This window comes from Aptenodytes patagonicus, chromosome 1, assembly GCF_965638725.1.
Source record: "Aptenodytes patagonicus chromosome 1, bAptPat1.pri.cur, whole genome shotgun sequence".
NCBI classification, from domain to species: Eukaryota; Metazoa; Chordata; class Aves; order Sphenisciformes; family Spheniscidae; genus Aptenodytes; species Aptenodytes patagonicus.
The window spans coordinates 202,938,152-203,082,330 of record NC_134949.1 but is presented as its reverse complement, the minus strand read 5'-3'; the positions used below and the strand labels follow the sequence as shown (position 1 = coordinate 203,082,330).

The 144,179-nt window shown below is 39.9% G+C and overlaps 2 protein-coding genes across 3 annotated transcripts; one reads left to right on the top strand and one right to left on the bottom strand.

Annotated features, from left to right (window-relative positions):
* Positions 1-26,162: 26,162 nt before the first annotated feature.
* On the bottom strand, positions 26,163-49,511 carry HSPH1 (heat shock protein family H (Hsp110) member 1). Of its 2 annotated transcripts, XM_076364296.1 has the most exons (18): positions 49,291-49,503; positions 48,363-48,420; positions 44,929-45,069; positions 43,393-43,515; positions 42,093-42,192; positions 38,848-38,981; positions 38,114-38,358; positions 36,970-37,198; positions 35,928-36,034; positions 34,446-34,579; positions 32,091-32,296; positions 31,151-31,279; positions 30,263-30,400; positions 29,709-29,834; positions 29,059-29,166; positions 28,843-28,962; positions 27,518-27,679; positions 26,163-27,021 (listed from the first exon to the last, which is right to left on the bottom strand). In XM_076364296.1, the coding sequence occupies exons 1-18, from the start codon at positions 49,395-49,397 to the stop codon at positions 26,821-26,823; spliced, it is 2,568 nt and encodes an 855-aa protein (XP_076220411.1). In that variant the 5' UTR covers positions 49,398-49,503; the 3' UTR covers positions 26,163-26,820. The 2 variants fall into 2 exon arrangements, with proteins under 2 accessions (XP_076220411.1, XP_076220412.1); XM_076364297.1 differs by lacking the exon at positions 31,151-31,279 and having other exon boundaries at positions 49,291-49,511.
* Positions 49,512-73,233: 23,722 nt separating this feature from the next.
* On the top strand, positions 73,234-143,720 carry B3GLCT (beta 3-glucosyltransferase). The gene is made up of 15 exons (XM_076364298.1): positions 73,234-73,408; positions 83,046-83,107; positions 85,857-85,896; positions 93,657-93,766; positions 111,886-111,962; positions 115,989-116,100; positions 121,250-121,386; positions 122,750-122,813; positions 127,649-127,780; positions 128,753-128,822; positions 132,866-132,979; positions 135,022-135,121; positions 136,108-136,227; positions 138,551-138,695; positions 142,065-143,720. The coding sequence occupies exons 1-15, from the start codon at positions 73,321-73,323 to the stop codon at positions 142,230-142,232; spliced, it is 1,539 nt and encodes a 512-aa protein (XP_076220413.1). The 5' UTR covers positions 73,234-73,320; the 3' UTR covers positions 142,233-143,720.
* The last annotated feature ends 459 nt before the right edge of the window (positions 143,721-144,179 follow it).

Genomic DNA, 144,179 nt, shown 5'->3' with positions numbered 1-144,179 from the left:
TCTTACCTCCTGCTCTCCTCACCTCCCTTCCCAAAGTTTTCCTGTGCTTAATACAAACACATCTGCTGTGGCTAATCCATTTGCTGCTCTCACATAACTGCCTCCCTTGTAGGATCTCCCCAGTGTCCGGTTCACCAGTTAGACGCCAGCTCTAGGCTGTTTGTACAGTGTCAATAGTATGACAGCACAGCTCTGGATTGATCCCTGGCTGATGCCATCAGGCGTATGTATACTGATAATGAAGCGAAGTGCTGCTCTGTCCCGTTGCTTACCATCTCAGGATCTTGTTGATTACTGCTGCTCAAGGAGCATTATTTATGCAGTAAATTATTGATGCAGGCAGCTCTGTGAAAATCTGAAACTGTTGTCTGTCATTCTGCTGAATGAATAATAGTACGTGGAGCAGCAAACACCGTGTCTCCCCAGTCTGAAGAAAGGAAGGGGAAAAATAGACAAATGCACTTTCCTTGGATGACTGCAAAGGTACAGAAAATATTTTGCTTCTCCATAACCATAACTGATTTTACTAGGAACTATATACAAATTAAGGAGTGTAGTGAGCTCCCAGCAGCTATCATGAGAAGATACTTAGCTTGCATTGAGGAGACACTAGTGGATTAAAAATAGGATGCTCCCTTAAAAGGTAGTGTTGAATCCTCATTGTCTTCAGTAGGTACAGGAAAGATTTTTATTTAGGGAATATGTATAAATGGGATCTTGTTTGCATAAATACAGTAAATTTATTTAAGAAAATAATCTGAGAGGAAAAGAAGAAATGTGTCTGCTAATTAATTCAGACCTGCCCCTTCTAGAAGCATGCACTCCAGGCACCTAGACAATTCACTGCACAGCATTACTGCAAGTGTGACTAATACCACTGTGGGTGACTTTTTTCTTTAATACCTGCTTTCTTTTGTTACTTTGCAACATTGAACAACAAATGACTCTTGAAGAACTTCAGAGGCTGAATTCTGCATTTCAGGTATGGGTTTGCCAGTGAAATTGTTATCTCTACACGAGCAGGGGAACAAATGCCCAGAGGGGGCCAAAAGCAACGTTCCCAGTGATTGGATCCACTGAGGCCAGCAGGACTGTGCCAAGCAGTTGTGAGAGACGCAACCCCTTGGCTGGAGGGATCTCCTTAACCAGCACGAGGTTTAGGTGGAGGGAAGAAAGTTTCTCCAGCACAGAGCAGTTGCCAGCCTGTGGTTGCTGGTGGCATGAACGTTTTGCTGGTGATAAATTTACTCTCCTTCAGCATGATGCTGTCTGTCTGGCTCAGGAGGAGGAAGCAGCTTAGGAAGAGGAAGGGAAAAGGGAGCTATGCTCCGGGATTAGTCTCCAGCTGCTTTTGGGAGCTTGCAACAGGGAAGGAGCCAAGAGCTGTCAGAAGGGAAAGAACTTTTCTGCTGGATGAGGAAACCTGGCACCCGCTTAGAAAGGCAGCTGTAGGTGGGCAGCCTACACAAAGGGGGCTGCGGCACAGTGAAAGAGGCAGCTCTATTCCTTTGCTCGTCCTCCAAAATGTTTGTAATGAGGCAGCTAAATACATCCCTTCTCCTGCTGCTGTTCATGAGATGAGAGGCTGGAGTCATGCCGGGAGGTGCTTGGCATGGCCGTGGGTGGTGGGGAGCAGGGGTGATTGAGGTCTCTGCCTGTGCTCCCAGCTGTGCTCTGGCTTGGGATGCTGATCCAGCATGGGAATTTTGGCAGTAATGAAAAAAGTAGGTTTTTTAGGTTGGCAAATTTCTTGCCGTGGAGTTAAGGGTCCAGCTGCAGAAGGAGGGGGGCTCTGCAGAGAAAGCACCCTGCCAGCAGCGTCCCAACTGCTCTGCAGACACTGCAAGCTGTTCGCAGGAGGCTGCTGAGCTGAGTGGTGCAGCTCTCAGAGCTGGCGGAGCGGCAAAACTTCCCGGCTGGCTGGGTTCAAGTCCTGGGAATAGTGCTGTGACCCTTTAAATAATAAATAGACAGACCTGGTTTCTAGATGACCTGACATGATCACACCTCCCGAAACCAGTCCACTGAGACGTGGCTCAGACTTCCCTGATGGCCACAAGGGACAGAAAAGAAAGGAGGAGACAAGGGCTGTGTGAGGAGGTGACATGGGTAGGGCAGAGGGCAGGGCTGCAAGAAGGGGACAGAGCACTTGCCCGACTTCTCCACTTTTTCCATGGGAATTGCTCTGTGGGCCAGACTCTGCAACAGGCCGAACCTCAGGAAGGAGAAGAGAGGGGAAATGAAGACCTACATGGGAAAAAAGTGGAGCGGAGGGATCAGGGAAAGGAGCAAGCCCAAGCAGCCAGGGAGGAGGAAGTGTCAGAGGCCGGGGAAGATGTGCAAGAAAGAAGAAAATGAGCCCAAACCAGACAGCAAGCTTTAGAGATGGCAGGAGAGAGGAAAAGCATGACCATGTTGGCCACTCTCAGGTTAGAGTCTCCTGGCAAGCACATTTTCACATTTTCACATGCAGGGGTAGCTGCAGTGGAGCCAAGACTGCAGTGGGGGCAGGGGGCTGCACTCCCAGACGGCCGGGTATGTGGCTTACCCGACAGCCACTGTATGAAAACTGCTCTCCACCTTCACCTGGCAAGCCCCGGGAGGCCAAAGGGGACATCCATCTCTGCAGAGGCTTCAGGGGAAATGCTGTCTTGCTGCCCCATCCACTGCCCAGGTAGGTGACAAACACCACCAGCCGTCTCTATCCCAGCCCCCTTGCCATCCTCTGCTGTTCAGACAGGCCACCCAAGCACGTTATACCTTTCTCAAGGCCAGGGAAAAGATGATCAGGATGTCTTACTCCAACTCTACAGCAAAAATCTTGATCCTCCAGGCCCGAGCGCCTTTCAGATAGATCCACTCTGGCCCATCAGAAAGGAGTGATGGAGATCTCCGTTCTGGAGGTGGCAAGAGGACCACTTTTGGGTATCCAGGAAAAATTGCCCTACAGTTGTACTTGGTACACACAAGATTTGTAATTTAACCTGATGCATAGCATTTTTAAAGCACTTTTCCATACTTACATAGACTTTTCACATGCTGCAAACGATGCTTTTCTCAACAATATATTTCTAAGGAGACTGAAATTACCATAGTTTATTTTGCAGTGCAGAGAAAGCCCTGGGCTTACTTCCTGGCTTTTGTTTTCCTTCATCATTTAACAATAATTATACCACTGTATCCAGATGACTAATAAGTAGCCAAAGAGGTTTTCATTTTATTAAATAGTATAGCCAGGCTGCAAAAAAGCACGAGGTTTAAGCCCAGTTGTCATGATTTGCTGGAGTCAGGTGACAGGATCCACCCCAAGGTGCTAATGCAAAGCTAGATTTTCTCAACTACTGGAATAATGAACTCTTGCTGGATTTAAGAAAATTATTGTATTTCTAGAGAAAATTGTCCAGAAGTGTAGGTTTACATTAACACACTCAGTAATGAATGAGCAAACCAAATATAATCTTTTTCAGCAATGTTATGTTGTTTCTTCTACTGCTACGAGTTAGAAAAGGAAGGCTATAAATCAATGTATGTAGAGAAGTTCAAGTGGATGAAGAAGCGCATGAGTCCACATAGCACAGTAAGTGAACTACAATTTTAAAAAGCCTGAAAAGCAAGATCACGTTTTGTTAAAGCGTAGCTCTGCTCTATGGACCTAATCCTGCAGACAGGAGATCATTCAACAGCCTCTGTGCTGTTGAAGCCACTGAATTTCCCCAGAAACCCAGAATGTTAGGCATTCAAAAATAGGTGATATGGAAAAGCTGTATTTTAAATATATAGTTTCTCCTTGTGTCTTACTTGTGTGGTAACCTCTTACAAGAGTGGTTACTTGTTTATGGTTATGGCAAGAGGGAGGGAAGGTTGTTTGCCTTAAGTAAAAACTGTCGGACTGTAGGATAACTCTGCAAACAGAACTGAACAATATGTGGGCCACATTCATTTTTGCTCAGTCATGACGGATTTGTCATTTTTATGCAGTTTTACGTGCAAACACATGTAGCATGGGGAATAAACAAGAGGAGCTAGAGACATGCACACGCCTGCAGGGCTACGACCTTATTGGCATCACGGAGACATGGTGGGATGGCTCCTATGATTGGAGTGTTGGGATGGAGGGATACAGGCTCTTTAGGAAGGACAGGCAGGGGAGACGACAAGGGGGTGTCGCCCTCTATGTCAATGACCAGCTGGAGTGCATGGAGCTCTGCCTGGGGATGGATGAGGAGCCAACCGAATTGGGCCAACCAATTATGGGCCAGAATTAAAGGGAAGGCAGGGACAGGTGACATTACAGTGGGGGTCTGCTACAGGCCACCCGACCAGGAAGACCGAGCGGATGAGGCCCTCTATAGACAGATAGGAGCAGCCTCACGCTCACAAGCCCTGGTCCTTATGGGGGACTTCAACCGCCCTGGTATCTGTTGGAGGGACAGCACGGCAGGGCATAAGCAATCCGGGAGGTTCCTGGAATGCGTTGATGATAACTTCCTTCTCCAAGTGGTAGAGAAGCCAACAAAGAAAGGTGCTATGCTGGACCTTGTTCTCACCAACAAGGAGGGGCTGGTGGGGAGTGTGAAGCTCAAGGGCAGCCTGGGCTGCAGTGACCACGAAATGGTGGAGTTCAAGATCCTTAGGGCACCGAGGAGGGTGCACAGCAAGCTCACTACCCTGGACTTCAGGAGAGCAGACTTTGGCATCTTCAGGGATCTGCCACTATCCATTGTATTTTCAGGGGATCTAATATATATATTAGGGGATCTAAGCCACTATCCGTCGTATTTGAGAAGTCGTGGCAGTCCGGTGAAGTTCCCACTGACTGGAAAAGGGGAAACATAACCCCCATTTTTAAAAAGGGAAAAAATGAAGACCCAGGGAACTACAGGACAGTCAGTCTCACCTCTGTGCCTAGGAAGGTCATGGTTTAACAAGGCCAAGTGCAAGGTCCTGCCCCTGGGTCGGGGCAACCCCCGGTATCAATACAGGCTGGGGGATGAAGGAATTGAGAGCAGCCCTGCCGAGAAGGACTTGGGGGTACTGGTGGGTGAAAAGCTGGACATGAGCCAGCAATGTGCGCTCGCAGCCCAGAAGGCCAATCGTATCCTGGGCTGCATCAAAAGAAGCGTGGCCAGCAGGTCGAGGGAGGGGATTCTGCCCCTCTACTCTGCTCTGGGGAGACCCCACCTGGAGTACTGCGTCCAGCTCTGGAGCCCTCAGCATAAGAAAGACACGGACCTGTTGGAGCGGGTCCAGAGGACGGCCACGAAAATGATCAGGGGGATGGAACACATCTCCTATGAAGAAAGGCTGAGAGAGTTGGGGTTGTTCAGCCTAGAGAAGAGAAGGCTTTGGGGAGACCGTATTGCAGCCTATCAGTACTTAAAGGGGGCTTACAAAAAAGATGGCGGCAAACTTTTTAGCAGGGCCTGTTGCAACAGGACAAGGGGGAATGGCTTTAAACTAAAGGGGGGTAGATTTAGACTAGATATAAGGAAGAAACTTTTTATGCTGAGGGTGGTGAAGCACTGGCACAGGTTGCCCAGAGAGGTGGTGGATGCCCCATCCCTGGAAACATTCAAGGTCAGGTTGGACGGGGCTCTGAGCAACCTGATCTAGTTGAAGATGTCCCTGTCCATGGCAGGGGGGTTGGACTAGATGACCTTTAGAGGTCCCTTCCAACCCAAACTATTCTATGATTCTATGATTCCATGTAAAATGAACCCATAATTGGATTAATCTGATCCATGTTTGGGAAAAAAGTTATTCCTGAAATTCTGATACTCATCTAGAAACCAATATGAAAACAGACTGCAAAACCCTATTATTTCCAGCTGAGTTTAAATCTGTTATGAAAATAAAGCATACTAATTCAGTTACTCTTCACATAACACGTTTGTCTCAAAGTCATGTCATACACACAGTCATGAGCAAGTTGAAAAAACTTTTCATGAAAATAGACTCTGCTGCAACAGGAAGAATTCAGTGGGTGAGTGTGCATGGGGGACAGCTTCGGGGTCTTTTAATTTGTTTTTTCTCACTTGAAGAACAAGTCTTTTAGCCAAAAACAGAGGTAAGAACTGCAGCCTCAGAAATTCATTAATAGGGTATAAGTCATGGTTTACGGTGTATTAAAGAGAGGAAGTATTAAATGAGATTCAAATTTTCACATTAAAATTCTGTAAAATGCACTTTTTTGTTCTATTATTGACAACAGTTTGCTTGCTACAGGATCCAAGTTTCCTTCTGGGTTTTTTACAAATTGAGCAAGAAGTTAGGAAAATGATCCTAATATCCTAATCCTGCTCAAACGGACCCAAAGGCACATTCCACACCAGTGTCCCTGCTCCTCTCCCTGCACAGCAATAAGCACGTGCTGGACGCTCTTGCAAAAACCACCCGAGCCTCACCATGCCACTCCCAAATGCGGCCATATGTTGCGAAGACACGAGGGTCAGCCCCACCAACAAAAAAGGGTATTGTAGAATAATTGATTTGCCAGTGTTACAGGTGACAAGCAAGGGGCTCATCCTGAGTGGGACTTAATGGCTCTTCATTCTCCATTACATTTAATAGGATGCCATCGACACCGCACTCAATCTGGTGGGGGTCAGATAATATTCGCCTGCCATCTCTGCAAGGTGTCTGAGGTCCTTGGAAGCGTCAGAGGGCAGCCATGCACAGAGCCCAGACCTGACAGCAGCACCTTGTCTTCTCATGGAGCATGGGGATGGCAACGTCCTTGCTTGCTTTTTAGGAGAAGTTCATCAAGGAGAAGCCTAAGTGCGTGTTGAATTTCACTGTCATGACACAATACAACAAACTCTTCCTGGGAACAGCGTGAGTGGTTCCCACTTGCACTGTTGGATCCCTCTGGCCTTGACAGCAACTAGTGTCTCACATGATGTTTCTCCACAATGTCCCATTGGATGTACAAAACTATGTCGTTAAATAGGTCGCTTCATCTCTCTTCATTATAATCTTAATTTTATTACTCTACACATATTATGTGCTTGGGTGTTTATTCAGCTTGAAGTCAGACATAAATGGTAGTGTATGGGTGTGTCCTGCCCTTGATGGTGAGTGAACATGAAATGTAGCTAATGCCTGTCAAGGACCTGCCTCCAAAATATTTGGCACTAAGAAATGTTCGGTACAAATGGGAGATGACGCTGATTGACAATGCCATGCAGTCACCGGCTTAGCCAGTGACCCCAAAGCTTCCTCATGCCTAGCCATTCTCTGCTTTACACTGGGGATGGGGGGAAATGTATTACATCTCCCAGAGAAAGGCATTTTGCCTTCTGCTGCAGGAGGTAGGGGCTGTTCACCGGAGGAAAGTGCTGGGTGAACAGGTTTAATCCTGCTCCCTTTCAAGTGACAAAAAGCAGCATTGGACCCAATGTGACAAAATGTCCCTGTTAACTACTGTGTAGTGTACCAAACAGCCTGCTGTTGCAATAAAATATTTATAACTAATCATTTTGTTAAATGAAACATGTTCTTTAGGGCACCTTTTATAATTAACAAGCCGTGTTCCAGTTAATTTTGCACATGGTGTTTCACAGTTTATTACCAGGTACTACAAGGATACATAATAAGTACCTACAAACAACTGCCCATATTAAGCTGTAGTATTGCAAACAAAAGCAATTAAGCTCCTGGGAAGCTTAGTAGTATTTGTTTGTAAACAAGTATAAGGGTAGGACCTTTGCCAAACCAAAGGCTGGGTTAGTGGGATGATAAAGCAATAAACCTTGCAATGCATGAACATGTTATTGTGGAGCTACAGTGGTGCAGAAATGAGGATGTTTTAGCAGAGACTGTAATGAAGGCGGGTTTTGTTGACAGATAATGTTTAAAGATACTGGTAGGGTCAAGCTGCACTTAATGATGCATTAGATGACCTGAATGCTGGCATTAGCATTGAAATAATGGTTCATGATCTGAGTAAGCCTTTCTCAGTGGATTATGGCTACATGAACGTATCTAGCAATCACCATTAAGTTGTTTGATTTGTAGAATAGAGACTAAAAGAAGACGTTTAAGAGGTTTGCGCTGAAGTGAAACATCCAACACCTGCCATTCATCTTGTTTTCAACAAGCCAGAGGTTGTGGATGCAAGGAACTGTTAGAGATTCATTCTAATCTAACCAGAGAGCAGAGATGTTGCATTCTTAGTTCACTGACTTGATCACAGCAATGCAGAGTGCTAAGCCATCTCCTATTTGTTTCTGCTGTGCAAGCACAGAACAGCCACTACCACCATTTCCCATGGATGTTTGGCAGGACAAGCCTAGTCAGGAAGAGGTTACTCTCTGGGCTTCGTCAAAAGCAAAAGTAGGCTTAAAACAACTAAACCTCAACATTTTCATATTGCAGACATAGTCTGAGGAGAGAGTTCCCAATGCTTATTGAAGCATCTTCTGAGGAAGAATTATCCCTTGGTTAGAGCTAGCAAATGGGTATCTTGCCTCTTTTATCCCTGCCTGGCAGAACAAGCTGGGTGTACAGCGCTTAGGCTGAGCAAGGGAGGAGGGAGGCTGGTCTGGTGCACCTGAGCAAGCCGCCCTCCGTCAGCTCTTCCTAGCACAAACCCCAGCGCTCCCTGGGGAGTGACAAAGTGGGAAATTCCCCTCTGATGCACACAGATGCCCTTCGTCTCCGCCGAGCCATTGTGTGCTGGCCTGGCCAGTCCGTGCAGACCCCGGCAGCAGGGGGACGAGGTGCCTTGGATGGAGGAGGCACCGCTGCCACGTGGGTCAAGCCGAGGAAGGGCCAGGGGCTCCGCACGCCCGCCACCCAGGATGTACCCAAGTCTTGGGCCCCAGCACTGCAGGATTAGGCCTTCCCATGAATAAACTGTGAATGTGGCATTTTCTGTCTTACTCTGAATGCAAAAGGCTGGGGCTGGCTCTGCTGGTTATTTGGAAACTGGCAATTCTCACACATTCGTTACTTTTATTGGTGCTCTGGGTTCAATTTTTGCAAATTGCTGAGCAGCTTTGCAAAGCCGATGTGTGCCTTCAGCTCTCACTGGCTTAATCGCTGGTCCTTTGGTAACTAATATCTACAACATGAATTAGCCATCTGCGAAACGCTGCCCTGCTGTATTTGTGCCAAATCCCTACATCCTTATTTGACATCAGGGACTGAGGGAGGGGAATGAGTCTGTATGTGCAATTTTCTTGCAAAACCTTTCTTGGCTGTTTCTTTTTTTAAGGCTGTGTCAATATTTGGCTCATGTCCTCTGCGGAGATAAGCATTTATGTTTCAAATATAATGCAAAACCAGGTGAGAAATGGTCTTTAATGATGCTCAGTTTGAACACTGACAAAATTATTGTGGATTTTCACTGCATTTAACTTTCTTCTTTTTGTCCTATATTATCTTGGTCTGTCTGCAGGATAACTGATGTTCCCCAGGCAGTCTAGATCTGGTTAGGATTCCCCAGCCAGGTTGCTCCATTTTGATGTTGTTGCACCAGTTTTTTTGTGTTTGCCCTAGAACTGGAGGCAGAACAGCCAGAGACGTGCAACCAGATGAAAAATTCCTGGTTTCCTTTTTCATGCTGAAGCCAGTAGATGGTGCTTACTGCCTTTACATGCTTCTCAGAGAAACCCTACACTATCTGCCAGTTTATTTATGGTATTTACCAGGGAACAGCTATAAGGCTCACAGCTACTTGTCACTTTTCAGAGAGCTGAAGGATTGGATGCTGAAGCAAAACACATCCCACAGTGTTGAGAGCTTTAGGATTTCAAACCCCTACGAGTTTGGTTGTTTTCATGGACTGTTTTCTCAAAATGCTGCTTTGCTGCCATCATAATCATTTGGGGGTTTTTGTTTAAAATTGGAAGATGGGAGGAGGAGAGAGCGAGTTGTACCATCTCCTTGGACAGGTTTCAAAGCGGATCTTGCAGAAGCAGTCTGTAAGAGACAGCTAATGCCTCTGGTAGGGGGTTGCTGAGGCCCAGGGGAGCCTGTTCGAGCTGGGATGATTTGCAGGGAATAGAGTAGCGTGTGCTTCCAGGAGGGATGCTCTGAGACCACTTCAGCCTGGAAGAAAAGGGTGATAAGCTCTCAGAAAAGCATCTTCCCAATCCGTTCCCAGCACTGGTAAAGAAGTGCTATCCATCCTCACTGCTGAGAGGAGAAAGCTGTCAGGTTTGTGCTTTGGGAGACCTTTACACCTTGAATATTTTCCCAGAACAACTACAACTGTTCTCTCTCCCAGTGTGACTTACATCTGCTGGAAGGTGCACAGAGACTGGGTTACACGGATTAAAAAAAAATAGAAATTAAAAATATATCAGAGCTGCTTTGTCATTTGGTGATGGAGAGTATGAGCGGCAGCGTGCTGAACTAATTTCCTGGCCACTCTTACCAGCTTTGGCAGCTAACCCAGGGGAGCGAGAGTTGCAAGGAACCCGTGCTGCTCAGTACTCTACTCCTGCAGTCCGGACTTGCATCCTCAGGTTTTCTCCAGATGACATTGTTTCCTCCTATCTGCCTGTTTACACTGCAAACTTGGTGAAATCTCAGAAATACCAGTATTTTCCTGAGACTGCCAACTAGTTCTTTTTACCTCACTGGAAATAGCAAGATAAAAATCTCTGATGATTAATAGTTGTATGATTTGATCGTATGTGGGTAGTGTGAATTAAAGATTCTCTATATAGGAGAAGAGTATGTCTAGGCTTGGCAGAGGAAGCGGGGGGGTCTGGCCCTGGGGGGTCTGGCCCAGTTTGAACCCTTACTGGGGAATTAGTGTATTTCAAATACCTGAAGCTGATATCAATGGCATTAACACTTTGCATTAATCAAGATGATAAGATAAAAGTAGACCTATGGAATAACTTTTTAGTTTTCAGCTGTGTCCAGGAGTGCTGAGTACCTGCCCTTTAATTTAAATTTTTATCAATGACTTAAAAAATGGATATTGAAAACAAATGTTAAGTGGTTACTGAGGTATTATCAAGCTAATTTTTGTGACCCTAATTTTTGGGTTACGTCATGTGCAGTCTGACTAACTTTGTTTGGTCCTTAAATAACCAATCTACAAGAAAAAGGCTTGCATATTCAGTTCACTTTCTGTCCTATTTCTGGGACCATGGTGCAAGCACAGGTCTTGTTACTGAAGGCAAAAAGTGCTCAGCAGCTCCGCGGCCCCATTTCAGCAAAGCACAGGCAGCTGCCAAACACTGAGCTCCATGGGAGACGTGCAAATGTGCTTCCTCGCTTTGATGGCGTGAAGACATAGGAAGGTCTCTAAAATCTGCTTTGCTCCCAGAGAAGTCAATTGCAGAGCTCCTATTGATTTCAATGAGAGAAAAACCCTCTTTCAAGGGTAAATAATAAATGTATGTCACCGATATAGAGATCAGCACTCACACAGCTTTGCAATGTGAAATGCTGAGCATCTCTACCATCACGGTGAGTGCTGTGCTGCCTTGCTACAGCGTGCTTTATCACCCAGCCCAGACCTTCCCCCACCCAGGCTGTCTTCCTCTGCCCACAGGAGCAGAGCGAGAGGAGTCACATCTCCTCCAGGTCACCTTGGGTTTCCATAGCGACTATTTGAATGCAATTGTCTTATCAATCGGAACCTCCTTTACTCTCAGAAGTAACTATAAAATCTCTTCTGGTTTCTATAGCAACCATCTTTAAACCCATATATTTGTTTTCTCTAGGCTTAGCTGAATTGTTGGAAATAGTGCAAATTAACTGCTGGTGCAATATTTCTTTTTTTTTTTTTCCCCCTTAAGCTATCCCTTACTGTCATCCAGAACAACGGTTATGATGAGGCTACTGTCCTTTTGTTTCAGTTACTTAGAGATCCTCTTTGCTGCCTAACCACATGAGCAATGCCTCTTAAAAGTCATCATTTTCATGAGGAACACTGAAAACCTGAAACCTCTGGAGTTCAGTCTCTCCCTTCCCAATTCAGGACCCTATGTCATTCTGTCCCTAGGCACTTAGAAGAAAAAAATGGTGCTGTTTTGTTACCCCAAATCACTTCTTGTAATAATATGCGAGAATAGCACCTTCCCTCCGGTAACCTCAATGCAAAGTACAGTCATTACTTAACAGCAACACTGTGAATTAGTCAAATATTATTATCGGTGTAGTATGAAGAATGTGCACAAGGTTAATGGCCCATCTACACTGCAGACCCAATAAATGTCAAGAAGGTTATTTTTTTTTTCAGCCTAAATGTGGTAACTGCAGACAAGGCTGATAGCACATTGTCTATGGTTTCCTTTCACCAGACAGCAGGCAGACATAAAGGTATTTAACAGAGCTGACACTGGCACAACCACAACTACGCTCTTACCTCAAGATCTGACTATAGATACACATTGTTTTTCAGTCTCCAACTTCATTTTTCCTGCATAGATCGTAAGTGGAGAATGTGCTTAATTCCAGGTTATAAAGTTAGTAGTAGACAATCATTCTGCTCTGAAACTCTGTGGCAGCATTTTCTGGGATCCTCTCCGTAGCAGCAGATTGCAGCCATACCAGATCTACCTCTGCAGCTTCCAGGCTGCGTGGAAAGGTAGATGGACTATCGAAGGCGAAAGGGGACCTCAAGTCCCTCCATGGTGCTGGTTTCTAGCTGTCCTGGGCTTTTATTACTTCTCTTCCCCTGTATTAGGAAAACAATTTTGGTTTTGGAGCAAGATGACAGAATTGTTTCCTTGTCTCTTAATATCTAACTTTTCTTAGAAACTGTCACTTGGTCCATCTGATGTTTTCGTTTGCTCCCCCTTGCCCAGAGCTGCCCGGGTGCTGGCACAAGGCATGTTTGTGCCTGTGTGATGGGACAAGCAGCACGTGCAGAGACACCGGCAAAGCTGCAGCCAGCCCACCTTGCTCCTTAGGAAAAGGGTTGCTAACACACTGGAAGAAGTTCAAGGAAAGGTGAAAAAATTGCCAGGGGTCTGGGGTTGTGTTCACCTATTAGGGAAGAGCAAAAAAGCTCTGTGTCAGTTAATGGGAAACTCAGTAACTGTCATCGAGGATTAGGAAATCTTATGGGTGTGGGAGGAGGAATACATTGAGATCATAAAAAGGACAGGAGTTGAACTACTTCTAAAATTAAAAAAGAGGAAAATGTAGTGACTCAGGATCATAACGCTGAATTCATGAAAGGTGGTCAGTACTGGAGGGGCTTGGACCCCCCCAGCTGCCCGGCTGTGCTGAGGGAGGTTTCCGTGTTTTTCCAGGGTGCACCATTGGCACTACTGACATTGAGCTGCAGGTGAGGGAGAGAAAGGGGCAGGGGGAAGACTTGAGGGGAAGGAGGGGGTGGCTGGCCATGGGAACTCCTACAAGGAGAGCCAGAGGGCACCAGATGGTGTTCAGAGCCCACAAGGGGGTAAAAGCGTTTGCATTCAATAAGAAGCACGACCTGCTTGTGACAGGTGGAGGGGACCAGGCGGTCCAGCTGTGAGACCCCTCACCACAGTGTGCTGGCGCAGAGCTGGGTGCGGAGAGCGAGCAGCTCCCACCAGCTAACCACATCCCTGCTGCCGGTGCAGGAAACGAGTCGCTGGTGTCTTTGCTGACCGTGAGCTCAGGACCACGGCTCCATTGCATTGCTTTGGGTACGGCCAGACAGCCCAGAGCGCAGCACTGCAACTCACTGCTCTTAATACTGCAATCCCTTTGCTCATACCAGAGAAAAATCACTTCTATAAATAAATGCTTTGCAGAAGCACGAACTGTTTTCAACAGGAGCTTGGCTGGAGCTCTTCCTCATCCCTAAACTCCCAACCCCGCAGCAGTTTCTGCCCAAACAGGTGCCCCCCAGATGAGCAGGGCTTTCGGCTCTGTGCAGGGTCCTGCCATGTCGCTGTACGCTACCAAGGCTCTTGCAAACCTGCTTGCAAACCTGCCAGGTACTGCTGAGACAGGGGATGCCAGGAGCCCAGCCGACTTAGAGTCTGCGGGGGAGGTGGCAGCAGGCAGAGACAGGACACAGGGAAGCTGCGGAGCAATACTAACTAGTAGGAAAAGCTGCTTTCTTCAGGCAAACAAGTATCTCTGCTTTCCTTTCAGTGAAGAGCTGCTGTTGCTGGCTAAACCTTCCAGAGAAAACTTGCACAACTTTGCCCTCCAAAACACAAGTGTTAATAGATTTGGGCCCATTACATTTGACTTGGCATAATAAGAAACTCACAGATGGAAACTGCTTGACATAGAGCTGTTCTTATCTAAATTTCAGCCGATGCACAGGCGTGCTCAGAAGCCATATGGCACTGATCTTTCACCTTCACATATCTGAAGAAGATGCTAAAATATTTTCTGTGTCTACTGTTGAGGTCTGTAGAAGCTACTGATATAATACCTTGATTGTTTCTATGCAAATTTGCTGAAATTGTCTAATTTCTGAATGTGTAATTCATACATAATCTGTGCAAAATAGACGCGTGCCCTTTGCTGGCATTAGAAGAACGTTTACAAATCTGAAGTCAAATACTCGGGAACTGGGACATGCCAGAGTTTAAACTCTCACTGTAGTTTTACTTCAGGTCCTTCCAGTGAAGTAGCAAAGCACTTTTTGCTCGACTTCCCACTGCCCTCCCCAGGCAGGCTGAGCTTTTCTTCCTTCTCTTTTCCCTGTGGATTTGGGATGCTGAGGACCAGAGCTGCTGGTTTTCAGCTTGCCCACGGACAATCAGGGGCGAGCTCTCTGCTTGCCTCTACGTACCTGGCACGCAACCCCTCTATGTTACTGCGGATACACTTGCTCTTCTCTACCTAAAATTGAGGAAAGGGACAGCTGGGGAGAAAGGGTGCGGGAGGGCATTTTGCATTGTGGTTTTCTTCCCGAAGCCTGTGGTCAGGCGGGTGCAAGGCCTGTGAGAGCACAGCTCAGAAAGGACCGCAGGAGTGCCGCAATGGGGGCAGATAGGAGCACGTTGCTTGCAAGGACTAAAAGCCTCGTTCTCCTTATCTCAGTTTTCAGAGCCACTTAAGCTCCATGTCTTTCTTTCCCCTGTGTGGCTGATGTATCAGGGAAACGATGCAGAGCAGCTCTATGTGTTCCTGCCTTCTCTGGGGCTCGCACAGCGTGGCTGGCGGTCCCTCCCTCCCTCGGAGCCCAGGAAGCATGGGCTGTGCATGTTTAATACCCCACTCTCTACACAGTATATAGCTGCACGTCCCAGTCGTCTTCTCAGCAGCTGCCCCCAAGAATGACTTTGTTATTTATGCCACTCACTCTCCTGCTCCCCATGGTCATCGCACTGTGCCTGCCCAGAGCCTGCGGTGGGTTTTCCCTTGGGCGAATGACTCAAGTGGCAATAAGACCCAGCAGCTGTGCTGGATACTGACCCAAGAGTTTCCTTCAGGGTTAATCTGGTGGGACAGCCGGTAAGGCGGACTGGTGCAGGGGTTTGGCACACTGCTCACTGGGGTCTCATGTCCCTGTGGGGTGGCCTCAGTTCTTCACCCTGAAACCACTTCCAGCCCTGAAGCATCTGAGCATCTCCCACACAAAGAGGAGCAGCTTCTGTAGGAGGGATTGTACGTAATCACTGGATATTGGATTAAAACATGGCTGGCAACACTACTGTCTCCATCCCTCATTTGAAGAGGGTGGGATGTGCTCTGGGCACAGTCATGGGGCAGGTCCTGCAAACAAGGTGGTGGTTGTCCTCTCCCATGACTCCCACCAGTGTGCAGGGTGACACAGCCCGGACCTGGGCAGCCATTTGCCCACCCAGCAGTGGCTGCTTAAGTGCAGGTGCTAGACATCCAGATCCAAGTTCGTTCAAAGGAACTTACAAAAACAGGTGTAGTCTGCATGCTCTGAAGAGGGGTAAGCAGTTTGCAAATTTCTGGAAGACTGGAAAACATTTAAAGGACATAAATGAGAGTGGATTGGGCTTTTTTTTCCCTGCAGAAGTAAAGTGCGATGAGATCTGCAACTGCACCTATGCGGAGGTGAACAGGAGCAAGTAAGGTCTTCCCTGGCATTGCGTGAGCCTTGTCCCAGGGCCAGATGCATTGGGTGGGAGTTTATGCTGCAAGTTACCGTGCTTTTCTGTGGGAAGTTCCTCCCCTGAGACATTCCTGAGGGATTAGTCAGACTTGTATGCCTCCGAAAGAAAAGTGTACTACAGCTTCTGGAAAGAAAAGAGCAAAAATAAACCTGAGCAGATCTGTAGTGCAAGCAGATGGAGCTGCCCAGCCTGACCAGGCAGGCTCAGGCTGCCCGTGGCTGGGTCTGTACACCCCCAGAGTATGTGCAAGTCAGATGGTACTCTAAAAAAATAAGTTATCATCTGTGCCCTTGCTCTGCTACACCATAGACAACTCATCGGTGCTATTTGTAATATAGCATCACACGCAAGCCAGAGCCTACTGCGCTAAGCATAGGATCAAGCACGTTGATGAAAGGTTCTATAGTTTCCAAGAGGAAGACTAATTCCATAGCGGAAAATTATTACAATTCCATCCTTTTGGAGACCAGCGGGTAAATTTGCTCACGTTCGAATGTTTGAACTAACCATGTGTTATTTCCACATCTAGCGCCACATCTCTTTCTAATTTTGGAAAAGTATGTTGATAAATCAAAGAGTGTCCTGAATGTTCTCCTGTGGCTGTTGGGTGGGACAGAAGAATAAATGTGTGCTTTGTAAGAAGAAGAACTGCATCTAAAAGAGATGATCTATAAGCATAAAATAATATGAAATTGTTTTAAAAGAAAACACGATGTCGGTGTTTAGATCTTGGTAAAAAATAAAACGGCAAAAATTACTTTACCACTACTAGAACCTGCTGTTTGGGCTTGAAACCAAAACTGTGCCCAAGATACACAAGTCCTTGGGGATCTTTCCACAGGGGACGTGGTGTTACACTAGCCGCCCGCCCCCTCTGCCCCCCTTTGGGAGCTGGGAGCAATTTCACCGAGTTCAGCTTGACTACTCAGCCCAGATGTATGTCTCTACATCTTTACAGAAGTGCCACGAGGTTTTATTTCCTCTGAGCGCAGAATCTTGGCCCATTCATTGGGAAAAAAATCTGTGTAAAGCTGCATTTGCCAGTGAAAGAGAAGTAACCACCTGCCTTTTGTGGGGTAACCAAATTGTGGTGGCAATGGCCAAGGTTGGATTTAAAATGCAGAGAGGAAGCATGTTTGTTACTTCTGCTGACCTGAAGGGCCTGCTCTTTCCTTACAAGGTCCAGGATTCTCTTCGGAGCCCTCGGGAGGCACCAGCAGGAATCTTCCCACAAAAGAGGTTTTCATCATAAAATGGTCATTTGTTGGAACCAAATGATTTCAACAAACTGGGTAATGTTGGGCATGGGACTGAATGGGAAAGAAAAAGCTTGTAATTAGCTGCTGGCTATTCTGGGACACTCCTCTCACTTGCTTTCTCTTTAAAAGAAAAAGTAGTTCATTTTGTCCAAAATTGGGGGAAAAAAGTCAGAAACTTCTTTACCATCTGTGACATGGATTTCCCGTTTTCTGGCCAGCTCCTTTTGCCAGTAGGGCCACGTAGCCTGCATAGCGCTGACCTTCCCATCCCCACAGCAGGGAGCACATCTCTGGGGCCAAGGAGGACAAACCTCTTCTGGCAGTAGCCAAACTAGCCTCTCCTTTGTCAGTCTCTTTTGTCCAGGAGTTGGTGGATAAGCTCCATGGTGTTCAGAAACCTTAGCCCTTTGGCGGGATGACATAGTAAGGATCCACCTCGAGTCTGTATTTCATATATGTTATTTAATGAGAGCAGTAAGTTACGGCATAGGGTAAGTCAGTATAGCACAACAGATAAATACTTGGCCTTGATTTAATTCAGGCAAATGAGATTTTCATGTTAAGCTGTTAACTTAATCTTAGCATCGCATAGTCCTCAGTCACTAGTTTTCGTAAGGTCTAGGAGGAGAAGTCAGAGAAAGAAATAATCTGAACTTGGGGCAGTTAAAACTGCATGGTTGTGAACTGAGATGGGAGGTGAAAATCAGGTGCCACCAAGCTTGCGTCAGGTGGTCAGGCTTATGTGTGTGGTCTGACCAAGCTGAAGAACCTGCTGAATGAAAGGGGAGGATGTTTCTTTCGTGGCTTTTCTCTGCTTCCATCCAGCCCCATGGCCACAAAGAAGATATCCTGTGTGATGGCCACTGTCCACCGACTCTCCTCGCCTCAGCTGGTTACAGAGGTGACACTATAGTTTGGATCACGCCCTCGGGCTGTGTCTGCCGCAAAAGTCACACACTACTTCCCACCGACTGCGCTGGTGGAAAAGGCAAGTGCTGCTTGGGAAAACAATGAATATACCCCAGCTTTCAAAAATCTTTGCAAAAGGAACATCAGAAAAGTACTTAAGATAGATTGAAGTGGTTGGCTTTGACTTTTATGGGGTTACTTCTGCCATATACTTGTCTTACAGATTATAAATGTAATTTGAAGTGGTTTTCTAAAGGAAAACAAAACTGGTTTTGTTCTGAAAATGCTGAAACAGCCTCTTTTAGAGACTTGCTGGACTTTACTAAGGTTTCTCCCTAAAGTGAAACCTTAGTAAAAGCCATCATTCAGCAGACTGCTTTCCATTTCAGTAGACTCAAGTTTTCCAGTGCAAAATGTTTCCACCTTTCTTTGACCAGCTCTACTAAAAGCCGTCGCTGGTGATACCTGATACCAATACCGGCTTCGTGAGGCTGTGAAGGGGCAGCTTTAATAAATGCATTACAACTGCTTCAGAAAAAGGCAAAGGTGGGGGGGTTGTTACTATAATTTCAACAAAACAATGGGGACATCTTGCTGTGTCAACATGATGTATTTCATTCATTTAATGTCATTTGTTATAGAAAAGTAATTATGAATTCTGTAATTTAAGTATTTCTTGAAGTCTTTCACATTTAAGCAGGCTTACAGTGAACACACACATTTTTTTCTTCCTTTTGCTTTCCAAGCCGCAGCCACAAGCGGTACCCAAGTGGTATTTCCACAGGCTCACATGGCTGGGCTGGGGTCTGGAGCAGCGACTCTCATTTCCAGCGGGCCTCAAGGCTGGAGTTGACACCGGGAGGTGGTGCACGTCCCAGCACATGTCACGGCTCTGTGGTGTATGGGGTGGTTTTTTTAGAAAACCGTGAATTAGCTGTTTCTCAGTTTGCAGTCATAACTAATCTTCCCTCTCCCTCCGCTTTTAATCCATGAGCATGTATGTGCACATTATTGATTTTCAACATCTTAAAACAGATTCCTTAAACTGGTGATGGCACAACACACCTCTCCTGCGTGGCAGAATCGGCAGGACCTCTGGCCCTGGCATGACGCAGTGATCCATCCTGTGGGAGAGCTCTGATTTTCCCTGATAACAGGACTTGCTCTAATCTTTTTTAACTGTTTTGGGGTTGGGTTTTTTTCGTTAAATGTGGATATTTTATTGATCCCTCCCTTTCTTTATGTTCAATTTTGAATAAAAGTAATCATTTGCTTAGAAAACAAATACCCAGAGAACATTTGGGGTAAATAATAAAAATGACAAAGCCAGTGCATTATGGAGTTTATTTAGTAAATAAACACCTTGTAGGCATGATGATCAGTGGAGGAAGGTTTGGGATCGCTGCTTCTAGCTCTAGTTTCATCCCCTGTGGGTTCCTCTCCCAACAGACTTACGTTCCACCATTACTGAGAAATGTTTTTGCCATCACCATTTGTTTTTCTGCGGGTTCCTTCTACTCCTGGAGCCTGCTCGGCTTCGCACCTGTAAGCTTGCCCACCGGCACGTGCACACCACGCAGAGCCGAGCTTGGCACCATTTGTGCAGCTCCAGACAAATCACACGTGAAGAGGAGGGAGGAAAAGCATGTTCTCTCTCACGAGCTGCTGCAGACGTGCATCCCCTCTTTGGGCTTGTTACAGGCCCCCACACAACAGAGTGTTTGTCCATTAAAACAGCCTGTGCTGTATTATCACAGACTGTAAATTACTAGTTAATCACACAACTGGCCTGGACGTCCGTCTCTGTCTGGAGCACAGTGGCAGCTCCACAGCATAGCTGTCACTCCCCATGAGCAGGTTCTCTGTGGGGGCGATGGGTGTGTGCGCACCAACAGCACCAAGGATTATGCTCTCAGGAATCCAGAGTGGGAGCCACCATAATGTATGTGATATGGATTGTTTCCTACCTAGATAAACTGTTTGAGGGGTTGTATGTATGTGTGTACGTCTGAGCAAACACGATAACAGAAAATAAGGATTTAAATGAGCAAAGTCCTGCCTATGATTTGTGGCTTTATAAAAAAAAAAACAACCCAAACCAAACAAATCAAAATCCCCTCTCCTCCCTCACGTTAATCTCTTTTCTCCTCTTGTACATTCTCATAAATCTGTCCTTGGCATTGCAGTGGCTTGTTTTCAGCACAGCTAAGTTTGCCCCTGTGTAGCATTTCAAGTAAAACAATTTAATGGCCCATTGGCTAAACACTGACAAACCTACTTTGAATTCAGTAGGAGGTAAGGACTGAGCAAAATCTCAGCAAGGACTTTGGCACAGCATCCTGCAACACTCACATCCTTGCAGTTTAGTGGGAGCTATTTACCCACATGTGTCTGTTTCACACTCTCCATGAAAACTATTTTAACATTTTGTTGCATTGAAACAGCATTACTGAGGCACTCACTCAGTTGTCATTTGTCAGGCTTTGTATCTGGCCTTGCACAAAGCGTGGCCTCTTTGCAACATCAGTGACATGTTCTTCCCAATTGACCTACATCTGCATATTACTGCAAATGACGTGGGATATTACACATTTATTCTTTATTTTGCTGCGGATATGTATCATCGGCAAGCGCACATAACCACAGTTGTATTATAAGTAAGGTCTTACGTAGCTCAGTTCAGGCTGTGGAAATATCCACAAAGTACACAGGCCTATAGCCAGCTGCTTTTCAATGGCAATGGGATTAGGTTACTTAATTACCATCCCCCCTGGCAGCAGGGAAACCTCTGCATGGTCCAGAGGTCACCGGCGGTGATCACTTCTCGAATCACGTGAAGTGATTCATGGTGCCATTTCTACTTCAGCATCATTTGCATGTGTCTGGTCCTCCCCAGAGCCTCAGTTCCTCAAAACAAGCGGCTGGGTTACAGCATTAGCACTAGGCACAGGTACCGTACACAGTCAGAGCAGGCTGGTGCCCCCAGCCCCTCTGTAGTCCAATCCCTCAATTCCCTTTCTAAATCTCTCTTTGGGGGATCCCTCTCCTCCCCATTCTCTGGAGCAGGATCCCGAGAGGGATGAGCATCTGTACATCGAAGTCTATCTTTAAAGCTACCTGCCATTGCTGACAGTAGAGGTTAACAACAGGCAGTGTAAGTTAGCAGCGCTGTCACAGGTTTCCTGGTAGGCGCGTGTGCACCTACGTGCTCTTCTGCCTCTGCTTTGATAGATCAGAGGTGATGGATGCAGACAGTCCTGCTGTCCTCATCTATAGATGGCACAGCTCCTCTCTGGAGTCTGGCTGGAGAACACATGGGTAAGTAATGCTAACGGCTAAGCTTGCAAAAGGCACACAGCAGACACACAGGCAAGAAATACCCGCAGGAAGCTGTGGCCTTTCCTAATCACCCTACTGCTGGAGCCATGGGTGGGTGAGCCCCTACGGCATAGAGTCATGGACTGCACTTAGTGTTTAGGCCTAAACTTTTCTGTCTTGCATCTTCTGTTTTAGTCTTCATCTGTATTTTAAATCACTAGAGGCTAACATTTGAGTGACAGGATGGGGTTTCTTCATTCCACAGGGAATGCCTTTGGGCTTTTTCTATTTTCCCCATATGCATCCTACATTCCAAGGAGGAAGAATATGGTCAAACAATATTTAAAATTGACTTCCTTCAGCCAGAAGAATTAGAGGTCAGCTTTTAAGACACTTCAAAATCTGAAAATGCAGATGTTAATAGGTTTTATTATGCCTGTTATGCTTTTTAAAAAAAAAACCTGTGGAAATTTTATGCTTAAATCCTATTTTCTTCTATGCAGTTTCATCTCTTTCACCACTTTTGAAAGTCAGCTGAAAACTATCTGAATTAACATCCACTGAAATCAATACCAGTTTGGGGGATTGATCAAGGTCTGACTTGGAAGATTACATAAACTTGTATCTATTTTTGGAACATTTTTCAGAGCTGTACTGTGGCTTAATCACAGGGAGATACAAAATACAGAAATATATGCATAGGACACAAACATTACCTGTACCAGAGCAGCAGATACAGCTGAGCACCTGATTACCAGGGTAACAGGAAAGTTAAAGCCTCCACTCAAATCTAGTAACTCACTTGGCAGTCCAGTATCCTCATCTACAGAGTTAAGACAACCAGTAGCCCTAATTCACATGAATAAAAAGCCAGGAGCCAAAGATCAGTCACAGCAATGCTTCAAAAATCCCTCCTTCCTTTACAGCTTGTTTAAAACAACGACACTTTTTCTGTTACGTGTATGTTGTGATCCTGCTTTCCGCTCCTCCTCTCCCCAGAAGTTAACTGAAGACTTCCTACCAGCTTTACAGCTGGTATTACCCTGAACTTTGAGATGAGTCCTCCTTGTGCACCTCTTCACACGGTTACCTTCCCTCCCTCCCTGCCAGCCCCAGGACCTTTAGCCAGGCTGAGCCTTGGGAGGTTTCCACTCATGCCTCCTAGAAACACCCCTGGGTTCCCTATGAAATACTGATAGGCCCCCAAAGCCTGCCCATTCACCTAGGGCTAGAAGGAGGATCTTCTGTCCTGCAAGTCCTCAACTCAGACCAGCAACCCAAAGCTCAGGGGAAGCCTGTGCCTGAGGTTTGCGCACAGGCAGTACCTTTTCTTTGTGCAACAGGCAAGGTCTCCAGTGCCTGCACTTTACCTCCTCCAGCAAAACAAGCGGTGGAAACAAGATGGTGCACTTAAGGCATGTCTTTGCATTTCCTACAACAGGCTAAGGAACAAAAGGATGAAATTCAGCATGAGATTATTAGGCTACCATCTGATAAATGAAAACTTCATTATATATGCAGCAAGTGTATTTGGTATTCCAGCGAGATCTTATTTTGGCTCCATCATTTTCATCACCTACATCCACAAAGAAAATAAAACCTATCACAAAAACAGGAGAAGCAGTAAATAAAAGGAAGATTTCACTGAGAGGCAAGATATCTGACCAAGTGTTAAAACCCATCATTTGAACTTTAATAGTAGCCAGTCTATGCACTGTTAGTCCATCAAAACATTCTAGATCAAGCCCTTATGAGAGAGGTTATACAGCAGATAAAAGTAAATTTAAGATTTTACCTTTTTTATTATTTATTTTGTCATTATCCTTTCATGGTTCTAAGCTCTTAGTGGTTTACAATACTTAAAAATTTGATTTTAAAGAATAATTTCTCTGACTGTGCATCATTTCACCATTTTTAGTTACGCTAAACCGTTCAAAAAAACCATAATGGCAAAGTAAAATACAACAGTTCTGGTAAGTCTCATGTATTTTACATAAGTTTGAATCATCTAAGATTCAGAACTACAAAAAGATTGAATTTCAGGCAATTTGATGTGTGTGTTGTAAGTAAGCTCATAAACTTTATTTTAAAGACAGAATTAATTCACAAGTCTGTTATGTTGGGAAAATAACGGCAGTTAAGGAATATTTATATATGTAATGGTTAATTATGACCCAATAAGGTTAATAATGACCCAATAAGGCAGTCTGAGTAAGTGCTTTTTGAGCGTTTTCCACTCAGATCCTCAAACATTTTTAGTGGGGATTTGGCCTCTTTGTATACTCCACACAGACTTCTGGATAAAAAAAAAGTGTTTATATTTATTAGATACTTTTCTAGGATCTTTGAAAGAAGTGGAGTCCAAAGAATCTCGGAACACAGCTTGAGAAAACCATACCTCAAAAATAAAAATACATTGAGTACTGATGTAAATTCTCTGTATTAGTAATATCACTATAGCAAGACAGTTGTAAAGACTTAAATAAAATTGGGAATGCGGAGAAGCACATTGTAAGTAAATGTAACAACTTAACACACACTATCCAAAATACTCCATCAAAATAATTTCAAAAGCTTGTTTTAGAGTAATCAAGTCCTCTTCTTTTGGAAGAAAAAAAAAGATTCAAACCTTTGTGCAGTATTTAGTCAGTAACACAGTAACACAGCCATTACACCCCCGTGCCAGTAAGATTAAACTGTCCAGCAATCTATGCCTTGCACTGCTGAGCATTCTTCTGGTATGCTGCAGCGTGAAGGAAACTGCCATGCTAAACATCCTCACCTCCCTAGGCTGAGATCAAAGTGGAAACACACACATGATTTTCACACGTGCCTGGTAAAAGGTAAATTAGAATGCAAGAAATTCATTAAATTGGGGGAAAGGGAGAGGAGGAAAAGTTGAATCACTGATTTCTGCTTTCATTTTCCACCCCCCGAAGTTAAAGCACAAGCACTGTAAGAATTTAAATAAGCCACTTAATCATAAGGGATCAATCACTTACCACACCATTAGCTGCTATGAAACAGTTAATGTTCCAGAAATCTGGGGGAAAAAAAAAAAACCACCAGATTTGTCTGTTCTTCATGCAGAATTCTTTTATGAAGGTTCATTAGAGGAAAATTAGAGCAGTACCTTCTATAGAGGTAACTGAACATACAACAATCCATCTCTCCAGGGCTACGAAAGCTTCTTTTTGTAGATCCAGGACTAGATGTTCTGACAGAATTCTACTCTAAATGCCTCTACAAAGTTTTCCTCTGATCAGGCTAAGCTTCCTGCTATGGCATCCTACTGATTTTGCAGTGTAAGTTCATATCTTTTACAGTGCTAGAACCATAATTTCCATTTCAGCAATAATTTAAGCAAGCAGTAGTCTGTTACAAAAACTTAACCCTTGATGCTACCACTGCACCAGTACCAACACAGAAGTAAAGTACTCTTCCGTACTCTAAACATGGTTTTGAAGTCTGGTCTGACTTCCTATTCTTTAGCTCTAGGAAAAGAATGGGGAAAAAAAAAAAAAATCAAAGTATTCTTAGTGTTGCCTACTGTACACAGTTGTTGATCAGCAGAGGTAAAGAACAGGCAGCTCAAAGCAGCCACTAACAGGGATCTGCATTTTGATAATCCAGTTGCTTAGTCAACGCAGAAAGTTAGGCACTACTGTGGGAAGCTGCACACACTGTAGTATTGCTCCTGCCCCTGGCTGTGAGAAGACTTAGGGTGCTGCTAAAAGCACCAACTAGAAGAAAAACCTTGCTACAAGTAGCATTAGTTGGCCCTAGAAAGCACCAGTCCTCTCACCTGTATTCCCTCTTCAGTAGCTCCAGTAGGACTAATTTCTCTTTCCTCCTTTTGGTTTTGTTGTTGCAGACAAAGTACTGCTGGAGCCACACTAACTCTTTCAAAAAAAACCCCAAAACCAAAAAAAAACAACTTTGAATTTAGTGACACTGATCTGCCAGCATCTGGTGCCACATGCTTATATATGGGGTCTGTGCTCCAACGCATCAGTAGAGATAACACCCTTTGGAATATGCTTCCAAGAAAAATCCTTCCCTCAGTACTTCAGGTGCCCAATTCCCTAGTGTAACTTGATGTCTAAAGCAGAGGATACAAACAATCTCTTTCAGCATCCTCCCCTGCTCCAAATACCTAAAAATGAGCTTCTTCAATAGACTACAGATTTACCGGAGGAATATTTGATTTTTAAAACCTTTACCAATGTCTAACCAGAGCCACTTGCTCAGCAGAATGGGCTGAAATCTCATTTCACCGTGTTCGTTTAGTCTGTAACAAAAGGCAGCAGAGCCTGGCTTAAGTATTCAATCAGGTTTTAACACCTTGTTCTGAACTGCAGGTTATTGTCTCTAAGCTATAGCATTCTGTGTTACAAATTTTGTCCTATGCCTTAACATCTGTGAAATTTCCAGGTTCTTTCACAGGTGTGTACAACCCCTGGGGCAAAGAAAAGAAAGAGGCATAACTCATTAAGCAGCTGAGTTACTTTCAACTCACTGCACAACTCTTCTGTGCTGAGTATGAGAGTTTTAAGCCTTTTTATGACCCTTGTGCACAGGAACACAAAGCAATGGCCTGTCAAACTGTGAAAAGGGCAACACTCACACTAGAAGTACTGAAAACAGCAAAACCCAACAAGTCAGGAGATACCAGTAAAATGAACTTTATTTTAAAGCTCATTAAAAAGCTTCACAATAACACTAACAGAATTAGCATTTCCTTCATTTTATGTACCCCACATGAAAAATGTATTGTTTAGCAAGAGATGAAACTAAGCGTTTCTGCATGCTACTAACACATTTCACCATCTTATTATAAGTGCTTTGGACTGCAATAATCAAAAACCTTAGAACAGAAGGGTTTCTTCTGGAAAGTCCTTGTGAACGGGACAGACACTGGCTTTTTATTGACATACCCAATTAGATGTCCAGACAAAAGAAAACTACCTTGGCATCTACAAATGCCTACGAAGGTTTCAATTACAACCTTTTGAAGGAGCAGTATATATCAGAGCAAGGGCTTCTTTTCATCTTTAGTGATGCAAATGGTTAAATACTGCAGAGAAGCTTAGTATGAACTCACAATTCCACAGGAATCTGAAAGTTACCAAGGCAATTTTCCTTTTAGGATAGTCATGACCAACACTATTACTATTCTTCCTCCCATAACACAGCATATCCTAGACACGTCTTAAGAAAAAAATATAAATAGTTCCCAAAACAATGCATTCCCACCCCCCCATCACATACGACAGCAAAAATATCTTCTGTCATGGGATGAAATAACTTGCTGCAAGTGCAGTGGTTTAGTCCAAGTCCATGCTAATGGTGTTTTGATCACTCGGATGACATTCGCCATTTTGTTGAGGCATTTCAGAATTTTTGTCATCTTCTCCCATTTCTTCAGTTTTATAATCACTCTGTTCATTTAATGGGTTTTCCTCCTTAGGAGAGTCAACTTTTGGTTTTGGTTGTGTCACAACAGGCTCACAGACATTGTTTAACTCCTAAAAGAAAGGGAAAAGATGTGGTCAGAATATATACTAAGGACCCACCAGCTTCACTAGTGTGAAAAGTCCTGTTCCCGAAACACTGTTTGAAACTTGCTTCTGTATTTGTTTCCCAAGACCAAACAAGTACTTTTTGTACCCTGAAATAAATTAACTGGTCTACTTTCTGAAGTTCTGTGGGCAAAGTTCTTCAAGTTAATATTTTGGATTTCACATAGGTTTTTTCTTCCAGACTATTTTGTGCCTACCAGTTAACACTGAAAAACAACCTGAGTTTAAGATGACTGAAAGACTTAAGATGTCAATAAGCTCCACAGAACTGTATACAGTATAGTACAGCTCTTCTGCTTTCTACTGAATCTCCTTCTGTCCATACTTGCTAACTACCCTTTAAGAACCCTGGAGCAGTAAGATGAAATTGGGGGAGAGGAAGGGGGACATATCAGTCTAGCTTTAGCACCAGCCTCTCAAATTAGTTTCTTATGGTACTTACCTGTAGCTTTGCCTTAATTTCACTTGAATGCACAGCCGGATCCTGATCTAAGCTCTTCTTAGCCTGTGCACTCACAGCATTATTCATCCACTCTACCACTTCACTAACACACTTCTCTACTTTCATGATTTCCATTTCATCAATATGGATGTATTTCTCATCCTGCCCAAATACAAATGTTTTGTATTAGTTAATAATGTCAAGTTTACTGTCAAGTTATGCCAACAAGACTATCCCAATAATTCACAATTATTTTTGCTGATTTCCAAAATAAACAGAAGTTGGCAACAAGCCAGATCTGTTACAGCAAGAGACAACAAGAAATACAGATGTCAAAATAAAGCTTCCTTTTTCCAATACTCAAACAAGAAACCTAGTTCACAGAGGGAATAGAGGCTTCACAAACAGGTCACACAAAATATAACATTCTTAGCAGTGTTGATAAAAAACCACCCCCTCCCTCCTGGAGAGTCTTACGTGGGCCCAAGGTAGTTTAGACAGTGCAATTCTGCTGTACACAAAGGGAAAGGATCAGTCGTTCAACTTTAGGAGCATTCCCTACAATGCCATAGTTACACAATTTACTGATATCAGGAGAAGGACCTACACCCAGCAACACAACCTATGATTTTAGCTAAGAAACCTAAATATGGATTCAAGTTTTAAATGTACTATTTTCAATGATGCTAGTTATTTCAAGACTGTGTAACACTACTGAAGGACTTCACTTAATAATGACAATTTTGTAATCTATGGCTGCAAAGGCATAATTGTTTCTGATGCAAGTCTCAATCTCAAACCAAATTAGCTTGAGTGTTGTGAGCTGCCTTATTAAAACTCATTAAGTTGAAACCCAAGAAGTAAATTTTCAGAAGGCTTATCAAGAAAGTAATCTTCAAATATCAATGGCAAAAAAACCCCAAACACCCATATATGATAAAGCTTGATGTTTTAGTCTATCCCGAGTAGCTTTTACACTAATGCTTCCCACCATGGCACAATTCTTGTTCCCAGAAGAACTGGAAGAAGAGCTTCTAAAAATGTCAGATTAGCTTTTAAAAGGTCAAGAAAGACCACAGTCTAACCCTCACTCTTTATAAGAATGTCCTTTTCGGCCTGAAAACATCCAGAAATATCAAGCAACTGAAGATATGACACACTATGAAAGATTTTTTTGAGTACTGGGAAACATTTGTGGTGTCAAATTTGTGACCTATATAACAGTAGATTGCAGCTCATCTGAAAGGGAATTTGAAGCCTCTGCCAGCTGATGAGCCTCAGTGAAACACTATGTGGTAAAAGAAAGGTACTTTGAGGCCACTTACGTTATTCCTGAATTCCCCAGCTATTGTAGCATAATACTGGAGCCTGTGTCCCAGTTCTTCTAACAGCTTTGGTCGTTCTTCTGCTTCTTGATAGCGCATTTCAATTGGAGTACCTAATTTCTAGAAAAAGCAATTCCTATGCGTTATGTAATCCATTAACATTGTTTTGTGTGGTATTTTGGAAATTCTGCCCTTTGGGCTTACTAACAGACCTACCTTTAAATCCTCTAATTTGTCTACATACACCTGCTTGGCTTCATCCTCACCCTCTTCATACAGCCAGCCTTCTGTCTCTGTTAAGAGCGCAGAGAATCCCTGCAGATCCTATGTATCAATATAATTCGACATGTCAAACATCAAAATATGCACCAATTGACTGCATGTGTTTTGCAGTAACAGGACACTGGTAAATATAAACATTAGTTCTTGGCCTCCTACATAAAAATTACATTTCTACTGCAGCTTTTCTCATTAAGTCAATTAAACCACACCAGTTTCTGAACTGGGAAACACACACATCTGCAACATAGGTAGCATTTATAGCCTTTTGTCCTTAATTAGGCCAATGCTTGGGGTGCAGCTTTAATTCGTGTTTTTGGTTACAGATACAGCAACACAAGCTTCTCCTTCCAGTTACCAACTTCCTTTGGAAACAAAACTTTATTCCATTTGTGACAAAATTTATTTTCAGGAATATGTACTATTTGCTAAGCCTGAACCTAATTCTGGATCAGTCCCAGCCGTCATTTAAATGAGTTACAGTTTTCAGCTATTTCCAGGATGGCTATGAGAAAGCTTGACCAAGGAATACAAAATAGATATTTGGTATCAGTATTTTCAGAGAAGCTCCTGAAACCATAACCTACCTTTTCACAAACAAACTTTTCATATGGTCCAGATAGCTTGTCCCTGAATTCATACACGTATTCTTCCACTGCATTCTTTGCATCATTTCTTTCTTTTTCCAGTTTGTCTTGCATAATCATCTTACCCTGTATAATCACAGAAACTATTTTAATTAAAAAATACCCATGTTCAAACAGCATTCTACAAAGCACAGCTCCTGTAAAACACAGTATCTCCCAGAGGCCTTGGCTCATGTAACTGCTGGAATTCTCATTGCTACGCAGTGGGCTCACCTGAAGAAATGGGCTGCACTTCTCTAGATTACAACAGCTTGAACCAATCTGTGATGTCATTCCATGGATCAGTGCTCTGATACTATCACTATAAACAACACTTCAATCTTTCTGATTAACATTTGTCAGTTATGTGTTAAAGTTGGACCATATATTTGCTCACTGTAAGTTATTTGAGTCCACACTCCAGGGTTACAGTAAAAGATCAGAAATTGCCTTAAAAAGCAGATGAACAGTTAATAACTACAATCAAGAAAGCAGTCTAAATCACACTAACTCACCTCTGTTTCAATATACATATTGAGGAGATCTTTTCCTAACTGCCAAACCAAGTTAGCTTCGATAGGTAATTCCACATTCTTCACTTTTATCTTGGGTTTTTTAGCTTCTGGGGGCTGATCACCTTTCTTCTCATTTGTCTGAATTGGAGAGAAGAAAAATAAGATAGTTTTCCTGACTTCCTTCTGATGAAGTAGCACTATGATGAAAGAAACATTCACAGGAAGAACATGCAGAGATTTTCTGTGTTCTTTCAGAATCTTCAAAATATACTTGAGGCACTTTCCCTTCGGGGATTCCACCTCCTGCCCTAGTCTGCTTACAGTCTATTTCATGGACAGTAGGTACTGTGCTACAGGAAGGACATTTCTCAGATACACGGTATATTTGCAGGTTTTCCAGAAGTGCCCATCTGTAGCTTAGCACTTCACTGGTGATGCTGACAGTGGCAAGATTTTAACCCAAAACATTTATCTTATACAGATGAAAGAGCACACTACTAGCATTATCATGCAAGCGTATGTTTTTCACACAGATTATTTCCTCTTAGGTTTATGAATTCCTGATCCCAACTTCTCTCAGCAGGCCTAATAAGCTTGGCCTCTAATAGCTGTTAAACAAATTGAAATGTCTGCAACCCAAACAAATTAGCTGTACAACACTGCATAAAGACAGGGAAGTGGTAGAGCGAGACTTCTTGCAGGAATTCTTTTGCAAACTCTGTACAAAAATCATCACAAGGTATATACATTATTTTTTCACACTAGAAAAGGTATAAAAATGAAAAAGGTTCCGAGCATGAAGTTTCTTACTTTTTCCTGGAACGTGTTACCATTTTAAAAGTCCCCGTTATATAGCATAACATTTTCAACAGTTAAAGGGTCACTCACTTTGACATCTGGGATTTTGTTTTCTTCAGAGGGAGGTTCTGATGAAGGGGGAGACTGTGACGTTTGCTGACCATCAGTTTGTACCTGGGACTGTGTTCCAGCCTCACTGTTGTCTTGCTGGATATTTTTCTGAAATGAAAGCCCAGGCACAAAGGATGTAGAAGGCATGTGCACTTGTATTTAATAAAACTTATAGGGCACTTCACTTCTGACGCACATACTGTACAAAGTGCCCTACAAAGCATTCTGTGCACATGCAGAAACACACACGCTTTAACTAACGGAGACACAGACTAGGTGCAGGTTCAGAAGGACGTAGTGAAAATGCTACCAGTGCCAGGCTTGCAGCATAATACTTATGTGCATGTGCGTGCGTGCTACCACTTTCTGTTACAAAAAGTGGCTTTTAATTTATTGAGCCATAGCTTTTAAGTTTTTTTCCCCCCTTAGAAACTATTAAAACATCAAATACACCGTAACAATGCTGCATTATTCCCCAGCATTCCCCTCCCCTTCAATGCCATAGAAAACAATCCATCTTTCCCTTCCACAAGAAGTTTCAAAACTTTACTAATATGAAGGATTACACACAAATCCTTTTAACAGAGAGAGCATGGATGACTAATAATCCAAACCAAGTTCCAAACTATCTGAAACACTCTGGTAACAATGGCAGCTGCAAGCAACCCTACCCTCAAGCAACCCACCTGCTACTATTTGGCACTTTGCCCAATAATTGATTTTGAAGTCCACACACCTTCAAGATAGCACTAATTTTCTCCTGTTCTTATAAAGACATTTTATTTCCTGAAAGCCATGCACATCTCAAGATTAACCTCATTTTGCTTCCTTAGAAGAAGGTATTTTTCTTCCAGAGTATGTAACAGCAGAACACACTTTCATCAGCAAGGACATTCACGCACAAGGAAGGTCAACTTACATCACTTGAGTTTTCAATAGGCCTCTGGTTCTGAGATTCCACTTCAGTCTCAACACCGACATCTTCGCTCTCTTCACTTTTAACTGGTTCTACCATGGATGCAGTGGACACACTGAAAATGCCATGAGTATTGACACGGACTTTCACTTTGACTTTAGACTTTTCTCCATCTTTCTGGGCTGCCACATTCTGGATAACATACCTACCTAAAAACAAATGAATCAATAGTCACACAATAGAATTAAATAGGTAATATTACAGAGCCAGGAAAACACCTCCCTCTTTCATAGAGAACACATTTTCTAAATATTTGATGAAGCCTCTGTGCTAATCTCATGGTCCCCAAAATGAAAAGAATACTACAAAAAAACAAAAAGTATGATGCTTTTCAGCCAACTTTACCTTACAAATCAAAAAGGAGAACGTTTATTTTCATCATTCAGGGTAGGTTCTCCTGCCATTAGTAATATAGAGTAAATACAAAAAGTAAAAGTTCACTCCCCCTTACTTGTGCTATCCCTGATGCTATAGTGGGATGAAGGAAAACTACACAAAGATTTATTTTAATGCCAATGTTAAGCGGTATGTCTTTTTAATACAAGTTACTGCCCAACATAGAAACAGTATTTCTAGAAGCATTATTTTCAGCTTCTAACATCCATGTAAGTCTGTCATTACCTTTTACTCTAGGGCAGAATGTAGTTGTTTTGTAACTCCTGTAGTACTTGAAACAAGCTCTGTGAAACTAAAACAGACAGCCAACTAGTTTAACAGTGTATGAGGAATCAGATCTCCTTGACATTAAGGGCAGACATATTTTTCCTGCCTACTACATGGTTATATGTGTATCACCAAAACAGTGACCTGGTGATTACGATGCTTGTACAGCTGCAAAGTACAAGTTCACCGATTTCATCACAGGCTGGATATACACATGCTCACACACACCATTCCTTCATCAAAAGATCTAAACCACACGCATACAAGCATTTACCTTACTTTACAGGCTAAAGCATGTAATCTCCCCTCTCCTGTAAATCCTATAATAGTGGAGTTGTGACCTGTCCTCCCTGTTGGTAGTCTCATCAGAACTACTGACTCACCCATTGGGACTACTAACAATTATGTTCTGAGCAGAGAGTTAATCGGTGAGTGAGCTGAAACCAGTCCGATTTTCAGTTCTGTTCTCACCAGTTTGTGGAACAGCAGTTAAATACTGTCTTGTTTGTTAAAGGCATATAAATTGCACACTCACAAATCCCACTATCTATCTTTATGGTAAGAGTTAACATGAAAGGAAGTCTGCTGTTTCCATAACTACAAAATATTGTGCTGGTTTCTAAGATATATGGTATTTGAACTTTGTGACTCTCAGTGAAACCACGTATTTTCTCTACTTCAAAGCAAATTAACTGATGTTTTCTGTTAGAATAATAGCTTTTGACAACTTTGTAGTGCATTAAGTATTAGCTGAAATATTGGTAAATCAGATGGAGATGGTTTTGCTCTATATATTCTCTCACCCAATTTAAGAATATTTATAAAGCTTATCTTTATCACTACAGTTCTGGTGATACTGTATTTTAAGTGCATTGTTAACCAACAGGACAGCTGTATTGTCAAATACTTAAAGATTTGTCATTTCTTCTACCACTCTGAAAAAAAAAAGTTGAGCTTTCTAACAAACCCAAGCAATTGCTTGACAGGTAGTAATAGCTTTATCTTAATTTTACATGCAAACATGCAACATTTAATTGCATGCTTAGAACTCGAGCAATTATTTAATTGGCCTGTCTTTACCATCACAATCTTTTTCTAACTAATCACATCATAAACTCTTTGTAAGTGTCAACACTGTCAATGTTGTAATTTGTCAAAAAGGATGAAAGAACTGCTTATAAATGTTATCTAGACAATTCAAATCAATACTGTAGTCTTGTAGCTGCCACTGTTTCAGGCTGCCTTGATTAAGTTATTCAACATTATGTCAAACCCAGAAAGTATAGGAAAAAACAACAACTAGTTACTCAAGATAAGTTTTATATGCAGGAGATATTTTTCAAGTATTCCTAGCTTGCTTTAGCGAAAAGCAGAAAAGAAGATTAAAAAAGTTAAAAAGTTATCTTTTGCAGTGATAGCCCCATTCTAGTCCTGAGCATTTGGCTATAGTTTCCCCTTGTTTCTTCATTTGACTGAAGCAACTTTAGAAGCTAGAAAAATTTAAAAAATCCAAGTTCAGTTACCTATGGAACAGAAGAATTGAAAATTGAGTCCTCCAGACACAAACACACAGTTACAGAACTGATTTAAGACCAAACAATGTGAGGCAACACCATTTCCAGGACAATTACTTACCAATTTTTGACTCAGGATATGGGACTCCATTAGGATCAGAATAAAAAGCTTCTAACTCAAATGGACCTTTCCTATAGAACGTAAGAACCTTGGAGAAAGGTGCTGCATGATTTCTGCTGAACACCTCATGAACCCTATAATTAAGAGAAAAGTATCACTTTTAGCAGAGTATTTGAGCTGAAAGGCTTTGATCTAGGGTCAGAACTCTTCAGAGAAATGTCACCATCTTTTGACACATTCACCCTTCTGAACAATTCCAAGAAAGGTACTTCACTACTGTAAGGAAAAAAAATTACTGTTGTGTACTGTAATGGGAAATTGTGCTATTCCATTAATTTTGAGTCTCAGAAGCAAGTAAGTTTAGATGTAGGTGGCAGTTCAGTGACAGACTATCAGCAGACCTCCAAAATTTGTTTCCTGCAAAGACATGATTCTGAGCTTGGAATAGCGTAATTTAAATCATAATTTGCACCGTTCCTCGGTTAGTCTCAAAAGGCTAATTATAGCCCTGTTAATTCCTTACTCATTTACTTTCTGTGGCTCAGTTGAGAATCCTGACACCAGATTATTATTCATTCCTTGATATGACAGAAAGACAACCAGCTTTATTTTATGTTCTTCCTCTAGGGTCTGTCTGCTATTGTGTCAGTCTGATTCTAATTTCCAGCTAAGTGTTGTCTCCTAACTATGGAAAGATCTCATCTAATAACCTAAATGTGAGAAACTAAGAGCTTCACCTACAGTGTGAACCCACAGGTTGCTCTCAGAAGCATGTGACAGAACAATTAGATTCTGCATCTCCACAGAAGACAGGCTGAAAGAAAAGGCTGAATTACAAAGAATATGAGAAAGGTATGAACAGGCCCCTGTAGAACTCTGAACATCCCAGAAGTTAAACTCAGACCTCTTTACATCCTAGACAGCAACTGCATTTCCCACAGGCATGGCACAGTTAATAGCAGAGAGGTCAGAGTCTTAAGACACTGCAATGACAAGAAATTTCTCTTATGAAACTGAGTTAAATCCTTGCTTCTTTCTTCAGCCAGACAAATAGCATCCATGTACGCTCACAATATTTACATAGTGTATGAAGTTCCTACTAAAACAAGAATTCAGATAGGTGTTAGGAACACCTTGAGTAAAAAAAGCCAGAAAGGAAAGTGGGATCAGGATCCAGCAGTTGTTCTAGTTCATTTTGTATTCCAAAACCTGACAACCAGATAAGAGCAATCCAAGACAAGGTATTGGTTGGTAGCTCATTCAATCACAATTTTAAATCTTGTTAATTTTTTAACATGAGGAGTTATGGTTAAAATTTCAACACATGCCTTTACACAGTCTCCGCTGTCAACCATCTCTGGTACATGGCCTATGGGTTTTCTGCATCAGAATTTCGAGATCCTAATTTAAATGCAACCAGGAACATTATCCTTGAATTATGAAAGCCAAAAGCTTCAGAGAACTGTAGTTTGAGCTACTTACCCTTCAGTGTCCTCTGCTTCTGTGTTCCACAACAGAGATATTGGGAATGGTGTAGCATCTGTCACAGAGAATTCTCTCACTTTAAAAGCTGGAGAAAGAATTGCACACTAAACAAAAAACAGACATACATTAAAGTTGGTTAACTGCTCTGCTCCACCCACCCAAGACAGCTAAATATCTTTAAACAAGAGAAAGAGAACTGTGTTGACTTTACTGAAACAAAACTAGGCAAATTGCTTGATTTCAATGGAGTATGATAAGAAAACAGAAATCTCATACAGAAGTGTTTTTACCCTTTGGGTTAGCGGGACTTTTGGTCTTATTCTTACCATAGCTTGTGAAAAAACGTAACAGTCTAAACAAATACCAGGACTGTAAAGAATGTAAGTGCTGCATTACTTAGTCCTAAAAGAAGTGGTGTTTATCTTACAGGTCCTGCTTCTTTCCTTGGAGACAACTGATTGCTAGTGATGAAAACCAATTAGTCAGATGGGTTAAAGAAACAAGTCAAAGAGAGGGTGAAATAAGAGAATAAGCAAAGGAGAAAAGGAAGGAGGCAGAATGGGTGGTTTGCTTGTAAAATACAGTTCACTAGTTGGAAACTGTAAAAGTGGGGGGGAAGATAGACTAAAAGGCTGTTTCACATTGATGGAAAGCTGGATACCAGAAAATGCTAACTTGCAATGTTTTGGGCTCTCCATAGATACTTCTCATACACTTTGTTGATTAAAAATATCTCTTCCCTGAGCTTGACAGAGACTTAAATTTTCTCATTAAAGAGCCCTATATCCTGTTCTTTGGAAGGGAAGAGCAGACTGCTTACAGAATACACCCAGCATCAGCACTGTCAGTAAAGTACTGCACCACAGAGGAGCACTCTAGACTTTTTAAACAGCATAGTCCCACAGAAAGACCCAGTGAACATGTATGTTGCCTTGTGTGCTTTAAAATGGACCACTTCTGCCACGTCTCATAACTGCTTGGCTAATTCTTCAAAAAAGTACTTTCAAGAAATGTTTATCAAGTGTTGCCAGTACTATACCTGCAGAGCACAGCCCCTAGCTATGGCTTCATCTGCATTCAGTGTTGTACTGACATCTTTGCCAAAGAATTTAGCAATCCTCTCTTTGACAGCAGGAATGCGGGTTGCTCCTCCCACAATCTCTACAGCAGTTACATCTTCCACTTTCAGTTGTGTTTGTTCCATTAATGAAAGCAGAGGCATCTCTATCCTTTGCAGCAAGTCAGCACACAATTCTTCAAATTGTGACCTAAGGAAAGAAATGGAATTAACCAAAGAACGCCTGTCCCACCACTAAGATTTCCTGGTATTCTTGTTTCCAAACTGATGCTGACCAGGTCTGTTAACTACACTGCAAAGAGACTTAAAGCTAAACCCCTGTGAGTAGGCTGAAGTGACAACCATAGACAAGACCGTACATGAACAGCTGCTTACAGATTTTCCTACACTGCTATCAATGTAGTTAAATAAGATAAAGGTATTGTTTGGGCAGGTGCTATATATTTGCCTCTAAGCAGATGTTACAGATAAGAATACAGAAAACACTCATACTTCCTTTACAATGAAAAACTGTTGCCTAAATACTGGAGAGAACAAAAAAAACACACCACCACTCTCTTGGCAGTAGTTACAGGACTAACTGATTACAAATTAAGTTGTGCCTGTGAGCATGTGCAAGAGATGAGACACACACAGACTTCATTTACACTCAGGCCATAGTCAAGTCATCCCCCATAAGCACCGTTTACTGTCCTCCATTTCTCCACCAATATCCATCGTACAATAAGAACAGAAAACAGCAACAAAACTTCAATTGTTGCTATCTTAAGAGCAGTATGGGATTTAGTTACCTAAAATACACAGGAGGCCTAAATATGCAGCCAACCCCCCTGGGTCTGGTTTGCATGCATCAGCCCATGGTTTTAAGAATGTGTCATTCTACAAAAAGAATCCAAGCTTCTTATGCATGCATTATTACACTGGAACATTGCTCAGGTAGCTGAACATTACATTTCACAGCCTTAGTTATTCTAGCATTACAAAAATGCCACAGCTATTCAGCACTTGCACTTAATTTTAGCATAGTAAGTTTCTTTCAAACACGGAAAGAAACACTTCTTTAATATGGCCACCAAAGCAACTGCCTGTCTTGTATAAAACTCACCTGTTCATTTTTCCAGATACATCAGTATCATTCATGAAACACTCAATATTTAGGGGAATGTCTGTGCTATTTGAACTCATTAGTTTCTTCAGCTTCTCACATTCCTGATACAGACGAAGAAGAGCCCGAACTTTTGCTTTTGGATCCAGCTTGTACTTTGCTTTTATTTCTGCACAAAAGTAATCTACTAGCTTTCCATCAAAGTTTCTTCCACCTAGGAAAGGGTCAAATGCTGTGCCAAGTACCTGGTTTGAAAGAAGACAATTATTTAGCCTTACACTCAGTAAAAATCAAATGGAATAGCAGTCTTCCAATATCAGCAGGCCTTTGCTTCAAAAAGGTTGGGGACAAGTCAGCCTATCTTCCAATGCACAGGCTTAAGTACTTCAATCAACCACATCAGCCAAGAATTGCTCTTCACTTTTACAGTGGAAGTAACTCGGTGACAATCCTAAGCATTCACAATTTTAATCTATACATACATCCATTTAGATAAAACAAACTAAGTGATAGCAGTTGTATTGTATATCTTACATTGGTGTATTGCAAGGAATTTACAGCCCGTATTTGAAACCATCCTAATGAAATGAAGGACACTGATAAAAATCTTTACCTTTTGACTCGTTGCCACTTCCTATGCATTAAATTACTTCAGAAGTTTAAAAACAAGGCAGGTTTACAGGCTATTTGATTCTAACATCTCAAACCCTTTTATTTTCATTTAATCTTACTACCTTTAGTTTACTCTTGTTGAATGCACAGGCTGACACTTGAAATGCAGAATGTCCCATATCAACAAATACAACTATCCGTGGCTTCTCTTCAGGAGCTGGAAGGTCTTGTTTGTAAATTCCGTAATTCAGAGCCACTGCAAAACAAGTGTCAGACATTATCAATGCAATCCCTAGTGAATCTCCAATCGCATGCCATCACATCCCTACGAATATTAAGCTATAAGATCAAGAGCAGCAAGACAAATCCAGACATACACCTATGCAAGGTCTTACCTACATGGAAGCTTTATTCCATTAATCTACGTTGTAGAATCTAAGAAGTAAAACATCCTTCCTTAGTCATGTATGTGCTCTCTAAGCATTTAAGCATGCAAAACTAAGAAGCAACAACTCTGTTCAGGGGTTTTCTACTTTCATCTGTTTATTAACAACTTGGGTTTTTTGCTTTGCATAGTAATCCATAGTAATCAAACACAGAGCATCTTTACAACAAAACCCAAACCCAGTTTTGTAATTACAAGAAGTGTCTCCCAGGCATGAAGGTTTTGTCTCAGAATGGTATAAATGGTCAGCAGAGGCTGCAAAAGGGAAGAATCTCAGCCTATACAGAATATCTGGCAGCGACAGTTTGTGAAGTGCATCAAAAGTGTAAAACAGAAGCCAGTGGGGCATGTAAACACAGGATAATGAAGTCAAAGGACAGAACACAGTTTTGCAGCAGCATTCATTCTGGATGGATAGCAGTGTCAAAGCTAGGCAGGAGGCTGATGCAGTAATTGAAGATAAATAAAACCCTAGAGAGTCTCGGCTACATGGTTACGCAGGAAAGGCTGAGATTTTGGCATGAGATAGAATGTGCAAGAATGTACATTTGCGTATGATGAAAATATCCCAAGATGAAGATAACAGCCAGGATAGTAGACAGATGATCAGGCAAGAGAATTAGAGCATTAAAGAAGGTGGTAAGCAAGGCCCGGAATACATGCTCCGAAGAGCAATGTTTTATAGTCACACTGCCATCCTCTCACTTGAGGAGAAAGGGACACCGACTCCCTCTCTCACATCAAAAGCAGTAGTTCCAGACCATCTGGAACAAGGACAGCCAAGTTTCCCACTGATCAGAGACTTGAGATTTATGGATTCTGGTGTCTAATAAAGTTCCCCTGCAGTTGGTGCACTCGTTCTCATCTGTGTGGATTCTTTGGAGTCTGTAAAAACCCAATACCAGCACTCATTAATCCCTCCCACAAGCAGTCATTAAGAGGTGGTTAATTAAAAACAGAAACTCTATTTCACAAAATGTATCTGTTATATCCTTGAGATCTAGATTTGATTGAAATCATGTATTGGTCTTTCATTCACGTAACATTTGTATTTCTGAGCAGACTGAACACATTGCCATTGTTTCCAAGCTAAAAATAAATTTATGAACAAAACTTGATGAATCACAGCAGAATTTGCCTCTCATTAAAAACAAAACCTATTTTTCTTTTCTGCCCTATTATACCTCAGGAGCCCTTCCCCAAAGATATAATCAAAGATTGTTACATTTAAAATATTAGAAAAACTTGGATAATACTCATTAGCCTTGCAAGGTAAAGAAAAGAAAATTAGAAATGCTGTGTGCTACACAGTAAAGAAAGGGTGCTAAGGGAATGAAAGAGCTATCTGCTGTTCTGGGGACCGTTCATCCCAATGGCAAAGCTTCTAAAGATCCTTGCTAAAAAGTCCTGAAAAGCTCTCAAGGTTCTTGCATGGCCATAGACTGGGATGATGTGTTCTGCCAAACAAACAAAAAGGAAGTGACAATGCCTTTTTTGGCAAGGCCTTTAGTTGGCTTATGTGAACCCATCATGAGAGGTCATCTCTGAATCGGGTGTGAAGGATTACTTCTGCTTCAATACAGAAATGGGTTGGAAAGGTACTCTTTTTTGACTGCTAAGGTTGGAAAACACACTTTTTTGAGTGCTAAACTTTTTTTTCTTTATGGATACAAAGTTTCTTCATAAACATTTTGAAAATGGAATTTGAAGATTAAAAATAGAGGGTTGGATATTCATCCTTCCTCCTCGTCTCCCCACAATCACCCTAGAGATGTACAAGCCCTGTAACTCAGAAGAATCCAGGCACATGGGACAAAGTGTACCTACTGTGGGGTTCACACTTACCCAGATCAAGAATTCACACTACCACATGTTCTCTTTAGCACCCTGCTATATAAACAAAGAATTAAGCTAAAGCTCCATGACAGAAACATGCACCTATGGCTTTTGCAATGATACGGTCAGATTTGCTCTTCACTAGGTGCAAATACATAGTGTTCAATGTAAAGATCATAATACTGACGAAACAACTACATTTACTAGAAATCCTATTCATTACCGTGTAGATATTCATCTAAAACTGATTCCAGAAAAACATTTTAAGATACCACTCCATCAATGCATATTTAAGATTGCTTTACTCCTTAAAAAAATAAAATATAAAATTCAAAAGCATGAATCCAGCTGGTGCGCACCAAAAATGCTCGCATGGACCATTCTCCCAAAGTAAACTCTCCCCTACTTATCTAACTAATGTGGGCAGTGGGAGCAGAAAAGTAATTGTCTTCTGGTACAGACCTCTACTTCCCAATCCTTCCCCCAGGAAAAAAGTGCTGGTTATTATGCCATTTAAAAACATGGAACAAATGCTCTCTCACCAAATGCAAACAGAAAAATGCAGGAAGACAGGGTAAGAATGCTTGTTTTAAGAAAGACCAAATAAACTCTTGGTTCTGCCAATGTGTTTTTAGAGTTCTGAAGAGATTAGCAAAGGAGATTAATTCCCTTTTTTGTGTGTGTGTTTTAAAACCACGATTATACTGACAAAAGCCTTGGAAATTACTAAGTGTTGACGCTTAATCAAGGAACTTCCTTTAAGAGTGGCTAAATCCCACAACTGTGCATCATAAGGTTTCTTCCATGAAATCTGAACAGTAAACTAAATGGACAAGTAGTCCAGGCACATGTGGTGACTCCTAATTAAGTACTGAGGGAAATAACTATCACTAAAGCGTCATCTCTTCTACCCCTTCACACAGAAGACATTAAAATGAAAGACTAAATCAAGAGAATAGCAACAAGTTTTTAGAATGTTTCTGTCTCACATCTGATTTTTCAAGTCAGACCCTGTTTCTTAGGGTAACTAAATGCACCCTCTATCACACTTTTCATTTGCAGAAACTGCTATTTTCCCCTACTTACCTGCTGTCATGTCATTCATTAACCTAAGACAATTTAATCCAACAATCTGAGCTGCATCCAGAAGAGACCTCCTTTCAGCATCTGTGAAAAATGATGGAACCTGAAGAAAGCAGGTGAGAATGGGAAGTTATTTCCAGAAAATGAGACATCACACTGTTTATTTGAAAGTATTCATTTAAAAATTGTATCTATTCACCCTCTTTGAGGAATACACTTGCTCACTGCAAGTCTTAACATGCAACTACCGTACTGAATAGAGACTTCAAATATTCTATTCAATCAGGCTGAGATGGAATTAAACGAGTATCAGCTAGTTTACAAGAGCAGACACTAGTAAGAAACAAGTTATTTGTACACAAATGAAAGGAACCTTAATTACTGGTGCAAAATATGAAACTGGGTATTATGGAGACAGAGACATGAAAAAAGCTTAATCAGAATTAGTAGATGTATTCCTGTCCAAGAAAGTAAAGGGGGGGAGGGGAGGGGGAGAAGGAAGTATGGCAACATTACAGATGTGAGAGATGCAAAGAAATAAGGGATAATGAATAAAGAGAATCTGGTTTGGCCAAAATTACTTTGGGCAAGAAGTGGTAAGAGATTCTGAAGGAATATGTTGTTGAAAATTTGCTACAGATCTCTAGCATTGGCATTGGACAGTGACCTCTGATGTCCTCAGGGACAGAAACTACATCATTAGAAGACACTAACTTTCCAGGGATTGACTGGAGAACAAACTCTTCTAATAACAGAACTAAATATTCCTAGATGCAACATGAGACAGACTTGTTCAAAGAGTCATTGAGAACACAGAGACATGTTATTTTACACTCAGGCTTTGCAATGGAATGACTGTTCTTCATCTGAGGTCATTTTCTGTGCAGTCATAAATTGAAAAAAAAAATTAACTTACTGAGAGGAAGAACATAAACAGGACAGAAACTAAGGTTTTCAGCTGCCAGAGGGCAAACTTTGATAAACAAAGGTGTCTTTAATGAGTGGTTAGTGTGCTTAGTCATAGAAGAAAGCTGCAGCAGAAGGGTATATACCTGGATCCCAGAAATGTTCTGGGTCCAAAAGTTCAGACATCTCCAAGAGAATGAGTTCATGAAGGGGGTCAGGGTCTGGAATATGGAAACAACCCTGGGATTTCTTCAAGTCAAAAGCTCTAAAGCTAGTTAGGATTAATCCCTTTGTAAGTGCTTATGCAGTGCTCTTTTTCACTCTACACGAATAGAAACAAAATGCCCTCAATAGCTGAAGTTAAAAGACAATGTTCCTGTGCACTACAATTACTTACAGAAATAACACAGTCTGTTACTGGCTTTTTCAGGTTACTCTCTGCAGTCTCCTTTAATTTAGTCAGTAACATAGCTGAAATCTGTTCCACGCTGAAGATATGCTCCTCATCCATGTACATGACCTGGATAGAAGAAATAGGTAAAATAATTCCATTATTTCAACTGGAGGAAAAATTACATACATTTAATGTTTTTTGATACACTGCTGACTAATACTCTTTCAATCATGTCACACTTAATTATTTCATTATAGAATTTCACTTTACAACTTAATTTCCCAGTTGAGTGTCTGCAGAAGCAATAATTCCATTTTCACAGACTTAAAACATCAAGAACCATATCAACTCTATAGATGAAGGAAATGACTAGGAAGTGATTTGAAAAGTGACACAAGTCCAAAATGTGACGAAAGCTAGACATGGTCACACAGCATTATGCCAAAAAAGTAGAAGTAGCCATCAATTTTCAAACTGCTGCCAACTGTAAAAAAAAAAGTCCAGAATTACTTGCTGACTATTTTCCCCTGACATTTTTATGCTTCTGCTCATATCTGCAAAGAGTCTCTGAAAGGAAGAACTGCAGTTCACCTATGCACATAAAACAACTAAAAGCTTAAGATGAAGCTCAGCAAAAAGTTTATTTGTTGCTCCCTTACCAAGAATTTATTCTTGAATCACCATTTTTCTGTGTAATAAAATAAATAGCAATGATGAAGTGAATGAACATGTTACAGTTGATTCTTGAAAACAGCACTTGCCTTTTATTCACATCAGCCCAGCTGGGGAAAAATTAAGCACTTCAGTTTTAATAGAAAAATTGTTCTCTAAACATCCCAGTTTTAAATACACAGCCCTAAGCTAGGGTCTTCATTAGTGAAACAGCAGCATCTGTTAGGCCAGCAAGGCTTCATTATCAGTATTTTTATATACTTCTGTAATTGAATACGATGTTATTAACTGCACCTATTCTAGGAAAAGCTGACATTGTATCAGCAAACTCCTTGAAATGTAAGCAAAGCATTAGTCAAACCTGCAGTGTGGTACAAACTGGTTTTGAACATCTGTTGCAAGTAACTTATACCATTATGTCCATTAAAGACAAACATGTCACTCATTTATAGCAGTTATTCTAAAGAAGAGTTCCTACTACTTTATAAGGAATTTGTAACCACATAATTAGACTGTTGCAATGCATTCTACACAAGAGCAACAAAAAGGTTAATACCTTGAAGTAAAACCGTATGACCTCGTAATTATCTTAGCAGTTTTTCTGCTGGGATGTTTGAGCTGGATGTGCAATTTGCCAACAGGGAAGCTCACATTTCAGCAATTACTCGCAAATGAACCTTCATTTGATAGTTAACATCCACCATTTAAAGATGAAGCTGTCTATTCATGCAAGAGCTCTTCTTTAAGAGAAAGGTTAAAGAAAACCTTCAGGGTAATTAAATGAAAACCGTATTTTCATGACTAGGTGCTGAAATGTAAACTTCTAAATTTAGCTATAAAACCCAAAAAGATACACTGCAAATTTACCTTTACTCCAACTCCACCATTCTTCATAGGAACCAAATCATAGCTCAACTTCTCTTTTTCCTTCTGAACAAAAGGATCATTAAATGCACGGCCATGGAATCTCTTGAAGTTAGATACTGTGTTGTGGGCATGAGTTATTTGCTGTAAAGAAATACAGGATATTTAGAAATCCACTCTTTATCAACCTGCAATGTTCAGTGCTGCTCTGTATGCCCCCAAGCATCAGTCAAGTTTTAAGGCAACTGCTCACTCACTTGTCACATCTGCTTCTATAACACCTGTAATTACTATCTGGTACTTTGTATCAGCTCATTACTACAGAAGATTACATGAGTCAGAGATATGGATACTTAAAAACCATTATATATTAAGTATTATAAGGATTATACAAGTATCTCTAAAATGTCAAAGCAATCAGGTGACCAATAACAGGATCTATAGTGCCTACTACTTTAGTCACGTAATTTAGACAGTATTCAAACAATTAAAGATAGAAGCCAGCTTCACAAGTATTTGCAGTGCCTGTAAACTGGCACTCCAACCCCAGCCACCTCACCTCCAGCTGTTCACTTTAAACCCCATTACACTGAGTGCAAACAACTGTTTCCACAGTTACTAAGTTTCAAGCTGGTAAGTCTCCCTATACATTTCAATACTTACTTTTTCCCCTGAGCTAGATCTAAACCATGGCATTTCCCTGTTGATGTTCACCTAGCCGTCACTCAAATTCTTGCACCAGACCAAAGAAGGATACAGTGCATAGACAACAGCAAGAAACACGACACTCTTTTTTGGTAACAATGCTAAACTACAGCGTAAGCTCCCCACAGAACCAACTGACCTAGAGAAGAAGCATTCTTTATCAGGAATGCAATGCAGAACAGAAATTAGACTAGACCGGCCTAAAAGAGATACTGCAAGTATCTCAGAGTAGAATGAATCCTATGCTATTGGAGAGAAACTATAAAAGTGTGTTTTCTCTCCAGAATAGATTTAGGCAGGCACCAACAGATTGCATGATAATAACTCAAATGACAAGCATACCAAGGAAGATTTCTAGCATTCACTACCCTCAAAGGAAAGTGTCAGTTTCTTATTGCATGCAAAATTTTCCATCATGGAATTGAAGAATGAGCTACATCTTATATTAGAAGACCATGCAACTATGACAGTTCTCCAACAGAAAAACTCCCTGACGAAGCAGGCCATACCCATACTATTAAACAGTAAGTTTTAGAAAGCTGTGTGTGCAGAGAAAGATGTCAGACAAATTCCCTGGTGGGAATCATCCCTGGTTTATTCTAATCACCAAATAGTGCTCAGCAATTATTAGTAAGAGCACAAGCTAGTACAGGCCAAAAAACATGCCAGGAACTATTCCAGTACTTTAATGCAATAGAGTATTTAGGCTCCTGTGTCCAAGATCATTTCCCAGCATGGTTTCATTTATTTGTGTAGTCATAACTTCAGAGTACTTGAATGCTACGTAATTGACAGCTGTATTGCTGAAGAACGTAGACGCAAAAATAGTTACCATGCAGTGGGCAGAGAAGCACAAACATTCCGATAGCTTTTATAGCCTAATTTAGAATTAACCTCAGAGCCTTTACTAAATGAACAATCTTAAGATATTTTTAGAGTAATTGTATGCCATTAGGTCTGTAGCATGTTTTAATATCTTCCTGCTTAGTCACAATTAAGAAAGCTGAGAATTATGGTCTGTTAACTACCATACTGCCCTCATCTCCAATGCTACCAGACTCACCTAAAGGAAACAGAAATTCTCCGAAAATTCACTCCAACAGCAGCTCCTCAAGTGTTAAAGCAAGAGAGCACCTCTGAGTATTATGAGCTCTCTCACATATAACCACATTGTTGAAGTCGCCAAAAATTGGGGTTTTTTTTCCTTTTGTTCTGTAGGTTTTTTGTTCTGGGTTTTTTTGGTGTGTTTTTTTTTTTTAAACTAAGAAACTCATTCAAATTAAAGGGATCATTTTACTCCTTGATTTAAGTAGCTACTACACCCTAGGACACTGAAAATATAACTCTTAGTTGTCCACATCAAGAAACCTCTACATTTACAAAAGAAACACAATTTACATCTCAGCTGGTCAGCCAAACTGGACTGCTTACAGCAAGAGAAATAAATGCTCTGAAATCTTTTATCATTCTAAGTATGACATTCTTTTCTGGCAAAAATACTTAGTTTCAACTGCTAGGACAACCAAGCATGAAAGACTCAACATAGTAACATCCTATAAAGGCTAGTCTGAAGGCAACTGTAGTCACAGGTGTTCATCACTGCAAATACATGCTTTTAAATGCAATTCAAGAGACAGAATCTACTTCACTTTCAGCTTACTTCACATTTTCAACAGCATTTACTGGAATAATCTAACAATACTGAAACACACTCAAGAGTACATAGGATTCAGATCACTTGCTGTTTTGAGTAACAACTCATTTCTGTACAGATGAATCATACTAGTTTCTGACTTGAAACAGTGGAAGCAGTCAAACAAAAGCAATGCTAAAATGAAATCTAAGGAAAAAACACAAACATATGTATTTACTTTACTACTCCAAATGTTAACCTGTAACTGAAAGTGTATGTGTGCTTGTGAACATGTAACATATTCGTATTTCCTTGGCTGTTCAAAATTAAAAGGGGAGCTATTACAGTGGGGAAAAAAGTCTTCTTTAGTGCTCTCTCCATGGAAACCCACTGCAGTCCTTTTACTACAGGAGAGATCTGCACAGGCCCACGGAGGCTGCACGCCTGGCCTCCGCCGGCAGCAGTTATGTAACAACCTACAGTACAATACCTGAGGATTTATTTAACCATTACATTCAGTTATTCTAAGATTTGTCAGGATTAAGGCCTCCTTTTAAACTGAAAATACTACTTTAATGAAGAAAACATTCAATCTTTCAGAGGACTTCAATCAAAAAAAAAAACCCTAAGAACTTACACCTTCAAAAACACAGGCATTTACCTTTCAGTGAAACCAAAGGTAGTAAGGTACCTAAATAGCTTTAAAAATCTGAGCTGAAACTCTCCCTTTGCACCTAATTTTAATAAATTATACACAGCATTTAAAATGTTTTCCTTCAAGCACAAGGAATATCCTACATACAGCCATTAGGAAGAGAAACCCGATGACCTTAAGTTGTCAGAAAAGGAACACGTTCAACTGGAAAATATTACCATTAATGAAAGTGAGAGCAGTAACATTCTATTAAAAACATCCTGCATTTCTCTGAAGGAAGCATGGCAGCGTAGTGCAGCATTTCTAAAATAAAAAGGCTTGACAAGGAAAACGAAGTTGTTTGGTTTTAACTACAGCAAGCCAACTCTCTTTACACCCACTGGCACTTGAACAGTTTGCACTGGCCGATTTACTGTTATGCACAAATGCCAGGTAACGACCTACCTGGTTTTTAGCCGAGACACCAATAGCTCTGTTTTTGGATCCAAACGAAACCACCGATCTGAAAAGAACAACAGGCTAATTAACTCAGTGCCGACAATAAACGCGACTGAGGACTATCATGGATGCATTCTCTACAATCGCAGATAAAACACCAGAGTCTTTCTGTTGAAGTGCCATTCTTCCAGCTTGTGGTAAAACACTACAATACGACTCTTATCCTTCTTAAAGCCTTGGCTCGAATCCAGGACTTTTCACAATGGTTTATCCAAACAGTTAAACACGACGATCACAATTAAGAGCTCACACCCAGACTAAATCCTACCGATCTGTGTTTGGCTGCTCATAACTTCACAACTAACTCCTGCTTTGAGCCTGAGGCTTTCTACACCTGACCTCAGACTAAAGGAGAACTGCTCTGGGGCAGAGCCCGCCCGACCACAGAGAGGGAACGTGTCTGTGTGTTGCCCCCGTGTCCCATTTAAACCAGGCTGCCCCGACAGGGATCCCCCTCGCAACCGCCGGCTTTCGCAGCCTGCCGCACAATTAGCCGAGAAGCCTCCCCACGGCGGGCTGGCTTCCATTTCCAAGTCAGTGCCCGCTGCCCGCGGGACACGCTCCAGCCCCGTCTCGGGACGGGGGGGACACAGGGGCACGCAGCGGAGCGCCGCCCGGCCCTGCGCCTCCCCGCCGCCGCGCACCTGCCCCCCGCGCCCGCCCCGGGCTCCCCCGCAGCCTCTCGGGGGCCCGTGAGGAGGCGGTGAGTGCCGGGGCCGCGCTGCTCCCACACAGAGGACACCCCCGCCCCCCCATCCCACCCGCCTGGAAGCTTCCAGCACCTTCCAGCGCGGGCCCTCCGCCGGCCATTGACCGGCTCCTGCCTGCCCCCCCGCCCGTTGCGCCCCCACCTCCCCCCGCGCTCCTCACTCACGGCGTGCACCGGTCGCTGAACTCATTGGCGACGGTCTCGATGCCGCCGGCCCGCGCCACGGCGATGTAGCAGCTCTGGAAGCCCAGGTCAAAGCCCACCACGGCCATGGCCCCGCCGCCAGGGGGAGGCCCCCGCCCTGCCCCAGCTCGCTCCCGGCGCTGCGGCCGCCGGCCCCAGTACCGCGCGCGCGGCGGCTCCGTGCGCAGGCGGGAGGGGAGGGGAGGGGAGCCGGCACCGCCGCTTTAAATATGACAATGAGACGAAGTTTCCAGAAACTGCGGCAACCACTCACCGGCTCCACGTGCGGCTTCCGCTTCCGCCTTCGGCGACGTTCTCGAACAATTCCTGCCAATCAGCGGCGCCGGGGCCCGGTGACGCTAGCCGTTCTCATGGCGACCGCGGACGCCGCCGACTCGGCGAGGGGAGGAGGCGGGGCGGAGATGCGCCGGCCGGTGTCAGAGCCGGCGGGGCAGGGGCGGGGCCAGGCGGGAAGGGGCGGGGCAGAGCCGGGAAGGTGGTGGGGGCGGGAACCGCGCGCAGGCTGTCTGGCGCCCGCTCGGTGGTGGCCGTTTAACGGTTTCTCCGCGCGGCGGGCAGCGAGTCCTGGAGCTGCCTCATCGGTGCGCTCCCCTGGTCCCCTCGCCTTCTTTCCCCAGTCCTTCTGCTCGCAGCCTCCCCGTTGCTTTTCGGCTCAGCGCTCCTGAGGGGCGGTGGGGTTTCCCCCCGGCGCTGGGGTTGCCCGGGAGCGGTCGCGGGGCCGGGCGGCGCGGGCTGCGGGGGAGTGGGGGCCGTGCGGATAGCTCCATTGCTGCTCTCTGACAAAGTCTTGGGCGGGGGGGACGACTGCGTGAGCGCTGAGGCCTCATTGAAGTGCTGCAAATGGCGGTACGCGTCGGTGGCGTCTGCTTTGCCGGCGGCGGGGCGGGACGAGCCTGGGTGTAGCCGGGTGTGGCGGGGGAAGGGCTCCAGCCTTGGCGGTCGGGGTGGAGCGGCCCGGAGGCCGCAGGGCCTGCCAACCACGGAGGGAGTACGGTGGCAGGGGCTGAGTGAGGAAACCGCTGGGGCACAGGTGAAGTGCAGCGGTGCTCTGCTGTCTGAGTGCGTTGCTCAGCTCTACAGTTCGAGGAACTTGTATTTTGCTGAGCCTGTATGTGTGGGAGAATGGAAGATCAGCAGCTCTCTGTGACAATATCCTCACTCCTCTAATACACTGGGAAACCTCTCTGTAGAGTCAACTATCACTATCACATTGTTATAGGTATCTCCCCACCATGTTGTTGGGGTGCTCTTAGGGCTAGCAAAAAGTAACAGGTTAAATATATTAATGCTACAGATCGCTTGCCCTCCTTAAGAGGACTTTTATCTCTGTGTCCAGTGCCACAATCCACTATAATACAAATGTCCTGTTCCCTCCTAGCTGCCTAGCTCTAGCTGTTTGTTCAGGACCCCATCCCCTGCTACAGGCAGGCCCTAACCTCCTGCATTCCATATGGAGGCATGGCGGGTACGCAGATCATGATTTCGCTTATCAGTGGTATATCTGTTATATATTGCCCGTCTGGTCCTAGCTGTTACGAAGGGCAGGGAGAGATGGTTGCATTCAGAGTCCTGAGTGTCCCTCTGTGGAAGAGGCAAAATGTCAGTATTCTGCCCCTACTCCCTTTCTAGATACTGCATTGTAGCAATCTATCTCTGCTAAAGCTTCGTTTCAGAGTTGAGTAACATTCAGCTCTGTGTTGGATCTTGACCCCTCCTGAGTATATATGGGGAGGAATTAGTGTCCTAAAATAATGCTTGCCTGTTTCAGAGGAGCCGCATAGCTGAAAAATCCATTGAGACCGTTGTGTGACTGTAGCTGAGGGTGTAACTTACAACTTCAGAATAATCTGACAGGTTGGCCAACACTAAGGTGTATGTGTATGTTGATGAGGTTTCCTGTCCCTGCTTGACATGGTAAATATCCCTGATAATGCACTTCCAATTTTAAATGAGGAGGTAGACCTCTTCAAAGTCTTTAGGTGCTTAAATGTCCTGCTCTTTTCTGACAAGAAGCTGGGTGCCTAGTATTTTCAGTGATTGTTTAGAAAATCCTGTTGTGGCAAATGATAAACATACAGCATACCCACTAGTTTAAGTGTCACCAGAGATTATAAAAGTAGATGCCAAACATTCCTTTTGCTTTTTCTCCTTCACTGTAAATTGTTTATCCTTGAATAGAAATAAGAAAAACTTGACTGTTTGCCCAGATTTGCAGCTGCTCTCTAAAGGGAGAAAAATGTTAAGCTCAGCAGTGAATTTGGAGGTTACTCTGCTGGCACCATCTGTCTGATGGTGCACGACAGTGTTGTGCGGTGCAGTGGTTGAATTATGGCTTCAGTGAACTGGGATCCCAGTATAGGAATAAAGTTTTTCTTTCTTGGCCTAGAGCAGAAGCACATATTGATAGTGACTTGCGTCATCTGTGAGGTGAATTCCCAGTGTGGAACTGTAAGTGGCGTCGAGGGTCAGGGAGGAGTAAAGGGGAGATGAGAACTGCTGAGGTCGGTAATAGTGGTAAGATGCTTGCTTGAGATGGTCCCTAAGGCTGGGCCTGGGGCAGCCGAAATAGCGGTGAGGGCCGTTCTGAAAGGGTAGCCGGTGCTGCACATAGCCAGCATTCTGTAGGCTGGAAACGCTGTGGCTGTGGACGCGGCCCATGTACCACCCTGAGGTGCTCTGTGGAGGAACAAGTTTGACTGTTATGCCATGAATAACAACCCCCTGTTTTTCATCACTGATGAAAGCCAACAAATACAAGATCAAAGAGCCATCAAGAAATGATACGTCATTGGTCGGCTAAGGTTAACACGCTGGTTAGGCCTGACAGTGAGAATATTCGCATCTATCTGGCTAGACTGATGCTCTGGATAGAGCCAGCAAGATTGGAATCATTAAAACTGTGATTTACCAAGGGCTGTGGAGATGAGATGATAAACTTTCTTTAAAAAGTCTAGAAAAAAACCCTTAAAACTCTTGGTTCTTTCTTCCAATGATGCGGAGACTCTGGGTGTCGCTCCTTTCTGAACTAGAGATAGTATGGGTTACATAGGGACAATCAACTGTCTCGTATGGGAGGTGGGGAAACACTGTAAATAACTTCTGCTGGGGTTTACTTGTGTTGGAAAGCTTGTGAGTACAGAAACTGAGAACAACCGGTGTGCTGCCCTTCCCCTTGATTGTCACATCAGCCTTTACTGAATGGCTGTGTGGATAGACATGCTGGCCTGATGCAAAATTTCTGTTAATGTTCTCCTTGGTACCTCTCATGTAGTCTGGGATCTTAATGCTGCTGGGAAGGGAAGAGGAAGGTTCTGCTGTTCTTGGTTTCTCATTGTTCAGTGGGATATTGGATTCTTACACACGGATGCTCTGTTTCAACCTTTGTGTTTTTGCAATGCACCAACTACTGCAGCTTGTTACCAGAATATAATGATTGACCCATGTTTTTCGACTTTTTAAGGTTGCCTTGCACAGTTAGGATGAGTGTTGCTCAGTCTACCCAAATATTCTATCTACTTAGGTGTTTAGCTTATGGTAAATAAGGAGATGGTTTGGTGACAAAAAAGTATCTATTCTGGATTTTCCTTTATTCCTCAGATGCACAGGGAGTTCAGCTATGTAGGTGCTCTTACTGTCTGTGACAGTTAAGGGCTTCTTTAAACATGTCCACGTTCTGACTTGGAGAAAACAGCAATCTGGCCTTCATCAGTGCAAGCAATGCTTTAAAATGGTAGCTGGTGAGGCCTTTAAAGAATTATTTTCGTATTTGGTACTGGATATTCTATGTTGTGGCCTCTACCAGAGCATTAAAGAGAGTGTTAAGAAACTGAATTTGACATGGGAACAGGAGTTATCTCATCTGTTAAACCAGTCCTAATGTTGGTAAACTGTCATGGGGTGTAGAGGTAGAATGATATTAGTGTCTATACAGGGAATATTACCATTATAAAACATGACCTAAGTGAACTAAAGAGGGCTGGCTAATGTCCCTGTGAAAGGCCAGGCATCACAGAACATAACACAGGAATCTACTGAGTGCTTAGATTTCTGCTATGTTACCAGGGGCCCAAACAGAGATGTACAGGAGCTCTGTTGGGACAGTAGAGGCAGCATTCTTTGTACGTAATCTTCATATTTTATTTAAAACAGGAAAGCCCATCCCAGCATAGGCAGGCAACATCTAAACACTGCATTACAAGTAAATAGGTGTCTGTATCATTTCTCTGGGGACTTTATATATGTTCTCACTTTCCATTTGTGGATTGAGGTGCATTCCAGCCCATGCTATCGTTCTAATCTGTTTGGAGGTTGCCTATGCCAGCTTTACAGCAGCTGACATTCTGTAACCGTGAGCAGTTGGCTCTTATGATAATGCATGATGGACATGCTGGTCAATCAAAGCTTCTGCACCATTTCTGTCTCTCATCATTTGAGAAGGTCTTTAATGCAAACCTGATGAGATTGGGGTTCATTTGTTCTTGGGTTCCAGGCTAAGTTTTAAAGGGTAGAGGGCATTTGAGATCATTGCTTATTCCAGAGAAAGACTGATGTTCCTATCAAGTTATGGTTCTCTGGAAATATGAATTAATTCACTAGGTAGCTGCAGTAGTCTCACCCTTGCTGTACAATCTGTACTACAGCTCCTTTTTTACACTGTTTTTCATACCACTATATTACCACTGTATATTTATTTTCATATATATAAACATTTTGTAAATCAAGTGAAAAAGATTATAGTAATAAGGAAAATAATATTAAATGCCAAATGTTTATTCAACTATATGAAGCAATAGGTAACACATGATGCTTGTAAAATAGCTAAGTATTTTAATTTGGCCTTTTTTTGGTCTCTCCTGTATAGGAAGTGTTAATGATAATGTTCTACGGTATTATCTTTGTTAATACCTCGATCCGCATACTCATCCTGGAGAAAGAAAGAAAGAATGAAGAGGATATGTCACCAACGCGGTAGTGTAAGCAGTCTGAAGCATAGCAACCAATGGGCACTGCTTTCTAAAGGTTTGACAGCTGAGCTGTATTGTTTAGAGCATCCCTACTGGGGGGAATATCCACTTTAAACAAAATGCACAGCCTCTCGGGTAAGGCAAATAAACTTCGCTTGATAGATTTTTGCATGCTTCCTGATAAAAGCCTCAGCACTTGGCAAATTCTAATGTGACTCTTCACGGCTCTGCCGATGTATCAGCCTACTTTAACAGACAGCATAGCATGGATCCAAATCCCAGAGTAACCAAGGGGGTGATGCTTTATCTTCCTGACACTCTGAGTAAGACTCTTAACCCAAAAGTAACTTTTTAATCCAAATACAAGGATGTCCTTTTTCTGTGATTTTTTTTTTCCACACCTATTAATAGATCTGTGTGCTTATAAAACATGAATTAAAATCAAGCAGGCTTTGCTTTTGAGGTTAACGTGAATTCCTCAAAAATTGTAATCGTGAATGTTTGCTTTGATTGCTGGGAAACTACCATTACTGTCTGATGTTGATTAAGCGTTCTTTGGATTAGAAAAACACAAAACTAAGACTGAAACTAAATAATGCAAAGGTGGAGAAGGTAAGTTAAAAGTTACAATGCCAAGGTTATTGTAAACTTCTTAGTTCTAATCGCTTCGATGTACAGATGTTTTCATCCTTTCACTTAAACAACTGGATTGTCCTACTGGAAAATGTGAAGATTTTAGGAAAAAGAACACTTACATTTTATTTACTTTGTATTTAATAAACTTAGTACAGCAAGGTAAGTGTACAATAAATATTTTAAGATACAAAATTATGGAGTTCAGGAACATTCAAATAATACTAAATCTTAAGTGTTCATGAATCTCAAATACTTTAACTTGATTGATTATGTGTTTATAATTACCTCATAACCTGGGTTTTTTTCATGTTGCTTAGACACAAGAAGTGTTTTGAGTAAGAAAATCGGACAGTAGGATTATGGTGCAAAACAAATGTAATGTAGGTGACCAGCTGCACATTGCTAATTGGAAGTAGTGAAGAGTTGAACAGTTTTTAAGTAAATATGGAATTTGATTGCATAAACTCTCTGATGCCTAAGTGCAATTAATGAAATAAATTCACTTGTAAAAGCAAAAAGATTGCAAAGCAAGGAGGCAGTCTGGATTTTAAATAAATCAGTGGTTTTTGACTGGTTTGTGTATATAAAATCAAAAGAACTGAATGTTATTTTTAAGTAGAGGAATGAAAATGGATATAAATGAAAATTGGGGGGGGGGAATGGAGAAAAAGAAGCTAAGTTATTACTACTTGATCTGATAGCAAACCATCTGGCAATATGCTGCCAAATCATTATGTATCATTTATATGACGCAGTGCTAATTAGATGTGCATGGATTATGCAGACTCCTTGTCTTTCAACATTGGTAGAATGTTTTAAAAATAACACTTGCAATATTAGTATGACATGTACTTGTTATGAATTTCTGACAGTAATCCAAGGCATTTTTTCACTAGAAAATATCCCAAGCACTTCAAAGACTGTTCAAATTTTGACTTATGTAAAAAAAACCCACCACCAAAAAAACCAACAACAAAAAACCAACCAACCAATATAATATCAGTATCTTCTGTACAGACACTAAGAAACTAATTTCTTTGTCTTTTTCATTAACTTACTGAAAATATACTGACTAAGCAGTTAGGCCTGAACAGTATAAAAAGATAACTAACTAGATAGATATACACTACCACTTACAGTAAGCATGCTTTGAAAGAGCATGTAATAAAACATCTTTTAAAAGTGTGTGTGCATAGTACTGTGCCTGTGCATACACAAATCCAACACTTGTATATTTTTCTCTAATAAGAAATGCAGGTATGTTATTTCTCTGCTTGCATTATCACAAAGTCAACAATTCCACAAATGGAGTACTATAAAAGTTTCCTTTAAGTATTTATAGCATGTCTATAGCTATACTTAGAATAAATTAGCTATTATAAATATATGACTATATTAAACATGCTGCCACAGAAATCTGTTAATAAAATGTATTTTGATAATTTAAAACTTCAAACTGTCTTCATATGAAAGCTACAAAAATCTGCTGGATAGAATATCAAATATTGAAAGTTAAAAATCAACAGGCTGAATAATTAACAGGTCAAATTGCTTCCTTCTCCTCAGGAAATATCTCAAAGGTGGTACATACGAAACTATGAAAATTATTCTTTTGAAGAAAAAAAAATTGAATATGCTTGACTAAGAAATATTATGTGTATTCTGGAAATTAAGGGCCTATGAAGGGAGCTTGTTTATTTGTCAGGTGACTGTAAGATTCAGTTATGAATATGGTGAAAATAAAGCAGCACAAACCCATAGTTGTATAAAGGAGTAGCAAGTGGGAAGAAAGACGTAGTATTTGAAAAACTATCAGAACGTTCTACTACAGGGATATAGATCTTAACACAAGACTACTTTTTGTAATGTGGATGCTTGTGTAAACATAAGTGTGACTTGCTGTGTGTAGTTTGTTGTATTTACATTTATAGATGATTTGGAAGAGTTGAAGATAGCTCAAAGAGCTGGCAGCATGCTTTATAGTGTAGAAAGCATGTTCTGCAAAGTGGTATAAATAATCCGTTGTTTAGATTTACTTATAGACTTAGAATTACTTATACAAGAAAGAGGTATATGCTTATCAGAGCATTTTTTTATTTTAGGTGTAGTCAGGTAATGTTCCTCTAGTAGAAGGACGAGAGCGAAATTCAAAACAAAATGGAGATGTACGCTTTTAACAGTGACTGTCATTAATGATGTCCTGGTAAACTTTTCCAATATGATAAACTTGTTTGAATTCTTCATAGTTATGGATGGTTGCCTTTCTAAAAAGTTACTGTCCTTTGAACATGGGCTGGATTTAGGGTTCTGTGGATGAAAACTGGATTGTTGTGCAAGAGATTTGATTTTAGTAGTGGCATAGTAAAGTCCATGCACTGCTTGGAACATGCTGAAGACCGATTCCTATGAGAGGTCCCAACTGGGTGGGCCCCAAAAGTGAGAAACTAAAATAATGAGGACCTTAGGAAAATGCTGGTAAATGTGTTTTGACAGCTTGTCTGGATTTACCGGGGCTATGCTAATATCCATTTTACAGAGAATTCAAGCTGAAACAAAAGGAATATGAAATATTTGCCTGTTTTGAAATTTACCACATCTGTTAATCTGAGGTCTGAGCCAAGCCTCGACATAGAGGTATGATTACTAATAAGCATTACATACGGTTTGTTGTTGGTTTTTTTGCTTGCTCTTACATCAATAAAGAAAAACAAGCTTATGTATAACTTCTGGACATTGGGTGGCACCATTGCCTCACATAAGCCACCATATAGATGCCTTCTAGCTTAAGTTTTACAGTGTTGGCTCAGCTCCCTTTTTTCCTTTAGCATAACTATATAAGGCAAGTCAAAAAGCAGAACTAGTAGCCTTCTTTCTTTTCTTTTTTTAGCTTGCTTTAAATGGTAACGGATTTTTGACCAAGAACTGATGTTGCTTAGTTTAAGGAACTGTCATCTGATTTCAAGTGCTGATCTGCAGATCTGTGAAGCTCTTGACTGAAATAGAAAGATACTCTTTACAGCCAATCTGCTTTCGTGTGCGTGTGCCCCAGCCAGCCTGTAGTGAAGCTGTGCACTAATGTAAAAAGCAGGAATAGCACCTGCGTGTTTTATTGTCTTTAACAAAACTTCAGTGTAAAATGATTTTTTTATTTAAAAGCTGATTTGCGTCGGTGACATGGCTGACATATCAGATACCATTATATGTCTCTGTAAGGGCAAGATCTCCTCTAAGTTTACTTTTAAGATGTATTTAGGTCTTTTTAATTGGTTCTTGATCTCCTTGCTGGCAGGTACAAAGTTTGTTCCAGATCAGGAGACATTTGTATGTGAGTTACTTTCAAATTTAATGTATTACTGGTATAAAAGCATGAGACAAATACCTCTTTTAGCTACTGGTATAAATTTTTTTCCAGGGTTCATTAAATTTATTGTACAGAGCAAAATACTCAAATAGTAGATAATAGTAGATAACTAATAGCATTTTGCCATTAGATTAATTACAGTAAACTGTCAGAGACTGCATTTTGAAAATTGACCGACCAGTTACACAGTATTTACTACTGTGGAACTGAATGAGCTGGTAAAAAGGAATACAGTACTTGGGTTAATTTGTAGTTTATGGCTCTATTTGGGGCAAAAGTGCAGAATTAAGTTTTGCAGTTGTTTCAGAAAATCTCATAGCAGAGCAACGTCGGAGTTATGTAGGTCAGTGTTAGGACTGACCTTTCTGATGAAAGCTGAAAGAGTACCAGTGATTTTTTTTTTTTTTTTATTAACCCCCCCCTGTTTGCATGTATGTTGGCTGTTCAACCTAAAGATACCACAATTTTAGCATAAATAGAAATCTGTGTAAAAGAATTTCTTATTCTCTGAAAATGTTGCCATCCAGTTGAGTTATCAGAAACAATAACAAATCATGTATCGGTAGTATCTGCTATAAACCGCTTATGAACCTGCTACCTGCAGAAGTTTGCACTGTTCAGACTTGTAAGGAATGTGTTCGCTAGAATCTGAACTAACTACAAAATTCAAGAACAGATTATTAAAATAAATTTCTTGGATTATCTGTTTGTAATCCGTAATCTGACCAGCTCTATCTGTTTATACTGCTCTAGAACTGATAGTAGTGCAGCTCTGCAAGTTCAAGATCTTTCATTCTTCAAACATTTAGAGCCTCACAAGTAAACTTGGAGTAACAGATAGTCCAGTTTCAGAGCTGAAAAATGGGACAGATGCTTTAAATACACGCTATGAGAACCAGTGAGGATTTAACATTAGAAGAATCCTACTTTTTTATTCTTTTTAGTGGGAAAAGAAATTGAAAAGAAACATGATATTGTTTCTCAAGTACTGAAAAACTAGGTAAGGACTTTCTTTAGGCCCATAAGGGATGTGATAAGAAGTAATGTCCTAAAATTAAAACAAGGAAGATTTAAGTCGGACATCAGAAAGAATCATTCCAATTGTGAGACGTAAATACTAAGGTAGACTTTCCATAGCAGCTTCTAATGACAGGGATTTCAAACAGCTGTCAAAATGGTTTAGACCCAGTGCATTGTGCCTTCTGGCTGGAACTGGGAGGGAGGAGATAGAGGAGGACTAGGAACTGTGGTTGAAGAAGTGATAGGTTGTATTTTTCTTTTCTTTCTGTAGGGACTACTCAGCTGATACTGTACCTTTTGGCTCCCACGGGGTTTGGAGTTCAGTGTCAGCCAGGAACTGGGAGTCAATGCTTTGCACAGCTGAAAGATGCTTTTGATTTCTGGTGTCTCCATGCTCTGAGAGGTAGCATGGTCCTGCTGTAAGCAGATGTGAATGAAATGACCTCTTGAGGTTTCTTCTAAGTCCTGTCCGATCCCACCCTGTGATTTTAATATTGTACATTCTGTAGTAGATTAATCTGCTAGAAACAATAATTTGTCTTTCACACTTATTATTCAGACCAAGATCCCTGATCTGTTACAGTAAATTCACTGCCAAATAATGGTGATGAAAAGACAAAATTGTTACTGATTTAGAGAAGATAGTTACCAACTGTTGTGGGTTGACCCTGGCCAACAGCTGAGCACACACACAGCTGCTTGCTCACTCCCTCCCCTCCCCCGGCAGGACACTGCATAGAGGAAGAGCAAAAGCAAGAAAAGTTGTGGGTTGAGATAAAGACAGTTTAGTAAGTGAAGGAAAGAGGGGGGGAAAGACCCAAGTGATGCCAAGGCAATCGCTCAGCACCTCTCAAAGCAAAGCAATGTCCAGCCAGTCTCCAAGCAACAGCCACCTTGGAAGTCAACCCCCCCACACCTTCTTCTAACCCAGCTTTTATTGCTGAGCATAGCTTTATATGGTATGGAATATGCCTTTGGTCAGTTTGGGTCCTAGCTGCGTCCCCTCCCAACTTCTTGCTCAACTGTGGGGAAGGATGGCACCATCTGGGCTGCTATGAAGAAAGTTAACTCCATCCTGGCCAGACTCAGTACACTCAGTCTTTACAGCTTTTTAGGTAAAATTCAACAAAATAGTTGTGTTCCACACCATCTACACAAAGCTTCAGGTTTTGAGGTTTACTGTGAATCTCATAGGCATTTTCTCAGGATTGGTGATGGTTTCTGTAGAGCTATGTAAAGATTTGTTATTGCTGTTAAGCAGCAGAGCATACTGGGCTTGTCCACAAAGCAGTTTTTCCAGAGTCTTAACTGAGTGCTTTTCGTTTAGAGCTGTATATTTTTGGGGGGTTGGCAATATTTTTCTTTATGATTTTGACATCAATCTCGTAAACATCTTTTGACTTTTGTATTTGCTGTGTGTCATGTTCACTTGATGTTGCTGTATTTGAATGGTTCTGTACCACATGTGACATTCTGTGTTTTTTGTGATCCAGTTCCATTTGACTTTCTGTATCAAAAGCAGAATTAAATAGTCCTAAGGGAGCAGTTGCTGGTGGACATAATCTAAAACTGCTTTGAGGTTAATCCAGGCTGCGATGAGTGCAGTTCCTCTGAAGTGACATCAGGCTGTAATGGCTCCTAAGGGCCATTTCATAAACGAAAATTTCTGGAATGTGGAGTGCTCTGGTTGCTACTGTCAGTTTTGCTCAATAAGCTCCTCATCTGGTTAACTATTCCAGCCCTTGTTTTCCCTTACCCCAGTCAGCAGGACAAGGCAGATGCCCATGTTTGAGCGAAGAAGATCAGGACGCAGAAGTCCTTTTCGGACATAATTAAAACTATTTTTACTGCACAGAGGATGGTTTTGTGGTTTTGTTCATGTCAAGGGATAGTTGTTAGGTGACTTTATTCATGAGCAAGGATGGTTGGCAAGCTCAGAATTGAATCATTTTACCTTTAATAATGACTGACCTTTCTGCCAAATAATTATTTTAAACCGCCAAATTATTTTTGCCAAAGTGGGGGGCCTCAACAGGCAGCAAATACCAACTTCTATGCTTGGAGACAGTTTACAGACCCAAAATTACAGACTGGTTTTGTCTGTAGGTATGTGCCAGATAGGTGTCGTGTCCTTTTCTATTCTTCTCCCTACCATCTCAGAATAAGAGAACAATTTAGGCTGGGAAGGACCGCTTGAGGTCCTCTGCTCCAACAGCCAGCTCAAAGCAGAGCTACCTCTGAAGTTGCTCAGGCTCCTGTCCAGTAAGTTCTGAATGCCTCCAAAGGTGGAGATTCATCAGCCTCTCTGGGCCGACTTGTCTCAGTGTCTAATCTCTGTGACTTTTTTGTTATCTTCATTTAGAATTTCCCTTACTGCAACTTGTGAACGCTTATTCTCTTGCTGTGCACTTACTGAGAAGAATCTCTAGCTTTCCCTCTCTAGGTAATTGCTGGCAGCAATTAGATTCCCCTTTAGTCTTTTTTTCCATCTGTTCTGAACAATCTGTTACCTCGGACCTGCCTGGTACGCCACGTGTTCCAAGCCCTTAACCAACTTAGTGGCTGTCCAGTGGATTTGCTCCAGTTTGACAGTCTCTCTTGTGCTGGTGAGCCCAAAATTGTACAGAATAGTCCAGGTGCTGCCTCCAAATAACAAGTAGAGGGTATTAATCACTTCTTTTGTCCTGCTGACTGTGCTATTACTAATGCAGCCTGTTGTATAGTTGGCCTTCATTATCACAAAAGGACACTGCTTTCTCACACTCAGCTTGACCACCAGGACTCCCAGGCCTCTTCCAGCAAAGCTGCTTCCTGGCCAGTCAGTCCCCAGCTTGATGGTATTACATGAGGTTATTCTGACCCAGGTGCAGAATTTTACATTTGTTTTTGTTGAACAAGATAAGGTTTCTATCAGCCCATTTTTAAAGCTTATCAGGGGCCTTTTGAAGGGCAGCCCTGCCCTCCAGGGTTTTGGCTGTTCCCTGATAGCTTGGTGTCCCCTGCAAATATGCTGAAGGTGTGCCCCCCAGGAATTGTTCAGGATGGTGATAAAAAAGGCCAGCAGCTACCTGTATAGTCCAGAGTTGTTGGTGTGAAGGCAACTGCTGTATTTTATCACTTTGTATCAGGTAGCTTCAGATATCAGGGCAGAATGTAACACTGACATCATTGTCAGAAGTTGTTTGGGTATCTATGAGGTTGGGACTCCCTCCTGTTTTCCTACTCTACACCAGAAAATGTTCCCGGCTGATGATGACCATGAGAAGATGATTCATCAACAACCTGGCCCTCTGTTAATCAGTCCATGCAACTTACTAGCTTTTTGACACCCTATGTGCTGGGATGGTGTGAGAGTATCCATGTTTGAAAGTTACTCCTATAGCAATGGCACTGGCATTTCCAATATCTCAACTAGAGATGAGATTTCTCTCAAGTGTCATTAAGATAAGAACATGTGCTGGTTTTGGCTGGGGTAGAGTTAATTTTCTTCACAGAAGCTAGTATGAGGCTATGTTTTGGATTTGTGCTGAAAACAGCATTGATAATACAGGGATGTTTTCGCTACTGCTGAGCAGTGCTTAACAATGTGGGGCTTGAAGTGTTCGAGATAACGACAGGTTTGGTTGGAATGTGCTAGATCGAATTTATAGCTGTTATTGCTGTTTAGCTATTAATTGTCAGGCTCCTGTGCTTGCCACGGGGCTTGCTTGCCTTACTGTATATTAGAGTCTAGTGCTCGTTAGTGGCCACTTTTTGCTTTTGCTGCTTGCTGTACTGCTGTATGGCTTATCATCTTACTCTGCTGTGCCTGGGACATTTTGATAACAGCAATGGTGATGTGCCTCAGCTGGCAGATGGCCAGGGCATCACTGCTGTTTCTGTGCTGCTGTACTGGACAGGCTGGAACTCCAGTGTGAACTCGAGTCAAAGGGACTGTGACCTGTGGATGAGTCTACGTGGGATCAGGACACTCCGAAGCTTCTGTGGCTGTGGATAGGCCCATGCCAGAACAGGTACATCTTGAAGCGTCTGTAGCCATGGTTATGTCTGTGCCGCAGCAGGTATACCTCTGACGGGATTGTGGCCCAAGGATAAGTCCATGCTGGAGAAGGTACACCTTGAAGCATCAGTGGCTGTGCATGAGGTCATGCTGGAGCACCTCAAAGCATGTGGCCATGGATAAGCCCACGACAGAGCAGGTACACCCCTGGAGGGTCTGCAGCCATGGGTAAGGCCATGTTGGAGCAGGTTTACTTCTGAAGGGACTGTGGCTGTGGGTAAGGCCACGCTGGAGCAGGTATATCTCTGAAGGCATTGTGTCCATGGAGAAGGCCATGCTGGAACAGGTGCACCTCAAAGCGACTGTGGCTGTGGATAAGTCTATGCTGCAGCAAATATACTACTGAAGAGACTGTGGCTCATAGATAAGGCTCCACTTGGAGCAGGTACACCCCTAAGGGACTGCAGTCTGTGGATGAGTCCAAGCCAGAGCAAGGGCAAGGGGAGGAGTTCATTGCAATGTTAAACCCGATGGTCTGGTCCAAAGGGACCCAGGGTGGAGACTGTAATGGAAATACCTTTAAATTGTTGTTACCTGGGATTTGAGTTGCATGTTATGGGAATTACTATAGCGGGAACCCCTTGTTGCTAGCCAGGCTAGGAGCAAGGGGAGGAGTTCATTGCAATGTTAAACCCTGTAACCTGGCCCAAAGGGACCAGGAGTGGAGACTGTAATGGAAATACCTTTAAATTGTTGTAACCCATGATTTGAGTTACATGTTATAGGAATTACTGTAGCAGAAACCACCTGAACCAATGGAGGAGAAGCCTTAAAAGAAGCAGTGCAAGTGCAGCAGTGACCCGACCTGAGCTGGCTTTGGTGCCCAGTAACTCCATGCAACACACCACCTCTCCTGTCCTGAGTGACCACCATAAGAGATGGAGCCCAAAGGCATGGACTAAATGAACTCAATGGACATTTTGTGGACATTTTAAAGATATTTTACAGGGGTGGTCCATAGACTAAGGGAATTATATCTGTGTGTTATATCAAAGGATGGGAAGGGTGGGGTGGTTAACGAGGATGTATTGGATAGTGTGAGACCTGAGCATGACGTAAATGGTATAGAACATTATGGTATGGAACAAATGGTATGGAACATATGGGGTGGTAAATGTGCTGGTTTTGGCTGGGGTAGAGTTAATTTTCTTCATAGTAGCTAGTATGGGGCCATGTTTTGGATTTGTGCTGGAAACAGTGGTGATAACACAGGGGTGTTTTAGTTATTGCTGAGCAGTGCTTACACGGAGTCAAGGCCTTTTCTGCTTCTCACACCACCCCACCAGCGAGTAGGCTGGGGGTGCATAAGAAGTTGGGAGGGGACATGGCTGGGACAGCTGACCCCAGCTGACCAAAGGGATATCCCACACCATATGACGTCACGCTCAGCATATAAAGCTGGGGGAAGAAGAAGGAAGGGGGGGACGTTCAGAGTGATGGCGCTTGTCTTCCCAGGTAATCGTTACGCATGATGGAGCCCTGCTTTCCTGGAGATGGCTGAACACCTGCCTGCCGATGGGAAGTGGTGAATGAATTCCTTGTTTTGCTTTGCTTGCATGTGCAGCTTTTGCTTTCCCTATTGAACTGTCTTTATCTCAACCCACGAGTTTTCTCATATTTACTCTTCCAGTTGTCTCCCCCATCCCACCGGGGGGGAGTGAGCAAGTGGCTGTGTGGTGCTTAGTTGCTGGCTGGGGTTAAACCATGACAGAACAAAATATTTATGATACGTAACATAGCTACAAAGGTTTATGGAGACACAGGTGACAAAATGAGAAAACTATGCTTAATCTAGTTATATTAATATAAAATGCAGAGTCCTACCAGCTAGTGGGGATTTTCCAACCCTACTTGTTCAGGGGCATGATTATTATGCACACCCGAGTTGGTTCACAACAGAGCTACTTCAGTTAAAGAAACTAGCTCTTATGTTCCTGCCATTGCTTAGGGTGTTCTTATCTAAGTATAAAGCCCCTGCACTTTTTGGGATTACTGGCATTAAAAGCTGTAAAACAGACATACCCCAAAGTCTTTGGCGTCACCATCTTACAGGATGGATTTTTCCAGGGTCTAAAACCTAGTTCAGATGTTGCATGCTGTTTGAACATTTCTGGATGTTACTATACTACTTGTCTCTTCTACTCCCAAGGATTTTTTTTTTAATTTTTTTTTTTTCCTGCCAAATTGGGATGTCATAACAACTTTTGAGTTGGTTCCTGAACTGTCGTAGTTTACAGTGGAGCTGTAATAAGGTAAAACAAAATATGTGGAAGCCATTTGTGAGACGTGGGACACTTTGAGGCAGTAATCCCAACAGCTGATGCAGGTTAGTCAATGCTTGAGTGATCACATTATTTACAGCCCATCAAAACAGCAGAAAAGTTAAAGACAAATTCAGAGGACATTATTTGACCATCCATTCCCGTGCTCCCTGAGCCATTCACCTTGTTTTTTTCCATGCCTCTATGACTTAGTACACAGTGGAGAAGGGTAGGTGATTCTTTATATCACTATTTCTTTTCCTGTAGGAATAGAAGCATGGGAAAGCAGGCAATATGGCCACTAAGCTCTTTAAAATATATGGAAACATTCTGTTCCTACATGGTTTTGCTCAATTAAATCCCTTGCTGTTCATCTATACTTTGACTCTCAGTTGACAAGGTAATATTTTCATGTATTGATAAAAAGACACTATCAGGTAGGATAGTCATTTAGGACTAATGTTTTGTATTTTCAAATAGCTGCACTTCAGTAGGGAAAATATAAAGAGCTCAGATATGCTTGGTAGAGGCAGTTCTGTGTCAGATGGAAGCAGCAGGAGACAAAACAGGAAAGAGTATCAAGTCTGACAGTTCTTTTAGGCAAGCTGTTCATTTAACCAAAGGAGTGGGCAATATGCCCTTGGCTTATAATCGAGACTGAAGAGCTTCAGTCCTCTACATCTGCCTGTAGAAGTATTACCCTTGTTTCTCCTTGACTGTGTGCAGTACAAAGACAGGAGCATAAATCATCTTCCTCTCATCACCCGACAGTTGCAAGAAATCAAAATAATGCATTTTCCCACTAGTTTTAACCTGGCAGCTGTTTGTCTGCAGATACTGATTCTGAAAAAAGTTTATACTGTAGCTTTTTAGGAATGTTGTACTAAAAATAATTCATAACTGAATCTTCCTGTCAATATCATATGGGATTAAATAATTTCAGTCAGTTCTGAACCTAGATAAATTTCTAATCAAATTATTTAATTTTAAAAGTAATCTCATAAAGTAAAACTGGAGACAACACTGAGCTTCCAAAAGTAGAAAAGGAAAACTTTGTAATTGCACATAGTTGAATGTTACAAAATATTAATACTAACTTAGGGATAATAAGGTTCTTTCCACAGGACTCTGACAGTCTGAATTCTTTCTCTGATAGGATAGGTTAATATAGTAATTTTCGGGTAGACTGGGTAATCTTGTAGTAGGTTTTTTTTGACAGATCAGATATACTGTAGTTAGTTAGAACAAAGCCAAAAGGAGGTAGAAGTTTAGGAGTGCAGAATGACTAAAGCCAACATGGTGACTTTGCGGGGAGAATAAAGAGCGAACACCTAGAGAACATCTGAGGATGTTCTAAGTTCTAGTCAGTGAAATTTAATGTCTGAACCAATATGGCAAGAAAAAAGAATCAGATTCTGCAACTAAACTACAATCCTGTGGGAAGGAGGGATAGCCGAGTTATTGACTGAAGTGGAGGAAAAGAAGTGGGAAAGGTTTCAAGCAGGGTGGCGGGGGGGAGGGAGGGAGGAAATTTAGTTCCTTTGTTCACCTTCCAAAGGATTCCGGATTTCAAGTTTGCATCTCTCCCACAGACCTGTTGATTTACTGCTATTTTGTGTTTTAAACCACAAATTTAAGAAATACGATCTTGACAAAGCTGCAGCCATAGGTTATATTCTTTATGCTACCTGAATAATAAGCATAACCATTTTAGGTTTCCTTCATGCTGTTTCTTTGAGATTGTGCGTTTCAGAAGGTAAGCCACACCTGGAATCTGCCAGTTCGGAGGCAACAGATTTTCAGTGATGCCTACGAGAATGATCCCATCAGAAATTTCAAGGTGTGGTCTATAAGGGAGAATGAAGCACTGATGTCTAAATGGCTGTTTTAAGGCGCTCTGGGGATCTGTGTCAAGTTCCACGGTTTGATAGATCTCCTGTTTCTCATCCATGGCTTAGTCTGTAATGGTTCAAAGATGTTGAAATACCTGTGTCCTCCCCCCTCCCCCGAGTGTATATACTCTGCCTCGTGGACAATCCTATCATGAGCTCCAGAAAATACACTACATAAGGTATTTTCAGTGTTTCTGTGCCAGATGACAGAGAGGAGCTGTTAAGCAGGCATTATTTGCCCCATAGGAAAGCAATTGTCTTTGATCCATCTTTACAATCTTCTAAGAATTTGTGACTGATCACTTCATGCCCAGTGTTTTTCCAGATCCTTTCTAAAGAGCGTGTAATCTAATAACAGCAGTCTCTATGATGAGAAATTGCTTGGTTGAAACTCTGTCCCCGGGACTTTTTGCTACAGCCTCAGGCCAGTTCTCTATAAAGCTTTGATTGAATGCCCTAAGACTTATCTCAGGATGGAGTCCTCAAATTTTAATTAAGAGCAAGCACTTCCCAGATTAACCCAGGAAGGGGAGACACTAAACTCAGACTACACTGTGGGCTACCACAGGGGTTGACTGGAGCGCTGATCTCCCTCAGTGGTTTGGTTGTCAGGCCTACAGCATGCGTGTGCTCTGATACTGCAATCATCAATTCTTCTTAACAAGATGGGGCAAGTCCCAGGCCAAATGTCACTGACCGAGTCATGTCTGCAAGCGCTCAGGGCTTTCCCCGCTACTGCAGATTTCTCCTGGGAAGAACTATTTAGAGTGGTCCAAATGGGACAAGGGAGTGTCGTTAAGAGCTGAGCAATGCAGACTGTCAGAGCTCCCATGCTTAAGCTCGCTGCCTAGCATTTGACAAATGTAGATGTACTCCCAGGGTATTAGCTGGACATTGTGATGTTAATGGAATGGAGCTATCACTGAATTACTGTCTTGAGTAGCTGAAAGCTAAGAAACTCTGCTTCCAGATGCATGTTGTGATTCAAAAAGTAATTGTGTGATTCTGAACTCATTTGGATTGGTTTTGCTGATTTCCGCAGGATTAGTCATAGCTTAAAGTTATGCCCCTGCTTATGTAACTTGCTGAGTAGGACAGAGAGCTCAAACTGCAGCAGCCTGAGGAAGAGCTGGAACGGAATTCAACTCATGTAATTAACAGGCCTGTCTCTGCCGAAAAGGCCTTTCCGCCCCATCCACTGCAAGAAACCATACGAGTACGCTGTCATTCCTGGATTAGGATTGGATTTTTCAAATCGCTAATGTAACAGAGTAGTTCCAGCCAAGTTCTCTAACTCAGTAATTGCCATTGTGTCTGGTTCATAATTTCTCTCTTCTCCCATATTACAGTCCTTCTATAGGAACAGATGACAGAGCCGTCAGAGTATCTTGAATCACTGCTGGGTTGCCTGCGCGCAAGGGCAAACCACCCTTGCACCACATGCCAGCCTGGCCAGTCTCAAGCGGACGCTGTTGTCATCTGTCTCTGAACTTTTCCCACTGTCCCCTTTTTCTCTGACATGGCAATCTGAGCATTTTGTTCCGAGCCAGAAAGGTTGGCTGTCCCTTGGTTTATGTAAAGGGATGGGTGAATAACACATTAGCCCAAATGGCACAGTTGGAATACAAGTAGGGTTTGTAGATATTGTGGAAGTTTATCTTTATGCTTGGTAAAATATAAACACTTGCCATAACTTCAAGCTTATTTCTCCATTGGGACTCCAGATTCTTGTAGCCATTTGATTCATGAAAAAGGTTAAAATGGTGACACTGGGTGTATGAAAAGGTGTAAGGACTTAAATTTACCATGTGAACGGTCCTGTTGATCTCCTAACTGCTTATGCACATAAAGTGTTTTTGGGACCAAAATCAGAGGTGAAAAGTTGTCCCCATTCCAATCACTGACAATTTTCAGTTGATGAAACATTGCTTTGTCTCTCGCATCAAATTGTCAAGCTGAAGTAAATCAGCAAAGCTTCCACAAATCCATAAGAAAAAACAACCTCAGAAATTCTACAGGCCTCATAATCCCACAATTTATGATATAATACTAAATGTTATTAACTAAAATGTAGTAACTTGGATGCAAAATTGCTGTAACATACATGCTATTATAAATATTTCGAAGGACATAGTCATTTAATTTATTATTTTAATTACTCTTTTTCCAGAAAGTCCAGATTTACTTTTCATTCTGGAAAAAATGCTGGTTTTTTGCCTTTTTTTCTTCTAAAAATCTCACCTATGATGAATAATTAATTTAAAATATTTAATTGTATTTAATATTTGTAAAATATATCCTATCGGGACAAAATAAATTTGATATGCCTAAACTTATGTATATGTATCTGACAGGATTTCTTTGTATTTACAGCCCCCCTTGTTAATCTGAGAGGTGGGACAGCAACAGTGCTACATTTGTATTATTTATGAATGTAAGATATATGTAATACTATAAGGAAAGGAAGCTTGGTGGTCTTCTGAACCTCTGTGTGCCTTACCAGAAAGTTCATTATTTTCATCCTTCCTGAGATGGAAATTCTCAGCAGGGTAGTTAGAACAACAAATAAACACAATCTGAGTTGGTATGTAGAGTAGAATTCAAGAAAAAGATTTATTTCCTCCTTCCTCCTCCCGAATATAAGATTTAAAACACTTAAGTGCTATTTTTCTTAACAGTTGGAGAACATTAGGTTTCATGGTAGAGTTCCATATTTCTAGAGAGGTTGATACAATGAAATTTCTCTTACATTTGTGAGAAACCAAAACATTGATTACATTTCAGCAAAAGGTTGGGTTTTTTTTCCTTACTGACTTGCTGTGTGGGAAAACATTTGAACATGGGTATATCTTAACCATTTTGAAAGTGAAAAGTCTTATGTTTATCCCAGCTGTTCTGGGCATGATCTTTGTGATGTGAATACTTATGGAAACCAGCACAGAACAGAGAAATGAAAGAAAGGGCAGGAAACGCTGCTGAAACTTATAAGGAAAAACAAGCAAATGCAAGTATACGTGTTAAGCAGAAGGATTCACGCCTTTTATATTGTTATAGGTATAGAAATGGAAGGATAACTTAACACTTCTTTTTTTTTCCCTGGTAATGAGCACGCACATAGAATCAGAGAGAGAAATGTAGTATGAAAGTTTCTAATTAATTTGCATCAGAATTATTATTCTTGAGGCCAGTAACTTATTTAGTGAATCAGAATGTCAGCAACAAGCAGTTGTTCTGTAAGGCAAATAACAAGCTGTGGTTGCTCACACTTGTGTCCCATTTTCCCTCTCTCTTCAACCCCCTGCAAGATAAGGGGGGGTAGCAAATACATAAAGCAAGTTTAATACCCCAAGGAAGTCTGGCTAATATATTTCTATTGAGATGGTTTTAAAGGAAGGTGTGAAGTCTACTACCAAGTTACAGTCATATAGATGTGTTTGCCTGAACTTGCAGGAAGAGTGAGCATTTATCACTGTGAAAAGATTTCCATTTGTCTTCAAAATGACCCCTCTGGCATACTTAAGGTACCCTATTGTAACCGCTTGATCTGTCAGGAAAAGAATGCTGTAGATCTAAAAGCTGCAGAGTTTTGAGGAAAGGTCCAAGATGGGTCCTATGCTGTTGGTCTTACTGGATTAAAAATACGGGAGGTTTATGGCTGGCCTGTGTTGTAAATGTTGATTATTATTTTTTATTGAATTTATATTTTGTGTTTGATAGTGAATGAGTAACTATAAGAACATTTTGATTAATCTTTATGTTAACGTCATGTAGGGGTTGCTGCTGTGTTACTAATCTTCATGTTAGCGTTAGGTAAGGGGTTGTTGTGTTAGTCACTGAACCATGTTAACTTTACTTTTAAGTCTCTAGAGCGCGACCAGACCACTTAGGCCTTATTGTATATGGGATGACTTATTTGACAACTTGACATGGTAGATGAATGAATATCGAGTTAACTTGACAGTGAAATTTATCTTAAGGTAACCTGAAGTGAACTGTCCTCATTATAATAGTAAAAAATACACCCACAGGTCAAGACGACCCTTGCCCAGGTGAAGACCCTTCCCCTGTGCAAGCGTAGTAACAGAAGAGAATGACACAGCAGATATTATAAGTCTATGTAAATCACTAACCAATCATTGTAATTGGGAGTGTATTACCTTGTTACTTTTGTGTATAAATGTAACGGTGATCTAGCCTGAGGTGTGCTTGATTTGTGGAAATTCCACCTTACACCCGGCGCTGCAATAAAGAATGCCTGCTTTCTAAAACTCCAAATTGAGTCTTAGAGAGTTCTTCATCTGCCGATTTACGGTAACACCTGGACATTGCACCATTTGTCTCCAGTGAGATCAGTCCATACTGAATGGTTGGGTTGGTAGGAGGGGTCTGTGTGGAAACTGTTTGAAAATGTGTACATATAGACCTGACTGGAATTCATGTCTACACGTACCCAGCGTGTAAGGCATCGTTACCTAGGGGTACCAGGTGTTATGCTCAAAATCGTGGTTAAGGGCAAAGAGGAAGCACGCCTTATATGTAAGTAAAGCCAAGAATTTCTCACCCATCTGTGGCTCCCCTGGGCCTGAAGGTTGGCAGTTTCATTCTGGGGTGTATAGGGGGTGTCACAGCAAGGTGTCAGCATGTGGAGTGCTTCACTGGGACAAATCTGACGTTCATGTGGATGGTTTCTTTTTCCTTGCTCCAGGATCCACATGGGGTCATTTTTTGTTTGCTAACAAGATTTTACGCTCTTGATCTTTCTTTGTTGGTCTGCAGCTCTGTTACATCCAAACTTACTGTCTATATCGTGACATTTGTGCATGTTAGATACAACTTCTTTGCTCTCTGTGTTATCCCTAAAACCAGTTTTGTGTGGCTCCAGGTCTGCATTTCTTTAACCGACAGTGGGCGAGTTGTTCATAGCTGTGGAGTCTCCAGTGCCAAGGCCGTGCCCTGCTTGTGTCACATGCCTGTATGCCCTGCTGCACCCCACGTCTCCATTCCTGGTTACACAGGTAGCTGTGAAATGGCTGTCTGGAGGTGTAACATGCTCTTTTGGGGTAACGGTTTGTGAGGGTTGCTTTAGAGATGAACTAGGCCACTTGTTATTGTGGACCAGGCTCCTGTCAGAGTGCTGGATATCATTTGACTGACGATATTTAGATTTGTTTGTGAGAGGAGAAGGATGAAGCTAATAACAAAAACCCCCTCTTTTGTCTAAATTGGACAACCTAGAAACCTCATTGGAGGACTTTCTGTGGAGTTAATAATTTAGCATTAAGAATTAAAGACATTATTGGTTTTGGTAACAGATGCTGGACGATCAATAACGGTTACAGAGAGCTATGTTTTTTGGTATTATTTTGGGCTGGATATTTATTCCACAACCATATATAGGGCTGTAGGAGCTCCGGGTGCCCGCAGGGAGCTGACGGCCCGCGGCGGCCGGCCCGGGAGGGCTGGGGGCCCACAGAGCGGCTGCGGGACGCAGCGGCCGCGGGAGGCCGGAGCCGGCGGGGAGGCGCGGGGCCGCAGGGCGCCGCCTCTCCCGCTGTCGCCCGCCAGAGGGCGCCCCGGCCCCCGCTCCGCCTCCCCCTCCTCCCGGCGCTGGCGCCCGGTCCTGCCGGGCCCTGGCGGGGGAGGGAGGGAAGGGAAGGGAAAGGAAGGAGGGCGGGCTGGCGGCGGCACCGCCACCAGCCGGAGGCCGCTCGCCTGCGCTGCTGCGGCAGAGGCGGGCAACCGGGCGCACCGTGCCCCTCTTCTCCCCCCGCCGTGCGGCTCGGCGGCCCTTGCCAAGATGTCTCGGGAGCGCGGCTGCAACCGCTGGCTCCTTTTCGCTGCGTGCGCCCACCTCTTCTTCCTTCTCCCGCCGCTCCGCACCCGGGGTGAGTGGCTGGGGGCCGGGCCGGGACGCCATGGCGAGGTGAAGGGAGGAGACCCGGGACGCTCGGCCCCTCCGCGGAGGTGATGAGGGGGAGGAGGGCACGGGACAGAACTGGAGAGGTTGGGGGGGCGCCGGAGCCGCCGCCGCCGCTTCCTCACCCGTCTGTCCCGCTCCGTGAGGGGAAGCGGGCGGGGAGACAGGAGGCGCCCCTTCCTCCGAAGTTTGTTAGTGAGCTGGGCTGGAGCGCGGACGGGGCAGCGCGGGCTCCCCTCAGCGGCCCCGGCTCTGAGGTGCCGGTGACGGCCAGCGCCGGGACCGTTTCCCGCCCTCCGGGCCCCGCGGCGGTGTGTGGGGACGAGGGGGCGGCCGTCTCCCCCGGGCTAGTGCGGCGCAGGGGAAAGCCCTCGCCGTGGAAACCGGTCCTCACGGGGCCGGCCGCTCAGGTCGAGAAAATCTTCATTAAAAAACTAGCTAGAACCCGCTACGAAGCCACTCGTGCTCGTGTTTGAAATAGCGCCTTGCTGACGGGGTGTTGCTGAGGGGAGGTGGAAAGGTAATAGCGCCTGGTTAAAATGTCAGCATAGAGAAAAAAAAACCCTTATTACTATATTTTAGGGACGTTTTTAATGTGTCTAGGCAGGTGGGAGAAGATTAAAAGAGAAGGGTTAGTAGTATGTCAGCAGTTGGATCTCTACGGGCTCTTGGAGTTAGGAGCTGTTGCCGTGAGCGTAAGAGACAGAAATGAATGTTTACATCTCTTCTGTTTTTCATTATTTCTGTTCCTGAATGTTTCCATCTCTGTTAGTTTAGGCATGTCAGTTTGTTCTGAGCCTTTGGATTTGATTCTCTTCCACCACTATGGCTTGTGGATCAAAATCCTCTTTTCAGCAAAGTAAAACTGCGATATTTTGATTTTTCTCTTGTAAAACACTTTCCTTTTCACCTACACAGCTTGGTTTTTGGAGGAGTCCTAATATTCTACTGCTCTTCCTCAAGCTGTATTTCATTCTTTCTGGGATGAGTAGTTTTGCTCCAGTGCTTCAGCAAGGTACTATAGTACTTGTAACCTTAAACGGATTGTAATCACAGTCAGAGAATAGCAGCTTCAGTTTTCCCCACGTGTGTATGTATATTTATTGTACATACATACATACATACATACATGGAGGTAGAAGTCAGAAATGGAAAAACTTGGGTTCTTGCTTGTGCAATTACCTCTTGTTTAGTAGGTCTCAATTAATGCTTGTATACAATTTGTTCACCTGAAGCTTATTGCAGTATCATGGCTTTCTTGTAGTTTTTTAAATATCCTTTTATATTAAAGTCCTTTCTTTCGTAAATACTCCATGCTTTTGAGATGGCCAGGATAGTAAGTTTGCAAAACAATCAGCTTTGCTTTTGGAAAACAGAAATAATTTGGATTGCATTTCACAGAAGAAAACAGCTTGTCTGTTGGTAGTTAAGTCATGTCATAAATTCCAGCTTGCAAGTGGCAGCTTGCGGAATGGGAAAACGTATTCAGATGGTTTTGTTCGGTCTAACTTCTTGACAATCAGAAGGGATGATGGGATGATGCTTTTTATTCTACTGGTTTTCTTTGCTTGCCTTTTATAAAGATACTGGTGTACACAGTACTCATTTAGGCATTTCAGTGGTTCACAGTGGTGATTTCAGCTGCCTTCTTCCCATATGTGCCATTAGCTTAAAGAAATTTAGTAAAGAAATAAAATGAGTTGCTTTTATTTTATGAAAAGCTTCAGATGCTGGAAATTTGCTTGCATCACCCCTTCTTCTTCCTCCTCCCCCCTGCTCTCTCCCCATTTTGGGTTGATAAATCTGTAAGTCTTCATTCTTAGCTGGCTAGACCAGGGTCTTTGGTGCTGATAGGGTAGCAACAATGAAGAAATATTATAAAAGCTTGCATATAAATACATGAAACTAATTAATTTTGCTTGCTAGTGCTCCCAGGCTGTCTCATTATGGAAGATCCTGTCTCTTTGACTGACAGCATCAGTGCAGATTTTCTCTGGAATCGTGTCAGTCCATAGAATCTTATGTTCTTTGAGAACTTGGGAGGGGGAGGAAACGCAACCAACCCCCAACCAAAACAAAAATAGGCCTTTCATTAAATTATAATTAGAAGTATGAAGAAATTCTATTTTAAATGTTTTGTCTACTGTGTACAACATAATCAATGACTTTCATTATTTGAAGTGGTTATTATTAGTCATGGTTTTGCTCATTTAAACTGACCCACAGCCCGGTGAGGTGATTGGAATGACTCTGGGGTCAGCCAGCCTTGAATCAGACTGTAAAAGAGGAAGGTAACAGAAGTGTTGCCTTTCTGCCTCAAATGGATTTTGTCTGTGAAAGCAAAAGAATTAACTCCTTAGTTTTTAACATCCTTTGCACTTAAAGGACATATAATTGTAAATGTTTGGAAGTTGTTTACACTCGAAAGGGTAGCACTGAAGAAAGGATTACTTCTACATTTATAATGTGGTATTACATCATTATATATATTTATACAGTATATTGTATTTTAATACTACAGTATTTACATTCATTTTCCTAATAGTTTGTTGGCACATATTCCTGCAGTTCAGCTGCTGAACAATGAAAATAAATGATTGAGTTTTACTTTCTAGTGTTATAAGCAAGTCTATTTACTCACCAAAACTTTAATGGAAATAATGGAACACTTGAGAAAAATAAATGTGAATTGAAGCTGCTTATATTACATTCTCTGATTAAATTTCCAGGTTTTGAGTGGATCCAAAAATGTTGTCTAGCTTTTTCAGTGGATTTTAGTCCTGCTTTCAAAAGAAATAAAGATAAGGTTGATGAAAATAAAGAGCTTTAAAGTCTTTCTAAAATTTCTTTCCTTTTCTTACTTATCCTCAGTTCTTGAGCATTTAGCAAAAGGAGGGGAGGACTGGCAATTGACACAGTTCATCTTCTGTCTGCTTGTGCCAAATGATGTGAATAGCTACGTGTATTAACAAACTTCAAAGTACACAATGCATTAAATAATGAAGTGACAAATAAAAAATTACGGGTTGCATTGAAGACAATGCCTTGCTCTTTTTTTCTGCTTTAGATAGCTTTGTTTGCGAGAAGTTGTACAGTTAATCACCCTAGCCTTTTTTGTTATTGTGGTGCCTACACAGTTTGAACTTTTACCAGCTAATCAGTTTCTTCTTGCCATATATTTTCTCTGTGCTCTATGGTAAGTCAGTGGTCCACCTGAGGTATGCTTGCATTGCATCAAAAAACTCAAAGGAACTAGAGGAAATTCTGGATTTAGCAAAGGTACCTCTAGCTCCAGAGATTCATGTGTGTCTTAGGGAGTTCTACAGTGAAAGAAGTCTGTTGCAGTTGTCTGAATTAATAATGAAGTTTGGACATGAAAAGTTACTGTTTTGTTATAGTAGCATCTGATAGCTCCGAGACATAGGTCATCCTTCTTTGTGCATGTGTACTTTACACACCACAAAAAGATATCCTTGCCACAGAGAGTTTACCATTTCTACCTGTGTTGTACAACTGATCTGGTCATCAGCTGCATATGTAGTTAGAATTTTTCTATCTGTGGTCCACTCCTGGGCACACCTTTTTCAGAAACCTCTTGGGAGTGAATTGTGGGTGGATGAATTAATTTTAGAGATGTCCACTTGTGCCCAGGCACTGTATTTCTGACCTGCCCTGTGGCCCCTTTGTTGATAAGTCATATGCCAGCTAGATTTACCACGTTCTTCTCATGCCACCCTTTTCTCAGTAAATCTTTAGAAGAGGATATTTATTTCCAGGCTGAGACATCAGGTTGCTTAGCCAGAACAGTCTTGGCCATATGTTAGTAAGACTTGAATTTACCCCACAAGTGCATCCTAGTTTACTTCTGAAGACTGCTTTACTCGTATTAAATTATGTGTGCATAACAGATTTGCTAATAAGGTAGTAGAGGGGCCATGGCATATTTGTTGCTAAAATAAATTCATACAGTTTGCCTGAGTGAAAAGCTTGGTTACTGTTGGGTGAAGACTCTTGAGGCTTTTTTGTGGTGTCTTCAGGGGTCTGCTAGTCTGTTCAGTGAATGGTTCTTCAGTAGTTTAAAAACAGCCTCAACAGCTCTTGTCTTATCATTAAAATGTATTAGCTGGAAAAAGTCTTCCTGAAATATTTAATGTAAAAGATACCGAGTCATTTTAATATGCTTATTTGTTGGAAAAGAAGGGGAGGCTGCATGTCTGAAATCACTGGGAATAAGAATAACGGTATGTAGAGAGACTTTAACGTTCATCACAGATACTGGTTTAATAAATGGTATGTGTGAGTGCTGAAGTTGCACTGTATGTCAGGGCAGCTGCAACAAAAGTAATTTTCAGCCAGGCGTATTCGGTCTGCCACTGTCCTCAACAATACAGAAAGATTGATATGGGAGATGGTTCGGGAGAGCTGGTTGATCTTCAGGGTTAACCTCCCACAAGCTCAAGAACAGTCCATCCCCACAGGCAGGAAGGCAAGCAAAGATGGCAGCAGGCCCACATGCATGAACAAGGAGCTCCTGACAAAACTCAGACATAAAAAGGATGCACACAAGAGATGGAAACAGGGTCAGGTCACCCCATGAGTAATATGGAGACACTGTCTGCGAGTGCAGGTATGCCATTAGGAAAGCCAGAGCCCACCCGGAATTGTATCTGGCGAGGGATTCAACTTGTGAAAGGCAAGAAAAAGGGCTTTTACAGGTGTATCATCAGCAAAAAGGAGACTAGGGAAAATGTGGGCCTGCTTCTGAATGGGGGGGAGGGACTTGGTTAAAAGAAGGACATGGAAGAGGGTGAGGAACTCAAAACCTTCTTTGCCTTGGTCTGTACTGGTAAGACCCACCTTCAGCAATCCGAGGCCCCTGAAACTTATGGGAAAGTCTGGAGCAAAGAAGAGTTACTCTCACTGGAGGAGGACCAGTTTAGGGAACATATAAACAAACTGGACATACAGAAGTCCACAGGACCTGATGGGAGGCACCCACAAGTGCTGACGGAGCTTGACAATGTCAATGCAAGGCCCCTCTTGATAATCTTTGAAAGGTCATGGTGACTGGTGGAGATTCCTGAAGACTAGAAGAGAACAAATGTCACCCCTGTCTTCAAGGAGGGCAAGGAAGAGAATCTGGGGAAACTATAGGTTGGCCAGTGTCACCTCAATCCCTGGGAAGGTGGTGGAGCAAATAATCCTGGATGCCATTGCCAAACAAGGAAGGACAAGACAAACATATGAAGGACAAGAAGGTGATTGGGAGAAGTCAGCATGTTTTTATGAAGGGGCAATCATGCTTGACCAACCCAAAAGACTTCTGTGATGAGATGACTGCCTTCATGAATGTGGGGAAAGCAGTGGATCTTGTTTATCTCAACTTTAGCAAGGAGTTCAATAGTCTCCTATAATGTCGTACACAAACTGATGAAGTATGGACTAGATATGTGGACAGTGAGCTGGATAGAAAACTGTCTGACTTGCTGGGCTCATGGGCTCTGACCAGTGGCCTGGTGCACTCCAGGGGTTGATAATGGCTCCAGTAGTGTTTAGCCTCTTCATTAATGCCTGGACAATGGGACAAAGTGCACCCTCAGCAAGTTTGCAGAGGATACGAAATGGGCAGGAGGGGTTGATGCACCAGCTGGTTGTGCTGCCATTCAGAGGGACCTCAGTGGGCTGGAGAAATGGGCAAACAGTAAACTTGGAAAACCAAGTTCAATGAAGGGAAATGCCAAGTCCTGCCCCTGACGAGGAGTCACCCCATGCATCAGTGCACACTGGGGGCACACTGTCTGGAAAGCAGCTTTGCAGAGAAGGACCTGAGGGTCCTGGTGGGCAACAAACTGACCATGAACCAGCAGTGTGCCATTGTGGCAAAGATGGCCAGCAGCCTCCTGGGCTGCATTAGGAAGAGTGTTTCCAGCAGGTCAAGGTAGGTGATCCTTCCTCTCTGCTTACCATTGGTGAGAGACACCTGGGGTTCTGTGTCCAGGTCTGGGCTCCCCAGTAGAAGAGAGACATGGACATACTGGAGCGAGCCCAGCAAAGGACCATCAAGATTATGAATAGATATTGGAGCATCTGACATATGAGGAGAGGCTGAAGGAGCTGGGGCTGTTCAGCCTGGAGAAGAGAAGGTTCAGGGAGGATCTTACCCATATGTGTAAATACCTGATGGGGGGCAGTAAAGAAGACAGAGCCAGACTCTGTGGTGCCTAACAGGACATGAGGTAGTTGGCACAAACTGAAATACAGGAAATTCCATTTAACCGTAAGAAATACTTTTTTTTTTTTTTTTTTTTTTACTCTACAAGTGATTGAACACTGGAAGAGGTTGCTTGGAGAGTTTGTGGAGTCTCTGTCCTAGGAAATACTCAAAACCTGACTAGACAAGGTCATGAGCATCCTGCTCTGGGGAGGGTTGGACTAGATGGTCTTCAGGGGTCCTTTCCAACATCAACAATTCTGTGGTTCTGTAATACAAAGATGGAGGAGTTTGTTAAAATAATTCCACGAAGAGCTTTATCTGTGCTCTTAAAGGCATAGTATGAAATAGGTCTTTTTTTTCCAGGTTATCTGAGTATTGTTTGATTTGTTTCAAGGATCATGTGCATTAATATTTTATAAATCTTAGAAACAGTGTGGCATGGGTTATTGAATGTTATGGTGAGAGAGGCAGCATCTCTTGTCAATCACAGTTGTTTCAGGTCTCATGTGTGCCATTCCTCAGCTGCATATTAAAAACTGAAAGTCATGAAAATTCTGCTTGCATTCAGTTTTGTGAATAAGCCGAATTTATGAGGTGATACTTCTTCAGGTTAATACTATGTAATTAATACATTTTGCAGAATAAGGGTGTTTTGTGTTGATCTTGTAATTAGGATCGTCTCAAGTAGAAGATGTGGATCTGGTTTGTGTAGGGGAAGATATTCCTTATCTGGAGCTCTAAGTACTGTTTTGTTGGAAGAGAAGGAGGAAAATGATCAGAACGTACTGTCAGCAAGGTATATAATAGGCAGATTGAGGTATTCTCTGTGCACTTTTGAACTAGAAGTGCAAAACATTAACTTGAGGATAACACTGGGGGGGGACACTCCTACTTGTACTCTGTTTTCTTCTTCCTGGGTAAATGGCATATTGAAATGCGGCTATGGTCAACATGAGTCTACTGTGTTGGAATGATTTTGGGATGTGTGCATCTAGTGGTGTGATTTGAGATTCAAGTTAGTCAGGACCTGAGATGTCATTGTGAAACTCAACTCGTAGACACTTGATGAAATTTGGTCTCCAGTTGAAAGAGCATAGGGATATAGGTAATCAGAGAGAGAGCACCACAGGCTTTGGACAATCTTGTCTTCTTGCTTTCCTACGTTTCAGGTTTCTAGCGTGTCAAAGGAACTGACAGTTGCTAGCAATTCACTTTGAAATCAATTTCAAGCAATAAATAATTTAAACTTGCAATGAGACTTTCCACTTGAATCTGTTGATTTTTTTCTGCCCCAGTTTTTCAGAAAACCATCTATTTGACCATGATGTATCTTGAGTTCCTTACAAATTACAGCAATTTACTTTCATTTGCATCTCTTTGGTACCTTTAGTACCAAATCCATATGAAGATTCTTAGCAAAGCTTTCTTATGTTAAATGGAACTACTTTTACAAATGAGCAAGCTGAGACAAATTGATTAGATGACTACGTCATGACTACTGTTTGACCAACCTGATCTCCTTCTATGACCAGGTGACCCGCCTAGTGGATGAGGGAAAGGCTGTGGATGTGGTCTACCTGGACTTCAGTAAGGCCTTTGACACTGTCTCCCACAGCATTCTCCTAGAGAAGCTGGTGGCTCACGGCTTAGACAGGTGTACTCTGCGCTGGGTCAAAAACTGGCTGGACAGCCGGGCCCAGGGAGTTGTGGTGAATGGAGTTACATCCAGTTGGCGGCCGGTCACGAGCGGTGTTCCCCAGGGCTCAGTTTTGGGGCCGGTCTTGTTCAATATCTTTATCAATGATCTGGATGAGGGGATCGAGTGCACCCTCAGTAAGTTTGCAGATGACACCAAGTTGGGCAGGAGTGCTGATCTGCTCGAGGGTAGGAAGGCTCTGCAGAGGGACCTGGACAGGCTGGATCGATGGGCCGAGGCCAACTGTCTGAGGTTCAACAAGGCCAAGTGCTGGGTCCTGCACTTCGGCCACAACAACCCCATGCAGCGCTACAGGCTTGGGGAAGAGTGGCTGGAAAGCTGCCTGTTGGAAAAGGACCTGGGGGTGCTGGTTGACAGCTGGCTGAACATGAGCCGGCAGTGTGCCCAGGTGGCCAAGAAGGCCAATGGCATCCTGGCCTGTATCAGAAAGAGTGTGGCCAGCAGGAGTAGGGAAGTGATCGTGCCCCTGTACTCGGCCCTGGTGAGGCCGCACCTCGAATCCTGTGTTCAGTTTTGGGCCCCTCACTACAAGAAGGACATTGAGGTGCTGGAGCGTGTCCAGAGAAGGGCAACGAGGCTGGTGAGGGGTCTGGAGAACAAGTCTTATGAGGAGCAGCTGAGGGAACTGGGGTTGTTTAGCCTGGAGAAAAGGAGGCTGAGGGGAGACCTCATCGCTCTCTACAACTACCTGAAAGGAGGTTGTAGCGAGGTGGGTGTCGGTCTCTTCTCCCAAGTAACTAGCGATAGGACGAGAGGAAATGGCCTCAAGTTGCGCCAGGGGAGGTTTAGATTGGATGTGAGGAAAAATTTCTTTACTGAAAGAGTGGTTAAACATTGGAAGAGGCTGCCCAGGGAAGTGGTTGAGTCCCCATCCCTGGAAGTATTTAAAAGACGTGTAGATGAGGCGCTTAGGGACATGGTTTAGTGGACATGGTGGTGTTGGGTTGACGGTTGGACTCGATGATCTTAGAGGTCTTTTCCAACCTTAATGATTCTATGATCAACAAGAAAAATAAAAAACCCAGAAGCCTTTTTTATGATTATTTTTCTGATACAAACCAGAAGTGTATGCATAGGGTGGTGTTAGTATAAAAGGTTTAAGATAATGCTAGGTCTGTGCAAATGAGCTCTTTGGGGTCTGTGTTCTTTTTGTAAATGTTTATTTGGGTCTCATATACATTAACAAGTTTGACTGTTGTGTCCAAAGATGGCATTCAAAGTGTATGACAGCCATCTTCAAGTTTGATAGAAATTTGTCAGCTGCTGTCAGTTTCTGTCGTTCCAAGTGAAGCTTTGGTAATCCAAACTTTAACCTAAAGATAGAGTGGAATGCAGGTCTCCCATGTGATAGCACATTATGCTGTTGTCAAGTGAACTACTGGACTGAACAGATTTGATTTTTTTTTTTAATGGGATTTATTTGCCTTGAAGCCAAGATAAATTGGCTTCACATCAAAGAGTGATCTTTTCAGCGATGTGTGGGAATAGAATTGTCAGGCAGCAAATGTATAAATTCTGTAAGAATGGACTGTCTTATGTTCATAAAGATTATTACCAATATAGTATCATTTAATGTGAAAATCTACCTAAATGTTTTTTTTCTTTTGCTGCAGAATTTTGTCAAGTGTGAAAATGAGCTCCTATAATATGACAAAAGTCTGCTTTTTCTTTCAGCTTTTGCTGTAAGTGTAGTTCCTGAAGGTACAGAAGATGAGGCTGAACTACCAGTGCTGAAGGTAATAAATTTTAATTGCCAGAGCAGGAACATTTTACAGACATTATAAAATCATCTAGAAGAGACCAGAGCAGAAAGCCTAACATCTGTGACATTGATTATTTTGATCCACTTCAGTGGTACTAAATGTCATGTGATGTCTTTCTGTTCTGTGTGGCATATAAGAGACCTTTAATGGGACACAAGTTGCATGTAGCACTACTCTTCTAGTATTGCTAGGATCTTAATTTCTCTTATGGATTCTTAGAATTACTAGAATAAACTTACACTTAGCACTTTTCATTTCTTTCTTAGGCTGGATTTTCTGACTTATGTTAACATTTGTATTAAGAGAATTAGGTTTTTTGGGTTTTGTTGTGGAACAAAATTATAATTTAGAAAAAATTTATTTTCTTTCTTTCCAGGATCAGCTGAAGAGTGCATTAGAAACTTATGCAAAATTGCCAAGTTTTTTTTACTATAAGTTTGTACAAGTTGATAGTGTTATTGTTGTTCAGAATAGTTTTTGAGTATATAACTTTTATTAGTTCAGAGACAGGTTTTCCTTTCTTCTTGGTTTTGTTAAATATATAATGCACTGAGAGGGAAATGGCTGCCTCTCTGCTAAATTAGCATTATTACATATTGCTACCCAAGTCACGGCTCAACTAAAGCTTGAGTAGGAAATTTCAGATTAACAGATTAGAAAAACTAATGGTCAGAGCTACCCCTGCTGTTAAACAGCATAATGGGTGTTAGGTGCGTATGCATGTATGTCCTTTAACACACTTGTATCTACCAGTTTTTTTATATGTATGTATTTGTAACAGATACTTGTGTATGTATAAAAGGGATTTAAGGGAGGAAAATCAAATAAAAGTACTGGAATGAATCAAGAGTTAGAATCTATAACTGCCATTTAGATCTAGTGATCTCACATCAAATGCAATAGAAGTATGGTCAGAGATACGTGTTCCTAAATAATTTTTGGGTTTGATGATGATTGCTATATCTACAGTAGTTTTCATAAATGAAAAAGATCCCTATTGCAAACTGCTGATCTGCTGCAGTGTATTTGGGAGACTAGGTAATGTCATTCTGTTTTCATTACTTATAAGTTGCTGTTTGTCAAATTACATTACTGTCTCAATCGAGCTGTTTAATTTTATCATTCTTATATAGGGTATAATTTATGAAGGCTTTCCTACTATTTTAGAGTTTTAAAACCTTCCCTCAGATGAAGTCAGAGGTGCCTCCTAGAATTCTTCAGGCCAAAATCCTTTTTTTTTCCTTTTTTTTTTTACGTTAACAGGAATGTAACGGGCAACAGTTGTTTTGTTTTGTGTTTTAATAAAGGTAATTGTAAAATATGGCTTGTTCTTCACACTGTGTACCACAAAACACATACTTTTTTGTTTGCATAGAAAATTAATCTTCCCATGTTGTTTATGATATAGGTTAACTTAGAATGTGGTGTATATTATGCTGTAAGATGGCAGTATTGTGTATAGTCATCAAAATAACTTGGTCTTACAAGAATTTTTTTAAACTTTATTGACCCAGTCAGCAAAAAAGGGTCATAAGCATGGATGGAATGCAGTCATTCTTGAAAAGGTTTTACAGATGGCTACCAAGGAAGTTGGAGCTTAGGCATTTCAGTGTAAAAGTCAGACCTGGACAGAGGGAGAGATCATCTCATGCAAGTAGGACTAAGAGGATTAGATGGATAAGATACTTAAAAAAAAAAAAGGGGGGTGGGGAAATGTGTTTATAAACAGGAATTAAGTCACGAGGGTAGGAAAACTATATACGAGCTTATTACTGAGGAGTGTTTGTATGGCATTTCTATCTGAAAGTCTTAAAACACTTGAACCAAGATAAATCCTACAACATCCTTATGCAATTAGTGAAGATGATCTTGATTTTACATGTGGAGAAACCAAAGCACTGAGATGCTGTTACCAGGGAGAAATTGTGCAATAAATGAAGGCTCTGTTTTCCTTCCTACAATTTTTGTAGGAAGCGCAGAGCTATTTCTCCAGTCCTATCTCTCTACCAGTCAGCAGTTCTTAAACAACACCTCTCCACCCAGCCTCTGTTATTTAGAAGCAATTGGATATGCTCCTAAGATATTTGTATGTGTGTGTCTTGGTTTCCTGGTTAACAATGCAAATGCAGTGTCACTGTTGTCTGTTCCTCAGCATTCTTGTAATTCCATTACAAATGTATGTGATACCTGAGTAAATCCCAGTGAATTCATGTTATGTACAACAACCTTTTCATATTTATTTGTCTTGATATAAATTGCTTTTGAGTCTTCCTTTAAGAATTGAGTTTCAATAGATGCTTGATAGTGGACCAAATGATTAAGAGTGTGTTGGGTTTTTTTTACACACTGAACAGGTGTGTTTTTATTACAGAGTTCCATATTCCAAACTTTGTTCTCAGGAGATACATATTTAAAAAAAAAAAAAAGACATTGTTAGTATTAACTTAAAGAGCTCTGGTATAAATTTGAGTCATGGAAAAGCATTCTCTTTTTTTTTCTTTTTATTCTTTTACTGTATTGTCTAAGTAATAGTATACAAACATGTAGAAAATCTGTTTCAGTTCTCGATGATGAAAAACTTTAGGTTTTTTATTAGTTCTTGAGTTAAAACCTCTATGTATGCATTTACAATCTGATGAATGCTTTGACTCCCTAGGTGTCTCTGTAGAAATATTTGAGTTTTTGCGTGTGTCCTTATTTTGCTTTTTCTCCTTTCTTCTAGAAGTCTGAAAAAAGTGGAACAATTAGTAAAATAAGCAGAGGTAAGTACTGTATAGTCTGTATTTGTTTTCACCTGTCATAAAATACAGTTATGCTTTGAAAAGTGACTGTGTGAACAGTGCCTAAATGCTCAACAGCATTGTTAGTTAATTGCCGATTCCCAAATATGTTGTATTTTTTTTTCTTTGCTCATGTAGTCTCATCAAACAGAAGCTTCTCGATCTTTGTATTTGCAGTTCTTGTAGTTAAGTGTTTTTCTGAAAATGTGCACTTGCACTATGAAACTGATGCATTGCTTTTTGTAGTACACAGTATTTTAAAATCAAATTTCATGATACTTAGTAGCAGTTCTTGTAAAAAATTTAACATGAAACTGAATTTTACCATTCTGCTAGGCTCTCATGGTACTTGTCATAACTAGGGTTATTATAAATTACCTGTAACAGCTTTTAATAACTTTGTAATATCTGGAAACAGGTATTTAAGAAACATGTCCAACATTAATAGGATACCAAGTGGTAAAATACATTTTTACTGGACATGTGAGATAAATTATGAGAATAAAAATTCTGCAAGCTTCTGCCTTTTCTGAAAACAATTCTGATGTCCTTCCAGCAAAAAGTTTACAGACCTGAGATAAGGACTTGCAATCTCTGTACTGTAACCTAGTGCTGCCTCTGCTATACTATAGCAGTTCAATTCTTAAAGCAACTTGGACTGTTATGGTACCTCTCACTCTTCTAAACCCTGAGCGCTTGGGTCTGCTTCTAAAAAGAACCCGCTTGACCATGTCTCTGTTGCAGCAGTTTCTGAGTAGTTGTTGAGTTCATTCTCACATCCAAGATGAACACCGGGAAGACAGCATGCTTTTAGTGGAGTTGCTAACAGAACTCTGAATGGTCCTGGGAAGATCTGGTTTTTGTTTGTTTGTTGGCTTTCTTTGGACTTAGTTGCAAGCTCTGTCCCTAACACAGATAACCACTTTTGTGGAAAATAATTAAGTGCATTGTCTCATTATCTCCCATTTTACCATTGAAAGGTCAGGACCTTTCTGTAGAAGCTTTATTAGTCTTTCCCTATTCACCCATCCTTATCTGGTGTCAAAGAAAGTCCATTTCCTTTTTGTGTTCTTTCATCTCTTTCTGTGGAATCTCATAGCACAGCCAGATGCTGGTTGCTGCTTTTATCGCTCCCAGCAGACCTGCTGTGTCACTTCATAAAACACGCAGGGGAGGCACTGACAGACTTTTTTTTGGCTTTTGACAGTGCTCAGTTTTCATAAGTTTTAATATAACTTCATTACTCAGGAAAGTTATATTTAGGAACGTTACAGTGGTACATTAGTGATGTAACTACCAGCTGTCATCTATTGTTTGTTTCAGTAGGAGATCACTTTAAAGCAGACAAACAAAAGTATTTTATGCAGCAGGTAGCAAAACTTAGAAACTTGCTGCCACAGGAGGTAGTGGAAGCAGACCATACTAGGAGTTTCAAGAGGGGGCAAGTCCATAAGTGTATGGTAAGATAAATAGGCAGCAATGTGTCTTCTGGCATTTCCTAATACAATAGTTGTGGATGCTGTTAGAGTATGAGGAGCACTGGAGAAAGTGAAGGCCTTGTGGTGTCCCTAAATAGTGTTTCCTAAAGCTACTGTTAAAGACAATATACTGGACTACATGGACCATTGGTTTGACGTAATACATCGTTTCTTGTGTTCTCTTTTTTTAACGAGATTCTGCCTCTCCTTAAGAAAGAATATTTTTTTTTTTAAAGTCTCTTTTAACCCATTTCTGTGGGTAAATCAAGGAAGGACTTGGAACAGAGAATTAAGTTCTTGATGGTTCTTAGTTGCTGTGATTTTTTTCATTCTTCTTTTTCAAACTGTTATACAAGAAAATTCTTTCTCCTTTATAAATAAGCTGTACCTTTGTAACAAGGAAGCAAAGTTACCATCTGTAGTTTTACTTTCAGAGTTTTAAGGGATCTTTTTAAGTGTCCTTAGCCAAGCCTTTGAAGACAGGTATCAACATCTTGATATCCTAGTCCCTGGGAAAACAAGTGTAATACAGAGAAGACTGAACTTCATGTTCTCATGGTTGCTTTGTCTACCCAGGATGTGATGTAGCTTTCTGGATTGGCTGGTGTGCAAAGAGTTTCATGCATGGATATGTTATAGTCCAGCCAAAAGATCAGTGATAGGACTTACCAATGTAGGGTCATCATTGCCATGCCATGGCAAAAAGTCTTGCCCTTCAGGTGGATGTATAGGTGCTCTGTTGGTGGGTGTATTTGTCCCCAGATGGTAGGCCATATTGCTTACCAACAGTATTTTCAGCTTTTAGAATATTTTAATAACAAAAGCAAATCTCTTCTTGAAGTGTGGCACTGGCTATTTCAGGCTAGTGTACAATGATTTCACCTTCTTTGGAAACTCAAGGAAGCACTGAGCTTGGGAGCGTGAGTTCTCTAGATTACTTCTGCAGTGTGTGGAAAGAGAGGGGCACTTCCAGAGCGTGACTGAGATCCAAGGTAGGTTGAGTCATTCCCTCTGGAAATAATCCTCTCACCACAAGAGTATCTACTAGCTTTTGGCTGCAGGGTGAGAGGGTATTTGGTTTGGGGGGTTTCTTTTTTCTTTTTTTTTTTTTTAACGTGTGTTAAATGAGAGAAGAATGAAGTAGTTTGAGGCTTTTTTTTTCTTTGATTTGATTTTTGCAAATATGGTGATGTTATACTTCCTCTGATCTGCAAATACCTGCAATATTCTGAAAGGATCAAAAGTATTTTTTGCAGTTATATCCTTTTAATATCCTCCTGGCCTAGTTCTGCATTTTATCTAGGCTCTCTAGGAATTAGTGAGGGAAGTTTAGGTGGAAAGGTGAGAACAACATGCAAGGTTTAAATAAGTTTTTTCTTTAGAATCAGAGCAAATGTGTAGGTGATAAACTTTTTTTTTGTTTTGTTAATTAAGTGTTAAGACACATCATGAGTTCTGATGTGGTAAGCAACATACTTTATGTATTAGAAAACTATGAAAGGGTGTGCAGTTTGTGAACAACTGGATACTATTATTTCTAATTTCAAGAAATAAACAAGTGTACTAAAAATGTGGTGTGTTTGGAATTGATTTTAAAGAGGTTTTTTGGATGTTACTGTTGCAAGTAGTCTAGTAAAATTGAGGAAATAGAAATATCGGAAATACTCAAACTGTGTTGAGAAGAGAGTGTTTGAAGTTAGGATGGCTTTCAGTTCTCATGCTGCAGGCCATAAACAGATAATCAGTCATTACAATGCTTATTGCATATGTGATAAATAAATAAGCACACACACACAGATGAGATTGTGTGCCTATATCTATCTATCTATCTATCTATCTATCTATCTGTCTATCTATCTATCTATATGCATACACTGCCTTTAATCCAGAAAAATCCCAATAACTTTTATATAAACACATTTACAAATTATTGTTCTTAGCGTGAGAAAAGACTTGTCTCTACTTTTAACTGTGGAAGTTTTATACTAGGCTACAATAATTTGCTCAAAATATAAAAACTAAAAGATCCTGATCTAGAGTTTCAGGTTGATTTTAGAGTTGGCATAAAAGGAGGGGAAGGCCTATAGAAGATGCAAATGGCCTAATTTTTTAAACCCAAACAGAAGCTGAGTTGTCAGACCTGCACAGTAGAGTCTCCGGTTTGTGAATTGAAGCACCAGTGCTTCTGCAGTTTAGTTTTTGTCTGACTAAATAATGAGACATTTTGTACTTTCTCACTGGAATGAAAACCCTGTTTTCATTGTACAAATATTCCATTTAGCCTTAAACGGATTGATTTTATTTCCATCATTTCTTAGGAAAGAAAAACCCGAAGAAAAGAGGAGCTAGATTTAAGCACCATTGACAGAGCTGCAAAGATGATAACCACCTATTAGAGGCCAGTGGCTAGACTGCATTCTAGTTGTTTTAAAGCCATAATTGCAATTTTTGTGGAAATGGTTTGGACCATGTCACTCACACTCCAGGAAGTATATAAATCATCATGGAATTCTGTCTTTTCTGTTGTTGCCTGTTCTACCTTTTTATTGATGTGTTTAAACATTCAGCGAGTCAGAGACATCGTTCTAGATGCCCACTGTTTCAGCCATTTTCACTCTTCTCCATTTCTAGAACAATAGGAGAGAATGGGGAAGACCCACCTCAGAATATACTTGCAGCCTGGAAATTAAGACTGACTTGGAACGCCAAAGACCTACATTCAGGCCCAAACTGCCTCACAGATGAGAATTTACATTTCTTGCATCCTGGGTGAATGCTTTAACCTCTGGCTAGCAGAGGAAGGCTATCAAGGCAACATCATCATCTTATGTTCTTCTAGGAGCTTTTTTACTCTTTTTTGGGGGGGGCCTGAAATGTTTCTTTTAAATTTTTCAGTAGGTTTGAGTTGACTAAAACAGCCTTTTGTGGTGAATAAACTTTGAAAAAAAAAAAAAAAAAAAATCATACAAGTAGTTAATTCATGCTGGTCGTTATACTGCAATGCTTTTCTTCCAAATAACAGTATTTCCTCATTGCCATCTTTTGAACTGATTTAGTGATAATTCCTAAGGAGGTACATTTTGCATAGGGTCACTGTATACTTGCTAAAACACACATTACTGTTAATGGCTTGTTAAAAGTTTTTTAAGGCTCCATTCTGTTTAGCAGTGAGATATGGTTGTGATAAGTCAGGAAGTTTTCAGCATTCCTGTTTCCCAATTTTTATTTTTTTAATTTTTTTTTTCCTGTGAACTTGCAGTATCTTTCCAATCAATGAGCATTTGAGATTGTTGAAGATATTTTCCAGATATGGAAATGTCTTAGGGAAATAAAAGAGAAAAGACGACAACAAGAGAAATAAAGTATATCAGTAGCTCATTGGATGTTAATCTTCCAAAAGACTCCATTCTTTGTGTGGCTTGGTTGACTATTTCTCAACTTGAGAAACAATTTAGGTGTTTAAAATTATACATACTTTCTGTTGACATTTTAATACATTGACTATTTCTTTTAATGGAACTATTTTACAGTGTTTATAGCAGAGGAAACTATTGCCATTGAATTAAAGCAGTAACACAGAAGTAATTATTAGATTACTCCTAGAAAGTATTCTATTGTGGGATATCACAGCTGTTGTTAAATGTACTGTAAGTGAAACTGAGTGTAATTCAGATGGTTGCATATCTGTAAATGTACTGATACTAAAACAGTAATTATATAAAGCAATATAGTTTTTGCTTTTTATCTCTGGGGATGTTTTCAGTGTTGTGCATGTAGATTTAGCCCTTTGACTCTCACTAGCATCACTGAAGTGTAATTTTAATCTTTGCACTAATTTTAATTTTTGCACAGGAAATCTAGCAAATTTCTTGCTAGGTAGCAAATAGCTGCTATTCAGACATTTTTATTGTGCATGGTTTTTTTAAGCAGTTTGGGTGGGTCAGAGCATGAAGGAATGCTGCGTGGGAAAAAATGTGAAATCAGAACTGATACCTATGTCAGCGCTTATGCCATCTCCGCAACTTTATCACTAGAAACCTCACACAATTTGACATTTTCAGTTTGTATTGGTGAATAAGCTAATAAATTGAGGGAAAAGAGTATCCAGGGGAAAAGCAGAAAAACATTTAACTGCGGCTTTGAGCTGTCATAGGTCTAAATTAACTGTTCAGAGGAACAAAGGAATGCAATCGATGGTCAGGTCTTGCACATGGCAATCTTCTCATAATCTTAGCAAAGATATTTGGGCTTAATGCTCTTTTTGTTGCCAGTGTTTTTCTTGTGATCCTTCTTCATGTGCTCAGTTTTACTCTTTTTCCTTGAGACTACTACTTTCCTTCTTTGGACATTTATTCTCCGTCTTTGTTCCACTGTTCTTCACTCATTCTACTCTATTTGCCAAGTTAGCATTTTTAACCTAGAGGTCAAGATCTTGATGCGAAACTAGGATCTTTTAGGTTGACTTGATCTAGGATGCAAGAATATACATTTTAAAAATAAATATTGCATTAAGTAAAACTTGAATTTATACTGCAGTGAAACTGGAGATGAAAAGTGTTGAAATACTCTGCTGCCTGACAAGAAGCTTCACGTGCTTCCTCTAAGATGCTCTGTGCTTGGGATGTTTATCTTCACACAGATACTGCTCATAGTAAAATCTGGCAGCTTTCAGTCAGCCGTGACTCTCTGGGTTTTCTCTACTGAACTTTCATCCTGGTCTGTCTTCAATTTGACATCTCCTATATCTCATTGAAAGTTTGGTTTCAATGGAATACCGGTAGCTGTTCTTAGAAAGCTCTCCTTGAGGTTTTATATCTTTAATTTCTCCATCAGCTTTCATAATGTTGCTAATAATGGTGGTCTTGAAGTTCTGCTTTTCTGAAATTTGACTCCTACATCTTTTTTGTTACCTGTATAATTTTTTTGGTGTGCACTTTGTTTCTTCTCCACATTTTTTGACATTCTGTACAGATCCCATGGGACTTCATCTTTGACTTCTTTCCTTTTGGTACTGTCCTGTCTTGGAGTGATGTCATCTGTAAAAATTAACTCAGCAGCCTTTTCTGTGCTCTCCTTGAATTAACTAGAATCTGTTATCTCTTATGCCTGATCTGTCATCTCGAGTGACAGAATTTAAAAGGCAGTTCTCAATCCACGCCCACCTCCCCACAAGTCGTCTAGTTATCTCCTTGAACACGGGACATCATTACTGTCTTATTTTTCCTTAGGCAGTAATTGGTCAGTGACTTACTTGTACCTCTTAAGTTGTTATACCCTGAATTTCCTCACCTGCACACTTTCTGCATAGTATCTATAAAGTTCAGCGTTTTCTGGCAAACCAAACAAACTGCAGTATAGTGTCTCTTCATAGGTTGCTACTTAGTTATGGTCTTGTGTGGGTTATGCAGCATAGGTCAAACTTTTTAAGAATTTTGGAAGGGGCATCTGTCCTCTTCTCTTCCTTTCACCTTCTCATCCTCTGCTGCGTTCTGCTTCTGAATGGATCAAATCTGCCTGTTTTTCTTAGCTTTCAAAGTGCTGAGAGATTATTCTATCTACTATCGTAAAGAAAATTTGGCTGTCTTCATGGCTATCTCCATGGTATCAGCCTTCATCACCTACTTGTATTTTTTAATAAGCATTTTTTTCCTGTCCGTAAATGTTTGCAAAGCTACTTCATTATTTTCTTTTAAATTTCTCATAGTCTCCTCTCCTGTTGAAAGTTCTTAACTATGGTGCCTTTAAACACTGTGAGCACACATTTGAGGTGTTGATGCTGTCTTATCAGATAAAAGTAGTACCTCATTGTTCTCATCTCTCTCCATCTGATGTTTGTTTCTGGGTAGGGTTTTAAGCTCTTTATTGAGGAAGCATCTTTTCCATTTCGTGTTCATCCATTCCCTAGCAAGGGGAGATTCTGGTCTATGACTAGCCCCTTTTAACTCTGGTAATAACAAGTGCTGGTGTATTGGAGAAAAAGGAGCTTAATGAATGTGGCTACTGTTAACTGCAGGCATAAGTTTCTTTGCTGCAGATCTCCTAGTCATGTCATACTTTTTATGTGTCAATCCTTGAAAGGACTGGTTTGGATTTTTTTGTCTGTTAAATTATGCCTTTTTATTATTTCATTAAATGTTTGTATAACTAAAGAAATAGCTTGCTATGTAATAGATTTCCCCCACACACTTGGGTTCTCAGTAGCTTTGGAGCAAAACTGAAAATAACTTCTTTTGTCTTTAAATCTTCTTATTTTCTGGTTCACAGAATTAAAAGAAATTGTATTTATCATCCAGAGTCAAAGTAATTCTTTTCATTCCAAGAGAGCAGAAGATCTAAAAAGAGATATTTTAAAACAGGCTGCAGATCTTGGAAAGGTATGTTTAGATAATACAGATTGCACCTTGTTATGTATGTTTTTACTGCATTTTACTAAAAATATAGTTTTCTATTGTGCCTTTTTTGGATCCATTTTATTCATTTTATTAATTGTCTTCTGTGTGCTTATAAGAGAACTATTTCAGTGGGTGTTTACTGATTGTATGCCGTGATGTATCACCAAATAATTTTAATTTGAACTATCTACCTTTTTGTATAATAACTGTTTTTGTTTGGATGGCATTTGATGCAAAAGTAGTAACAAGAAAGACTTGTAGTGTGCCTTTAAGAAAAACTCAGATGCTTTCTTTATGAAGTGAAAAACTTAATCATTTAAACAATACTTAGAATAATTTTTAGGTGAGTATTTTATTGGAGCCAATGAAAGATGCTGTAATGTAGATTTTGCCTGAATTCCATTGCACAACTCTAGCATCGTGGCAGTAGAGCAGCAATGTATGTGGACATTAAAATCCTGACACAGGATTCCCTACTTCCTACAGCAATAGTCTTCCACACCTCTGTTACCCATGTCGGTATTGGCTCCCTCCCTGGTGCAGTACCTTCCCTAACTACTCCTTGTTCCTCTGCCACCCCAGTGCAGACTGAGCACTCTGCCTCTCGCCTGCTGGTGGGCTGTGCTGGCCTGGGAGCTGCACGTTGTACAAGTCTGGTTTTGACTTAACACTCTAACACGAAATTTTACTTGTAAAGCTTTAGCCTAGAGAGAAGAGATTTTTAAGAGATTAACATTGAAAGTTAAGTGTACATAAACGATGCTTTATTTTCTTTGTCTTTAATAAAAATAAGCAAAAAGTAAGAGGCATACATCCCCTGATATGGAATAGCTTGCTGTGAAGTTATTTGACCTATTTTTCAATTCCGGGTTCTTCGTTGTGAAGGAAAAAGAAGTCTGATTTAAATTGTCTTATGTATCTTGGCCTTGGAGTGCCTAAATCAGGTTCCTGGACGGTTTAGGCTTAATTTATCCAAGCTTATCAAACCTGTTGTAATTAAATCCATTCTAAGTGCAATTTTTAATCCCTTAATGAAATCAGTCATGTGAACAGCCTTTGTTCTGCAGAGTCCTGCTCCTTCAGAGTCCTCTTTGGGATTGGGGCAAGTGTTAAGATACAATGTGTGCAGAGAGGATTATGGCTTCAGTTGTTAAAAACAAGGATTTTAGTTGAGCTCTGAAATTGATGTTGCAGAATATGAATGATGAAAAGATCAATAAGTGGAAGTATAAATAGTTTTAGTGAGGCAGGAAAATAGGCATGTTTTATGGGAGAGGTAAAATCTCTTTTGTAATCAAATACTTGTACCTGTGAATACTTCTGCCTTGAGCAAACTGAATTGGCTTTTAAAAAATGTTATTGTCTAATTAAGGAGATTCCTTTATGAGAATGATGAAATGCTGATGCTTTTCTAATATTAAGATGTACCTGTTAAACAGCATTCATGGCATCTTAGAGAAGCAGTGATGGAAATACATCACACGAAAAATTTCATACCTGAAATCTGGGAAGAGGAGAAAGCCATCAAGGTACAGGAAAAAATGAGCATAGCCTGCATGTACTTGGCATGTCTTGATTGGTTTTGTCAACTCGCAATTCCACTGTAGGGCACTGTGAGGCATGACCCAATAATACTAATTATGGAGAAGAGAGAGAAGGTCCCTTAAATTCTGCACATCAACATTTGAAGTTAGCATTTTTCATTAAAAAGAATACATATGAAATAATTACTTTCAAGTGAAGGAAGTTAAATCCTTGTGTTTTAAAGGACAACTGCTGTATAGAAACAAAGCACTGGATCAAGTGCTGAATCATCAGGTTCACTTGCCTGTTGTCACAGGACCAAACGATAGATGTTTAGTCCATAAGGATTCATTAGTTATTTTCCTCTGTTTTAAAACGAGAAGTGGAAGCCAGCTGTTAATTTGTGTTATTTAATGAAACTAGAATATCTGCATTGCTTTAAAATGGATTAAATCACTCACATTCATATTTACTTTACATTAATCTTTACAAGTAATTTGTCCATTTATTTTCTTTCACTGTGTACTTAAAACATTTTATGTGAAACTAATCTATAATTCCAGTCACCAGTAGATGTCAGTATTGTGTTCATGCTTAAAAACATATTCCTAGCGATTTATTGAACATTAACCAAAACTCTTAAGTATATTAAACAACGGCTAGAACATAGCAATAAGAAAATTCTGTAAGATTTTTACCAATTTTCTTACTCTTCTGAGATTTCTGCATTTAAGAAGCTCTGTAAACTAGGCCTTCCTCAGAAACACCAGATAAGAATCATGAAGCTGTCACAGTATGAAATGATAATATTTGGGACTGTTCCCTTTCTAGCTTCTTAAAAAATTGAAAACCAGGATTACTTTTTTGGCTATTACGTTTAAGACTAGAAAACAGGTAAAATACGGTTTTTGAAAAATGATAGATTTTGTCTGAAATACTGTTTTAGATGCAGTTAATGCTATTTAATTGCCTGGCATCGTGACATTATTTTGAAGACAAAGGTCTGTGTATTTCTTTATGAAGACTGGTCTAGTAGAGTAAATGCCTTCCCCCCCCCTGCCCCCCCCAGGGGTTCTTATATTGAACACCCTCAGCCAATTCATTAAGTTCAAAAAACTTTTATTTTTCCTGAAAAGCCTAGAGATTAAATGTTATCCTATGTATATTAACCAGAAGAAATACAGCAAATTAGTAATATTCATTATGGACTTTAAAAAAAATGACAAAACAATCATAGAATCGTTTAGGTTGGAAAAGACCCTTAAGATCGAGTCCAACCGTAAACCTAACACTGCCAAGTCCACCACTAAGCCATGTCCCTAAGCACCACATCTACATGTCTTTTGAATACCTCCAGGGATGGTGACTCAGCCGCTTCCCTGGGCAGCCTGTTGCAATGCTTGACAACCCTTCTGGTGAAGAATGTAAGAATAAGATTTTAAGACTGATACCATGGAGTATTGGAAAATGAAAATGAGTATCACATACTTCCATATGAATAATAAATGATGTGAAGTATGACCTCTGTTTTATAGAAGCGTTGTAACTATAATTTGCAGTATTTTTACTATTAGGCTTACTTTGTTTTGAGCAAAATCCTATATTTTGTACCATCTCATAGAAATGAAGTTTCACAGATTTAAACTATCCCTACGTATAAAGGGGAATATTGCTCATCTGTGAATTTGAGGACTATTACTGTAGTGATTATTAACATCAGTTTAAAAGAAACAAGTACAGTCAAAAGTATGGAACTGTTCATAGGAAACCTCCATATTATGTTGCTTGAGTAAGTACTTGCTTTAGTTAACATCTTAATTAAATTTTCATAATATTGTTTCTTTGTCAATCTCCCGATTTCCAGTTTTTCCAGTGAAAATAGGTGACAAATGTTAGGAGCATCCTATAGTTGTGTACTTGTTTATTTAAAACAATTTTGCAAAATCCTGTTTCCTGAAGCGCAGCAGGAGCACAAATGATCAGAAACCCAGCTGGCCTACGCCACTGGTCTGTGCCTCGGAAGTTCAGTCTCTTTGTTATGTTACAGGATCATGCTTACAGAAGGTTCTATTTTTCTGCTTCCAACACATATTGACTGTAACTCAGTATCCTAGCTGCTGCATCTATAAGGTTGAAAAGCCTCTTGGTGCCTATCTCGGCTTTATTTTATTATGTCATTAGAGTCATGGCCACAATATCTGTTGCCAAAGTGCCATTTGCTGTTGAGCATGGCATATGTGCTTTAAAAATCTGTTATTTTTAATTACCTAGGCTGTACTGATGGCAGCATCGCACTATTTCAATAATATGGAAGATTTCTGTGTTAAAGTGTTAGAGAGGGAAAAACAAGTATAATTAGCTTGCTTGAATTTTAATGTATATATGTTAAGCTATCACCATATTCCTATCTGAAATGATCTGTTTCCAAGTTGTTCCTGCTCATGTTTTGGCCATCTGTGAGAGACGGCTTTTCAGGGAATTTGTAGTCTGTATCTTTTTTTTCTTAATTTGCCAGTGGGACATGCATTTCTTTTCTGGGTTTATTAATGTATTCTGAAGTTCTTCCTAGCTCTACTTCCACATCTGATTTCAGGTGCTGGAGTGAAGCTAGCTGAAGTTCTGTTGTCGAAAAGCCTCCTTAAATATTCCTCTATTATTGTTTGATACTATTCCCACGATAAATTCTGACATCCATATCTCACCAGAAAGAGATTTTGAAATACTATCAGGCTATGATGGAAACAACTCTGAAAATGTGTCTAGTTTTTTCTTGGTCCGTAGTAGTAGTTGCCTTATTTTATTCCTTGTTAGATGTATTCCACAAATGAACAGACATACCTTCCTCTTCCAGATCTACAACAAGATGTAGAGCTAAAATTTCCCAATGGTTCTGAGTCTTGGAGCAGGTCTGAACTGTTCTGCATTTTACCCTTACTGTAAAGCTTACATGCATGTTAATAATGCTGTGGTTATAAAATCTAGTGGAAGGATTTCTCATTCACTGCGACAGAGTTGTTTAAATTGATCTATATATTTAGAAAAGTTATTCATAGACTTAATTTGATGGAGACCTTTTAAAATTAATACCATAAATGAAAGCAATCTGTAATATATCTGTTGCTTCAATTTCCAGATTTCTTGCTCAAATTCTAGATTCTAGTCTGAAAACCCGTTTTCCTCCTCTCCCTCCTATAACAGCGCTTCCCATGCCATGGAAGCTGCTTCCAGCTGAGACTGATCAGATGATTCATTTTTGGATCTTGCAGTTTTAACAAGGTTTAACTGTTTATATTTAAGTGAAGTGTTGGGCTACATTCTGTCCTGCCCCTCCATCTCCATGTCTACAACAGTTCGTCTTATGGCTAGGTTTTCCACAATATCAAGATCAACCCAATTTTTTTAATCAGAACAGGTATGTTTTATACATAACTTTAAATTATTATATTTCCCAGTGTTATTAGCTCTAGTGTCCTTTTTTTTTTTTTGTAAAATGTTAGTGTGCAATCTGTTTCCTTCCTAACAACAGCTTTCTTTTCTTCTGCCAGGATTTATTCATGTCAAATAAATCCTGTAGCCTCATGAAATGTACTTATCACCTTAGTTCTTAAAATGCTTATTCCTTAAGATGTAAGAGTTTATCCTGCCAGGCAGTGGACTGTTTTTGACTTTATGAAAAACAAGGCTCTTTGGCATGCCTTCTCTATTAGCTTTCCATCATTTTTCCCTCTTTGTAGAACAAAGATCAGATGCCAGTCTGTACCAGAGCTGTTGGGGAAGATACTGTCACGTCATCTGTGATATTAATCTTGTACACCACCCTACGTGGCCTAGGTCTTGCTAGTCTTTGACTGATCAGCAGGACTCTCTTTCCACAGCAAAATGATGAATCTGGCACATGACTGGCAATAGACTGTGTGAAGGTATCTTGCTGAGATGACAAGTCCTGCACTTCTCTGTGGTGAGGGCAGAGACACTGATGGGGTACCTGCAGCATCTTGGCACTCTTACTTTCTCAACGAAGCAAAGTCCCTGCAGGGGGTCCCTCATGGACTCAAAAAATGAGAGTAATTAGGGAACATGGTACTGCAGTGAAAAAGAGGGAGGAAGAAGTTCCAGCCTTTATTGGTGGCCTCCTGAAACCACACAAATCCTTGTCCAAAAGTTTTGAGTATCATAGTACCCAGTACATGTTGCTCTTGTGATGCTTTTTTCTTGATTCAGATGACAGTACCAGTAACTACTAAAAGCCCTGGATCATCTCTGGTTTATGAATAGAAACAAGATTTCTTTGTCCTTTTGTTCCCTCCCGCCCTTAGACAATATTTTCCATTTAGAGAATGAACACCTAAATATTGCCATACTGCTTGAATTTTCTCCTAAACTTGCATACTTGCACCTTGCATAATTTGGATTTTTTTGTTTAAAAGACAGAAAACAAATTAATGGATTAATTTAGTATTTTGGACTTGACCTCATTTTCAGATTCCTGTATTAAGTTTAGTTGGACCTTAATTTCTATCCAACGTTTTTTCTTTCCCCCTTTGTTTCTGTTTTGCCTGACTTCTATTTGTAACGTCAACCAAAACTTTCATATTTATACCTATCTTCCAAATCTATCCATAAAACTTCATTTCTATTATGTGGGTGCAGCTTGCAGTATAAAAACCTTGTCTCTACTAAGTGTGTGCATTTAAGTGGTCAGTGTATGAAGTTTATATTTCCCCTTCCTTATCCATATTAACATCTGCATTTGTTTGTTTTCTGATGTATTACTTTTTCTGCTTACATACATTGTCTGATATCAGTATGTTCTTGGTCGTTTTCTTTCCTGTTGAGTACATAGTTTGTCTTCATAATGCTTAATTTCTTTTAGGATTTGCATTTTAAAATGCAACTGCTCATTTTGGGGGCTCAATATTTGGGTGCTCAGCTTCTGAAATGCTTCTAAACTTTGATTTATTGAAGGGTGAGGTGCCTCCAAGTTCTGAAAAACAAACCTTTTGAAAGTGTTTCAGGAAAAGTGTACAAAATTACTATTTAGTTTGAAAAATGTATTTCAGAGTTATCTTTTAATCTTTTCTCTTCAAGGTCATGTTGCAGGACTTCACAAATTTGACTGACTGCTGTTTTATCTTTGCTTTCCTGCAGCTGTTCTCTTGGCTTTTTGTTTTAATTGTTTGATCTCTGACTTTCCGATATGCCCTTGCTTCTCATTCTGCAAAGGTACCAGAATCCTTTTGACAATTACTAGGCTTTATTATCAGCAAAATCGATGTCTAGCCCATTAACTATTTTTTGTTTGAAACTGTAAAACTTACCTACACTGTAATGCTAGAAGATGAATATGATCATCTTCCTATAATAGATATTCAGTAGATTTGAAAGAATTTGGATAATACTGCACTAATGAGATCTTTTAACAGTTTTAGCAGTGACGAATGGGCTCCTCTCTGCCCTGCCTTACACATCATACACCATTTTTATACAGCTGCTTTTCCCAGTCAAATATGTGATAACTGCATTGGCTTTTGTATGCAGAAAATTGGACCTGTCACCTTATAGAGATGACTTCTCATGCCAGGATAAAAAATATACGTGAAATTGGCAAGTTTAAAGTGCTTTAGGCAAAGGTGCCTCAGCCTCTTCTGCAGCAATCTCTGCATACATCATAGGATTTGAATGAAACCATTTCGCTAAGGTATATCTTTATTAGTAAAGAATGAGTAAGAGATTGATCTAAAGTTTCCTCTTCCACTGTGACTACTGTCTGCTATGTTGAAATTGCTCAGTCATCTTTGAATAGAGTGCCATATTTGCTGCTCTCAAGTATACATGAGACTAGAATTACTAAATCATGAAAATTAACCCTTAAAATTAGTACTTGTTAACAGTTTTCTTTGTTTCTTGTAAGTTCTCCTGAGCATCTATACTAGTACTTGAAATACATTTACCAATGTATTGTGGAAGCTTCTTTCTGTTCTCCTGTTCCTGTTCATTCTCTTCTTCCTCTCTTCTTCCTAAGTTAGAAAAGATTTACTTGGTAAGAGACTACTGGGGGGAAAGGACCTGCTCCCCCATGCGTCACATTAAGTTAGCTAGGGAGATGACTGCCTCAAACTCACTGTTAGTGAAAGATGCTCCAGACTTATTTGTCTGTAAATCTAAAAATCTACTAAGAAATGGAAATACTTAAGACTTCCTGTGAGGCTAAGAATTTCAGTAGATATTGCAATAGAAAGTTGAAGGTTGGTGAGCTTATATTGTTTCCATAGACTAAAGGGGAGAGAAAAGCAGAAGACAGAAGTAAATCATTGTCCATTTGTGTGTACAATACATGGCATTTGCAAACCATCCAATGTTAGAATAGACTTTATAGATTTTGAAGGGACAATTTGCTAATAATAGAAGAATCAACAGAGCCCCATAAATAGCTTAATTTCGTTGTTTGAAGTGTTCTTATATATTAGTTCTGGTTGAGAATGGATTTTAGTATTGTGGCTGATAATATTAGTGTGTAAGGTGAGTTTTTACTTAAAACCAAATGCTATCTTAAACAGCCATTCTAAATAATCTTATTCAGATCGGTTGGCAACATAATTATTATGATTCACCATTAATACTTACTTTCATGTCGGAGTTTACCGGTGTCGACGGCGGAGCGGGAGTGCGAATCCGGAGTAATGATGGATCTCAATATGAGTATGGTCATTCTCCTTTATTTACACTTATAACAGGGCTTATATAGTTATCTATTATGAACACGCGCTTCCTAACAACTTATGATTGGCTAATTACGGTTCCTAACAACTTATGATTGGTTAATTACGGCTATACATGCACTCACAACACCTTTGGACACGCGCTTCATAACAACCTATAATTGGTTAATCACAGCTATCCACGCTCTCACAACACCCTTCTCATTGGTAGCTGCCAGCTGGTCTCACCGATTTCTGCCTCCTCCCTATCCCGGATGTTGTTCCACTTTTGTTGTTCATCACGTGGCGAGGTTCCTTCTTCTGCCCAGGGAAGGATGGTCAAGGTCACCAGCCGTCTTTGTCAGCATATCCCTGTTACTGTTAAAAACATGGGTTGCTCATGGATCCTAGATCGTGCCCCTGCTGTATCAGCCACCCCTCCACACTTTCATGAATAATAGCTGTGTACTGTCACACGTCTGTCTTCTGTATGATTGCTTTTATTTAGAATTCTTGCAAACTGTGAGCTGTGGAGACAGTATCCCTGCCTGGTTTTTATCCATGCAAGTGATAAGCAAACAAATGGCACTTTAGTGCAATTTATTATTGTCATTCTAGGCTACTGTCTCATTATACGCATCTCTGGTAGCATTTATTATAATAAACACTCAAATCTTTTCCAGATTTTTCCACATTTTTTTTGTCTTGTTACAAAATAAGACTTCGGGATGTTGGTGATCGTTAACTCTCAAAAGGACAAAACAGGGAAGATAGGGGATAACTAGGGGGAAGATAGGGGATTCTAAGGGAGGAAAAAGAAAATGCAGAATAAATTGGTGAGAACTCTTATATGGACTAAGTTTCATCCTCCAAAGATACACTTTTTAATTAGCAAGTTCAAATACTTGTCTCAGTCTTCAAAATGCAGACTGCTGCTCAAACTAAATATTAGACTGACTTAAAATCCATGTGATTATTTTATTATTATTTTATTAAATCCCAGGTAACTGAAAGTATAGCAGATGTGCCATACTCACTTGGCACGTCTGGACTAATATTTGGACTATTTCTACATTAGCAAGTAGTTTGGTGCAATAGGAGCAAATGTGTAGAGCAATGTAGTTGTTTCTGAGGAGCTAGCACTGGTGTTACGTGACATTTCAAAGGGTTTTACTTTGGACTAGTTTTGATTTGGTTCTGTGAACTGGAGGTCCATTAGCAGTTGCAGCACATCTTCTGGTTTAGTTTCATCCCAAAGGAATACAGTTTATGCACTCTGTGATGCAAGACAGTGTGGTGAGTAGGAAAAAATGCACAAAAATGGACTAACCTAGACTGAATATATGAGGCAGTGTTAGGAAGCAGTAGGAGCTGCTTTGGTCTAGGTCGTGATCTTGCAATTAGGTTTGAACTTTATTTAGTAAATATGTCTTTTTTTTCCTAGGTATTAAGATTTATGATAATTTTGAAATGGATCAATACCTCTGGATGTTGTTCATATCTTAGTAATGACAAGAATGAAAATAGTTAGGTTTTTTTTATTGCTCAGTTTGAAAAGTCAGGACTTGACAACTCTATCAGCAAGCACTTATCGAAGACTCCAGACTTCATTTTGATCTTTGTAGCCCAGTCTAGATTAAAACAGATGAAATTAGAAGGGTTTTATGTTTTTTGACTAATTGGGGGGGACATAATTCATTTGTTGATAGACATATATTTTGAATATTTGTGGGGTTTTTTTTAATTTAGTAGTTTCTTGAGTCTTCTCATGTCCTGGTCATCTGAATTATGATCTATTCAGGTTTTCATCTACAAGATTCGAGGCAATTGTATTGATGTCGACACATTTTCTGCTCCTGATCATGGAAAACATAGGCACACTTATAAATTCTTTGTATGACTGTTTTTCAGTTTGCTGCAGGACAATTGTTTCTACTAGTAGTTGAGGAAAATCTTGTGCTGTCACATTAACATAATGTAAACCAAATTAACACTGATTACTACTGACCACAGGTGAATTATTTCTGGATCACAAAACCCGAACTGGACCTTTTACTGATTTTCTAATTGTGGGAACTCTAGGCAGCATGTTAGCAATTGGCAACATTGTAATATGCATGCTGAAATTTACTCTGACTATTGTTGAAGAACAGTCCAGTAAAATTAAAAAATCAATGGCTACCAGCATCTTTCCCACATGAAAAAGTTACATCAATAATTACAGGTTTTTGAGACACAAATAAATTGTAGTAGAAAGCTTTCTTTTTGATGATGAGATAGTTTATTGCATAAGGATTAATATTCCAGCTAACTGCCTAAAAAGTTCCTTCAGGTACAAATACTTACTGCCTGGAAAAATAGCTACAGTAAGTTGTTGAATCTGGCATGCAAGCACTCAGAAGTCAGTGCTTTGGTTATGCATTCAAGTGTATTTTCTGGCAGCTAAGTTGTGTTCTGAGGATTTCCATACAATGTACAGTAGGAAAAAGGAATAAAATTACTTCCTCTTCATTAAAACTCTTCCTTTTTTTTGCCTGTTATCTAAAGTTATAGTCACGAACACTTCAAATCACTTTCTTAAGTTGCAGTTACTACCTCCGTATGATTGGGTAAATGCTTCCATCTTTTCTTTAATGTAAGATTTGACAACAGACTTACACACAGCATCTTGCTCTTGAGTTATGAAAGCAGGGTACTGCTATGGCCTTTCCCTGAACCCTTTGAAACTGCACATAATATATTACAAAAACTTGGTTCTTTTTTAAAATGATAACCAGGCATCTGAGAGTAGAACAGTAGAGTGTCTCTCTAATGGAAAATAGTAGATTATACTTTATTACTTTAGGCTCTCTGAGGAGCAAAAGACTACAAAATGTCTATTTATTGGATATTATGCTTTGTTAGCAACATGGTTTTTTCTAAAACCTTATTGCAGCCTTTCACTACTTAAAGGGGGCTTATAAGAAAGATGGGGACAGACTTTTTAGCAGGGCCTGTAGCGATAGGACAAGGGATAATGGTTTTTAAACTAAAACAGAGTAGATTCAGACTAGGTAGAAGGAAGACATTTTTTACGCTGAGGGTGGTGAAGCACTGGCACAGGTTGCCCAGAGAGGTGGTGGCTGCCCCATCCCTGGAAACATTCAAGGTCAGGTTGGACGGGGCTCTGAGCAACCTGATCTAGTTGATGATGTCCCTGCTCATTGCAGGGGGTTGGACTAGATGAGCTTTTGTCATGGTTTAACCCCAGCCGGCAACTAAGCATCACACAGCTGCTCACTCACCCTCCCCTGGGATGTGGGAGAGAATTGGGGGGGGGGGGGGGGGGAGTAAAACCCATGGGTTGAGATAAAGACAGTTTAATAGGGAAAGCAAAAGCCGCACGTGCAAGCAAAGCAAAAAAGGAATTCATTCACTACTTCCCATCAGCGGGCAGGTGTTCAGCCATCTCCAGGAAAGCAGGGCTCCATCACGCGTAACGATTACTTGGGAAGACAAGCGCCATCACTCCGAATGTCCCCCCCCTTCCTTCTTCTTCCCCCAGCTTTATATGCTGAACATGACGTCATATGGTGTGGGATATCCCTTTGGTCAGTTGGGGCCAGCTGTCCCGGCTGTGTCCCCTCCCAACTTCTTGTGCACCCCCAGCCTACTTGCTGGTGGGGTGGTGTGAGGAGCAGAAAAAGCCTTGACTCTGTGTAAGCACTGCTCAGCAGTAACTAAAACATCCCTGTGTTATCACCACTGTTCCCAGCACAAATCCAAAACATGGCCCCATACTAGCTACTGTGAAGAAAGTTAACTCTCTCCCAGCGAAAACCAGCACACCATTAAAGGTCCCTTACAATGCAAACTATTCTATGATTCTGTGAAAACAGCTTGAAGGGAAAAATAGAGTAAAGGTTAAAAAGGCCATGACCATCTTGGAGAAGCTCCAAAATAACTGACTTGTTAAACAGAAGCAAAGTACTTTTGTAACAGTTGTATTGTAAAGTAGTACTTTAAATCATTTGTGGGTTTTATTTGAAGGGGTATATTGAAATAATGTTTTGCCCTTTATTTTTGGACTTGATGCTCTGATAAATATTGATACTTATGTCTTTAAAACATGAAAAATATTTGAAATGTGCATTGTAGTTTTCAATGCTTAAGCAAATTGTTAGAATATGGAGAAGATGTAGTGTACAGCGTAGTATTTGATGATGGCAATTCCTAGCAAACTGACTAACCCACTGGGTTTAGAGGCAGGAGATTTGCTCTTACTTTCTGTCATTTTAGAATGTCTGTCTACAGAAGTGGCATGTTTGAAAATAAAGCTGTAGGGAGACTTCAGTGTGTATTCCACAGCTCTACTTTGTCAAAGTAGTCATAACGGATGACTGGAAGAGCTTGGCTTATTTAACCTCCCAAGGGAGGGCTGAGAAGAGGGTAGATAGGCTAGCTCTGAATGTGTCTTAGGATTAATTTTGGAAAAGAAGATAAGAGAATAGGGAAAATGTTGTTAAGTGCTTGTAGAACACGTAGAGCAAAAACTAGAAAAACATTTCTAATTCTGGAACTATGCTATTCAACAACAGCGTCTAGGGTTTAGGATCCCCTCTCCTGTCCCCCAGTTCTGGGTTTCATAAGGCAGTTTAATAAATTTACAAAGCACAGGGATATATGCAAGACACCTGCAGATACCAGTATACTGGACTCATTAAGAGCAGATTCCTATACAGTACTGTATTTTTCTATAATGTGTTATAAGTTTGCTAATTGCTCTGACCAGGTGACTCAGTAATATAACAACAAACATATTACTGTCATGTTTTGCATTTCACTGCAGTTCCATATCTGTTTATATGTAGAATTTAAAATATGATGTCACATAGCGTATATAATAAATAGTGGTGAGCAACATCCAGTTTGAATTATGTTCTAAAAAGCATGTTCTCACTAAACTGTACACTTAGGGCAAGGTTTGGTTATGCTTAGATGAAATTCAGTGGACTCTCTTCTGCAGGAAAAGAAAGCAAGTGCAGGTCTGCTAGGGGGTCTTAGAGGATGTGCCCTAGCTGTGGCTCTGGAAATCCCATTTTAGCTGGGGATGACCTCTGCCGTTCTGGGTGCTTACAGAGGTCCATTTTGGCCTTGTAGTCTATGAAATCTTAGCCCTTTTCTTTGTTTTTGCACCGTACTGTTTTGTTCTCTATAAATTGTGCATTTCTCATATAGGTTTTGGTAGATTAATATGAAATCGCATGTAGTACAGAAAAATTTCAGATACTTGTTTCAGGTTAGCAAGTCTCTTAATTATTTCTTAAAAATTCTTTTTTTCTGAATGATCTTTTTCTTCATTGGATATGCTATTCCCCCAAGGTTTTTCACGTGTTAATGAAGAGGACTTTTAATGTTTAGATTCAAGAACCAGAGTTTGATTTCAGTTCTGTTGATGATTTGCTGTGAAATTGAGTGTGTTGCTAGCATCTTTGTACTTCAACTTGCATAAATAATACTAAATGATTTTAAAGGTACATGAGGCTGTGTCAGTGTCTTTTGAATTGGTTTGAAGATGTGGTTCTAACCCCTTTATTCACACTTAGTTTTTTGTTTTTGTAGAGTTTGCAGTTGTAATCTGTGGCAGATACTACTGCTTTCACTGTGCTGATACAGTAGGTGGTATTTGGGGTAAAAATGTCTTATACTGTATTTCAGACCACAAGTGATTCAGTTTTTTGGTTTTGTCCTTTTAAAGTCAGCTCAATTGTGAAAGGGCGAGGGTAGTTTCTTAGTCTTCAAAAGTGATTGAAGTATTTTATTTAGATTAAAATTGACTTGTGTCATATGTAAAGTGTTAATATGTGTGAAAGCACATGGGCTCTCTAACTGTGGAAACAATAGTTTCAAGATAAAATAACCAGTGAATACAGTACAGGGTATAGATGCATTTGTAGGAGAGTTTTACGAGATACAGTGTGTAAGTTACTTATCACTACCTTGACTATCTAGCCATCCCCTGATGAGCTACCCTGCACATGCCCTTTCGCTCCCCAAAGCTGACATCAGGAACTTTTTGCCTTTTTTCTGTCCTTGTACTGAAGGTAAAATAAATAGAATGAATAGGTCAGCCCAGTTCCGGTAGGTTCAGAGTGAAAATACATAAAATGAGAAAGGAAAAGCAACAGAGATCCGCCTGTATTTTTGGAAGAGGCTATTTTACCTGTACAATGTTTTTTAAGCATTTCCTTTATTAAATCAGAATTGATGCATTGTTAGAGATGAGTGGAAGGAAAGGTATATGCAGAACATGTATTTTCATGTTTTAGAGGAAGTTGGGTAGAGAAAGAGAGCAGGCTTATGAGATGTCAAAAAGAAAAGATACCTTGCAAAAGTATCAGATTAGCTCAAGAAAGAGTGCTTTTTCTCTATCATCACTCCTTTGATCTGCACAAAGGAAAGAGTTGGGGGTTTTTTGTTGAAGAGGAGATACCTGAGTATATAGTACAGCTACTTAGATTATGTGATTTACTTCATACCTTTTGCATGGGCAAATGTTTTTATCTAAAATGAATACAACTTCAGCCCTTAGTGTGATATAGACACTGAATACATCATTACTAACTATTTTTATCTCTGTCTGGCTCCTATTGTACTTGAAATACGTGGCCACATGAAAATACTAGCATAACTGCAGGGTTTGTATGGTTGTAAAAACAAATGTTCTTGTAAAGACAGAGGTTTGCCCTTTTATCTTCCTATCTGCAATCCTGTAAGCAAACATATTTTTATGGTTTTACCATGAAGTGGTTACATTTTAGTGAAATACCAGATGATGAGCATACTGTTACTAAGATTTGCCACTTCCACTAAAAACCTCTGGGCTTCTTTGGTTTTGCAATAAATTGTAACTAACTGGAAACATATTTTATAGATTGGCTTGAACTAGAACCATAAATCAGAACCGCTGATATTTTAGATGCAGGTGAATATCCTGTTCCAAATTAGAGTTTTGGCATTGTTTCTTTTCAATTTGGGTCATTCACAATAGCACAAATATTTTTAAAAACGGTAGATTGTTATTTTCTGATAGGGTTAATGCACTCCTGAGAGACACAGTTATTCTTTAGTGTGGTAGAGATGTTTTCTTTAGTGTATGAAGTTTGGAGGTTTTATATATTTCTAGGTGCTATGCTTAACTGTCCTTAAAAAGGATTTAAAGTAAACTTGACAGAGTCAGCAAGCAGTGTGAACTTTATCTTAGAGCTTTTCTTAGAGAATAAGTTGGTTTTGTGTTTAAATGTGAATTTTATGTAAATGGAATTGGCTTATATTCATGAGAAGCATTCATCAAACGAAAATGTTTGGCATATGCATGGTGTAAGTGGAAAGGGATTAGGCCCTTGAGGGATCAAGATGGTTTGTCTTAGGAGCTGCTGAACCCAGCAGCCTGACAGAGGTGAGGCTGCTGCAGCTCCGTGGCCCCAGGTCCAGCCAGTAGCGAGGCGGAGCATGTGTTCCCAATAGGCACATGTGGATGCATACACACACTACGTGGTCATCCACGTAGATCAACACAGAAACCACAGCACTCTCACAAACACAGACTGCACCAATGGCCTGATCTTGTTTCACCTTTCTGGCTGGTCAGGATGAAAGCCTGTTTGTGGAATATGTATACATAAATATACGTATCTACAATATGGATGCCTCCAGTAGCTGGTCTTTGACACTCAGTCTATGCAGTCGCTGATCTCGCATCCCCGGTCTCTGCAGTTGCCAGCACATGGGCATGTGAGTCTTGCTGTGTGGCTCGCAGCTCCATTCCAGTTGCTGGTGCTCAGCCCTGCTCCTGCACATGCACACATGCACACACTATGGATCCTCCCAGTAGCTTTAGACACTCAGTGTATCCAGTAGTTGACTCCTGGCCTCCCTGTTGCCTCGCGCACAGACACACACATACAAATGGAACTTTCCAGTACCTGGTGCAGGCTTATAACACTATCAGTAGCTGACCCTTGCACCCCAGAGGCTTTCCTGTAGCTGGGACCTCCTGTTTCCTCCAGTAACCGTCAGACCCCTTGGTCTCCTCAGTCTCTTCCTCAGAATTGTGGCTGCTCTGATACCTGGTTCCCAAGCCTCTTCTCTTAGTCTAGCTTGATGCTCATGAGTGATTACACACACTGAAACACACACCCACACAACATTTATGCGCCCCACTCTCCCCAGTTTCTGGCAGCACAGACATGTGCACCCCTATGACTCATGGTCCCTTCTTCAGTTGCAGGCACTCAGACCTCCAAACAGACACACGGAGCCTCCTGCCCAGGAGTTAGAAATGGAATTTAAGGAGAAGACAGGACTGACTGCAGTGATCAGTGCAGGGCGTGGCCAGACAAGCTTCCTGACCAGCAGTCTGTTTCAAGTGACCAAACCCTTTTTTCCCTCTGTTTACCAATGGTTGTTCCTCCTCAGACCACACTAATCCCTCTTCTCCTGGCCTTTTGTCTTCCCTAAGCATCTCCTAAAAGTTTTGTGCCATCCCAAAGGGCTCTTCCCTTGAATCCCGTAATGAGTCCCATGCCCCTGTAGGCAGTAACCCCGTCAGACTGTAAGGTGAGTGGGGAGCCACTCCCTTCTTTTTAGCTGGTGAGTGTCACACCTGGACAGGCTGATGGCTCCCGTGGGACAGCCCTGGGGGGAGCTGGGTCAGGGTGCTCAGTTTTCTCCAGTTACATTATTTGGGTTCCTATCCTGTTACTGTTCCTCTGTGCTGCTTTGTGTTTATGGTGATGAGCCTTTAATCACATAACTTAACAGTTTGTATAATGGAAAGGTGGGATCATTTACCTGCTAGTATTAAGTCATTTGTGTTAAAGTGCATTAACACCACCAGTGCTTTGTTAGGTTAATTGTTGTAATGGGATGTACTTAGATGGTGCGGAAATTTAGATAAACTGGGAGGTTACATTAGGCTTTTCTGGCGGGAAGATTTTTGCTTCAGTATTAGTACAATTACCTAACCCAAAGGATTTAGACATTTGTGAGGTGGTTGAGACCCTAATGATGCTGCAGTAGGGAATTGTACTTGTAAATGTAGTAAATCAATGGAGTAAGATACTGCCTATATATTATGGGATATATATATCTCTCTCCCACTTTTTACATGTATGAACTATAGTGAATAAATTATGCAGTTTGGTTTATCTGAGGGCCATGTTTAAAGGGTGTTTTCTTGGGAACTACCCCAGCATGATAGCTTGTCTGCTCGACATTGGGGTCTGCCACACCGAAGACATTTCAAGTAACAAAAGAGCAAAGACATTTATGAAAAGATTTTCCTTTGTAGGAAGCTGCTTTGATTTTTCAGGAAGAAAAAATGCTGACTCCTCATTTTGATTTTTGCGTAAACCCATGGGTTTTTGTCATGATGTTAGTGTGACAGGTCAAAGCTGAACTCAGCAAAGTAAAGAGTGTTAGAACTCCCGCATAAGCTCTGTGTAACGCGATTGTCAGGGGAAGCCTTTGTAGAATACCCTACATTATTTATAAGTCTTTCTTTACAGTATGGGATTTTATGATATGGTAAAGAAATGAGTATGATACATTGCTTAATTGATTACATGGGACCTATACAAAACATTTAACTTGAAGTGTATTAGCTTTATATCTAATAGATAATTAAGAAATCGTGGGTTGGAAGAAGCACTTTCCCTAAATTCCAGGTCACGTTGTTTCGTACCATCCTGTCATCTATTCTGCAGGGCTACTTGCTGGTAAAAAAAAATGAAGAACTAAGTAGTCATTCCAGAGTAATTTTTTTAAGATTAGTTAGTGTTTAGGGAAAAAAGTGCATATAATTCAGGTTTAATGGGAATATTTTTATTTTTCTTAAAGGTATTACCTACTGTTCTGCTTATTCATGAGATGGACGGGCACGAAGGTGCATGGACAATATTACCGTTAATGAGAGAGTAAGTGTAATGAATGCCAGTTATTCTCAGAATTTTTTGTAACCAAGAATATAAATATTGATTACTCAGACCTCTTTTTTCAGAAGCAAAATTTTCGAATGAGAGTTGCAACCTTATCTTTTCACCTTCTAAACTACTTTTTTTTTGCTTTCCAAAGCAATTTTCTGTCAAATTTCATTAAATCAGAGAAAGCTATTTAAAATAAAAGGACAACAATAATATAATGTAACTGAACAACTGCCTTCTTCAAATCGTTGTGGGTTTTAAAATTATTAGGGAAGAAAATTAGTCAAAAGAAATACCATTTTTAAATGTATATTTTCCTATTTGGTCCCCACTTCTCAGTGTAAGGTGTGAGGTATTTCAGAACTTTTGACCTTTCAGATTACTTGGCTGAATGAAGTGGATGAATAATTTTTTTAAAAAAGATAATAATACCTGTTTGGGGTTTCTTTTATTGCTTACAGTGTTTCTAAGAGGTGGTATGCCTCTATAGTGAAAAGGTGTAGGTTTCAACATCTTTTTAGAAGCCTATATGGCCAGTTTTCATCTTAGTATGGTCAGAGAAGACAGGTAATCTGAAATATCTTTTCTTCTTAGCTTATGCAGATGGCTCCAAGGAAGACATGCTGCATTTACATGGTAGTATGTTGCAAACTGTTGGGAAGCAATGATTCTTGTTTCAGAAAGTCCTAAAGCTCCATGGTTGCTGAAGGCTATCCTTTGCCTAAAACTTGCATTTGAAATTGATGCCAGAGGCTCTGCAGCCTCTTGAGGTTTAATTCAGTTAATATAATTTATTAGAGTTACTCAGAAGGAAGTTTTTGTTTTGGTTTGAGGTTTTTGCATCAGAGTGGTTGCAGGACACGATGCCTTTTCTTCTGCTTTCCATTGCTTGCTGTGTGTGTAGAAACATGAAAATAGTGTTTGTATAGTAGCTATCTTTGAGAGAGATACATATAAACTGTGAAAAGAAGCAAAAGGAGAATTAAAGTAAATTGAAAAACGGGAAGATGATGTTCCAACTATCAGTCATCTTTGTTTTTCCTTAGCTCCTGTTTCAGTGACCTAGTGGTTCCTCTTCTGAATTGTTTATGTCTCGGTGACAGGGTTTACAGATACTGCTCTTAAAATATAGCAAAACTCAGAAGCAAAAATACAAATGCTCATTTGTGTGACAAAGCGAAGAAAATTCTTCAGAAATCATAAGAGGAATCTTAAGTAAAGGATTTCCATCTTGAGAATTCTGTAATATGAATTTCCTTGTGTCTACTGTTTCACTTACCACTTTTGGCAGAATGAAGACATAGAGTAGTTTAGAAGTATGTCGATGTTGTGAGGCTTGTACTGTTTAGTTTTCTGAATGGACAGAAGAGAAGGAAGGGAGATCAGCCCATTCTGCAGCAGCTGACGATGCTTGGAATTGTGATATAAGATGCATTCTTATCTGAAAACTGCTTTCAGAAGAATGGCAGTTCTGTAGTTGTCAGCATTTTTAAGGAGGCGTCTAAACAGTTATGATAATTCTTAATTTTTAGTTCTTGGGCAGAGGTTAACTTGGACAAGATACTACATTTCAGAAGATGTAATCATAAGACATCAATGGATGTCTTATGACACAGTACTGTTACTGTCTTCAGAACGCCCACTACATTTCTTCTCAGTAACCATGTTCATTAAGCAGAGAAGAAATCCCTTTTTTAAATTATTATCCTGAACCTGGATTTTACCTGAGTATCTCCAATGGCTCCTTGCAATCTGAACTCCAAATTTGTGTGCTATGAGGTCTACATAAGACTTTCTGCAGGCCTTAAATACTTAGCCTTGAAAATCATTCTGTTTGTCCATCAATAGTTAGATGAACAGATCATTATTTTTGTGAACTTGCATGTGCTGTATTCATAAGATGCAGTAATTCTTTTGGGGGGGGGGATTCTAGTGTTTTCTCCTTACCCTTTACCCACCTGCTTTCGTGTAAATACAGGTATTTATCTCCTAAAGTTCTAGCTGAGCACTAAAGCATGAGAGGAAAGCCTTCAGTCTTTACAGGGCACTGAATACTGAACATATTTAAAAACATGAGGGTATCTGATACCCTTTCTGTACTTGTTTGGCAAGTTTTAGAAGGAAGAGCTAGGAAGTGTCTTTCCCAGCTGATTGTATCTTGCTTGCTTGCCTGAATGACAGAGAGTTGCCCAGATTTCAGTGTTAAATAGGCAACAAGTATATGCTTTTATGAACTAAAAGCATGAATGGATCGTGAGTTCTTCTGGCTATTATAGTTTAGCAGATTAAGTATCATAAGCAGAAAGCAATGAATAATCAAATACCGTTGCAAGACACAGAGGAAAGGTAGCTTTATAGGAAGATGACTGTCGTGGTTTAACCCCAGCCAGCAACTAAGCACCCCACAGCCTCTCGCTTGCTTCCCCCCGGTGGGATGGGGGAGAGAATTGGAAGGGTAGAAGTGAGAAAACTCATGTGTTGAGATAAAGGCAGTTCAATAGGGAAAGCAAAAGCTGCGCATGCAAGCAAAGCAAAACAAGGAATTCATTCACTGCTTCCCATCAGCAGGCAGGTGTTCAGCCATCTCCAGGAAAGCAGGGCTCCATCATGCGTAATGGGTACTTGGGAAGACAAGTGCCATCACTCCGAATGTCCCCCCCTTCCTTCTTCTTCCCCCAGCTTTATATGCTGAACATGATGTCATATGGTGTGGGATATCCCTTTGGTCAGCTGGGGTCAGCTGTCCCAGCTGTGTCCCCTCCCAACTTCTTGTGCACCCCCAGCCTACTCGCTGGTGGGGTGGTGTGAGGAGCAGAGAAGGCCTTGACTCTGTGTAAGCACTGCTCAGCAGTAATGAAAACATCCCTGTGTTATCAACACTGTTCCCAGCACAAATCCAAAACATGGCCCCATACTAGCTACTATGAAGAAAATTAACTCTACCCCAGCCAAAACCAGCACAATGACTTGTCCCAGATGAAAAAAGACTGGACTAGTTTAGCACCTGGCAACCATCTGGTGCTTCTAGCATGTAATTAAAAGACCTGCAGAGGCAGGCATCACATGTTGTAGCATAAGTATTTCTCAGATAGTGGGTTTGGTTTTTTGGTTTTTTTTTAGGCAAATACCATTCCCTAAAACATAAATGATCCTATCACCCTTTTTTACTTATTTTTGCTGACTTACATTTCTGCTGTTTATTTTCATTGCTAATTTTATCAGTAGGCAATGCTGTAGAGGAAGAAATCTGTGATGTTTATAGGGGGTAATTTTCTTATCCCTCTCCTCAGATTATTTGTTTAATTAAATCAATGTAAAAGCTATGCAAAGGAAACCGGACAAGTAAAGATAGGGGTTTTTTTCCATTAGGATGTCATGAATTAATAAGGCTTTGTTTTGTTAAGTAGTGGAAGAATTAAGCTGGGAGGAGTAGAGAAATAAGGAATGAGAATTTTCTGAAGGAGTCAGGAATCTTGCGTTGAGATTAGTGTTAGCTTTGAGGAAAGTAGGGGAGTCCCTTCAATCTGTGTATTGTCAGTGTACTGAAAAAGCTAATGAAGTTTTTAGGTTGGGGATGATCAGTGTCAAACAGCTGTGAGAAAACCTGTCATTAGGCATTTTCATGATTGTTGCAATGGTGTTAGATGCCCAACAATGGTGCTCGTTGGAAGAGAGTTAAGGTACAGAGGGGAAGGTAACTTAAACTGCTGTCTGTCAACTTCTAAATTCATAGGTGGCTATTAGACCGTAGTACCTATGCATTTCTGAGTGGACATTCTTTATGTATCTCTATTCCCTTCTTTCTGGAATAACTGGTGCTATATAAATAGATAGCAGCAGAGGCAATATCTTTATCCATTCACTGTAGTCCTTTGATATGTAATTCTAAGTATTAAAAGTTTCTGTTTCTGTGTAAATGAATAATTGATTGCAAAGTACTTATATTTGGGGAATGTGTGTTGAATCTATCATTCTGTTCATAAGCCAGTTTATTAGTAAAATGTTAATTTCTTTTGTTAGCTTCTCTGTTACCTATGGTAGGAACTCCTCATGGATTTTCTTCTGTGAAGAAGATACAAGAATACAAGTTGTAAAGCTGCTAGAAACACTTGGAAGATTTGACGGGTCTAAGGTGAAATAAAAATTCAGATACTTAACTTTCTTTTGAATGTGCTTGAATGGGTTTTTAGATGAAATGTGGAATCATTTTAAGTACAAAATTATACATACAGAATTTTAGAATTCCTAGTTACGGAACAGTTTCTGTGGTTCGGAATTTAGTTTTATAACACTGCCTGGATGGCCCAGAGCTCCAAACATTGGAAAAGATGTATCCAAACAGCTTAAAATAGGGGGATAGATTTCTGTTGCTGAGGCTGAGAGTGAGCAAGGTATTTAACACAAAGCAGTATGAGCGCCTGTCTAGCTGTTGAAGAACTGTTAAAATTGAGCAGAGAAAAGATTCCTTCTGTGGATAGCCTGAAAATGATGTAGCATCAATAAGAAGATTAATATAGTCTGCTGTGTGGTCCCCTCTCCCCATTTTTCTGTCTGTCATCAGTTCTGATTATCATCAAACAGAATGACTGATGTTAGTTTGACTAACTGTCTCTGATCTAATATAGTAGGGTATTTTACTTGCATTCTGTTTCTGAACTGTCTTGGTGATTAGACAGTTTTCTTTAGCTGCTGGAAAAGAAACAACACCAAAAGACTTGCAGAACAAAAGAAAAATGCAGTCACCAAGGAACAAAGTAAGTTTGGCAATGTACCTGACACAAAAGCTGTTAATGTTTAGAATTCTCACTGTTCAGAAAAAAATTCAGCTTGATGTCCATCCTTTGCCTGGACTAAAAGAAGCCAAAATCTTCTGTGTGAAATATGCTTTGCCTCTTTATTGTTACCTTGACTGAGTATTGAACTCTGCTTCAGATCTCACTTTAGCATATTTACTTCTTTTGCAGGCACATGGCCTTGTTGTGTTTTCTCACAATTCTTTTCTAAAATGGTAATAATAATAATAATTCAGAGATCTTACATTTTTAAACGCTGTCTTCAAAATGGCTGACTGAATATTTTCAGGCCTTTGGAATATCCATTTATTTCTGTTGCAGAAACACCTACTCCTAGTTGACGTTCTCGGAATAGAAACATAAAAATTTTTGTTCTAGATGCTGCCCTTATGCCAGTTTTAATCTCTCCTTTGCATTACATGTAAATTCTATTACAATAACAAACTATGTTCCAACCTGCATTAAAAGGAAAATAAAATGTTCTGCTTTTGTACATAGTAATCATCATCTTAGTGTAACAGTCTATAACTGATTCCTTATATACAGTAGTAGTCCATCAGTCACAAAATTTAAGATGAGTTAGACCAGAATGAGCTCATTCATTATTCATTTCAAAATGTCAGTAGTCTGCATATTAAAAAGCTGGTATACATTAATCACAGTAAAAGGCCTACAAGGGGCATGTGAATAGTTGATGAATCTGCAGCTTTTCAGTCTGGATATGTATAGATTAGTAACAGAGCTATTGAGACTGATATGAATGTAATGTTGAATGAAAACAGATGTGTGAAAGCATCATAAGAGACTGTGGAGGAATGTTAAGAGAATGACCTGCATTGATAACCAAGGACGTTATTGACTGCAGTAAAACTAAAAAACAGTGAGGAATATCTGATTTACATAAAGACCTCAAGGCAAGCGCTTAGATGGTGAAATATATCTGAACATCACAGTGAGGGTGACCGAGCATTGGCACAGGTTGCCCAAAGAGGTTGTGGAGTCTCCATCCTTGGAGATAACTCACAAGCCGTCTGGACATGGTCCTGGGAAACCTGCTGTTTAGGTGGCCCTGCTTGAGCAGGGGAAGTTAGACCAGATGATCCCAGAGGTCCCTTCCAACCTCAACCGCTCTGTGATTCTGTTTCAACAGCAGATTGATTCAACCTGTGCTTTCATAATGGAAGATGGCAGCAAGGTTAAACCAAATTGTATGTGCCGCTCCTCTTCCTGTCATCCTGGCAGGACGATAGACTACAGCCCCAAAGATATCCAGCATGAGTAAACCAAGCTGGTGGGCAGCAATGACTTAGTAGCTGTTGATACCTAAAGGGTATAAAAGATCTGTCTAAAGAACAGTTTGTCTTTGAGAATCTTAAGAACTCGTAAGATGTTGTAGTAAGACGCAGTGGGGATGTGACAGATGAAATCTCCTGTCCTCTGTGTCAGACACAAGTCTTGAACAGATGAATTTGGTGCACTTGTCTTGGTATTTGTGAGTAAGTGGATACAAAAGTGAGTGGGTAGAATCAATTTAATTAGCAAGTTAGGTAAAGTCAGCTCTGCCCTCCCTGAGGTCTGGTATTGAGGTTTTTTGCATCACGTTCCTTCAGCTATTAGTTTAAAGTGTTCTAAAGACTTTGGAGTGCTCTTACTAAAGGTAGGTGATTTTTGCCATTTTTTGAAGCACAATATATTAACTGATCTAGTGGATGGTAGTTATCCATAATGCAATAAATCACATTCTTTTTTTTATCCGCATTTTTGCTTATATGCAATTTGATTACCATCATTCCTTAAGTTACTTTATAAGTTCCTTCGCATAGGACTAATTTAATCTTGTAAAGCCAGCCTGCACAGATTGACTTGTCCTACATATCAGTGTAGTAAATAAACAATGTTATGACCAAATAAGCTTGGAGAATATTGGCTGTAACCTGGAATGCCTTCACTGTGATTTGTGTCTTAATATTGCCAGAAATAATATTATGTGAAAGCCCGAGGAGAGTGTATGTATGAGTTTAATTTTCTATGTTTTATTGAGAAAGGAAAGTAAATTGTCTGCAGACGGTACTGCCATATTAAAATGTTACTATTTATTAACTATTTCTGAAACAGAATAGTGTGCTTGTGTTATGAACATTTTGAAGCCTTGGAGGCCCTAAAAGAGTTAAAAAATGGTGTGCATAAATGCTTCTAAAGAATTATTTTGATTCCTTCAAGGCAATCATCTTTGTGCATAAAAATTAGTATGTTTGCCCATTTTCTTCTACCTCCCAATATTTTGTTTTTTAATCCTTCCAATGAACACTATTGAATCCTTCCAATAAAGGAAGGAGAAAACACAGTCTGTTGTGATTGAAGGTATAAATGAAAGGCTGAGTAAGTAGGTACCAGGTAGCAACTCCTATGAAGGTGTTTAAAAAAAAACGGTGGGAAAAAATCTCCACCCTTACCTTCTCAGGTAGTGTCAGTTTAACTTTGGCTGTTTCCTCAACAGATTCCCAAACACCTACATCTCGGCCTCAGGAGGCACATGGGGATTATGGGAGCAAACAAGTTTTCAGCATTTGTGTTACCTGAAGAAGTCACTAGCCAAGTACAAGATATATTCAATTTAGTTTTAGTGAGAGTAGCTGATCAAAGTAGAGGGGAGAAACGTGCAGAATTCATGCAAAATGCACTCAGCGCCTCACGCGTATACATACACATGCATACCATGTTACACTTGCATCAGTCCCTTGGAGAGTCAGCGTTCCTGGCAGGGGTGGCATCCCGTATCTTTCACTCATGGTTGCTTATATGGGTCCTGGCCGTCCTTGCAGAGGTGCAGGCAGCACCTGTAGCTTTGACTCAGTGTGTGTGGCAAGACAAGCATCCCTGGTAGCTCCTGAGGGCTGTCCTTTTATTGCCTTTTGGGGAGCCAGGTTGAGTCCTGGCTGGAAGTGGGGGGCATTGCCAGGCTGAATGTCCTCTGGGGCAGCCATGCTTGCATGCTGCTGCCAGGCTCAGCCAGTTGGTTTTGGCTGGAGGTGTCTCCTGGTGCATGCAGACCTCTCTTCTGCTGCTTGCTGACTCTGCTGCACCCCGGCCAAATCTCACTCATTGCTCCTCATCAACTCTGGGGAGCTATGAAATTTAGCTCAGTCTATATAGCAACGTCTGCCTAGATTTAGAAAGATGGCTACTGAGACGCAAGATCCTCTTGGGGTTAGACTGTTTTTCTTTGGCCAGATGTTTCTACAGTGCTTTTGCTTTAATATTTTCCTTTTTGTCTTGAATTTTGTGTAAATTATTTATTTATCTCGTGTGAAGTGTGTGAACTGTGCTAATGCCTTGAAGGAATATTTCACTGTTGCTGATAGCTGCCCCTTTAAAGGAGTGAAAAAAATCAAATACGGCAGGGAGTGTGGAGAAAGAGGATCTTTTGTGAAAAAACAGTTGCCCTAACTTTGAATCTATTTTAGTGATGAATGGTCAGGAATTGATAAACTGTCAGGAAAAAGAAAAGCCTGAGTTACTGTCATAATGCAAAGAACTTCACAATTTAAAGATTTAATATAACCATTAAGGTGATTCAGAATTCTGATTAATTGTTTGTACCTGTAGGCCTGAAAAGCAGTTTATATATATATATTTTTTTTTTAATTATATATATACACACATATATTCTTTTTTCCCTTCATTACAGTCCTTATTCTGCAAAAATTTGGGGGTATACTTGTTTTATATCCATTCTAAACAGAAAGATTAAGACAACTGACGGTAATGTTAAAGAAGTAGTATTTAAGTCTCTTAATTCTTTTCAGGTACAGCAGAGTCAGTAGTGAATTCTTAAACATTGTTATTTAAAACTCTAATAATAATACTACTACTTAATTTTTTACTTTACAAATGCATACTTGGGACCTTCTTCATTTAACTGTTTTGAAGATCAAGGTATTTAAAATGTATTTGCTTTTTAAGTTCCCTAGTGTGAAAGAGGCTAGACAGATGGAAATTCAAAATGGATATATATAAAGTTCCTGAATGCAATGCTTTTGAGTGTCTTGTCTAGTCAGTAGTCAGTTTGGGCGGTCAAACACTGGAACAGGTTGCCCAGAGAGGTTGTGGAGTGAATTCAAAACATGACTGGACAGAGTCCTGGGCAACCTGCTCTGGCTAACCCTGCTTGAGCAGGGGGATTGGACTAGACAATCTCAAGAGGCCCCTTCCAACCTCAACCCTTCTATGATTTTGGGATTCAGTGCCCTTTGAACAGGTGGAATCCAGGGCATATACTGGAGTTTGAAAATACAATGTGTATTTGAATTCAGAGAACTGCCTTTAGTTTCATTTCTTACCAAGTACAATTTTTGTCCGGATTATTGTGAACAATACACTTCTCTTGTTTTTGTTTTCAGGTTTGCTTTATTCAGCATGAATGCAGTTGTCATCTTCACTAAAAGGATGCTGTAGATGAACAAAATTGTTTCCTATATTCCTTTACAGGAGTGGTTTTTAGGTAAAGCATTATATGATGAAGAATCTACAATAATTCACCATTATGCCTTTGCTGAAAATCCTACAGTCTTCAAATTTCCAGATTTTGCTGCTGGTTGGGCACTTAGCATTCCACTTGTTAACAAGTAAGAATTGAATTTTTAATCACTTCTTCTTTATTGATAATAATTAACAATTTAATTTATACAATTTTTCTAGATGCTAATCAATATTATTTTAATGGTTATAATTTCATATGGATTAATATTTTCTATAAAAGATGAAGGTGTTCCTGCCGTACAGTTGAAGGTCTTATTGCAGATCATGTAGATATGCAAAGTCAAATTTTAATTTTGAGCTGTCTTTGAATTGAAGCTGCTGATTGCAGCTTAACTGTGGCAGACAGCTTGGGATGTACTCAACCAGTGCAGGCTGGCCTCTCATGGATTTGACTTCAGAGCCTACACTGAGCTTTTGCTGCTGCCACCTCTATTATCGGCACCCATGCCAATACATGTAAGTCTACTTTAGTTTGAGGATCTGAGGTGCATAGCAAGACATTCAACCAGGCACAGTAATGTACAACTAGCTCTGGGTACGCCTACATAGACTTGTGCTCCCACTATAAACTTACCCAGAAAGTAGTCCTTTGATGAAATTCCAAGCATAATTATTATAAATAAACACTTAAAAATTCATTAGTAGACAAAGGTACAGAAATAGATTTCTGTATCATTGCTGTGCATGTGATTTATTTTGCTTCACTCTGCCTATCTAAAAGTTAATGTCATGTAATGCCATGTCAGCTAGTTAATAGTTGTCCAGTACTAGTCGTTCAATTAGTTTAATGCCACCTCTTGTCATTTTAAAAATGTATTCTCCCCCAGGCAGCAGTTTTATTCCTGGATCTTAGAGTGACTGCATTGCCCTCTAGAAGTGTTTCTCATGCTGTAGAGACAACCTAGATGTTTATTTCAGACTACATGCTTAGTTTTTAAATGAGATTTGAAAAGTTCATAGATTTCAGAAGTTGAATGCATCTTGCTGTAACAAGGATTGATGTTTTCATAAATTGAAGGTGCCTAAATACTGTGCTTTGGAATAGACAAAAGAGAGAATATTGTCTGAAGTTTGAGATGCTGATCAATATTGAGCTTCAAACGCACTGCTGCTTTTAATCTGTTGAAAATGTTATGCCAGACTCTCCATCTACTCCAGATGAGAACTTTCTTCTTGGGCAGCAAGAATGTATCAAAATGTGTGTGCTGAAAACTACTATTAAAATCATAACACTGTGCTCAGATGAAAAAAAAAATGATATGAAAAAGAAATATACATTGCTTCTTGGGGCAATAAATACAGAAGTGTGATTCCCCCACCGTGTCCCCCCCCCCCCCCCCCGCTTATAAGATGGTCAGTAATACCAGCCACACTTTGCTCCATACACTAGTGATTGAATTTTTTTAAAATATGTTTTTTGAGTAAATTTCTTCATCTTTAATCCTATAGGCTTGCAAAGAAGTTGAAAAGTGAACCACTCAAGTCCGACTTTACGATAGATTTAAAGCATGAGGTAAGCAGTGATGTGATGAAAGAAAAAATTGTCTCAAATCTTGGTATTTGAATGATGATAAATAATAATGGAAATAACAGATTTTTCTTAGATGTTGCTAAAAAGTTTGACTGCAATGGCATGTGTAATTTCTTTCCCTTCCTTATGAATATTGTAATACTTTAAAATTATATTTCAAGCATAGAAGAATTCAGGAATAAAATTGCATTCATATATGAATACATACATGGTTGTATACAGTGAGGTATCTTCTAAGGCTTGCTCTATAAAGAAGGAGACTTCCAATCCATGAAGCTTAAGCTGACATGAATAGTATCTCCAATACTAGCCAGCCTCACTCACTTTCTAAATCAGACTCTTAAGAGCTAAATATGATGGCCTTAGTTTCCTCAACGTATTTAAACCAAACTGTTGTGTGAACAATCAACTCAGCAACTTGCAGCATGGAAGTCTGGAATTATTTTTTTTTTGTCTCTGGTTTGCAACAGTTATAAAAGGTAGCTACTAGGTCGTTCAGAGAATGTGAGTTGACTGAAAGGAATAGGAGAAGAAAGGAGTGGGAAGATCTGAAAGATCAGTGCTACCTTTTCTGAAGCTTTTTTATTTTTTCTGCCTTCAAAATGTTTGTGCAGCCCACGATTTTCCACTGTCACCAAAGTGAAGTCCTGAACCAGGGTGGAAGGAGAGGATGAGTCTGGAATAAGCTTGCTGATTTTGGCCTGAAATTGAGTGATGTTGAATTCATTTTAATTTTTTAAAACTTCTGAAAGTCAGCTATAAATCGCAGTTCTGGCCCAGGAAAAAAAACCCACCTTATTTAAAACTGTTGCTGCTGTTCCAGATCTTTATTCTGTAATGGTTATAAACCTCTTTATTTCCAATATAAATCTACAGTGTATTTATAGAGTATAAATTGGTAGCATATCTAAATGAATTTGGTTTTGTGCCAACACTATTCTTTCACATGGTTTCCCCTCCTTGACTGATATATTTCTCAAAGCAATTGCACACCTCTCAGTTTTCATTTTGCTATGTGAAACAAGCCAACAAGCTGTTTCTTTCCTCTTGTTAATTTTTCTAAATGCAAGACCTTGGGCTTCACAATTTAATCTTCTTTTTGTAAGTTACCTCAAAGTCATTCGTATATTCCAGTCTACCTCAGCACTGACAAAGCCTTTAAACATAGTGTCATAAAAAAACCAAATTCATTAGCAGATATTTCTGTTATGTGCCACAGATTGCTCAATGAAAAACAATTGATCACTCGACTGGCAAAATGACTTCCATCCACTTCTTATTCTGTTAGCAGTTCTTTGCATATGTTTCATTTCAAATTTACTGCCATTGATAACCTACTTCAGCCCTGTAGTTATTCTTTCTGCACAGTCTCGTGTTTCCCTAGAGACATCTCCATTCCCCCTCATTTATTTTATAAATCCCCATCTTCTCCTTCTTAAATCATGTTTATCTCTACGTCGTTCTTGTGTGAATCAAGATTGACAACAAATCAAAGGATATAATCTGTGATCTTTAATGATTGTGTGTAATGTTTAAATTTATGAGGATGCTAAATGTTTTAAGAAATGTTTTAGTTTGACAGAGTCCTAATAACATGTACCTCTAGTCCTTGGTATTTTATTGTGCTCTGTATCAGGATTTTTACACCCTACTACTTTCCACGTCCCTATTTCTTATATCCGTAACACTTATATTGCTGTCCATCTGGAAGGCCTATATTGCAAATATGGTAAAGGGTTTTTGTCATGCCGCTGCTCATTTGTAGATTTTTTTTTTTTTTTTACTTTTTATAACTGCACAATATATAGCATATTCCCTGATGCGTATTCAAAACTGGAAGTGAATAATGGATTTTTTGTATATCTAACATTAGATTTGAACTAGGACTAAGACTAAGAATATTTTTTGTCTTTTCACTGTAAATCCATTTCCATTGTTTTAGGAACAGTCTGTCATCCTGTTCTATAACCCAAAATGGCACTCTAACCTCACTTTGGAAATATGATAGCTTCACACCATTCTAAGACTTTCTATTGAAGATTTCATTATTCAGTGGGCAATCTTATCACATTATGAACTTTCATAAATAATTCATGTTAAGTTACAATTGTTAAATACTCTTTGTGCTGCAGGAGAATTGCTTCTTTGTTGGTTCATGTGATAGACATTAATTCTGAATAGCTGAATTTTGAACTAATACAATCTTAAAATGTACTGGAAGCACTTTAGAAATCCCATCCCTTGCTGTTATGTAGTCTTCCAGCTATAAGGCAGGGTCAAGAACCACTTATATCCCATAATGTGAATGTGGTGACAAGGCAAAAAGATAACCTTGGAGGTGTATGTGTGTTTATTAGCTGCTCCTTACCACAAGCATGTGTGTCTTACATGTCATTTCCATACTCCTCCTCTACTCCAAGCACTATCAACAGTATTTGTCTTAACTGCCACTCACGCTTATGCATTTTCTTCCCTACAGAGTGGCCTTTCCCTTTAGTACTTTGTTGAACTCATCTGTAATGCTAAAATCGTCTGTTTCCAGAAGCATTGCTAAAACAGCAAAGAAACAGGCCACTTAATAATGGTGAGGCTAAAAGAAATCAGAACTTGCAAACTACAAAACGCATCATTGTATTGAAAGAACCTGCAGCTGAGTTACAGTGCTTTAGCAAGTCACTATCAGCTGAGCAGTAGTAGCGACCATGTTTGTACTTACAGCTCCCAGTCATCTGCATCCGCTCAATTACAAGGAAAAATACAGTAATTTAAACTTTTCAGTGCAATCAAACTAAATGTTTTTACTTTGCAGTTGAGGTGGTCTAAGAGCACATGTGTAGTTATGACAGCCCCGTTACAATCAGCAACTTGCTAAAAAGTCATCAGTTAATTGTATTTTAGTATATGACTGTACCCTAGCTGTTTGCTATCAAAAATCTTTCAAATCTGGAAGCTTAAGTTTCAAAAATATTACTGTATTCTCAAGCCTGTCCCCAGTCCTAACAGGGCCTGTAACAAACTGGCCCTTCTATTTTATTCACTCTAAGTTCAGAAATGGCTGTGTGCATGTAGTTGGGATTTTCTGAGGATGTTGAGACCTAAATGAGATGGACAGGAAAATAATAATCTGTAACTTGGAAGTCTGTAATTGGTTTGGTGACTTGGGCTTGTCCAGACCATACTTAATGCTCTTGGTTTGTGCTGAGTTCTTCCTGAACACTGGGGAGAAGGAAATATTTTGCCCTCTTAATAATAGCTCAATGATCACATTATTTGCTAAAAGAGGAGCTGAGTTCTGGCCCGGGGGGGGGGGGGGGGGGGGCAGTTAAAGCTAACAGTTCCTAAGTAGGCATAAAACAGTGAAAAGGAGACTCATTTTCATTACCTTTGGTGTGTGCTGGGTCTGGTCCCATATTCCAGTGAAGCACTTAATTTGTTTTCCATGCAAGAGTCATTGGGAATAGTGTAAATAACATGGGAAACAGGAACTAGAACCCAAGACTGATTTTTCCTCCCTTGGAGGAGTCCCATTCTCCCTGCGCAGTAGAGTCAGGCTCCCCTTTGCTACACTATCTTGTTAGTTCCATGAATCTTGCTTTTTGCACAGTAACTCAGGTTCTTGAGGTAGCATGGAGAGTCTCTGTCCCAGAATATCTATGGTTTGTTGGTGTAGGCACCCTTTTGAAAACTAGAAGCTGTAACTTCTGACTGAGGCAGAAGCAAACCAGATCTCCTACATCTTGAGTATATGCTCAAACAGCTCTTGTCCAAAGATGCTTTCACATCTTTGGCCTATCCTCAAGAGAGACGAAGCATTCGGAATCGGGAGTGTATGGCAGTGCGGCTGGGAAGCTCTGAATCCACATACTTACTGAGATATTATTTTCTGCCTTTTAGATTTTTAAGAACTTCATTTTGTTCTTACAAGTTTCTGAACAGTTTTATACAAAATGAAGTTAATCTTTTAACTGGTCTTGATAGGCACCCAGTGTAGAACTTTCCTGCCTGAATACTTAGTCTGGCAAACTTATAAGCAGTGTAAAAGTATTGCAATAGAAATGTTGGGCAAGTCTAAGTGTTCTTGATGTGTCGTGAAATACAGATTGAAATATTATTCTTTTTATTATGAATTGAATGTAAATACAAAGGTTGTGGGGTTTTTAATCTTCAGACATCACTGGTTTGCTTCTTCCTTCTTCCCTGTGAATTTTGGCTGGCTTTTTTTTTGTTGTTGCATTTAAAATGCACAAGAATCTGCTATAGGATAGCATATCTATTACATTATCCTTCATTGTATTTTACAGCTTCTCAGAGTTTCATTGCTCATTTTGAGCATTTTAAATTGTCACCACAGAATGGTGACAATGAATGAATGAAAAGCTGAAAATTGCTACATAGGATGAAACAGGCCTAGCTATTCAACATTATCAAAATAATTTAAAAAGAGCAACACAATAAGGATTTTTGTTTACTTTAAAAGAAGGTGTAAATATTTACTTTACCACTTCTTATAAAAGTTAAAGATGAGTTGTTTTGATATGCTTAAATATATGTAACTAATTGTAATTCTATGAAACAAATTTTAAAACTTGTCTGTTTATAGAATTTCTTTTATAGCAAAAAAAATTACATGTTGGCTCTAGAAACGTGAGCAAGAAGTGAGGTATGCAGCTAGTTAATCAACTAAGGAACAAATCTTCTACAGCATCCCAGATTTTTCAGTTTTCCTGTTAAGTTTGCCCTGTAATATGATTTCTTTGTATGCCCTGAGAATTTTTATCCCGTTTCATTACTGATATAAATATTTTCTGTTTTGATAGATTGCCCTGTATATTTGGCAGAAAGGGGAAGGACCACATCTTACTCCAGTGCCTGAGTTCTGCACAGATGATGTGAACTCGTATAAGGTTGATCATTGTGCAACAACATTCAGTAATTTTCTGCCACTTTGTGTAGGTACCATATTTTAAATACCACTTAGTAAAGGTAAAACTCTTACTAAAATGCATAATACTTGACTTCAGAAATCTCAAACCTTAAGAAAATATTTTTCAATAAGTTTAAAAAAAAAAAAGTTTGTTCTGGCATTTATCTATTTTTGGATATGCTTTCAGCCTTCCGTGGCACAGGATATTTCCTGGCAAACAAATAGCACATATGCTTTAATGGGTCTTTCTACCACAATGTTTGAGAAGCCCATAATCTATAAAGTATTTCTCCTTACATTTCTGTGAGATACTGAAGTACAGACAATCTTTTTTTTCACAGGTAGGAATCTAAAACTTGTTGAGGCTAAAGATAAAATGTAATATAGTATTTGGTGCATTAAAGTACAACCCATATCTTCCACCTCTAGGAGAGTACATTTATGATATTATGGGTTAACTGTTGCTAGAGGCCAAAAAGTGTTCCATGCTTCCAGGAAGGCAAAATCCTACGTGCCAAAAAGGAAAACGAATAAAAGTAGTTACATGATTTTATTACAGTTGAGGAAATTCAAAGATTTCTAGTGTGTAGCATTGAAGCTTCTTTTTCCAAGTATGGTACAGTTCAACATGTTCTCATAGTGATTAATTTAAAAGAAATTAAGAAAACATTCTTTTTCAGATGAATCATTCTTAGTTCAGCAAGTTATACTATCATTCTCTTTTCCTAATGTTATGTGTTTTAGTTCACGTTAGAATACTACATCAATGGAAAGAGTATTTCAATAATGTTATTTCAGGAATTTTAAACCACTAGTGACTTTTTTTCAAGAGACAAAAATGTACTTTCTATTGTATTACTAGTACACTATTCTACTTGATATGCTATACAATGAAAAGGTATTTTCTCTTTTATTATATGTATAGCCATACATATTGTATAAAATGTTACAGGCAGAGCCTGCAATTAAAAAATTAATTTTTGTTCTGTTCATATAGGGAGAGCCAGTGAAAAAGGAAGATGTTTTTGTTGCTGTAAAAACATGTCGGAAATTTCATGGTGACAGAAGTAAGTTGTTCCTTAGTTAAGGTAGTAGTTCCATGCAATATAGTTTATTGAATTAATATTTAAAAACCAAGCTGATATATGCTGTCTGTGTAGTTCTTGGAACGAAATATTTTCAAAATGCACTGGGAAGCATGAAAGCTTCAGAATTGTAAATGGCTTATTCTTTAAGTAAATTCTTTTTGCTATTCAGAGTTCTTCAGGAGTGCTGTGAAATGTTTAAGGCAAAAAGTTATGGTTGTTTGATGTTTCATCATTAGTGATTGGTTGGCAAAAATCTTGAAACTGAATATCTAAATGAAAAATATGCGTGACAATTGTGCAGCTGTGTTTAGAAATTGGAGCAAGCGGAAAGCTCTGTCCTCTCCTCCTTCCTTTTGTCCTGCCCTCCCACCCAGTAAAAGATAGAGCAGCTTACACTGTCATATTGCTTTTATCTGTTGTCACCCTATGCAGTTGGATGTGCACAGGTGTTTTATAATGCTTGGAATGGGAGTTTTGTCTCTTGTAGAAATCCGGTCAGCTGTAGTACTTTGTCCAAGCCATGGCCCAGATCAGGAGTCTCCAAGTGTGCAACACTATAGCATGTTTCATCTGGAAATTGTAGTGTTACACAAGCAATGAAAGTCACCATGAAAATATGACCATGATATCCATAGTAAAAACAACAAACAAAAAAACTTAGCACAGCCCAACAAGATACGTCCAGTGAGTATTAACTTTCTACTCAGAGGCACAGAAAATAAAGACACAGAGAGACACTCAGCTTCAGCTAATACACAGTAAGGCTCAGCTAAGTTGAGATTGATCCAGCGTTTACAAAACTTGGAAGGAAAAATTCCAAATCCACTGATTTAACAGAAGACACTCTAGCTACTTGATGCCACCTACCAGTCCATTCTAATTTACTTCTAGACATTTTGTTAATAAGGAAATTCAGGAATGGATTTATTTCCAGGAATTTACTTGAATTTTGTGTGCCCTTGAATACGCCAGGTACATAATATTGTCATCATTAGGCTTACTTTGTTCATAAGCTTAATTTAAAGTGATTATTGGCAAAAAAATTGAAAATTAAATAATGGCTAGTAGTTGTACCAAATTTTGTGGGGGTTTTACCATGTGTATTGTTAGAGGACAGGATGGAGTTAAAAGCTCTTTTCTTAACCAAACCCTGCTTTGCTAATGCATCCAAAACTGTAGGTTCTGTCACTTCTGTGTTTAGACTATTAGCCAGTTGTTGGTTTTGGTTTTTTTTTTTTCAAAATATGATTTATGTAATTTTTTTCTTCATATTACTGCACTTGAAGAAGGCACATTTCCAGTATTTTAATCACCTAATCATTAGGATATCTTTAGCAAGTAGCTTTTGACAAAACAGAATTGACTATCCTGTAATTGGAGTTCACTGAAGAGTTCTCCTTTCTGGATCCATGTTTATTTTCTTACATCAAAATTAAAATAAAAAAATAAAAAACTAGAAAGTCAGTAAAGAACATAAGGCTTCAAAAAGATAGCGTAAACATCCTTCAAGAAACACCTGTTGAAGACTGAGGAAAATTCTTGAACTTTCCTCACAGCTTCCAGTGTTATGCAATAGAGGATAATCTTACTCAAGATTTTGAAAGATTAATGGATGCCAGCTTCAGAGAGCTCCTTTTACCTGGTAAGTCATTTTTTACTGTATGCCAAAAACTACATTAGTGCAACATTAAGGCTTGGTATTCGATGTGCAAAAGCTGCTAAATTTTACTTTGGAACTTATTCAGATATAACTCTCCTTCATACACATATTACATATGGTTATATAAGAAGATTTCAAGACTGCAAACATGCATCATGGTTCTAGAAGTAGATAAAATATAATTAAGAGCTTAGAACTGGCCTTCTGTAAGTATTTCTAGTGCGGTATTAAAAATTCTGTGTGATCAGAAGTATTAATACATACTGATAAATATTTGCATCAATAGCTAGTCAGAAATTTCATATAGTTGTTCTTTCTTTGGAATATGAGAGTTGTTAGAAGTTAGAGTATTGTGGGGTTCAATTTCCCATAGACGTTAGTCTGGATGGTGACATTTCTGTCAAAACAAACAAGGAAAAGAGAAAGACACTTTAGCTAGTAGCCCCCTTGTTAGACCACTTAACTGAGGTGAGACTCAGGTCCTTGCTTCAGTGAACTTTTTTCATTTATACAAAAAAGGGAGACTCCGCTGAAGAAATTGTAAGTCCGTAATAGCAAATAGTTCTGTATGTTAAAGCACCCTACTGAGGTTGAGGTCCTTGGTTGGAGGAAGGTGAAGCAGCCTTTACGGGTGTGTCTCTTCTGCCAGGTGAAGGTTGGAAGCATTTTGTATATCTGTGATGCTTCTGTACTGGGGCCTTTCTGAAAGCTTTCTGATTTTATTCTTCTGAGAAACACTTTTGAAATAGAACATTTCCATAAAATAAGAAAATAATTTCCTGACTTTTGGGGGTTTTTTTATTCTATTTGGAAAAAAAAAAAGTTTACATGGCATTCTCTGTCAATTAATGCATGATTATGCAGTTGTTATGTGATGTAATGTGACTTTTTAGTACATAGGAGGTAGAGTTAACGTATTGTGAAATTCCTGGCTTTACATTTCAAAACTCCACTGTCATGTTGTATGAACGTATTTTTTGTACATAATTTCCTTTGGATTTTTTAATGCAAAAATTTGAGAGCAGTTTTAGGTATCTAAAACTTTTAAAAGCAGTATCGTCCATTGCACAATGATGCAGAAGCAGAATTATATGTTTTCCAAATACTAAAGCCTTTCCACTAGTGCATTGAGTTCTTATTAACTGTCACCTTTCAATTCATTTTAGTCTTATCAAACTGACTATTGGTCAGTCAAGAATAATAAATGCTACAAGTCTCTGTGTGATCAGAGTAGAGGAAAGTGAGCAAGTAGGTAGGCAGCAGACATCAAATTAGGTGATGGATGATTCCAGCAAGGGGCAAAAATGAGTTGTTCACAAGCATCAGAGTTATATAGCAGCAAAGGGAAGTTACGTACGTATTTCCTCCGTTTAAAGAGCTAGCTACTACTAATGAGACCTACTGGATGGTGTCAAAGAACATAAAGCGGACAAACGCTGACAGCAGAATTCACGATGTTTCAGAGTAATTGTTCATCTAAGTCCTGACCATTTAATTTTTAAAATGGAAAAAAATCATTGATTTTAATCTGATCATTCTCTTCCAAACACCCTGCAAGTGTTCAGCTTTTTTTGTGTTACCCATAATTTATTCACTTCTGGATATAATTTAAACATTTATAGCATCATTATTAGAACTTTGTATGATCAATTTTAAATGTTTATGTCCAATGGCAAACATAAGAAAAGGTTTGCTCTTGTAGAGAAGCATTAAGCAGTCCTCCTTTGAAAAGAATCTCCATAGCATAAAAATTGGTTGTATGATGTTTATAAATGTCCTTCTGTGAGTGTGTCTCCAGAGACAGGTGCTTTTGAGCATTAACATGATGTTGCTGTCAAATATGATGTATAACACAAGTGTAGTATTTCAAAAGGTGCGTTTGGTCTGTTTCTGATTCAGAATATTTTACATGCTGTACGGTTGGGTGTGCTGTTTTTAAAATGCAACAGTTTCAATACTGGAAGAATGATTGATCTCTGATAGTGTTCATGCTGATGTGTGCTAAAAAGTCTACCAGAGCAAGTGTAAAAGTAATGAATTCCATACTTTGGTTAGCATAAACATAAACATCACAGTTTTCAATGTAATATGAATGAAACTATAGTCATATTTTAAAAGAAAATGTATTGCTATATAAATAAAACTGTCCTGACTGGCTTTCATAAAAATGTAAAATTGTTTCTCTTTAAATATTGTAGGAAAGAAAAAGAAAGAACATTTAGAACCATGATGCTGTATTTGAAAACAGCATTTTCATCACCATGTGAAGGAATATGTCAGCTAACAAGGTGCATAAATGTTTTGATCAAGTACTTATTTTAGTCAAGTTACTTATGTTTCAATGTCAACGATTGTTTTGCAGTACCAGTTGTAAAGCAGACTTGGGAAAGAGAAGCTGCCCTTATTGAATACTACAGTGATTACGCAGACATCTCCATTCCTACTATAGATTTAGGCGTACCTAATACTGACAGAGGTGAGCTATTGACAGTTGTTTTACCAGTTTTGTGCAAATAACTGTCTAAAGATGGTAAGTTTTATGGATGTCATGCATATTTCATGTATAGTATATAATTTAGAAATTGTGTATTTCTATAGCATGTTTGTGCAGCCTAAACTAAAAGAACACTTTCGCCACACAGGAAATGGATGGAGAGTACAGTTCACCTACGTAGGTAGGTGAACTGAACTATTTAGTAGAAACCTAAATACTGAGTATGAAAGCGTGGTACACTGATATACTCCAAGAGACAAAAATTGGTGTTATTACTCTTACCCAGAGTGATAACTCTTGAGTTACTGATGATCTTGAGTAAAATCATCAATGGTAGCAGAAGTCATAGATTTATGTCAAAAGACCTCAGACGGTGCCAGCTCGTTACTGAGCATAAACTACTTGCCATATGGTATTCAAATATTATATGTTTGTGCCTAGTATGTCTTGATTTAAGCACAAAAACTAAATGTTAAGATTGGAAGATCTTTTTATGACAAATAATATCGTTTTAAAGTAATTTACTTTGTGTTTGAATAGAAAAAAAAGCTATGGGTATGATGGTTTCCATGAGTTTATTAATTTTAGGGCTTTTTCTTTCATTTGATCTATTGTTCTTAGGCTTATAGTCTCTGCTACAGGCCATTACTCACGTTCTGAATTAGAAGTGTCCAAGCTGTGGCCTGTTAGCTTTATCTGGCCCACTCGGTCAGTTGTTCTCATCTCTGGATTATTTTCAGCTTTCCAGGTGCCCTTTTTTTTTTTGTCCTCCACAGGGTCTATCAGAGGCAAAGAGAGAACAGGCAGGGATTTCCATTTGCACAGGTGCAGTGTGACATGTGCAACCAGTGAGTGTTTTCAGGAGGTAGCAGACCCGCTGGGCATGCGTGGATCATCTGTAGAAGCCATGCCCAGTAGTTCTAGTCTCACCAGGAGGAAGGCACCTTCCATGTTCAGCCTTTGAACATTGCTGTGGGGAGCAGTGGGACCTGTGTGCTACTGGTATTCTAAACTAAACAAATTGTGCTGAGTTTGCTCTAATACTATTTTTGTCCATCTTTCATGATGGAATATAATATAGAAATCTTGGTTTTAATTTTGTATATGTTCATATATCAGTCCGCATTAAGTTCATGGTTTCACAAAATCAGCAAAGCCAGGACTTCCTTCATTTCTTAAGCATAGTTACTGCATTTTCTCAAAAAATATTTTAGCTGGAAGTAGCTTCAAATATACTATCCTATCCTTATTTTTTAATGCTTGTCTAGTAATTGTAATATTGATAGTTTAGTATCTAAAGCAATTATTGCTGTTATTTAGGTGAATAAAGACTATTTGCAATTAGATTTTTCTAAGATCTAAAGAAGATTCAGTAGAAGTCTGAAACTTCTTGTTTCTCTTGTCCTGCTCATTCTGAACAAGGGTGTTTCACTTCTCAACTCGTAGTAAAAGGTGTTTTACCTCTCAACCTCATTATAGTCTTGCGATAAATGTTAAGACCTTTCCTTGGAGGAAGCTATCAGGACCTGAGTTGCTGGTGATAAGTATGGTAAATTAATGTAGACTTAAATATTTATATAGAAGCAATGGACTTGCCTGATGTATCATGAAATGCTATGAAAATATCTTGGAGTATTTTGCAGACCATGTTTCTATCAGTTTCCTCATTTTACCGTTTTCAAAATTAAGAGTAGCAGGTTGCCCAGTATTGTCCAACAGCTTAACAGGATAGCTGGAATATAGCTTATTTTTCAGGATTCCATAATTCAAAGAATTTCCATACTTCAGCATCCTTCAAAAGTACGTTCCTACATAGAAAGCAATGATTGTGTTGGAATAATTTGTACAAATACCATTCAGCACAACGAAGGGTGTAATTCAAACTTGCATCTCAAATATTTTGCCAGTCATTTCCAAAATGTTTTGCATAGTGCTGTAAAATATTTATTTAATTCACGAATAATTGTTATTACAAAATCTCATTTTATTTAAATGTATATATTCTGTTATTTCTTTTCCTTTAGGTCACTGTGGGAAAACTTTTGCCATTTTGGAAAGGTTTTTGAATCATAGCTCTCCCAGAACTCCTTGGTTAGTCATAGTGGATGATGACACACTGATAAGGTATACATTGCAATACTTCAGGAATTACCACTGTTCGTGTCAATAGGAGTTTTAGCAATATTCATCTCTTATTCTGTATTTAAGAGATACAGCTGTTTTATTAGTTATGTAGCTTTATATTCCTTTAAGGAAAAAAATTGTCACTTTTCTTCAGCATTCCTTGACTGATATTAAAAACAATGTAATCTTGTAATTTGATAAAAACTATGCACATTAGTGTTATTATGTAATCATATAGTCTGAATGTGATTACGCGTTGCGATTCTTCAGTGTAGATATGTCTGAGCTGATTGATTTTAGTCATTTGCTAATACACTTTCTAAGATGTATTCCTCACATAAATGTGCCAGAAGAAAGGTTCCGTAAACTAGGGTCAGTTGTCAGAGCCACCCAGAACGGTGTCCAGGGACTTGCCTTTGTTAGAAAATTAGATCACATTCACATGAAAACTGACACTGCAGTATAAGCGAAATAAGGCACAGTGATCAACCAGCAGGATCACGTGGTCACGAACATGAGAATAAGTGGTTCAAGACAATACTTTACATTAAATCATGTGACAGAAGAAGAATTTGGAAGAGGCTATAACTGTAGATAAAGCAATATTTGTATAACTAAATCTACCTTTTTGTTTTTCAATTCCTGGGGAGAAAAGATCATTTGCAAAGATCTTACCATTGTTTGGAAAAATAATTTCATGTTTTCTCTGAGATGAGACGCAGTTTTGCTGAGAAACTTTGCCTGCTTCAGAAAAATATTTTAAGCTAATTGATTCATTATTTGACTAAATTCAGCGATCATATCTCGTAGTAAATAACCCATCTTAAATTTCTGTTTAAAAGTTTGTATCTCTGGTTTTTGTAGAATTTCTGAATTACTCTTATCATTTTTGTGCTGTTTACTAGAATGCCATTTAGGCTAGCAATGTCTTGTTTCAAAATGAATGTCTACATGATTTTTTTTTTTAATGGATTTTCATATTCTAGTATCTTCAGACTCCGAAAATTGCTCAGCTGCTATGACCCAAATGAACCAGTATTTCTTGGAGAGCGTTACGGTTACGGCTTGGGAACAGGAGGATATAGTTATATCACTGGTGGAGGAGGGTAATTTATTTAAACTCCTACTGAGACCTACATCAGTCCCTGCTTTGAATCCCTGTTTTGAATTACAACACAAATCAGTTTCAACAGAAACAGTGATCTTTCCTAATACAATTAAAATGTAATGATGTTCAAAGACCCAAATGTCCTAACTAGTAAGAAGTTGTGCTGCCCATTGGGAACAGATTTGTAGAGCATAACAGTTGGTGCTGAGGACCATGCATGTTTCAGGGGGGTCATTTTGGCTTGACTGGTCCTGTGAACTGAGTGCCTATTATCTGCACCACATGTTCTCCTGATACACATCATGCAGCCTTGTTTCATCTGATAGAATTCATTCTGCATACTCGGAGACCATCTTACAATGTGATTCAAAGTGTAGTAAGCAGAGACAATTGGGATAGTTGCTTAAAAAAATACACTCATGATCTGAACTGTTGTGAAGTTTGCAGGAGAACCCAAAGCAGCACACATGGGGATACAAATTGCCACAATGAAAATATTTGTTCCTGTTCTCTTTCTTTGTCCAAGCATGGAGAAAAATGATAGTGATTCTCCTTCTGTTTTTGAACTTCATGTGATGATTTCTGGAGAGGTGGTTGAGCAAGGAGCTTGATGTTGATGTCCTGGAAAATAGTTTCTCATAGAAAAAGATCATTGTGGGTTGATCTCATGCATGGGACACAAGGGTCTCTGTGATTATATGCAAAATTTGGTTTAAATTAACATGTATATGAACTTTCAGGTTGGCTCATATTGCAATAAGAACAATCTTAAGACTCTGATCTGTCCATCTTGTGTGTCTAAAGCAAGTAGTGTGGATGTCTGAATGTCCGTAGTGTCTTTCTCTGTGAAAAGTAATGGCTATAATAACTTATTAGATTCTTATCCATCCACGAGTAAGTAAAAATCAACTGACTGGCCTTCTCATTGTTTTGCATAGTTGCATAAGATCTTACTTAAGTAGGGTTTATGCTTAAGTTAAGAAACAAACCTTGTACTGGTCCTGGTATGTTTCTTGGTTATCGGTCCTATACTTCTGTATCTTTTTAGTGTTTATCTCTTAGTTTCTATTCTGTCATTTAGATGTGGAAGTTTGGGGGTTATTTTCATTCGTAGGTTTGAGCAGATAGAGGCACAGATCGTATATCTTGCTCTGTACCCTAATTTTGAGAAGGTTTGTTTTAAGTGAAGAATTCTATATAACTGAAGGGACACAGTCCAGATAATCAGCTAGCAAGTATATTCCCCAAATGTGTGCAATTTGTGTCACACCTTCCATGTAGCAACACATGCTGGTCACAAGTCCCAACTTTTTTTATTTTCTTTCTTTTTTTTTTTCCCAAGGCTCTAGCTTATTATTCCTTGTCTATTTGGTCTGAGTACTGAGATATGACTTCCTATTGTGCTCTCCATTTTTTTTCTTTTTATAATACATGCAGTCTTCAAAGTTGCAATGATAGCGATGGAGTCTTTTACAACTTTAATCTGACAGTATTCTCAGGTCAGTCTTTTTGCCTTAGCCTTGGTATTTGTAGAAGTTTTGCTATGTCCCAGTGTCAAGCGAAGGATTGTCATGTAGTGAATGAACTCACGAAGCCATGTAGTGATTTCAGTGTGAATCTCATTAGTGTAACTTGTAGTAGCTAAAGTACCCTGTATTCTGATCGGACTGGGTGGATGATGTAACTTCAGAAAAGGCAGCTATGGAATACTAGACAGGAGTATATTCCCTCAGTTGTTGAATTTAAGACATCATCCTGTTTCTGGTCTATTGAAGGCTTATTTTGGTGATAATGATCTAACAGGTCCAGGCTCTGGTTATTATTTAGACGAGCAATGAAGTTAGGATGAAGAGCCTTGCAGTGGCTTCAAGGAACATTTTTCACTTGCAGAGAGAACAGAGGATTCAAGGAATGACAGTTCAGGTTTAGAGTTCTTTTCGTTTAATTGCTACATGATAACTAACAGGACCATACATTTGAGTAAGATAGAGGAGAATATCCCTTTGAAGTCCTGGCCAAATGTAGGAGGAATTATCAGCTGCAGTAAAAATGGTGGCTAGCTAAGTAATTGTTGTAATAACAACAATTGGCATAATTGGTATAATTAATTTTCATTATATAAAGTAATCATCTTTCAGAAAATGCCTCTTGCACTACTTGTCAGTACTGACTTCTCAAGTTTTGAAATTTCAGATATGTTGTACCAGAGGGCTACATTTTGTCTTGCAATTTTATATCATTTAGCAATATTTATTAATTACAGTCATTTGGCTTCTCTAGTAGTTATTGTCTTATACGTTTCATTTGCTTTTTTTATTCAGGATGGTTTTCAGCAGAATAGCTGTTCAGAAACTACTTGCTAGTAAATGCCGATGTTACAGCACGGACGCTCCTGATGATATGGTCCTTGGGATGTGTTTCAGTGGCTTAGGAATCCCTATAACACATAGTCCACTTTTCCATCAGGTCAGAGAGTTATTTTTACTAGTATTTAAAATACATTTCATTCTTTTAAGTATACACATAAAACAGGACTCATAAATATTGCAAACTTGATCAATATGTAATAACTATAACCAAGATGATGCTGCTATACCTTATTTCTCTCCAGAACAAGTTCTATCAAGCAAATAAGAATATTCTCAAAGCATGGATTATTACAATGCTGTAATAGTTTATTGAAGTTACCCTATGACTACATTTTATAAAAATGCATTTTATAAAAAATGCAGTCAGAGGTGCGGACGTTGAAAAACAAATAGAATTAGAAGCCACATACTTTGAATACTTGTGATACGTCCTCTAAGAAAAGAAAAAAAAACACACCACAATACTTTTTTCTTCAGGTAATGGAGAACTGACTGTGAAGTTTTTCAGTAAATTTGTCTTCTCTATTTATCTGATTTTTCTGTTGATTCAGTGTTTACTATTCTGAAATATCTCATTAGTGAAGATATAAAATGTAAAAGTATTCCCAGAACTGTTGCTTTTGTGGTCGATTCTGAAGAATGGTATAAATATGATAAATTGCCCTATGCTAGCGCAAGGGAAAAGGAGGTCACAAAACAAAATTTTCTTCTGAGTATACTCTCTAGTTTAGGAGAAGTGGATTGGAATAGATTTGAATCTTGTTTCTGTCTTCCAGAATATTTAACAATCTAACTGTCGTGTCACAGTGGAAAACACAATGCATTGAATCTCAGAGAGATTTGCCGCCTCATAAACCAAATAAACACTTTACCTTCCTTCCATGGCATTAAAGAGAAGAAGCACTTACGATTTTTCCCAAACAGTGCACAACTTTTTTAAAAATCAGCATTTAAATCAGTGTAGTGTTCGATGTTTTTCAGGTGTTAATCTGGTTTAAAAACTGGAAAGACCTGGGTAGCTGAATATGAACTGAGATTAAGATAATAGGATACTTGAAAATTAGTAAATTGCCATGTCATTCAAAGCAGCTGTCAGTGGGGGGAAAAGTTTGCTATTTAAATTACCGTTTTTTCACATATTAAGATTTTCTTTCTGATTACATTTACTATTTAGAGAAATGGGAAGACTGAGAATGCACTATTCAATATTTTAATTCCTTGTCTATATCAAAAAATCATACCCGTTTACTTTCCTGTTTTGTTTATCATGGCTTACTCCTTTCAGTATAAGTATGAAGGAAAGCAAGTAACGCATCTTATAAAATCAACAGAATTATTGAATAATTTGTGCTTGCACAGGTGTTTAAAAAAAAAAAACAAGCACCTAATTGAAGGAGAGTTGGAAAGGACAGAACACATTTTACAGGTTTGTAGGAATGGCCCTTATACAACAAAGCACTTCCTTGTAATCCTTAATGGTGTGCATTCGATACTGAATCACTTTGAAAGTGAAATCCTAGCAGTTTGATTTTCCACACAGAAAATTACACTTGAATTGTAATTCATCTTTACTGTCGCTTATAACAAATTCTAATTTAACGTACCTTGAACAGAAATTAACCCTGGGGGGAAAACTACTGAATAGAAATTGAGTGTGCTGATTCTACAAATTCCACTATTATGCAACAAATATTTTAAAAATGAGAAAACCAAAATTGGATTTTCTGTCAATGAGAAAATTATTTTTTAAAGACTTGACTGAAATATTATGATGTACAATGTTCCTTGAAGTACACGAATCCAAAATTGCACTGAGTATGTATTAGGAAACAGAAGCAAAGGTATCTTCATCCTTAGAGTGTCTATGCCGTAACAGTGTTTGCTCTTTCTTACTGGTTTCCTGTTTGCTACATGCTAAGATAGATACGTATTCTGAAACCTGTTCCAGAGGCTTTTGACACGATGAGACTCTTGAAGAGAACAGGAACCTTCCTGTGTTGAGTGGCAGCCAGGGTTGTGGTCTTAAAATATAAAATCTGGGCAAGAGCAACGTATTTGGCTTTTGTAGAATACCAAATACAAATTTAGCACAAAAAAAGCAAAGATTACAATAATTGATTCCACAAAATGTAAGGAAGAAGAAATTAATGGAATTTATATCTTAAGGTCAACCACCTATAAAGAGGTATGATTCTGAGAGCAATGTAATAAAAACGATAGTTATTAGAGCAGATCTCATTCTTTCAGAATTATCAAAACACCAAAATTTTGTCTATAGCACAATAAAAAGCTGATTGATTTTCAAACAGCAAAAATCTTTGGTCTCAGATATCTAAAATCTATCCAAAGTAAATTCTTCAGGTTTTTGAAACCTACATGTTCATTAAAGTTTTTTCAAAAGTCTTGAGGGGGATAGGCTCCGTCTTGATTTCCCCAGTGGAATTTTTAAGAATAAGCACTCTGTGGTTTAAATATCAAAATTAAAAAAAAAAAAAAGCCACAACAACACATACTCGGGTTTCTTAATGTCAAGTTCTGTTGCCTAACTTTATGACTGGAGTGTATACGGAACTGCATGAATAATGAGCATGTAGAATTCATTAATACTGCCATAAGTAGGTGAAGTGTGCAGTATTAAATCAGTTACTAGCTTAGGCATCAAATCAGCGATTCAGTATCCAAACCACTCAATTTTCTTCGTGTGTTTTACATCTAGAAAAAAATGAATGTGTGCCTTTCATGCATTTCTCTTTACAAAACCTCTATTTACAATGGCAAAATCTAGTTATTTTACCAGGGACCACTACAGGTGGGGCTTTTTTATATAATGATGCACTTACATGCCATTAAACTGTCAGAGGACATGAAACATGCTTGGTGCATTAAGAAGTCAGCTGCATCATGTGGCTGTGTTGTAATTCTGTCTCTTTTGATAAAACCTGATAAAGAATAACAATGCAGTTTTCCGGCACCACAGTATTTCCTGGTAGGTAACCTTTCCCCATCATAAAACTTCATATATTTTGTCTGCTTATGGCCTTATTAGGATCCTACAATCACACTGGCAGTGCTGGTGGCTCTCGTTAAGAGGAGCAAGAGAATATTACTTAAAATAATTTTCTCATTATTGAGTCCAAACTGTATATTTAAACAGATGCAATACAAACTACACTGTTTATCACTTGCTTTCATAGATGGTGCCCATTTCGTCCTGAGAAGTAGGGCATATTTAATATCAGTGTACTTCATAGCATGATGACTACAGCACAAGTTTAAGATCTAAACTGATGCCTATCATTTGATTTAATAGAATGATGTAAAAAAACCCCTTTGTTATCTTGTCTATTTTGTCAATGCCACATTTCTCTGTTACGATACAGAGGCCATTGAATGGTGATACTTTCTTGTTCTGAAATTATTCTTCATCACTGAGTTCTAGTGGTTTTGGTTTATTCTTCCATCTTAGGCACGGCCAATGGACTACCCAAAAGGCTACCTTTCTCACCAAACCCCAGTGTCATTTCACAAGCATTGGAATATTGATCCAGTGAAGGTATATTTCACATGGCTGGCACCAAGCACAGAAGAGTCACTTAACGGAAAGAAAGTTGGATATAACAGGGAGGATTTATAAGCAGTAGAAGAATTTAGGTGTTGATTAATGTACTGCAGATGAGAGACAGTCACTACTGTGATTTTTGTGGTGTTCTCACGTTGTTCATCTGTTCATGACATAGAAGACAATGTTTTGTTCCTGCTTGTTACATTCCTTCAGAGCAATGGAAGAAGGCACCTAACTGACTTTTGGATTCTTTGTTACACTTGGTTTCTTTCTAAAATGTTTTTGGGCTCTGTGTACCAATGAACTTGACACACATTTAAAATGTCTCGTACAACTCTGTGTTCTGGTTTGGGCTTTGAGTCAGACAGCATCAATTTACATCCGCTTCCTTTGTTCTCTGAAAAGCTGAAGTGATGTATTTGGGAGCCTAATATTGAACATGTGTTGAACATCTATTGAACGTCATCTCTCATTGACCTACAGAAAACAGTTCTCTAAACTGTTCTGGAACAGGTTCTTGATAAATCAGAGAGGAGACATGACACTGTTTCTGTGACCAGGAGCTAGACTGTGTGAAGGCTGTGTTCCTTTATACTCATTTCAAATAGAAATATTGTCGTTTCCTGGTAAAGGTGGACCAAACACGAACCACTGTTGTACCTTTTAAGTTTATTAGCATTTGTGAGGAATGTCATGTTCAAAATCGAACAAAAAGGTTAAGGACAGGGATTTCTTAAGTGGCCACGGGAGGTCACTGTGGCTCCTTTAGAAACCTAAGTCACTGTGTATCTATTTGGCAAGTATAAATGTGACTCTTAAGGATTTTTGCAGAACTAACACTTCAGTATTTCTGATGTGTGCATTTCAATAGTATATGGATCCCAGCTTTAATATTTTGTAGTATTCCTAATTTATATCATCAAGATAAGTAATTTTATGCATACGACATGTAAAGAGTGTTTCATATTTAAAATGTTCTTAATTTTTTTTCTTTGAGTAATTCAGTTTTGTAAAAATGTTTGTACAAAAACTGGCTTTAGTACGTTCTAAACTAATTTTTATACTGTAAAACTGCTCCTTTTAAGATGACAATATATGGCACTTGTATGCTGTTATTTAACTTCACTTGCTATATTGTAACCAAATACAGGGTCTTAAAGCCATACTGCTAAAGTAATTTGTGTTTTGTTTTATTTTAGTAGGTTAAAAATTGATTCCACTCCAAAGTAATGCAATACTTGCTCTTAAGTCAAAGTAGGGGAGCCACTGATTCCTGTTTCAGTAATTACTGAAGTTGTATAAACATTTGTTTGTGAATGTAGCTTATGGAATTTTAAGCATTTGAATAGCAAGCACATATTCATAATAGATTCAAAATCTGATTAAATAGGAGCAATCCATGTTATGTCTTTTTTTTTCTTTTTATTTCCCACTATCAGTGCCTTAAACAGTAGACATTTTACTGATACCAGGACTATGCTCTCTGGTACCATGGGTGAATTGTTAATTATGTTTACTGTTTAGAACTGTGAGAGCTGAAAGCTGAATAAAAGCATTCTTCTTTAACCTTTTGTGCCTTCTTCCTCTTTGCAAATGGAGTACAGGATTATTTAAGCACCTGTGTCATAATTTTATCATCTGAATGGTATTCTGTGGTTGGTTGTACTAAAGGGCAGCTTAAACTTGTTGGGTTTTTTTTCATATTCTGTCCTGACATGCTTCCCCAGATTAGGTTAATTTTCAAGTCTCTCTTTTTGTGCAAATGAAAAATGCTTTTGCAGTGGACTCCTCGCTTTAACTGTTAGGTTCTTGTGAGGAACTCTAACAAGTGCAGTTTGAATGTCTGAAAAAGATTAAAAGTCCTATCAGAAGAAGGCACGATTTTGTTTTACAAGGGCTGGCTTACCTCTATTATGGCTTGCCACTTGTTCACCTACGTGGTATAATTAACACTTCAACAAATGCTTGCTTTAGAAGCCTGTAATTGTCCTGCCAGTCTTTCAAAAACTGATAAAATAT

Excerpts from the sequence above, each read along its gene's own strand:
- HSPH1 (XM_076364296.1), bottom strand. The coding sequence starts at position 49,397 with ATGGCCGTGGTGGGCTTTGACCTGGGCTTCCAGAGCTGCTACATCGCC. Across the intron at positions 48,421-49,290 it reads TTCAGCGACCGGTGCACGCC|ATCGGTGGTTTCGTTTGGAT; the intron begins GTGAGTGAGGAG and ends TGTTCTTTTCAG. Across the intron at positions 27,680-28,842 it reads CTGGGGAATTCAGGAATAAC|GATGAGAAATACATCCATAT; the intron begins GTAAGTGGCCTC and ends GTATTTGGGCAG.
- B3GLCT (XM_076364298.1), top strand. The coding sequence starts at position 73,321 with ATGTCTCGGGAGCGCGGCTGCAACCGCTGGCTCCTTTTCGCTGCGTGC. Across the intron at positions 83,108-85,856 it reads CTGAACTACCAGTGCTGAAG|AAGTCTGAAAAAAGTGGAAC; the intron begins GTAATAAATTTT and ends CCTTTCTTCTAG. Across the intron at positions 111,963-115,988 it reads ATATTACCGTTAATGAGAGA|CTTCTCTGTTACCTATGGTA; the intron begins GTAAGTGTAATG and ends TTCTTTTGTTAG.